General features: G+C 46.0%; 4 protein-coding genes and 1 long non-coding RNA gene across 11 annotated transcripts; 1 reads left to right on the top strand and 4 right to left on the bottom strand.

Moving 5' to 3' along the window:
• Window positions 1-24,525: 24,525 nt before the first annotated feature.
• Window positions 24,526-35,471, bottom strand: LOC121134563 (vomeromodulin-like). The gene is made up of 14 exons (XM_040733057.1): window positions 35,207-35,471; window positions 33,865-34,354; window positions 33,452-33,553; window positions 32,657-32,812; window positions 31,830-31,914; window positions 31,430-31,487; window positions 30,637-30,707; window positions 29,342-29,488; window positions 28,169-28,291; window positions 27,932-27,999; window positions 27,361-27,391; window positions 26,232-26,292; window positions 25,463-25,542; window positions 24,526-24,772 (listed from the first exon to the last, which is right to left on the bottom strand). Exons 1-14 carry the CDS (start codon window positions 35,469-35,471, stop codon window positions 24,749-24,751), a joined length of 1,761 nt encoding a protein of 586 aa, XP_040588991.1. The 3' UTR covers window positions 24,526-24,748.
• Window positions 35,472-55,166: 19,695 nt separating this feature from the next.
• On the bottom strand, window positions 55,167-72,894 carry LOC101832499. Its single transcript, XM_040733034.1, has 15 exons — window positions 72,786-72,894; window positions 71,526-71,742; window positions 69,464-69,568; window positions 68,376-68,507; window positions 67,603-67,687; window positions 67,447-67,510; window positions 66,958-67,043; window positions 66,216-66,398; window positions 63,169-63,222; window positions 62,226-62,378; window positions 61,104-61,171; window positions 60,906-60,951; window positions 58,871-58,934; window positions 56,403-56,482; window positions 55,167-55,312 (listed from the first exon to the last, which is right to left on the bottom strand). The coding sequence occupies exons 1-15, from the start codon at window positions 72,892-72,894 to the stop codon at window positions 55,283-55,285; spliced, it is 1,476 nt and encodes a 491-aa protein (XP_040588968.1). The 3' UTR covers window positions 55,167-55,282.
• Window positions 72,895-76,623: 3,729 nt separating this feature from the next.
• Bpifb1 (BPI fold containing family B member 1) lies at window positions 76,624-108,034 on the bottom strand. Of its 2 annotated transcripts, none has more exons than XM_040732785.1 (16): window positions 107,907-108,034; window positions 96,003-96,142; window positions 93,948-94,086; window positions 93,243-93,350; window positions 92,345-92,494; window positions 91,575-91,656; window positions 87,133-87,196; window positions 85,490-85,575; window positions 83,993-84,172; window positions 83,546-83,599; window positions 83,042-83,200; window positions 81,622-81,689; window positions 80,678-80,723; window positions 79,684-79,747; window positions 78,423-78,499; window positions 76,624-76,785 (listed from the first exon to the last, which is right to left on the bottom strand). In XM_040732785.1, exons 2-16 carry the CDS (start codon window positions 96,121-96,123, stop codon window positions 76,729-76,731), a joined length of 1,455 nt encoding a protein of 484 aa, XP_040588719.1. In that variant the 5' UTR covers window positions 96,124-96,142; window positions 107,907-108,034; the 3' UTR covers window positions 76,624-76,728. The 2 variants fall into 2 exon arrangements, with proteins under 2 accessions (XP_040588719.1, XP_040588718.1); XM_040732784.1 differs by lacking the exon at window positions 107,907-108,034 and adding an exon at window positions 97,306-97,438.
• Window positions 91,649-114,445, top strand: LOC121134465. 6 transcript variants are annotated; one of them, XR_005871553.1, is made up of 6 exons: window positions 91,649-92,010; window positions 99,130-99,245; window positions 101,783-101,958; window positions 107,393-107,662; window positions 108,129-108,174; window positions 113,458-114,445. It is a non-coding gene; the product is annotated as an uncharacterized LOC121134465 (long non-coding RNA). The 6 variants fall into 6 exon arrangements; XR_005871550.1 differs by having other exon boundaries at window positions 113,442-114,445; XR_005871554.1 differs by having other exon boundaries at window positions 107,393-108,021.
• A 3,082-nt stretch (window positions 114,446-117,527) lies between these two features.
• Window positions 117,528-123,203, bottom strand: LOC101825701 (BPI fold-containing family A member 5). The gene is made up of 9 exons (XM_013124060.3): window positions 123,077-123,203; window positions 122,037-122,257; window positions 121,485-121,641; window positions 120,377-120,484; window positions 119,935-120,084; window positions 118,965-119,043; window positions 118,624-118,687; window positions 118,250-118,324; window positions 117,528-117,703 (listed from the first exon to the last, which is right to left on the bottom strand). Exons 2-8 carry the CDS (start codon window positions 122,245-122,247, stop codon window positions 118,284-118,286), a joined length of 810 nt encoding a protein of 269 aa, XP_012979514.1. The 5' UTR covers window positions 122,248-122,257; window positions 123,077-123,203; the 3' UTR covers window positions 117,528-117,703; window positions 118,250-118,283.
• Window positions 123,204-141,946: the final 18,743 nt, after the last annotated feature.

The following is a 141,946-nucleotide window of genomic DNA, read 5'->3' as shown; positions in this document are numbered from 1 at the left end:
TAATAGAGCTTGAAGTCAGGTATGGTGATGCCTCCTGAAGTTCCTTTATTGTATAGGGATGTTTTGGCTATCCTGGGCCTTTTGTTTTTCCATATAAAGTTGATTAATGTTCTTTCCAGGTCCTTGAAGAATTGTGATGGAATTTTGATAGGGATTGCATTGAATCTATAGACTGCTTTTGGCAAGATTGCCATTTTTATTATGTTGATCCTACCAATCCAAGAGCATGGGAGATCTTTCCATTTTCTGGTATCTTCTTTGATTTCTTTCTTCAAAGACACAAAGTTCTTGATATACAGGTCTTTCACTTCCTTGGTTAACATTATCCCCAGATATTTGATGCTGTTTTTGGCTATTGTAAAAGGAGATGTTTCTCTGATTTCTTTCTCAGTCACTTCATCATCTGTATATACTAGGGCCACTGATTTTTTTGAGTTTACCTTGTATCCTGCCACATTGCTGAAGGTGTTTATCAGCTCTAGGAGTGACCTTGCGGAGTTTTTTGGATCACTTATGTAAACTATCATATCATCTGCAAATAATGAAAGTTTGACTTCTTCTTTTCCTATTTGTATCCCCTTTATCTCCTTTTGTTGTCTTATTGCTGTAGCTAGAACTTCAAGCACAATATTGAAGAGATATGGAGAGAGTGGACAGCCTTGTCTTGTTCCTGATTTTAGAGGAATTGCTTTGAGTTTCTCTCCATTTAGTTTGATGTTAGCTGTTGGTTTACTGTATATTGCTTTTATTATATTCAGGTACGTTCCTGTTATCCCTGATCTCTCTAGGACCTTTATCATGAAGGGGTGCTGGATTTTGTCAAAGGCTTTTTCAGCATCTAGTGAGATGATCATGTGGTTTTTCTTTCGCAGATTGTTAATATGGTGGATTACATTGATAGATTTTCTGATGTTGAACCATCCCTGCATTCCTGGAATGAAGCCTACTTGATCATGGTGGATGATTTTTCTGATGTGTTCTTGAATCCGGTTTGCAAGTATTTTATTGAGTATTTTTGCATCAATGTTCATGAGGGAAATTGGTCTATATTTCTCTTTCTTAGTTGTGTCTTTGCGTGGCTTGGGTATCAAGGTAATTGTAGCCTCGTAGAAAGAGTTTGGCAGTGAGCCTCCTGCTTCTATTGTGTGGAATACTTTGACGAGTATTGGAATGAGCTCTTCTTTGAATTTCTGGTAGAATTCTGCACTGAAGCCATCTGGGCCTGGGCTTTTTTTGTTTGGGAGACTTTTGATGACTGCTTCTATTTCATTAGGGGTTATAGGTCTGTTTAGATTATTTATCTGTTCTTGATTTAGTTTTGGCAAGTGATATCTATCCAGGAAATTGTCCATTTCCTTTAAATTTTCAAATTTTGTGGAGTACAGATTTTCAAAGTATGCCCTGATGATTCTCTGGATTTCCTCAGAGTCCGTTGTTATGTCCCCTTTTTCATCCCTGATTTTGTTAATTAGCATGTTCTCTCTCTGTCTTTTGGTTAGTTTGGACAGAGGTTTGTCTATTTTGTTGATTTTCTCAAAGAACCAACTCTTTGTTTCATTGATTCTTCTCAGTGTTTTCCTGGTTTCTACTTGATTGATTTCAGCCCTCAATTTGATTATTTCCTGGCGTCTGCTCCTCCTGGGGGAGTTTGCGTCTTTTTGTTCTAGAACATTCAGCTGTGCTATTAATTCTCTAGTATGACTGTTCTCCAGTTTTTTCATGTGGGCACTTAGTGCTATAAACTTTCCTCTCAGCACTGCTTTCAAAGTGTCCCATAAGTTTGTGTATGTTGTGTCTTCATTCTCATTGAAATCGAGGAAGTCTTTAATTTCTTTTTTTATTTGTTCCTTTACCCAGGGATGGTGCAATTGTGCATTGTTCAATCTCCATGAGTTTGTAGGGTTTCTGCGATTTGTGTTATTGTTGAATTCTAATGTTAATGCATGGTGGTCTGATAAGATGCAGGGAGTTATTCCAATTTTTTTGTATCTGTGGAGATTTGCTATGTTTCCTATTATGTGGTCAATTTTAGAGAAGGATCCATGTGGTGCCGAGAAGAAGGTATATCCCTTTGTATTTGGATGGAATGTTCTATAGATGTCTGTTAAACCCAGTTGGGTCATAACTTCTATTAATTCTTTTGTTTCTTTGTTAAGTTTCTGTCTGGAGGTCCTGTCTAGCGGTGAGAGCGGAGTGTTGAAGTCTCCTACTATTAGTGTGTGAGATTTTATGTGCATTTTGAGGTTTAGTAATGTTTCTTTCACGAATGTAGGTGCCTTTGTATTTGGGGCGTAGATGTTTAAAATCGAGATTTCGTCTTGATGTATTTTTCCTTTGATGAATATGAAGTGCCCTTCTTCATCTCTTTTGATTGATTTTAATTTGAAGTCTAATTTGTTAGATATTAGGATTGCTACGCCCGCTTGTTTCTTGGGGCCGTTTGATTGGAAGATCTTTTCCCAGCCCTTTACTCTGAGATAACGTCTGTCTTTGGTGTTGAGATGTGTTTCTTGTATGCAGCAGAAGGAAGGGTTCTGTCTTCGTATCCATTCTGCTAGTCTGTGCCTTTTTATAAGCAAGTTGAGGCCGTTGACATTGAGGGATATTAATGACCATTGATTGGTGATCCTTGTTTGCGCTTGATTTATTGTTAGTGAAGTTATTTTGTGTTGTTTCTCCTCCCTTTTTCTTTTAGTGTTTTGTAAAGTATGATTATATATTGCCTGTGTCTTTGTGAATGTAGTTATCTTCCTTGGGTCTAGGTTTTCCTTCTAGCATTTTCTGTAGAGCTGGATTCATGGATATGTATTGTTTAAATCTGGCTTTGTCATGGAATATTTTGTTTTCTCCATCTATGGTAATTGAGAGCTTTGCTGGATACAGTAGTCTGGGCTGGCATCCTTGTTCCCTTAGCGTTTGTAGGACATCTGACCAGGATCTTCTGGCTTTCATCGTTTCCATTGAGAAGTCAGGTGTAATTCGGATAGGTCTGCCTTTGTATGTTACTTGGCCTTTTTCTTTAGCTGCTCTTAATATTTTCTCTTTGCTCTGTAGGTTTGATGTTTTGATTATTATATGGCGAGGTGACTTCTTTTTCTGGTCAAGCCTATTTGGTGTTCTGTAAGATTCTTGTACTTTCATAGGCATATCTTTCTTTAGGTTAGGGAAGTTTTCTTCTATGATTTTGTTGAATATGTTTTCTGTACCTTTAAGTTGAAGTTCTTCACCTTCTTCTATACCTATTATTCTCAGGTTTGGCTTCTTCATGGTGTCCCATATTTCCTGGATATTTTGTGTTAAGGATTTGTTGGTTTTAAGATTTAATTGGTTGATGACTGTATATCCTCTAATGAGTCTTCAACAGCTGAGATTCTCTCTTCTATCTCTTGTATTCTATTGGTGATACTTGCATCTGTAGTTCCAGACCGTTTACCGAGCTTTTCTATTTCCAGCATCCCTTCATTCTGTGTTTTCTTTATCGTTTCTATTTCAGCTTTCAATCCTTCCACTGTTTGAGCTGTTTCCTTAATTTTCTTGTTTGTTTTTTCTTGGTGTTCTCTAGATTCTTTGAGAGATTTGTTTATTTCTTGAATGTTTTCCCCCATTTCATGGATTTTTTTGTTTGTTTTTTCTTCTATTTCTTTAAGGGATTTCCTCGTTTCTTCTTTGAGGCTCTCCATCATCTTCATGAAATAATTTTTAAGGTCTGTCTCCTCTTCTTCATCTATGTAGTGCTTTTCGGGACTTGCTGGTGTTGGATCCCTGGATTCTGGTGGGGTCATGTTGGTGTTTCTATTGCTGAGTGATCTCTTATTCTGTCTTCTTCCCATCTCTTCTTCCAGTGGGGTCTTTCCGTCTCCACTGGTCTCCTTCCTTACTGCGGGCTGAAGCTGGGGATGCTGAAGCTGGACTCGCTGGGGTTGGGGTCTTGGAGGGGCTGATGTCTTTCCTGTGTGGGCGGCTTTTCTGGAAGCCAGGAGCGGCCCCGAAGATGGAGGGGGATGGGTGATGGGCGGGCTGTCCCAGCCGGAGACCCAATCTCAACTGAAGCTGGGCTCGCTGGGTTGGGGTCTTGGAGGGGCTGATCTCTTTCCTGTGTGGGCGGCTCTTCTGGATGCCGGGAGCAGCCCAGAAGATCGTGGGGGGGATGGGTGATGGGCAGGCGGTCCCCGCTGGAGACCCAATCTCACCTGAAGCTGGGCTCCCTGGGGTTGGGGTCTTGGAGGGGCTGATCTCTCTCCTGTGTGGGCAGCTCTTCTGGAAGCCGGGAGCGGCCCCGAAGATGGAGGAGGATGGGTGATGGGCGGGCTGTCCCAGCCGGAGACCCAATCTCACCTGAAGCTGGGCTCCCTGGGGTTGGGGTCTTGGAGGGGCTGATCTCTTTCCTGTGTGGGCGGCTCTTCTGGAACCCGGGAGCGGCCCCGAAGATGGAGGGGGATGGGTGATGGGCGGGAGGTCCCAGCCGGAGACCCAATCTCACCTGAAGCTGGGTTCCCTGGGGTTGGGGTCTTGGAGGGGCTGATCTCTCTCCTGTGTGGGCGGCTCTTCTTGAAGCCGGGAGCGGCCCCGAAGATGGAGGGGGATGGGTGATGGGCGGGAGGTCCCAGCCGGAGACCCAATCTCACCTGAAGCTGGGCTCGCTGGGTTGGGGTCTTGGAGGAGCTGATCTCTTTCCTGTGTGGGCGGGTCTTCTGGATGCCAGGAGCAGCCCAGAAGATCGCGGGGGGATGGGTGATGGGCAGGCAGTCCCCGCTGGAGACCCAATCTCACCTGAAGCTGGGTTCCCTGGGGTTGGGGTCTTGGAGGGGCTGATCTCTCTCCTGTGTGGGCGGCTCTTCTTGAAGCCGGGAGCGGCCCCGAAGATGGAGGGGGATGGGTGATGGGCGGGCTGTCCCAGCCGGAGACCCAATCTCACCTGAAGCTGGGCTTGCTGGGTTGGGGTCTTGGAGGGGCTGAATTGAAGCTTTAATAATGTTTCTTTCATGAATATATGTCAGGGGCCTCCAGCCATCAGTCAGCTAACCTGTATCACTTACTTATAGAGAAGACATGACACTGAGACCACCCTGACACCTCTTCTGACATAAAGCAAATTCCAAGAAACAGGCCTGCAGTTTACCTGTCAGTTAAAGATTAGCTTAATTGGAAAATTACAAGGTCCTCAGGAGATCGGCCTGAGCAATAGTAAATTGTAATAGATATGATTGGACCCTGCTCTCAGGTTGCCAAGCAACATAGGAGTTCCTATCCCTGACCTCTTGCCCTGTAGATTAGGTTGCCAGGCAATGCAGCAGACCACCTCTCTCACTGACCTCTTGCTCTGCAGCTGCAAGTACACCTTCTCTCCTTCCCTTCCTCACTTCTCCTATATAAATACCTTTGTGATGAATAAAGATGTCTCCTTTGATCAGAATCCTGTCTTGGCATCCATTCTCGTATACCCCTGTCTTCCATCTTTCTCCCAGGTGTCCACCAGACCCACTTTGAATGTCCCACAAGTTGAGGCAAATGTGGGTGTCTTTGTATTTGGGGCATAAACGTTCAGAATTGAGACTTCATCTTGATGGTCTTTTCCTGTGATGAACATGAAATATACTTCTTCATCTTTTTTATTGATTTTAATTTGAAGTCTAATTTTTTAGGTACTAGGATTGCTACACCAGCTTGTTTCTTGGGTTCATTTGATTGGAAAATCTTTTCCCAACCCTTTACTCTGAGGTAACGTCTGTCTTTGACATTGAGATGTGTTTCTTGTATGCAGCAGAAGGATGGGTTCTGTCTTCGCATCCTTTCTGTTAGTCTGTGCCTTTTTATAGGCAAGCTGAGACCGTGGATGTTGAGAGATACTAATGACCATTGATTGTTGATTATTGTTAGTTTTGGATTTATTGGTGGTGGTGTTATTGTGTATTGGTTTTCCTCCCTTTTTCTTTTGGTTTTGGGTAAAGTGGGATTATCTATTGCCTATGTCTTTGTGAGTGTAGTTATCTTTGTTGGGTTGAAGTTTTCGTTCTAGTACTTTCTGTAGGGCTGGCTTTGTGGATATGCATTGTTTAAATCTGGTTTCATTGTGGAATATTTTGTTTTCTCCATCTATGGTAATTGAAAGCTTTGTTGGGTACAGTATCTGGCCTGGCATCCTTGTTTCCTTAGCATTTGTAGGATCTTCTGGCTTTCATAGTTCCCATTGAGAAGTCAGGTGTAATTAGGATAGGTCTGCCTTTATATGTTACTTGACCTTTTTCTTTAGCTGCTCTTAATATTTTCTCCTTATTCTGTAGGTTTGATCTTTTGATTATCATGTGGTGAGGGGACTTCTTTTTCTGGTCCAGCCTATTTGGTGTTCTGTAAGATTATTGTATTTTCATAGGTATATTCTTCTTTAGGTTAGGGAAGTTTTCTTCTATGATTTTGTTGAATATGTTTTCTGTACCTTTAAGTTGAAGTTCTTCACCTTCTTCTATACCTATTATTCTCAGGTTTGGCCTCCTCACGGTGTCCCATATTTACTGGATATTTTGTGTTAGGGATTTGTTGGTTTTGAGATTTTCTTTGGTTGATGGTTATATATCCTCTGACACCTGAGATTCTCCCCTCCATCTCTTGTATTCTGTTGGTTATACTTACATCTGTAGTTCCTGATCATTTGCCCAGCTTTTCTATTTCCAACATCCCCTCATTCTGTTTTCTTTGTTGTTTCTATTACAGTTTTCAAGGCTTAGACTGCTTGGGTTGTTGCCTTCAATTGTTTGTTTTTTCTTGACTCTTTTTAGATTCTTTAAGAGATTTGTTTCTTTCTTCAAATTTTTGGTTTGTTTTTTCTTCTATTTCTTTAAGGGATTTCCTTAAAGAAATAGAAGAAAAAGTCTTTGACAAAATCCATCACCCCTTCATGATAAAGGTCTTGGAGAGATCTGGGATAACAGGAACATACCTAAACATAATGAAAGCAATATATAGCAAATCAACAGCCAACATCAAACTAAATGGACAGAAACTCAATGCGATTCTGCTAAAATCAGGAACAAGACAAGGCTGTCCACTCTCTCCATACCTTTTCAATATTGTACTTGATGTTCTAACTGGAGCCATACGACAACAAAAGGAGATCAAGGAAATACAATTTTGGAAGGAAGAGGTCAAATATTCACTATTTGCAGATGATATGATAGTTTATATAAATGACCCAAAGAACTCTACCAGGGAACTCTTACAGCTGATTAACACCTTCATCAAAGTGGCAGGCTACAAGATCAACTCAAGAAAATCAGTAGCCCTACTATATACAGACGATAAAAGGGCTAAGAAAGAAATCAGAAAAACATCACCCTTTACAATTGTCAAAACGACATAAAATACCTTGGAGTAATGCTAACCAAACAAGTGAAAGACCTGTATCGCAAGAACTTTGAGTTTTTAAAGAAAAAAATTAAAGAAGCCCTCAGAAAATGGAAAGATCTCCCATGCTCTTGGACAGGTAGGACCAATGTAGTAAAAATGGCAATCCTGCCAAAAGCAATCTACAGATTCAATGCAATCCCCATTAAAATCCCAGCACAATTCTTCACAGACCTTGAAAGAACAATAATCAATTTTGTATGGAAAAACAAAAGACCCAGGATAGCCAAAACAACCTTACTCAACAAAGCAACATCTGGAGGCATCACCATCCCTTATCTCAAGCTCTATTATAGAGCTGTAGTCTGACAACAGTTTGGTATTGACACAAAAATAGACAGGTAGACCAATGGAATCAAATTGAACACCCTGATATTAACCCATACATGTATGAACATCTGATCTTTGACAGAGAAGCTAAGAATATACAATGGAAAAAGAAAGCATCTTTAACAAATGGTGCTGGCATAACTGGATATTGGCATGTAGACGACTGCAGATAGATCCATGTTTATCGCCATGCACAAAACTTCAGTCCAAATGGATCAAAGACCTCAACATAAATCCAGCCACACTGATCCTCTTAGAAGAGAAAGTGGAAGGTACCCTTGAAAGAATTGGTACAGGAGACAGCTTCCTGAACATAACACCAGTAGCACAGACAGTGAGATCAACAATTAATAAATGGGACCTCCTGAAACCTAGAAGCTTCTATAAGGCAAAGGACACAATCAGCAAGACAAAAAGACAGCCCACACAATGAGAAAAGACATTCACTTACCCCACATCTGACAGAGGACTGTTCTCCAAAATTTACAAAGAACTCAAGAAGCAAGTCTCCAAAACACCAAAGGATCCAATTAAAAAGTGGGCTACAGAATTAAATAGAGAATTCTCAATAGAGCAGTATAAAATGGCTGAGAGGCACTTGAGAAAGTGCTCAACATCCTTAACCATCAGGGAAATGCAAATCAAAACAACTCTGAGATACCATCTTATTCCTGTCAGAAGTGCTAAAATCAAAAACACTAGCAACAATTTATGCTGGAGAGGTTGTGGTGAAAGGCGAACACTCCTCCACTGCTGGTGCGAGTGCCAACTTGTACAGCCACTATGGAAATCAATATGGAGATTCCTCAGAAAAATGGGAATAAACCTACCACAAGACCCAGCAACTCCACTCTTAGGCATATATCCAAAAGATTCACATTCATACAACAAGGACATCTGTTCCACTATGTTCATAGCAGCATTATTTGTAATAGCCAGAACTTGGAAGCAACCTAGATGCCCCTCAACTGAAGAGTGGATAGAGAAAATGTGGTACACTTACACAATGGAGTACGACTCTGCAGAAAAAACAATGGAATCCTGAAATTTGCAGGCAAATGGATGGCACTAGAGGAAACCATCCTGAGTGAGGTAACCAAGTCACAAAAAGAGAAACATGGCATGTACTCTCTCATATATGGATTTTTAGACATAGATCTGGGGAGTGCCAGCCTACAGTCCTACGGCCAGAGAGTCTGGGAAACAGAACCTTCAGTCAATTGCTGATGGAAGCAGAGGTAGACTCACACAGCTAAACACTGAGCTGAACTTATGGAATCCAGTGACAGAGAGGGAGTACTGATAAGCAAAGGGGTTAAGACTGGGCTGGTTTAACCCCCAGAAACAGCTGACCTGACAAGGGTTAGCTCTTGAATCCCAGACTGATGGCTGGGAATCCAGCATGGGACTGATCAAGAACCCCTGAATGTGGGTGTCAGTGAGGAGGCCTAGGTAATCTACTGAGCCTTGGGTAGATCAGTATTCATCCTGGGTATGCAAATGGACCTTGGGCACCCATCCAACAATGAGAGATGCACTCTCACCCTGGACTCTTAGGGGAGGGTCTAGGTCATGCCCTGGATGAAATGACAGACTATGGACACCCCCATGGAGGGCCTCACCCTCCCTGGGCAAATGAGGGGATTTTGGAGAGGTAGGTGGGAAGGTGTGGGAGGAGGGGAGGGAAAGGGAGAGGGACCTGGAATTGACACGTGCAGCAACCTTGTTTCTAATTTAAATTTAAAAATAAAAATAAATAAAAAAGAAAGGCAGGCAGGCAGGCAGGAAGGGAGGAAGGAAGGAAGGAAGAAAACCCATGAAACCCAAATCAGGAACCCTGATAGATAAACAAAAGTTCTGTAAGTTAAAACAACAAAGCCTAGACAAAGCAGTGTAAGGAAAAAAAAACCCTTAAAATTCCATTGAGTAATTTTTGTTGGCCATCTACTACTGGACTTAGGAGTTGCTCTAAGTGTGATTTGTATAACCATTGAGACTCCTTCAGAGAAAAGGTAGTTTTCATTTCAGAAGTTACCAATTGGAGATAATCTCTGGGTTAGAGATGGTTGCTGGGGCCTGTTTCCCCTCAGTGCTGGGATCCATCCCATCTACCTTAGACTGTGCAGGCACTGTGCATGCTGCCACCGTCTCCACAAGGTCATACTGTGCTCGTCCTCTTCTATCTATAAGGCTTCCTTTCCTTGGTGTCTTCCATCCCTATAGGCTCTTTCTAATGTTGTACTCAGAGAAAAAGATGTAAATAAACTTTGTGCTTCTTGACAAAAAATAAAGTAGAAATAAAACAGAGGAGCACGGTTTAAACACAAACAGTGAGATGGATCAAAGCAGGCAAGAGCCAGATATCAGTACAAATCTGTTGGGAGCATAACAAGTAGGTCCTTGATCCCATAGAGCTCCAGACAAACCCCGATCGTCTTTCCAATTGGAAAGATGAAAAACCTGCTTTTCTATCCAGAAAGGTGAGAATTGGAAATGGTTATTAACCTGATGATCTGTGTTGGGCCAAGTCATATCAAGCTCTTACAACCAACACTGGGAGGTGGCTAGTAATCTAAATAACCCTGATAGCCTGAGGCTCCTCCAGGCTCCCATAACCAGGATCAGAGGTGGCTAATAGCCCAAAGGACCTCAACATGACCAGGAGATGTCTGCTTGCAATACTCTGCCTTCTAGTACACATATTAAAAGAGACCTGTTCTTCTTAGTGAATACCTCTTGGTACTGGAGAAGCAGTGATAGCTAGATTCCTAGGGATCATTTGTCATCAACCTTGCTCATTTTATGAGTGCTAAGCCAGTGGGATAGTAAAAAAAAAGATGGACAGTGAGAACAACCACCCCAGTAGCCCTTTGATCTACACACACACACACACACACACACACACACACACACACACACACTCAAACTCACACAAAGTTGCACACATACCTGCATGCATATGCCTGGACCTATATGTGGATGAACAGATAGAAACATATGCGTAGAAAGCAAACTATTAAGAAACTAAATAAGATATCATGATCTCTATAGCAAATTCCGGGACAGCCATAGCTAGGAAGTGAGAACACCTCACATCAATAAAAAGATAACTCCTGGAAACACAAGTACCATGTATACACCAGGAAGATCCTCTGGCTTGTGATCTGTCCCTGGGTAACATTTTTGATTCTAGGCAGTAGAACTCACTACGGACATAAAGACTAGACACAGCAAGAAAATGAAGGATAGATCACACGAGTCCCTCAGCTCTTTGTCCATTTCTCTTCAGCTTTTCCCCCCAGACAAGTGGCTCCCTAGCTAATCCTACTACAGGAAAGGACAGTACACCCACCCTCTCATACTGGAAGATTTCCAGACATCACTTAATTTGTTGTTTTTCAGTATTTTCCTACTTAAAAGCTCTCTATCCATTGGTGAGATATGAAAAAAAATCAAACATTTTTGGTGCAATTTGAAACAGTCATTGTTGTTGTGGGTAACAGCCTGGTTCTTTTGTTTTTAAGTTAATTACTGAACGTTAAACCTGGGCCACACTTCTGGCTCCGGTATATACAGGGGAAGAAGGAAACACTCACTCTTTTTCTGCTTGTTCTTGGCCTTGCTCTTGTCAAGTCCATTCCTTCATTGGCATTAGAGCCTACTTCTTCAGGATTCCCACATATACCTAAGATAAGGGGAGATATCCATCCTCGTGAACTTCACAACTACTAGATTCTTGGACTTTCTAACAATAGACAGACTCTGTTGTACTATATGATAGATAGGTATGTAGGTAGAGATAAATGGATGGATGGAAGGATGGATGGATAGATAGATAGATAGGTAGAAAAATTCATTCCATCAGTTCTGCTACTCTAGAGAGTCCTGACTAACACAACACTTCAGGATATGTCTCAAGTAAAGACTTTTTGACTGGAATCACAGCCACCTGGGAAACAGGACCAATCAACAACAAGCAAGGGGGTACTTCATGAAATTTTAAAACTTCTGTTTTGCAAAGGAAAGTGTGAAATGACTTGAAAGACTGCCTATAGAATAGGAAGATAGCTTTGCCAGCTAACCATCTGACAATGGGTTAGTTCCTAGGATATACCCAATTAAAAAGAGGACCGTGTAAAGGAACAGTGAGTTATGAGAATAAACACAAATGACTAAAACAAAATATTTTTAAAAGTGTTCACCTCCCTGAGGAAGGGAGATGCATATCCCAGGAGGATAGGCTGTTTTCTGGTTGTGAGTGCCAGCTGCTGTCACATCCTGGAGATTTCAGATGTGCACTTCAAGGGCAGGCTGGTACATAACCCATCCTCAGAGATGACAGTGCTCTCAATGACCCTTCAACTGATGGTCATATAGTGAGCAGATTCAAAACCAAGACATTTAATCTGTTCAAAAGAAGCAAAAGTTGGCAAGCTGTGGTGGCATACATCTTTAATCCTAGCCCTGGGGAGGTAGAGGTAAGTGGATCTCTGAGTTCAATGCCATCCTGGTCTACAAAGCGAGTTCCAGAAACAAAAAACCCAGGATAGCTAAGACAACACTGCTCAACAAAGCAATGTCTGGAGTCATCACCATCTCTGACTTCAAGCTCTATTATAGAGCTATATTCCTGAAAACAGCTTGGTATTGGCACAAAAATAGACAGGTAGACCAATGGAATCAAATTGAAAACCCTGAGATTAATCCACAAACCTATGAACAGCTGATTTTCAACAGAGAAGCTGAAATTATACAATGGAAAAAAGATAGTATCTTCAACAAATGGTGCTGGCATAACTGGATATTGGCATGTAGAAGACTGCAGATAGATCCACGTCTATCACCATGCACAAAACTTAAGTCTAAATGGATCAAAGGCCTCAACATAAATCTAGTCACTCTGAACCTCTTAGAAGAGAAAAGTGGGAGGTACCCTTGAATGAATTGGTACAGGAGACTGCTTCCTGAACATAACACCACTAGCACAGACAGTGAGATCAACAATTAATAAATGGGACCTACTGAAACTGAGAAGCTTCTGTAAGGCAAAGGACACAATCAGCAAGACAAAAGGCAGTCCACAGATTGGGAAAAGATATTCACTAACCCCACATCTGACAGAGGACTGATCTCCAAAATTTACAAAGAACTCAAATAAGCAAGTCTCCAAAACACCAAAGGATCCAATTAAAAATTGGGGACTGAACTAAATAGAGAGTTCTCAATAGAGGAGTATAAAATGGCTGAGAGGCACTTGAGGAAGTGCTCAACATCCTTAGCCATCAGGGAAATGCAAATCAAAACAACTCTGAGATACCATCTTATTCCTGTCAGAAGTGCTAAAATCAAAAACACCAATGACAGTTTGTGCTGGAAAGGATATGGAGAAAGAGGAATACTCCTCCACTGCTGGTGGGAGTGCCAACTTGTACAGCCACTATGGAAATCAGTATGGAGATTCCTTAGGAAAATGGGTCTGAGTCTACCACAAGACCCAGCCATTCCACTCTTAGGCATATACCCAGAAGATGCCCATTCACACAACAAGGATGTCTGTTCCACTATGTTAATAGCAGCATTATATGTAATAGCTAGATTCTGGAAGCAACCTAGATGCCCCACAACTGAAGAGTGGAGAGAGAAAATGTGATCCATTTACACAATGGAGTACTACTCAGCGGAGAAAACAATGGAATCTTGAAATTTGTAGGCAAATGGATGGCACTAGAGGAAACCATCATGAGAGGTAACCCAGACACAAAAAGACAAACATGGTATGTACTCCTCATATATGGATTTTGGATATGGATCAGGGGAGTGTCAGCCTACAATTCCAGTGCCAGTGAGTCTGGGAAACAAGGAGATTCCCAAGAGAGATGCATGATACCCTAGAGAAGAGGAATGAGGCAAGATCTCCTGAGCAAATTGGGAACATCGGGGGAGGGGAGAGGGAACCAAGAAAAAGAGAGGGGGATAAGAGGAGGGGAGAAGAAGCATGGGGGGAGCAGGAAGGTTGAATTGAGGTAAGAATAGGGCAGAGCAGGATGAGAGATAACATAATAGATCGAGTCATCATAGGCTTGAGGAGTGAACTGACACTAGTGAGATCTCCAGAGATCTTCAAGGATAATACCAACTGGCAAACTAAACAATAGTGGAGAGACTACACTAATAGCCACTCCTTGATAATAGGGTTTATGACTACCCTATATGCCATCCTAGAACCTTCATCTAGGGACTTATGGAAGCAGAGGCAGATACCCACAGCTAAACACTGAACTGAACTCCTGGAACCTAGTGACAGAGATGGAGGAGTGATGAACAAAGGGGTCAAGACCATGATGATGAAACCCACAAACAGCTGACTGGATAAGGGGGAGCTCTTGAATCCCAGACTGATGGATGAGAGGCCAACAGGGGACTGATCCAGACTCCATGAATGTAGTGCCAGGGAGGAGGCCCACAGAAATCACTGGGGCCTTGGGTAGTAGATCAGTGTTTACCATGGTTTATGAATGAGCTTTGGGAGCCCATTCCAAATAGAGGGATGCTCTCTCAGCCTGGACACATAGGGAAGGGCCTAGGTCCTGCCCTGGATTAAATGACAGACTTTAGAGATTCCCCCCAAGGAGGGCCTCACCCTCCCTGGGGAATGATGTGGGGATTGGGTGGGGAGCTGGGAGGCTGGTGGAGGGAAGGAGGAGGGGTGAGAGAGGGAGCTGGGACTGACATGTGAAGCAGTCATGTTTCTAATTTAAATAAAAACATATATAGAGGGAAAACTATCAAAAATAAAATAAAAAACAAATGTAAAACAAACAAACAAAAAACCAAAGTGAGTTCCAGGACAGTTAGGATTATTAATACAGAAAAACCCTGTCTCAAAAACTAAAAACAGCTCAATCTTCCGGGGCCCCGCTCCTGGCATCCAGAGAGGTTCTGCCACACAGGAAAGGCATCAGTCCTTCCAGACCCCACCCTTCAGCATTCCCAGGTTCAGGTGAGCTTGGGTCCCCCTGGGTTCACCCCCTACCGCCCATCACCCACTCCCTCAATCTTCCGGGGGCCCCCTCCTGGCATCCAGACAATCAACCACTCAGGAAAGGCATCAGTACTTCCAGACCCCCACCCTTGGTCATCCCCAGCCTCAGGTGAGCTTGTGTCCCTCTGGGAATATTCCTCCGCCCATCACTCACTTCCTCAATCTTCCCGGACCGCTCCTGGCATCCAGAGGACTGGCACACTCAGGAAAGGCATCAGTCCTTCCAGACTACACCCTCCAGCATCCCCCGCTTCAGCTTCAGGAAAGAAGGAGACCAGTGGAGACAGAAAGACCCCACCTGCACCCACTGAAAGAAGAGATGGCAAGAAGACAGAATAAGAGCTCACCCAGCAATAGAAAGACCAACATGAATCCACCAGAATGTAGAGACCCAATGCCAGCAAGAACTGAAAAGCACAACATAGATGAAGCAGAAGAGACACCTTAAAAATTATTTTATGAAGATGATAGAGACCCTCAAAGAGGAAATGAGGAAATCCCTTAAAGAAATAGAAGAACAAACAAACAAAAATACATGAAATGGAGGAAAGGCGAACCAAAAAATTCAAGAAATAAACAAATCTCTTAAAGAATCTAAAGAGTACTAAGAAAAAACAACCAAACAAATGAAGGAAACAACTCAAACAGTTGAAGGATTGAAAGCTGAAATAGAAACAATAAAGAAAACACAGAACGAGGGGACGCTGGAAGTAGAAAAGCTGGGTAAACGATCAGGAACGAAAGATGCAAGTATCACCAATAGAATACAAGAGATAGAAGAGAGAATCTCAGCTGTTGAAGACTCATTAGAGGATATACAGTCATCAACCAATTAAATCTTAAAACCAACAAATTCCTAACACAAAATATTCAGGAAATATGGGACATCGTGAAGAAGCCAAACCTGAGAATACATAATCGGTATAGAAGAAGGTGAAGAAATACAGCTCAAAGGTACAGAAAACATATTCAACAAATCATAGAAGAAAACTTCCCTAACCTAAAGAAGGATATGCCTATGAAAATGCAATAATCTTACAGAACACAAAATAGTCTGGAGCAGAAAAAGATGTCCTCCTGCCATATAATAATCAAAACATCAAACCTACAGAATAAAGAGAAAATATCAAGAGTAGCTAAAGAAAAAGGTCAAGTAACATATAAAGGCAGACCTATCCTAATTACACCTGACTTCTCAATGGAAACTATGAAAGCCAGAAGATCCTGGACAGATGTACTACAGATGCTAAGAGAACAAGGATGCCAGACCAGACTACTATATCCAGCAAAGCTTTCAATTACTGTAGATGGAGAAAACAAAATATTCCATGACAAAGCCAGATTTAAACAATACATATCCATGAACCCAGCTCTACAGAAAGTGCTGGGAGGAAAACCTAGACCCAACAAAGATAACTACACTCACAAAGACATAGGTGATAGGTAATCCCACTATACCAAACCCAAAAGAAAAAGGGAGGGAAATCTATACACAATAACTCCACTACCAATAAATCAAGCACAAACAAGAACCATCAATCAATGGTCATTAATATCCATCAACGTCCACGGTTTCAGCTTGCCTATAAAAACACACAGATTAGCAGAATGGATACGAAGACAGAACCCATCCTTCTGCTGCATACAAGAAACAAATCTCAGCGTCAAAGACAGAGTAAAGGGTTGGGAAAAGACTTTGCAATCAAACGGACCCAAGAAACAAGCTGGTGTTGCAGTCCGAATATCTAACAAATTAGACTCAATTTTGAACATCTATGCCCCAAATACAAAGGCACCCACATTCGTGAAAGAAACATTACTAAAGCTCAAATCGCACATAAAATCTCACACACTAGTAGTAGACTTCAACACTCAGCTCTCACTGTTAGACAGGTCCTCCATACAGAATTTTAACATAGAAACAAAAGAACTAATAGAAGTTATGACCCAACTGGGTTTAACAGACATGTATAGAACATTCCACCCAAACACAAAGGGATATACCTTCTTCTCGGTGCCACAAGGAACCTTCTCTAAAGTCGACCACATAATAGGAAACATAGCAAACCTCCACAGATATAAAAAAATTGGAATAACCCCATGTATCTTATCAGACCACCATACTTTAAAATTAGAATTCAACAATAACCCAAATCGCAGAAAACCTACAAATTTATGGAAATTGAATTATGCACAATTGCACCATTGTTGGGTAAAGGAAGAAATAAAAAAGAAATTAAAGACTTCTTGGAATTCAATGAGAATGAAGACACAACATGCCCAAACTTATGGGACACTCTGAAAGCAGTGCTGGGAGGAAAGTTCATAGCACTAAGTGCCCACATGAAGAAACTGGAGAACAGCCACACTAGAGAATTGCTCTAGAACAGCCACAACTGAATGCTCTAGAACAAAAAGAAGGAAACTCACCCAGAAGGAGTAGATGCCAGGAAATAATCAAATTGAGGGCTGAAATCAATAAAGTAGAAACCGGGAAAACATTGAAAAAAAAACAATGAAACAATGAGTTGGTTCTTTGAGAAAGTCAACAAGATAGACAAACCTTTGTCCAAACTAACCAAAAGACAGAGAGAGAGAGCATGCAAATTAATAAAATCAGAAATGAAAAAGGGATATAACAATGGACACTGAGGAAATCCAGAGAATCATCAGGGCATACTTTGAAAACCTGTACTCCACAAAATTCGAAATCTTAAAGGAAATGGACAATTTCCTGGATAGAGATCACTTGCCAAAACTAAATCAAGAACAGATAAACAATCTAAACAGACTTACAACCCTTAATGAAATAGAAGCAGTCATCAAAAGTCTCCCAGCCAAAAAAAAAAAAAAAAAAAAGCCCAGGTCCAGATGGCTTCAGTGCAGAATTCTACCAGAAATTCAAAGAAGAGCTAATTCCAATACTCCTCAAAGTGTTCCACACAATAGAAGCAGGAGGCTCACTGCCAAACACTTTTTACAAGGCTACAATTACCTTCGCACCCAAGTCACACAAAGACACAACTAAGAAAGAGACCTGTAGACCAATTTCCCTCATGAACATTGATGCAAAAATACTCAATAAAATACTAGCAAAACGGATTCAAGTACATATCAGAAAAATCATCCACCATAATCAAGTAGGCTTCATTCCAGGAATGCAGGGATGGTTCAACATTAGAAAAATCTATCAATGTAATCCACCATATAAATAAACTGCAAAAGAAAAACCACATGATCATCTCACTAGATGCTGAAAAAGCCTTTGACAAAATCCAGCACACCTTCATGATAACGGTCCTAGAGAGATCAGGGATAACAGGAACAGGAACATACCTGAACATAATAAAACAATATACAGTAAATCAACATCTAACATCAAACTAAATGGAGAGAAACTCAATGCAATTCCTCTAAAATCAGGAACAAGACAAGGCTGTCCACTCTTTCCATATCTCTTCAATATTGTACTTGAAGTTCTAGCTAGAGTAATAAGACAACAAAAGGAGATCAAGGGGATACTAATAGGAAAAGAAGAAGTCAAGCTTTCACTATTTGCAGATGATATAATAGTTTACATAACTGACCCGAAAAGCTCCACAAAGGAAATCCTAAAGCTGATAAACACCTTCAGCAAAGTGTCAGGATACAAGGTTAACTCAGAAAAATCAGTGGCCCTATTATATACAGATGATAAAGTGGCTGAGAAAGAAATAAGAGAAACATTACCCTTTACAATAGCCATAAACAGCATCAAATATCTGGGGATAACGTTAACCAAAGAAGTGAAAGACCTTCATATCAAGACCTTTGAGTCTCTAAAGAAAGAAATCAAAGAGGATACCAGAAAATGGAAATATCTCCCGTGCTCTTGGATTGGTAGGATCAACATAATAAAAATGGCAATCTTGCTAAAAATCAGTCTACAGATTCTATGCAATCCCTATCAAAATTGCAGCACAATTCTTCACAGACCTTGAAAGAACAATAATCAACTTTATATGGAAAAACAAAAAGCCCAGGTTAGCTAAAATAACTCTATACAATAAAGGAACTTCAGGAGGCATCACCATACCTGACTTCAAGCTCTATTATAGAGCTATAGTCCTGAAGACAGCTTGGTATTGGAACAAAAATAGGCAGGTAGACCAATGGAACCAAATTGAAAACCCTGATTTTAACCCACACCCCTATGAACACTTGATTTTTGACAAAGAAGCTAAAACTATACAATGGAAAAAAGAAAGCGTCTTCAACAAATGGTGCTGCCATAACTGGATATTGATATGCAGAAGACTGCAGATAGATCCATATTTATCACCTTGTACAAAACTTAAGTCCAAATGGATCAAAGATCTCGACATAAATCCAACCACACTGAAACTCTTAGAAGAGAAAGTGGGAGATACTCTTCAACGAGTTAGTACAGGAGATCACTTCCTGAACATAATACCAGTGGCACAGACACTGAGATCGACAATTAACCAATGGGACCTCTTGAAACTAAAAAGCTTCTGTAAGGCAAAGCACACAGTCAACAAGACAAAAAAGCAGTCCACAGAATGGGAAAAGGTATCCACTAACCCCACATCTGACAGAGGGCTGATCTTCAAAATTTACAAAGAACTCAAGAAGCAAGTCTCCAAAACACCAAAGGATCCAATTAAAAAGTGGGGTACAGAACTAAATAGAGAATTCTCAATAGGGGAGTCTAAGATGGCTGAGAGATACTTGAGAAATGCAACATCCTTAGCCATCAGAGAAATGCAAATCAAAACAACTCTGAGATACCATCTTATTCTTGTCAGAATGGCTAAAATCAAAAACACCAATGACAATTTATGCTGCAGAGGATGTGGAGAGAGAGGAACACTCCTCCACTGCTGGTGGGAGTTCCAACTCATTCACCCACTTTGGAAATCAGTATGGAGATTCCTCAGGAAAATGGGTATCAATCTACCATAAGACCCAGCCATTCCATTCTTAGGCATATATGCAAAAGATGCAAATTCATACAACAAGGACATCTGCTCCACTATGTTATTAGCAGCACTATTTGCAATAGCCAGAACCTGGAAGCAACCTAGATGCCTTTTAACTGAAGAGTGGATAGAGAAAATGTGGTACATTTACACATGGAGTACTACTCAGCAGAAAAAAATGATGGAATCTTGAAATTCGCAGGTAAATGGATGGCACTAGAAGAAACCATCTTGAGTGAGGTAAGCCAGGCACAAAAAAACAAACATGGTATTTGCTCACTCATATATGGATTTTAGACATGGATCAGTATAGTGCCAGTCTGCACTTCCACTGACAGAGTCTGGGAAACAGGAAAGAACCTAAGAGAGATATGCATGGTACCCCAGAGAAGAGGAATGAGGCAAGATCTCCTGAACAGATTGGGAACACGGCGAGACGTGTGGGGGGTGTGGGAGCTAGGAAGAAGAGAGGGGGAGAAGAGGAAGAGAGAGTAGGTCATGGGGGAACAGGAAGTTTGAGTAGGAGTAGAATAGGGGGAGAACAGGATGAGAAATACCATAATAGAGGGAGTCATAGGTTAGAAGAGAGATTTGGTACCTGTGAGACCTCTATTGATCTAAAAGGATGACACCAACTGGCAAGCTAAGCAATAGTGGAGAGACCATCTTAAATGCCCATTCCTGATAATGAACTTGACATCTACCCTATATGCCATCCTAGAACCTTCATCCAGTGACTGATGGAAGCAGAGGCAAATACCCACAGTTAAACACTGAACTGAACTCATGGAATCCAGTTACACACAGAGAGAAGCAATGAGCACATTGGCAAAGAATGGGCTGGCAAAACCAGAAGAAACAGCTGATCTGAACAAGGGGGATCTCTTGGACCCCAGACCAACAGCTGGGAGGTCAGTATGGGACTGATCCAGACTCCCTGAGTGTGAGAGTCAGTGAGGAGTCCTGGCCAACCTATGGGTCCCTGGGCAGTGGATCAGTGTTTATTCCTGGCATACAAATGGACTTCGTGTGTCCATAACACAAAGAGGGATGCTCTCTCAGCCTGGACTCTTAGGGGAGTGCCTGGACCCTGCCCTGAGCGAAATGACAGACTCTGGATATCCCCTATGTGGAGGGAAGTGGGGATAGGGTGGGAGGTTGGGGGGGCGATATTGGTGGGGTTGAGGGAGGAGCGGAGGGAGAGGGATCTGGGATTGACATGTGAAGCAAGCTATTTAAAACTAAAGTAATAAAAAACATTAAGGGATTTTTAAATTTCTTTTTTAAAAACAGTTTTTAAAATGGTTTAAATTAATAAGGTTTTAAGACATTTGTATTTTTAAAATGTTTTAATTGTTAATGTTTATTCTTAAAGAGCTTAAATTTAAAATTGTTTTTTGAAGCTAAACCTGATAGTGTAAAGTTCTAGTTCTATAAAAGCTGCTAATGTAGTGTAAGATATATAAAAAAATACAAGTTAATAAAGCTTATGCTTTCAACAGTTAGTTGTAAGACAGATATACCTCTAATGCTTCAGAGACTTGCAGAACATGGCATTTAAAATGTTAATTTAAAAGTTTATAATATCAGACAGACTGCCAGATCCTAACAGTGACCTTAAGTCTCCAAAGAATATTATGAGGCACCCTGGTTCCTACACCTGGATTGTGTCGACGCTGACCAGTGAGCAAGATGTTTAAATGCAGCACCTGCCAGCCAGGACTGACGCAGACCGTGCACAAAGCTGCTGGATAGTGGAAAATTGATTGCATCCCTTTTGTCTTTTCCATGTTCCTCTTCTACAGAGAGAGAAAACTCTGACCCTACAGGGCTGGCGAAGATTGATGCTGTTCCTGATACTTGTGCCTCCAACGCAATAAAGGAGATGTGAATATGGTTGTATATGGACTGGTACCTGTCACTTTTTAATAGATTCGGCAACTGTATAAAATTTATCCTTCTCAGATCTCTGAAAGTATTAATGGTTGTCAGCTTAACAACATCAGACAGCCAAATTCACAAGACTACAGTCAGCTTGGTGGCTCATTTTATTTATGTAAAAATCAAGCCTTAATATTGCTCCTCAATAAGGATCAGAGGATGTAAAAATGTAAAATCGGCTGATCAATCACAAGCTCAAGGTTTTTAGGTTTATTTTGGTTATCAAATACATATAAACTAAAAGGACTTTCCATCAGGTCAAAGACACCTTTCCAATCCATACCTGGCTCTCTGGACAGAAGACAAATGTACACTAAAAGCCCAAATCTGTAGTTTGTGCTAGGACTCAAAAGTACAGATGCTCAGATATCTGCTTTTTCTGCAATGTAGATTTCAGTACCGATTGATAATACTAATATGCCTATAACCTTTATATCCTTTTGTATAATTAAATTTACATAGGCTTCAGAGGATTAAAAGTCACACAGCTTGGATAAGTACAGCCTATGTTATCCCACCTGTCTGTTCCTGAGGATGGGATTTTCTCCCCTGGTCTTGGGACTCCCACCCTTCCTGGTTACTAAAACTATGGGTCTAAAGAGTTCCAATTAAATACATAAGTTTTAACTTCTGTTCCCAGTTTTAAACATCTCTTAAACAGGTTTCCGCTTCTGGCAGACACATGTGAACATCAGTTGTTGACCACAGCCTGCTCCTAAAGACTGCGAGCCCTGGACTTGCTGTGGATGGAAACCATTTCAGTCCATGTGGACACCCCCCTGTCTCTTTAACACAGTCTGCCAATCAGCTGCTCCTGGATAGATATCCGGTTGCCTGAATTCCCTGTTTGCTTTTGACTAGCATTTCAGCCTTCTTGGGTCCCCTAACTGCATCCCAAAGTCATCAGGAAGTAGCATGGAAAAGAATATGTCACTCCCTTTTCCCTGTTGAGATGCTAAGAGGAAACTCCCTTACATAGGGAACAGTATGATAATAGATACAAGATGTCAGTCCCTCACAAAGATCAGTTGGCTAGCGGCAGGGTCTGTTAACACTCCTTTGAGCCTCAAACAGGCAGGACTCAGGATTGAGTCCTATCATGGGTACCTCGAGAAGGGGTGAATGTAGTCACTAGCTCCCCATTTTAGCAGCCATTACATGCTAACATGGGCTTGCATGACCTTGCCACTCCTGTCCTGGTCACTAGTAGGTCAGATGCCCTCCTCATGGCAAGGAGCCAATCAGAAGTTAGCTGGCCAGGCTGTGGTTTATGGCCCTGGGTGTGCTTTACAGAGAGTGAACAACAGTGACATGCAGAACATAGCAACCGCCCTGGGAGGGCCTATAGGCCATAACAATCAGTTGACCAATCAACACAGGGCAGATCATCCAAAATTAGAAACACACCAATCCTGAGACTGTTTCATACCCCTAGACACTCCCTTTATGCTGCCCTTTAAGATCCCTGCCTTGAGGTTGCTTGGGGTCTTTCTCCAGCCGTTCGCCATGGTGGCGGGGTGAAGGGCTCAAGCTAATGGGTTTAGCTCATTAAACATTTACAATAAAAGACTCTTTGCTTTTGCATTGAAATGGGCCTTGGTGATTTTGGGGTTCAGAATTTGGACACAACAACACCTGTAATCCTAGCACTCCAGAGGCATAGGCAAGGAGAAGTCTATGAGTTTGGGACCAGCTGATCTACTAACTGAGTTTTAGGCCATCTATGAGCTATATAGAAAAAAACTGAAAGTAAAAAAATTCCATATCATTGAAACTACATAATGCAGTATGAAATATTCAATGACCTATAGTGAGAGAGTTCCCGTGGGTTAAGCCTGACCCACTACAGAGAGTCCACAGTGCATTGGAAGGAATTTGTGCATAGCAAAAGTTTGGGAGCCTAAGGCAACATGCAGAAGCCCCTGAGAGAGCTCAGTAGAGTCAGGCCTAATGCCCAGGGGTCTGCACTTTTCTGTCTCTAGTGTCCAAATAGTACCTTTCAAGTACCTGAAGGTTAAACTAAAAGGTTCCAGCACCCAGGGGCTGTCGTTATTGTTTGGTAACTCCAGCTTGGGGCCTATTTCAAACCCTGACACTCAGGGTGCCAAACTGGGGCCCATTCCCTGGAGTTGCCTCATTCCAGCTTCTGACCCTCAGAAAGACCCTCCATGGGCTCCACCCTGAGGGCATTTAAAAGCCCCTCCTAGTGGGTTCCATTCATGCTTCTCTCCTCTTCCCCTGGGGCCACCTGGGAGTGATTTGCTCAGATTAAACCTGTATTTATTAAATTGGCCTGATCTGACTTATTGTATCAGCATCTGAGGAACCCAGCAACCCAGGATCCAATACTTTTCACGAAGTGGGGAAGAGGTTGATGTAAGCTCAGTGTTAGAGGACCCAGGCTGTGACTAATTTCTCCTTTGGTCTTTAGGTCTGTGGTGAGCAGTATCTGGTCCTGACAAGCAAAGTGTTCACGAGAAGGCTAGGAAGCAAAAGCAAGAACAGAAAGAGACAGGGTTCCTCATTGGGTTGAAAGATGCACCCCAGTGAACTAAAGAACTACTTCTGGGCACCACATCTTAAGGGAACCTCCTCCCTTTAGCACAGGTGGGAATCAAGGCTTTACCACCTGAGCCTTTGGGAAGCACTCCAGATCCAAAGTAAAACAGGAAAGTGAGCGGCAGAAAGGTTTAATCACTGTCACCATTGTCCCCCAGAGTGCTGGAGAACACTGTATTTGTTGTCTCATGTTATTGTTTAGCCCCAAGAAAGAAGTTCTTTGCATTTCCAAGAACATGTACCAGAGTTGAGACAGGAGTCAGAGTCATTTACTTTTGCATGAAGGGCCTGTTTATTAAGTAGCTGATTACAACAATGCCCATGTCCTTGAAATGTTGTTCTTTGCCCTGGCAATCAAGGCAGAGGATCCTGAGCCTGCTGAGGGGACTACTGCTACTGTTTCCTTAATCATAAGGATGGGGCTTCAAAGTGGCATGGGGAGATTAAGAGAGGATGTCGCTGTCTTCCTGGACTTGTCCTGGCTTCAGTAGTGCATTCAGTTTGTTGCCTGAAGGTCACTCTAAGTGGAGAAAAAGACAGCAATTACTGCCTTTACCCCAGAAGTTAACTGCAGGCATGATTATTGTCAACCCCCACCCCCAGCAAACCACACAGTACTGTTTCAGGGGTGGGGAGAGAACATCCCAGAGAGTTTAGACTATGGGAAGAGGATTTTCAGGTGAAGCTTCTGGGAGGAGGGGATCCGTGCAGGTGCAGTTGGGGTGCACCCAGAGAGAGCAGGTGTAAGGCACAGATTCTGGGGTCACAGGTTCCTGAGTGAAGCACCTGCTGACCCCGGCACGATGCTGGCTGTCAGTAACTACATTGCACTGTTATCATATAACTTGCTGTGGGCTGTTTCTTGCCACTGTAGTTGTATCTCAGATGTCATGCATCTGATCTGTTCCCGTGATCAAGGCTGGCTTGTGCAAGGTCCCCTGGCCCCTGAGTGATCAGTAGGAAAGAATGAGAGCGTAAAAAGTCACCCTGAGCAAATGCTGCCTTTCTGTCATTTGGATCCAGATTCTGGGAAGCATGGGGTCAAAGCCAGCTTACAAGTTTGAGTCACATGAAAGAAGCTGATGTTTTCTGGGTCACATTGCACACTTATTGCACAGGTAGATCAAGACTCTATGAAGTTCCTGTACCTGGCAAAGCCAAGTCAAGCAAAGCAAAGCAGCAGAGAAAGTGCTGTATTTCAGTTTCTTACCGATTTCAGCGGGTTGACATTGGCATTCATTATTGCAAATGAAGACACTCCTTCTGGAATATTCATCTGTTTATACAGTTCTGAAAGAAGGAAGTACCACCTTGTAACAGGAGTTAAAGGACACGATTATTGGGTAGTTTGTTTGAGCACAGTCACCTGTAGGAAATATGACCTGTATGAGGCCGTATCAACAGTCCCAGCCACACAATGTGGTTTCATGAAAACTGTATACCCCAACCTGTAGGATGTAGGCAAGATATGGTATAGGAGAAGAAAAGTTCCCAAAGCAGCCGCGATTTGGTGATAGATACACTGCCTCACTACAGGACCTGCCTGGAGGTGACACATAGTTTTGATGATCAGTATACTGTTTAAAGCCACAATAGAGCTACCAGGAACGTGAATACCTGACATGTGGTACCATCATCATTGTTGTCCTAAGAGGTTATGTCATCACCTTTCTGTGTCATAACCCTAATGTCTATAGGGTTGGGTGACCTGGTTCAAATGCTCAGATGTATACGCCAAAGGTCTTGGTCCCAAGGCACTGGTGGACAAGACTTGCTGGCAGGTCCAGAGAAGGCAATTTGGTTTGTTTTCCCTTTATACCATGAGATGCTGTCATTTATGATAGAGAAGGCGATGTATAACTCAGGAGATGACAGGGTGGCCTTGTTCTTGGTGCTTTAGTGTCCTACAAGTGCCATTGCTTTCTTGCCTGTCATGGGGCACCAACTATGTCAGCTGTCAGAGCTATTAATACACATACCATTGAAGCCAGAAAAGGCCTTCTTCTTGACTTCATCCAAAATGCCATCTACCTCTTCCTTCTGCAAGACACGGAGGACATTTTCAGTAGAGCCTTGTAGTCCTCCCCTTGTCCTCAAGTCCCAGGAGCATTGGATCAGGCTGCAGGATCCTGTGGACTTCTCTAGTTGTCTGGTCTGTCACATGTCAAGGCCAAATGTAGTGATGGATGTCCAAGTATCCTTAGGGCTCCCATCTTTGCAGGTGTTGGGGCCCCTGTTACATTTGTTTTGCTTGTGGCTCCATTAGCAGCGGTATTGACCTGTTCACTGCCACCCTTCTACATTTATATCAGGGGTTACTTGGAGGCCTAAGGTGGGAGAACTGGCTATTGGTGGTCACTGCTGAGGCTTGAGGATGTGTAGGCCTGGGTTCCTCCATGCCACGGTGTCCCTTCTCTTTCTGTGACCCCGTCTGAGAGCGTATGGTGCTGCTTCTGTACCTCTGCTTCCTTCTCACTGCTCTCCCTTCTCTGTGGGATGTCAGGCAGAACTTCAATGGGTGCCACTGTGACAGTACCCCACTGTGTGCACAGAGAGGACACTCCTTAACCTCTGCCCTCTAACATCCAGGGGACAGCTGTTGGCATAAACCACTGCATGTGGGTGTCTCTGTGAGGTCAGGGGTCAGTCTAAGTCTAGTTCACAGAGTCCACGGCAAGGAACGTGTTGTCACTTCCCTGCTAAGTAGAGATGGGGCATTGCAAGCCTTGGAATGTTTCCTGAGTCTGCTGTTTCACTGACTGTCCATGTCTCGAGGTGCTAAGGGACACATTTCCAACCCCATGTGTAGACACCACCGTGGGCCTCTCTCCAGCATGTGACACCAGACTTTCAGTATGTTCTGCCGCCTTTGTATGTGTTTCTATGTATGCTCCTTGCAGCCCCACAAGCAGCTGTCAATGTGAGCACGGCAGCTTTGGTTCAGAGCTCTTCAGAGAGTCAGTTCGGAGCCTGCAGTTGTGTTCCACAATAAGTGCGTGCTCCATTCCCCATGGGCCTCCCTTTCCTCACTCCTGAGCCACTGAGTGTCTGGTAGTGACATGATTTCCTGCTTATAATAGGTCAATATGAAAGGGTTCATCAACTTACAGACTCAGGGGGCTCCACTCTGTGGTCAGAACTGTCAGCAACAAAAACCAGAGAAATGTTAGGTTCATGAGAACATTATGACTGCAGTTTAAGTTCAAGTGTCATCTCAACTGATTTGGAGTGAGTCAGCTGTTGACCAGGAGCTACTGAGCAGAACAGACAACTGAGTAAGAGCATGTAAGCCACAACTCCCGATTCCCTGTAGCTATTCGAATATTTGCCCAGAAGCCATCACTCCTATGTGTTTCACAAAGTATTTTTTCATTTTTTTAAGTTTAAATTAGAAACAAGCTTCCTTCACATGTCATTTCCAGCTTTCTCTGACTGCCTTCCTCCTCAATCCCCCCCAGCCCCCAGCCCCCTACTCAATTTCCACTCCACTCTCCAGGGTGGGTGAGGCCACTAATGGGGGATCTTCAAAGTCTCTTATATCATCCGGGACAGGACCTAGGCCTTCACCCATGTGTTCATGGAATGGGCTCCCAAAATCCATTCGGATGCCAGGGATAAATACTGATCTAGTACCAGAGTTTAGTGTTCAGGAGGACTGTGAATTCTTTGACTATAGTACCTTGTAAGTTTGATGTTTGATTCCAGTTTGGTTTTTGAAATCTTGCTGCCATGGGCAATGATTAATTGCTGAAATGACACAAGGGAGCATGAGTGATGCATGGAACCATGGCCTTCCCTCTGCTGTGGGGACACCAAGGCACAACAATGGGCCCCAGGCTTTTTGGAACAGTTCATCGCATGCAGCCCTGTCCTTGGCTTCTTCCCACGCAGTGACCCTTCATTTCTCAGCACTCACCGTTTTCCCAGTGGCAAAGTCCTGGCCATCTTTTGTTATTGCAACCTCATAGTAGACTCTGAGGTGTTTGTCTTTCTGGAAGGCATAGGCTACTTTGGTGATGTTGGCCTCCAGGTCATTCATCTGTTGTGAAGAAGACCTCAGTTAGTGAGGGGAAGAGGCTGGAGTTGTGGTGTTCTGAGTCAGACATGTGTGTTTCAGCCTTGCTGGACATAGTGTATTTCGTCCCGTAGGCTTGGTCACCCATCTGGGTGCTGGTGCAGCTGAGAAAAAGAAATGACAGGGGCATTCCCACCCTTTTCTGTGTTTACTTCTGTGGATGGATGTTGAGGCAGACATCTTGTGAAATGCTGCTCCTATCAAGGTTTTCAAAGTAGAAGTGTGCTTCTCTTCCCTTGTGCCCTGGAAGCTCTCTGCTGAACACTTAGGGACTCTGAGGTAAAGATTCCTGTATGCTGCTTCACCTGATCCTGGTACCCAGAGCATGTGAGCTTCTCTCACTACGGAGACCTCCTCCATTCTTAATGGAGGGAGGTCATATTAAAGTACCTCCTAGGTATCTAAGGCTGGTGCCCTTGTTGATACTGTGACTTGGTCACTCACTGAATCTCTGAAGGCATCAGTAGACTGAAGAAGAGTCGTCTTTTTTTGTTTTTTTGTTTTTGAAGAAGAGTTCTTACGTTGAGCTGTATTTTGAGGATTACTTGCCATTGATCATTTAAGGACACATGATTGTGTGTTTGGCATATGGATAACACACTCATAATGTTTACCCCTCTAATCCACTTGCCTGCTTCTAATGCCCCACTGATGACATAATGGCTCCTTCCTGATCCCTAAGAGTGATGTGCGTCCTGTGGCATTGATGTTACCCATGTCTACAAGGACCTTCAGATACTGCAGACAGTGGTGGAACATACCTTTAATCCTAGCACGTGGGAGGCAGAGGTAGGCAAATACCTTGAGTTCAAGGCAAGTCTGGCCTACAGAGCTAGTTCCAGGACAGCCAGAGCTATACAAAGAAGCCTTGTCTCAAAAAAGAAAAGAAACAAAACAAAACAAAAATACCCAAACCTTTGGATCTTATTGATATTTCTACCAATTCCCTCATAAGTGACAGTCTCAGCTGATGTCCAGCATAGTACAGCCCTGGGGAAGTTGGAGACCACTCACCTTGACAGAGCTCTGCTTGGCCACATATATTAAAAGTATCTTCAACATTGAACTGGACATTGTTACAGAAATGGTGGCGTTTTTGGGATCTGGGGGCAGTCGACCTCCAGGCACTGGCACCGCTTTTTTGCCAAAATTGGCTTTAACCTAAGGAGAAGAAAGTAGAAAAAATATCTGTATGGTCAGGAGACTAGAAGGAGAGGTAAGGCCTTGTTGCATGGCTGTCTCAGTGTAGGGTGACACTGCCTTATGTGACTTCGAGTGGCACTGTGGAAGGTCTCATGGCAGCCAGGCTTTCCTGAGAGGCCATGAATCCTCACCTAAATGTGAGATAGCCATTTATGATGGACTTCATGAAGATGAGGTGTTTTTAATATTTTCATCCTCTCCTTGTCACAGTTTCTAGAAGGGGTTGTCAGTCTCCTTCTGTGGTCCGTCCTTCCTTCCTTCCTCCCTCCCTCCCTGCCTCCCTCCCATCCTTCCTTCTTTCCTTCCTTCCTTTCCTGTCCACTTCTCTCCCAGCAGTGTTTCATAAACCATCATAGGGAGGGATCAGTTCTTAGATAGTGCGTTAATCTTGGGTATTGGCTCTGTCTGTCTCCTTTCTTTTTGTATGCATTCTCCTGTTATATTTCTGAACTATAATCACTTTTTGGAAGGGATGTTGGAACATATAGGGAGGAACATAGAGAAAAGAAGCTTATTTCCTCCTGTCCTGTGCATACCTCCTTTAGTTTTCCTTGACTTTAGAGTGACTAATAGTATCTGGAAATCATGACCACGTGTTTCCACATGTGACATGTGTAGAAGGATCTGACCCTCAGTCCTTTGTGTGTGTTGTAGATTGTTGATGAACACCATCCCAGATGTGCATGGTTTGTCTTCAGCATCTGAGCGCAGGTTTTTGGATGGGTTTCCAGAGGAGAAGCTGAGCTAATCATGTCCCCTCTCTTCCTCACTTGTCACACCCTGGTTTTGCCTTCCTGGCTGGGGAGAGGGTGGTTGGCAGGAGCTGGCCCTTTTGTTCTGATGTGTATACTCTATTGAGAGTGGAGACCTCGGCTGGGCCAAGTTATGCTACTGTCAGCTGGAGTGCCTCACAAGCCATCATCTTGTGTATTAGAGCGGAGAGGAGCACTAGGATGACCATGTCCCGAAGGGCCCTGAAGATACTGATCTCAGGAAAAGATGAGGGGATTGAAAAGAGCTGATCCTTTACTGCCCTGACATTTTAAATGTTTGTGTGTGCTTTCAGCCTTCATCCAGTTGTCATTGCAAAGACAGTGACTACTTACACAGTAGGGGATGGAAAGTCCTTTGTGAGATATCTTGGCACCTTGAGCCTGGTACTTGAATAAGCCAGTAGCTGTGGAGGAGAGGAGGGGGCGGAATGGAGTGAGCCCACACTGTCCCTGATGGCGGTGTGTCTTAGACTGTAGCTGTGGTCTCCCTCGACACCAGTGTGGGCAGCTGCTTCTGTCTGCCTGCCAGGTACTAGGTGGTGCTCTGAACGTCTTCCACATCTCAAAGTATGCTCTGAGCTTCCGCTTTACCCAGTGGGAATCATTTTCTCACCTGATGTGTCACAATGTATTTGGAGAAGGAAACACTGGCCATGTAGACCATGTATTTTGTCTATCGTGGGACTTGAGAAATAAGTCCAAATTCCTGCTTCACCTCCCCGGGTTGTTGAAACCAGTATGGCCTCCCACCTTGGCTGCTGGCACGTTTATAGGAATATTCTAAGATGTTCTCATCTCAGGACCCCAGAGACGATTTCCTCAGACTGGCCTTGATTCAAACTTATGCAGTGTTGCCTTGAAAGCTGTTCGGTTGGTAAGCTCTGTGCAGTCCCCAGAGGCACTGTGTCCTTATCTTTTCTGTGTGTTAGAAGTCAAGGACCTTGAGGGAAAGGTCAATTGGACCATTCTCCTTCCTCTGTGTGTCTAGTAGCTTGTGAGGGCCCTTGTAATGTTGGAGACTGGTATTCCAGAGTCACATCCTCTATGGTTTATCACCCTATGAAGTCCCCCATGGTCCATGAACCACTTCAGTCCACTGACAAAAGAACACCAAGGAAGTACTCACCATTCTTGCAGTCATTAAAGTCCTTGAGGACGATCGCACAGGAGTTGGATTTCTCCAGCTGTGAAGTCACTACAGGTTAGCTTAGCTGAGGGAGCATCAGGAGCCTGTCTTATCAGCCTTCTTCCTCCCCTCTCTCCTGGGCTTCCCCTTTTCCTGTGCTATTTCTCTGGTCTCTTTTGGGCAGACGTTTGCACTGTTCCCAAAACTCGTGTCCTCTGGTTCTGCTGCTAGACATATTGTCAGAGGAGCTGCTTGTCCATTGTGACCCCTCTGCTCCAGAGGTCCCTGGCCTTGATTTCCAGCTGTCCTAGCAGTAGGCCATTTGCAGAGCTTCAATATTTTCCCCTAGTTCCCAGTGAATCAGGTCTGTGAGTGAACCCCACCCCTTCCCTGGACTTACATTCTCATTCATCTCTGCAGAGAGCACTATTGGGATGACATCTTTCAAAGGCAGAGGCACGGGGAGAGGCACAGTTCCTGTTACTCTGTGGAAGATACACATGTTGAAGGAAGTGATCTTCAGGTTTCTAGATGTGTCCATGTCTCAGACACACCGACTCCCTGATGATGGAGTCAGGATGTGTTTGGCTTCTCTTTGTGTAGGCTAGTCCTGAGCTCTTGCCTTGGTCTTTGGTCTTTAAGGAAGATGGAATGACACCTGGGCAAAGCACAGGACACCCGGCCCTGAGGTCCCCTGCAGGGATTCATCATTCAGACTGTGGAGCATAATTGTCCACGGACCTGTCTGTGGTCGTGGCTTAGCTGTGGATCTGAATTCACAGCTTGCTAAAGTCTAGCTAGAGAAGTTCTAATGATGTCCTGCCTAGGGCACAGAAGATGGAAGGAAAGGACGTCAAAGCTGGTAGGTGTGGTGAGATACACTTTCATCTCCCTAGTGTGAACCTAGTCAGAAGTAGGCAGCGGGCACAGACAAGTGGCAGGGAGTTTCCCTGCGTGGCCTCATGGTGGGTTTTCTCTTTTTGACTCAGGTCAGTGTACTGCTTAGGGAAAATATAGGATGAGTCACTGAGATAGAGTCAGCAGGATAGATGTAAGGTCAGGTGAGAAGGTTGTTCCTAAACACAGCAGAATGTTGGCAGTCAGCTCTCCTGGCATTTCCTGATTGCCCCGTGCAGTATGGTGACCAGCATTCCTCCAGGACAGCAATAGGGCCCTTCTGACATACATTTGGACTGATGCAGTAGAATGAAGGAAAGTTTTACGTACGTCTCAATTAACTGAATCTTTATTTCGTTGACCTGGATGTGGGTGTCTTGGATGTCAAGGTTGACACATTGCGTGTTGTTGGAGGAAATAGCCACTTTCATTGTCACTTCCAGGTTAGATTCAAATTGCATTAGGCTGATGACAGGTCCAAGTACTCTGTGGAGATGAATGTGAGGTGAATGAAATATTGCCTGAGACCTGAGACTCTAGGGGAGGGGTAGCTATCAGGAAATGGGCTTCCTGCTGTGGTGAAGGTCATCCTCTAGAGGGAAGGAGTGTGTTTTTCAGGCCCCATCTTCTTAGGCCCCAGTCCCATGCCAAAGAGAGAAGAAGGTGGTCCTTTTTGGTTTCAATGTTTCAGAAATAATTGTCCTATGTAGCCTGAAGGAGGTGCCTATTGTTGGTGGCACTGTCTACCAGTTTCAAGTTCACCTTCAAGCCTAGCGTTAGATCTTCTGAGTTTTGCGGAAATACATAAGAGAATTGTGACAGAGGAAATCCGGGGCTTCTTAACATAGGAAATTCTGGGCAGGGCAAATTATACTTACGTACATACATACATACACACGTGTGTGTTTACATATGCATACACATATACATGTATGTTTAATATATATGTACACACATACATGTAAGTATATTCATATTTTTCTGTGGCACGTTGTCCTCTGTAAGGAAGTCTTCCCGGGAATGGTCATCGTTTCTCTCTGTGTGTGTCCTTGTCATCTGGCTCTAGGATAGGGGCGTGCACCCTAATCCCTGGTGGCCCAGCAATCATTTTGGAAACAGGCTCACCCTTCTCCACCTATGTTGGCAGTGACTTCGGAGTGGACTTGGATCTCATCAGCTGCCATGGTTATGTCCGTGCTGTCCACTGTTACTTGGTCCACCTTAAGTCTGCAGAGTGACAGACAACACAGACTCAGTTTTGCTTCAGGGAAACAGCCCAGCCCTCATGAGAAATACCTGTGAGGATGGCAGTTCACCACCAACTAAGCTCTGCTACTCCTATGGCCCCTGAACTCTGCTTCCCAACCACTTTTTAAGTTCAAGACATCCTGGCTGCACTTTGCAGAGATTCCAGCGGGAGTAAGTATGTCTCTGTGTGACGGGGTGGCTTCACTGGGGCTGTTGTATGTGGAGTGCCATGGTTCCCAATGAACATCTTGTTCACCCACAGACCCAGGAATCGTGAAGGACGCACTTACTTCAGTACAAGGTCTTTGATGTTCATCTTGAGTAGATCTAAAACTGGCTCTTTGATGTCACTGGGGAGTGTTTCCTTGATCTTCTTCTCGACAGAGTCTTTTATGTTGTCTACATTTTCAACCACGTCATGCAGAGGCTTCCCGACACTGGAGAGCCCTTCTCCATTCAGGAGTCCTTTCCCAGAGCCCTTGCCTCCCCCGAGGTTTAGTAAGCTGTCCAGGCCACCAGTGCCCCCTGCGAGTAGCTGGTTGAGACCTCCAGTGGCCTTAGACCCTGAAGAGGGCTTTGAGGAATGCTCATTCCCCTCTTTGCCTAGGACAGTATCTAGTCCAAGAGCACCTGCCCCTTTTAGGAGGGAACTGGGATCTAAGAGTGAGAGCAGGTCAGGACTCTCCACCGTGGTTAACAGTACCCCTAGCACTCCTGCCAAGCCAACATCATCACACTTCACAATGTCCTCGATCTGTGGGGGCAGATTGTTCATGAGATCTGAAAAAGATCAAGAGACAACCCTGCTGTGATTTTCTGTTCAGTTCATCCCTAGCTTACTCCTTTTGGTAAGATGACATCTTGACATACAGGGCATATGGCAACTCTGAGTTCTGACTCCCAGATTTTCATGCTGCCCCTGCACTAGTTAAGAATAGTCTTGTGCTGCCGGTGAGATGGCTGAGAGTTTACAAGCAGTGGCAGATTCTAAATTTGGTGTTTCCTTGTTGTGAAAACGTGGCTGAGGGGGTCTAGAGCAGCTTGGGTCCCTGCAAGATATAACCGTGTGGTGTGACTCAGTGTCTTGGTGGTAAGAATCCAAGGAATCAGACAATTCTCTTGTCCAGGGTCCCATCAGCCTGTCTTGAACTTACATGTGGCTGTATCATGTCACTGTAGGCTGATCCCTTTCCTGAGGATTACTTCCTGGGTACATATATATTCTCTTGCTATGTTGTGCAGCCATACATTCTTGGTTTTATCCCACATAAATTTAGTTCCCTCTTTTTTGTTTCTCAGTGCTGATATTGTACACAAGCCTTGACCATGTTACACTATTACTCTAACCCTGAGCTATGTCTTCAGTTCCCTGGCATTTTTCCCAGTCCCTATTTTAAAATTGTCAAGTCTCAGATCCCTTATGAAAATTTCTCCATCTCCCTGAACTGTTGGATGAGATGGATTCTGGCCTTTGCTGTACCAGAATTTCTAGGCATGACCCAAGCCCCTTCTTTCTCTAGGCTCATGCAATGCTACAGGGTCACCGTGTTTGGAAACCACTTATTCTTAGGGCTCACTCAACCTGCTCTGAGCTCAGGACCCAAGAAGACAGCTGAAATGAATCTTACTTACAGTCATGGAGTTTGCCACTGGAGAGGAAGTATCTGGCTGCAGGTGCACACTTGCCACCCCTGGAGGCAGCTGGATGCTTTTTGATAGGTGAGCCTTGCTTGTTGGAGGAACCTTTGAGGTGTGGTGGTGTTGGCAGGTTAAGAGGAAGGGTGTTCACATTGGGCACAGCAACAGGGAGATTGCTCACCACTGGAGGCGTTTCTACCAGATCAAGTGTTCCTGCTTGGATGCTCAACATGATCACCAAGGCCCGAAGAGCCCACATCGCTATGACTGATACCTGTGGAAGAGAAATAGGTCCCATGTCACATATTACAATGGGCCTTAGAGATGTCATGTAATCTTGTGTAGGTGATTTCCTGTCTCTTGTAAGAGCTTGTTTTTCACATTATTGATATCCCAGTTTCTCCTCTGTTCCTGGAAATACGGTCTGATGTATGCTAGTTAACATATTCTCATTACTCTTTCTACCATGCACAGTTGTACTGGCAGGATTGGTGGCATCATGTCAATGCAGGTGAATCTTGCCGTGTGGTCTGACTTCCTGCGTTCATGTGCATTCTTCTGCTATTGTCTGCAGCCACACATTCTTGGTATTATCCCACATATAAATTCCCGTCACCTTGTGTTTTCCTGTGCTGATATTGTACATGAGTGTTGAACATGTTACACAGTTGCTCTAAAACTGAACTGTCTTCTTAACCCCTGTTGCCTCCTAGTCCCCATTTTAGACATGTGTAATTGAGTCGTCAGCGTCAATCTCAGGTCCCTTCCCCTAAGTATCTTCTTAGTGATAGTTAAGTATTGGACTTTTCGGGAGAAATCTTTTAGAATTGTGCCTGCATAGCTAGACTTTAGGTCTCATTTTTATCCCAGTTTCCCTTGTCAATTGGCTATTATACCTCATTCATGGTGGATTTGAGCTGTGCTGTTGACATCTGTAGATCATTTCCCATCTCACCTTCCTTCTAAGATTCCTTGGTCATTCTTATTTTCTAGATGTTTTGTCTCTGACCTTTACCTTGATGTATTAGTTTATTTATTTTTGAGACAGGTTCATATTCTTGGTCTTGATTTTCCTGAAGCTTGCTTTCTAGTTCAGGCTGGCCTTGAAATCTCAGAGAAGTGCTGCCTCTGTCCCTCCAGTGTTGGGGTTTAATCTGTATACCACCATGCCTGGCCCATCTTCAGATCTCTGAGTTACAATTATTTGTTGCCTTCCATTGTGGGTTATGTGTGTGTGTTCTAAGTAATGTGTGTAAGTCACAGGACAACCTGATGGAGGTTATTCTTCCCTTCTGTCATGTGGATTCTAGTGATCAAACAGGTCATCAGGCCTGGTGGCAGGTATTGTTACCAGCTGATTGATGTCACTGTCCCAACTGTAGTATTTAGAATGGCCTGAAACATGTGTCCCTGACACTTCCCCCTAAGGTATGAGTTGCATTGTGGCATTTCTTCCTTCTTGCTCTTCTTCACCTGTCAGTGTTTGTTAAATTAGGTTTTGGGTCTTTGCTCTGACCTTTGGAAAAGTCAGCATTGACATGGTGTCACCTCTGTCAAATCCTCCCCCCAAGATAAATACGTGCAATTTACTTCATGACAGAGGGGAGCCAGCGCGTGTGTTCCTGATAGCAAAGATCATTCATCAAGACTCCAACTATAACCCTGCTTTAAAGAAACACCACTCCTCCTCCACTCTGACGGGTACCTTTCTGGTAATTACTTGATTTTTTATATCATCTATAATCCTCCTTTCATCCTTTAAATCTTTCCATATTATCTTCTATGCATACTCCATAGTCTACAGTAGCTGTGTCTTCCCTGGTCTGAGCCATGCATTGTCTGTACCTTTGATGATTCCTAGAGGACATTGGTGATGTTTTAGGTTCGCACTATGTACATGCTCTAGGAAAAGTAAACCCTCTGTTGTCATTACCAGGAAAAAGTGGCTTCAGTTAATTGAAGCCAGTGAACTGTTCCATTCCTTGAGTAACCTGCCTGTTTGAAAAGTAAGTTTCACATTTCCACCAGACTTTTCCCTTTCCTCTATGACCTCTGGGAAATCTAATCAGCATGCCATTCATCTAAACACAGTCTCAGGAAAAGTAAGGCATGCATGCCTGTTAATGAGTTCATGGCTATGCTGATTTGGTGGAACTCTCTGAGAGGTCCAGCTTCCTGTTTTCTCAAGAAAACAGTCTCCCAATTGGTCCTTGTTATCCACTGATCCACTTTATTCCCAGTGCCCTGCAGTTCAGCACCCCAGGAATATTTCAGATCATTAGTGAGTAAGCACTAGTCATCTGTCCAGAGGTGCCCTGTCCCATGGACATTCCCACCTGGCCTGCCCTTGGTAGTACACCCGTCTGGGCCATCCTTACCTTTCCACTCCCAAGGGTCAAAGTCTTCAGAAGCTGCTTCTCCTCTTGCTCCTGCTTCTGACTGCCCACCCAAATGTGCACCCCATTTTATAGGCATTCACTCTCTCCTAGAATGGTCATCATGTAGGAAGGGGCGGGGTCTAGATGTGCTGATAAGACAGGTGTGGTGCAGTGTGCTTTCCAAAATCAGCAGCTGCTCTTTGTTCCAGCTTGTGTGGGCGTGTCCCTGTGCCTGTGAGAGCTGGGCTTGGGATGTGGAGGCATGCACATCATGGAGAGAGTGTAATGTCCCTGAGGATCTGGAGGTTCTTCCTGTTCTATATTCAAACTTGAGATGGGGTGAAGTGAAGGAATTGTTGTAGTGGATGTTTTCATGGCCTTTTTGTAAAGTGGTTTTCATGTCCCCTTCTTATTTTACATCTCGACTTGTTTTCTTATGTCTTGCTGTATAGTAATCATTAGGGTGTTAGGTGACTCCATGCAGTGCCATGACGGACAATTCCCATTCCATTTATGATGTCACGTAGTGTCCCCTGTACAAACTCAGTACCTAATAATCAGCAGAAGTATAGGCATCCATGATACATTTATGATATCCCATTGGCCATTGAATTCTGTGATGACCTGTTGTCAAATACTTTGTGTCATGTATGACTGACATGAGGCATCCTGCCTTATGAAAAGCCTCCTCACGAGTAAGGGGTTTGCAGAGAATCTAGTGTTGAAGTGAGTGAATCAGAGCATAGCAGTTGTCAGCCATATTAAGCAGAGGTGTTTTATAATTGTGTAAGAACTCTATTATATCTTTTTGTTGTGCAATTATACAAGGCCTGGAATGGATATGGATATTATTTGTGCATTTGTATTTTCAGTTATCCTTCTTTATTCTTTGGAAATGTTTTACATTTATATAATGGATTTTGAAGCTGTTATTTTCCACTACCTCCTTCTTACTCTCACTGGACCCCTCGTTTCCTCTCTTCATATCTTCCTCATAGTTTTGGTTATCTGTATACCCTGAGTGCAGTTAGGCCTCTCCACTGTTGTATGGGCAACATTCTTGTAGCGTTTGTAGAGGGGAGCAACTCCCCTTAACCATCAAGAATGCCAAAAGCTCACCCACTAAAGGTAGAACTTTGTGTGAATCTCCTCCATCCATACTGGAACCTTGAATGCTTTGATCTCCTGGTAGCAATTGATGTGTTCAATCGCCCTGCTAAGTCCAGAAGTTAGCAGTTCACCATTCTTCCCATCCGTGACCTTTCTTTTCTGCTCTCTCTTTCATGTTGTCTGCTGAGCCTTGTGTGTTGGGAGGTTTTTGTAGGTTACTTGTCCACAGGTGTACTCACAGGTACCTGTACTTGACATTTGGACCAGGTATGAGACTCTCTTAACTACTACCCACTACAGAAAAAGTGTCTTTGACTGAAGTCAAATTGTCAATAATGTGTATGTGTATGCATTAATATTTAGAGGTGTTTTGACAGCAGGTAATTGTACCAAACAAGAGTAGATTTCCTCTCTTGGTCGTATGATGTCCTCAGTCATTTGCTTTTAAGCAGTTTTCAATTATCAGACATGAAATCCCTCTGTGAGGCAGGCCTCAGATTCATTGAGAAAGCACTTGGTGATCCCCATTATCACCATTCCACTATTGCACCAGTGGGCAGGTCTTGTGCAGATCAGTAGCATAGCATGCAGGTCCAGTGTTAGATGAGACTATTGATTTCTCTCCCTTCCCTATGGATTTATCCCTAGCACCTTCTGGAGCTATATATACTACCAAGATGGGAGACATTTTCCCAGTCAGTTCATGTTGATTTCTTTGCATCCTGCATCTCTAGTGAATTTGTAATAGGATCTTGTCATCTAGTTAGGGTAGGCACTTGTTCTGTCAATTTAATGTCAACCTGACACAGATGAGACTAGTCATCATTGAGGAGGGAGCCTCTATTTTAAAAATGCCTCTATAAGATCCAGGTATAAGGCATTTTCTTGATTAGTGAATGATGGGTGAGGGACCAGCCCTTGTGGGTGGTGCCACCCTTGGTTTGCTGGTCCTGGGTTCTACAAGGGTGCAGGCTGAGCAGACCATCGGGAAGCAATTTAGTAATTAGCGGCTGTTATTGGCCTCTGCATCAGCTCTGCCTTGAGGTTACTGCCCTGTTTGAGTTCCTGCCTTGACTTCCATCTGTGATGGACTGTCACCTGGAAGTGTAAAGAGGAAGAAGCCCTTTCCTTCCCCAGTTGCTTTGGTCATGGTGTTTTGTCACAGCAATGGAGACTCCAACTAATATAACACCTAAGATAATATGTTTGTGTACCTCTGGGACCTCCTCCACCTATAACTTGTTGGCTGTTATCTTGTGCGTGGCATCGAGATTTTTGTGAGTGTGGCAACCCACGACTTTTGGGAGTAGCATTGTTCAAGCACGCAGGGTAGTTCTGTGTCAAAATCACTTAAAATGTGTTTACCAGCTGGGCATGGTGTCACATGTTTTTAACCCCAGTACTTGGGAAGCAGGGGCTGGCAGATATCTGAATTTAATGACACCGTGGTGGTCTACAGAGTGAGTTCCATCACAGTTGGAGACACACAGAGAAACCTGTCTGAAAACTCAACAACAGCAACAAGAAAAAAGACTTTTGTGGTTAGCTACAAACTTGTGGATTCCTATACGATATTTTCATATATCCTCGATTTGTCTAATTTAACCCTACTGTCTCCTATCCTCTATCCCCTTTAATCTCCTTTTATGTAACCTGTGTTCTATGCTCTCATTAAATTTTTCTTCCTTGTGTTGTAAGTTCATAGACTTTCATGCAGCTTTTCCTGTACTTGTCATTTTGTCAATCCTTCTGACAGCTCTCAGTATCTCAGTCCTCATCCCCACTCATACTTGCCTGGTATTGTTTATACCCTGTGTCTTCTTGAATGTGTTTATCCTCCCCTTCAATATGAACAGTCCCTTTCAAAGTCCTCTGTAGAGCAGGCTTACTGGTCATTAAGTCCTTTAATCTGTTTTTAATGTGGAATGTTCTTGTTTTTCCTTCATTTAATGGGTAAGTTTGCTGGGTACAATAGTCTGGCTTGGCAGTTGGGTCTTTTAGAGATTGAATCTTCTGGCCTTAAGTTCCTAACAGATTATCGTGTGTCACTTTAATGAACCTGCCTTTAAATATCCCAGAACCTTTCTTCCAGATGGATATACATTTTCTTAATTTTTTCTGTAGTGTCTTAATTACAATATGTTGTGGGAGTTTCTTTTCTGGTCGTTGTCTACTTGGTGCCCTATGAACCTCTAGTACCTATTTTTTCTAGGATTGGGAAATTTTCTTCCATGTTTTTATTGAAAAATCTGCCCAATGGTGGGGTTGGAGAGATGACTAAATGTTTAAGAGCACTTGGTTCTTTGGGGGAAGAAATGAATTTTCTTCGTAGCACCTACATCAGGCAGCTTCTTACAGTTATCTTTAAGTCAGTTCCAGGGGATACATTACCCTCTCCTGGCCTCCTCAGACCTCCTCCTGTATGCATGCTTTCATACACACAGATACATGCATAAGGTAAAAAATCCACATAATAAATATTTACAAAAGTTCAAAATCTTCTCCGTGCCTTCAGCATGTTATTCTTCCTCTTCCTTGTCCATAATGTAAAGGTTATGTCCTTTTGTGGTGTCTCAAAGCTTTGCCATGTTCCAATTGCAGACTTTTAGAAGTTTACCACTGACCTTTAGTGAATAATCCACCTCCTCTATTTTGTCTTCCATTCTGACATTCTTTTTCTACCCGATCTATTGTATTAGTGTGGATTTCCACTAAGGCTCTTATTTTGTTTATTTTGGTACTGTGCTGTTTGTGAATTCGATTTTCCTATCTTGGATTGGCTTCCTCCCTTCACTTAGCTCTTTGTTTTCGTTGTCTTGGGTTATTCTCATAGCTTCTTTGACTTGTTTCAGCCCAGTAGTTGTCATGATTTTGAATTCTTTGTTTGAAGTTTCTTCCAGGTCATTCACCCTTGGGATCATTAGTGCAGTCCAAAATTTATGGGAAGGGGTATGTTCCTGGTTTTTGTTTTTTTTTTTTTTGAGAGAGAGAGAGAGAGAGTGTGTTTTCTGTGATGTGTCTTTCCCATATGTAGTATTTTGTTGATTTAGTCGTTCTCTTTTGTTTAAGGAACCTTTTTCCTTTCAGCGGAGGATTGTCAATATTCAGAGTCATTGTTTTCCCTTCATGGCTTGGGTACATTTGGACTGACCTGGTGTTGAAGTCTAGTGAGCTTCCCATAGGAGCTGGGTGGCCTATGGGCTGGGATGGAGTAGATCTACTTATAGGCACAGGAATGCAAGATACTGGAGGATTGGGCTGTCGGGCAGGAAAGTGGGATTCTGGAGAAGCTTGATGTAAAGTCAAATGTCCGGAAGCACAGGGAGTTGGGATTCTCGTGGAACCTGCAGCCTATGGGGCAGGGAAGAACTGGACATGTTTGACTGATGGGGCAGAAAGGAGAAGGACGAGGATATTTTAAAGAGTTATTTATTTGTTCCTTTGCATAGCAGATAGACACAGGGTCATGTTGTGGATTAGAAATGAACTCCGGAATCCCCGTTTGGGAACAGTAAGGCTGGGCTAAGTGCCTGCCAGAGGAATGGTGTGTCCTGGAAGGGATTTTACAGGTGAGGCCTCATCAGACCACCAACAGCAGAGACTGCAGGGGGGACAGTGATGGGAGCAGGCACATGCTCAGTGGGACTGCTTAGCTGTATATAGCTCTGGCCTCTATTTAGGCTGAACCCCATGCGAGGACCCCAGAGAGGGTGTTGATGGGGGAGTCAGCATGTCACTGGACCTCTTTGTCCTGTTTCCCACTGTAGACATATTGGTTAAGTGTCCATTTTCTGCTTTTCACATTCATTTGTGTTATTGAGCACAGGTGCCCAAAACCTGTCTTGATTTGTGGGACACAGGGTGTGACCCTACGTTCAGTAACAGAATGAAGCATGAATATTATTAGTGGTCTGTGATGGCTCTGGTTGTATTTGTATGTACATCTGGTGGCCTGACTCCTTCCTGTCTCTTTTCTCATCTTGAGGTTCTCAATCTTCCATGCCTGTCTTCTGGGTTTCCCTTCTACTTCCAATGAGGACTGCAGACTCCTGTCCCTGATGGGTTTGTTATTATCTCCCACACATGATGTTACAGGGTCTGGGACTATCACATGCCTAAACCAGGACTGGGGTATTTGACTGGATGTCACTCATGCCTGTTCTGACTTCCCACATGCTGGGCGTATAGCAGTCTTCCTGTTCCCCTGCTTGGCCCTTCAAACAGCCTCAGCATGTTTATCCATTGCAGGGCTTTCCCCAGCCACACTGGTGCTTGCTCTGAACCTCAGTTCTGCTCCCCTCCAATGGCCCAGTGTTACTGATCTTGGTGAAATGTCAGATGCAAAGAACAGTTGGCAGCTGACCTTTGCTCATAGGGCAGAACTCAGCGTTACCCATGATGCTCAGTTGAAGACAGAACCTCAGTGTTCTGGGTTTATTTTCTCTGGACATTTGTGGTAAATTGAGCCATGTTTTCTATGAGAGTTTTCCCACCTCTCAGTGATTAGACCTCTTGATTTTATGTCCTGAGTAGACTTTTGGAACCAAACCACTTAAGGAAGAGGTGGGGAGTGGCCACCTCAGGAGGTAGTCTGTGGTGTCCCCTGCTCCTCCTGGTTCTTAGGAGGTGGGCAGTCCTTTTATTGTGCTAATCCAGGATGCATGGAGTGTGTCATGCAGGGCAGCATTCCCAGTGGGGACAAAGGGCTGACAAAGGCCAGCTTGTCTCAGACACTAAGTGATTGGATCTGCTCTGTGCCTTTGAAGGGAGCCCATTTCAAGGCTGTCCAAGGCTGCCAGAGATCACAATTGCCTCTTCTTAGTAAGGTAGGTGCCAACTCTTAATGGCCTCTGTGTGAATAGATTACAATGGGCCAGGTCGAGCCCAGGTGCCCTGTTGACACAGCCAGCAAAATTTCCACCTGTGGTAGCTGTGTCTTTAAGCACACACACAATACACACACTGGTGGATGGCTTAAACTTTTATCTTGTGCCTGTGTGTGTCTACTTTTCTGTTCTTCTAGACTGACTTGGGACTTTTGTGTCATTGCTTCTGTGTTGTGAACAGTTCTGATCTTTGGGAGTCCCGGTTCACTGTGTCATCTCCTGTGTCCTTCGTGTCTCTGAACTGTCTGAATTTGTACCTGAAGTGTGTCTTGTCTGCAGAGGTGACATATTCCTGATATGTTGTCATTCCAAATTTTCTAGTAATAGGCATCGAACCTAGGGTCTTGCATAAGCTTGGTATCATTTAACCCTGGAGCCATATCCCAAGTGTTTTGTTTGTTGGTTTGTTTGTTTTGTTTTTTAAATCTGTTCTTTTAACCCAGTATTTTTATTTTAAAGAAAAAATTTAGATGAAGCAGGGTTTAGCTTCATGTTTGCATGCGTATTGTGTGTGTTTATTGGTCATGGAAATCATTAGAGTGGTTTTGATCTGAAGTTATAGGTGGTTGTTACCATGTGGGTGATGCCAACTGACTTTCAGTTCTCTGCAAGAGCAACAAGTGTTTTAATCACCAAGCCCCCTTCAAGACCCTTAATTCTTCAATTTTTTGAAGCTGGGTATCTTTTAACTCAGCCCACCCTCAAACTTGTCATTGTAGCTGATGATGACCTGGAACTCCTGTTCTTCCTGTTCCCTGTCCCCAAATCAGTGATTATATGTGTGCCTACCACACACTGCTTACTCTGCGTCAACTTTGAGACACAGTGTGTGTAAGTTATCCATGATGGACTTGAGCCTTCTTCCTCAGTTTTTATGTTTGCTGAGATTACTTGGTTTCAATGAGTTTCTTCATGTATTTTGTGATTTCCAATGTGTGGCCATCTCATAGTTTAGAAGGAGGCAAGATTTCTGACCACAGTTTTGTGAATGAGCTGCTTGCAAGCTGCATGGCTTTGGGCTGTTAAGCTATCCTGTGCCTCAGTTCCTTCATCCTACTTGAATGTGAGCTCCTCTCTCTTATGATTTTCATGGATTAAATCAGATGGAACACATCAAGCATTTGGTGGCTTGACTGATATATGTGAATAGCAATATTTTTCTTTCTTTTCCCCCTTAGAATTTAAAAGAATTATTTTATATGTGTATTTGACCGAATGTATGTCTGTGGCTGCATATGTGCCTGGTACCTGTGAAGGCCTCAAGAAGGCATTGGATCCCTCAGACCTGAAGTTATAGACAGTTGTGAGCCGTGATGAGCATGCTGGGCATCAAACCTGGGTCCTCTGGTGGAGCAGTGAGTGCTCTTGACTGAGCCTATGCTCTATGGCATGCAGTTTTCCTGCCTATCTCCCTCCCCTCCTACTTTATCCCTGCATCTGCTACACTCAGGTTTCCCCTGATGCTTTTGTTAGATTTTATATTATCTAATTAGCAATTCTGTGTGTCGTTATTTGACAACTGTTTTTTTTAACGCTCTAGTAAAGACAAAATATGGATTTCCCCCCTCTTCTCCAGAGCTGAGGATCAAACCCAGGGTCTTGTGCTTGCTAGGTGATTGCTCTGCCATTGTGCTAAACCCTAAATCCTAAAGCAGATTTTAAGTTTTTTTTCTTTAAGAACATAAAATGACCCCTTACAGGGCTTTAGCAGACGGAAGGCAGTTATTTTCAGTAGGAAGAAAGAGTCTCCTTGATATCCTCTATTTCAGTGTGTGGGCATACTTCTGGGCCAGTTCTAAAGGCAGCATGAGTGGCGACCCTTGAGTGTTGTGCCTACTGTCAGGTTAGTAGTATACAAGAGATCTTCTGGGTCCTAGACCTTCCATAGAGGCAGCATAGGTTGTTTCCATGGTACTGGGCTTGAAAGGGTTACAGTGTGCATGTGACCTTCTGAGTATCAATTCTATTCTGAAGTCAGTGCACAGGTGGCTTCTTGGCTACTGTGGCAGCATTGGGGAACAGTGTGTCAAAGGAAGTCAACCACATCTGACTTCATGGAGGATGCTGGGTATGCATCCTGCATTGGAGGGCAGTATGTGGGCAGCCCCTGGACACTGAGCTTTTTTTGGTTGGAAGTGTGAGCATAACATCATGGAACTACCCTGAGGATAGTTTTTCAGTAGCTTCCTATGTACAAGGGTTACCCTGGAAGCATCATGTGGAAGCTTACCTGGGTATTGATCCTTCAGTATGGTCAGCCTGGGCATGGTCACCTGGCTGCTGGATCTTCTCTGAGGTCAGTGTGCAGTTGCTCACTTGGGTACTTGTTCTGTCCCAGGAACAGTGTATATGGTACTCGAGTACTAGAACTTGTTAGTTCTAGTTCTAGTACTTCTGAGACAGTCCAACCAGAGACCCACTTTTTCAAAAATGAGCTCAAACTGGACTATAGAAGGATTTCTGACAGTTAGATAAAAGCCAAAATTCCTTAGGAACTTGTGAAATCAGTTCTCATCTGCCAAAGGGAGTCTTTTGCCTTACCTCTGGCAGGAGGGACATATGGTTCCATTGACATATACCTTTGGCTGCATATCAAAGTTCATGCCAACCTGCAGGCTCCACCAGTGACTACTCACAAGCACCCTGAGTGCAATATATAACATCTCAAAGTCCCCATGCTAGCATCCTACCCTTTTCACTTTTCCAGGCTTCTCTTCTCCCAGTTACTAGTTTGTTCTTTTTATAACAGTGCCCCCACTCCTGTCCCTGCTATTCTCCCTTCTTGTGCAGGTAGCTGGATAGTTCCAGGTACTTCTGGATATTTATTCTCTATTATTTACAATAAAAATCTTCCTTTTAGCCTACAATGGAGCAGTCATGTTGGCGATTCTCTTTGTGTGCCTGCTCATGTACAGAACTGTCTTGGGATCATTGTATGGTCATCCCATTGACTAATTTGCCCTAGGGATAGCTACAGTTGACCTTTTGGGTTCTGGGTCTCCACTGAATTCAGCATGCAGGCATTCCCATGGGTACTGGCCCTGCCCAAGGTCAATGGAGGTGCCATAACAAAGTATTGCTCCTTTCTTGGGACAGTCCTCTTAATATTGGGCCTGCATGGTGAAGTGTATACTGAGGCCATGCTTATTTGTGTATATTTCCCTCCTTGGAACTGGGCTTACCCTTTAGTCCATGTGAGGACACCCTCTGGGTATTGGGCCCACACCATGGACAACCTGGGCTCAGTCCCTTAGACACTGGACATGCACTGGTTTCAATAAACAAGCAGCCTTCTGTGTACTGACTTGTCCTGAGGTCAGCATATGGATGACCTCTTGAGTACCAGGCCTGCATTGACTGGCAATGTGTTGCTGACCCATGACTATGTAGGCAACCTGTACTGGAGGGCAGCATGCTTTCAGTCTTCTGGGTGCTGGGCCTGCCCTGGTTGCCACATGCGTGTGGGGCTGTAGAGTGGACGTTTTTGGGTCTGTTTTGTGTAGTTTCTTAAGTGTTTGTGGAGCTTTCTTGTGCAGGATGGAGGCATTCTGTCACTTGGCTGTTTTTATGTCCTTCTCCCCTTTCCTCCAGAACCTCTAGTTCTTTGTGGCTTGGCTGAGAACTGTGTTGCAGGCATTCCAATACAAATGAAGCAGAAGAGAATGACCTTAAAAACAACCTCATGAAAATGATAGAGGCCCTAAAAGAGGATATAGGAAAATCCCTCAAAGAAATGGAAGAAAAAACAAACCAAAAAAATGCAAGAAGTGGAAGAAAAAACAAACCAAAAAATGCAAGAAATGGAAGAAAAACAAACCAAAAAAATGCAAGAAGTGAAAAAAACAAACCAAAAAAATTTAAAAATGTAACAAATGGGCAAAAAAGAAAGCAAAAATTGCAAGAAACAATTCAAATAGTGCAAGGGTTGAAAACTGAAATAGAGACAATAAAAAAACACAATCTGAAGGAAGGCTGGAAATAGAAAAGCTGGGCAAACAGATACAAGCATAACCAACAGAATACAAGAGACGGAAGAGAGAATCTCAGGTGTTGAAGATACACTAGGAGAAATTGATTCATCAACCAAAGAAAATCTTAAGTCCAACAAATCCTTAACACAAAACATCCAGGAAATATGGGACACCATGAAAAGACCAAACCTACGAATACTAGGTATAGAAGAAGGCGAAGAAAACCACCTCAAAGGGGGCAGAAAACATATTCAACAAAATCATAGAAGGAAACTTTCCCAACCTAAAGAAAGACATGCCAATGAAGGTACAAGAAGCATACAGAACACCAAATAGAGTGGACCACAAATAAAAGTCCCCTCGCCACATAATAATCAAGACCCCAAATATACAGAATAAAGAAAGAATATTAAGAGCAGCTAAGGAAAAAGGCCAAGTAACATATAAAGGCAAACCTATCAGAATTACACCTGACTTCTCCATGGAAAATCTGAAAGCCAGAAGGTCCTGGATAGATATTCTAACAACACTAAGAGACCATGGATGTCAGCCCAGACTACTATACCCAGCAAAGCTCTCAAACACTATAGGTGGAGAAAACAAGATATTCCATGACAAAACTATACTCAAGCAATACATATCCACTAACCCAGCCCTACAGAAAGATATGGGAGGAAAAATCCAACCCAAGGAAGTTAACTACAACCAGAAAAACATAGGCATTAGATAATCTCACGTTACCAACAGCCAAAAGAAAAAGGGGTGGAATTCCACACATAATTCCACCACCACCAACCATTCCAAATCAAAGAAGAATAAGAAATCAATGGTCATTATTATCCCTCAATATTAATGGCCTTAACTCACCCATAAAAAGACACAGGCTAATAGAATGGATTTGAAGACAGAACTCATCCTTCTGCTGCATACAAGAAACACACCTCACCCTCAAAGACAGACATTACCTGAGAGTCAAAGGTTGGGAAAAGATTTTCCAATCAAATGGACCCAAGAAACAAGTGGGGGTAGCAATCCTAATATCTAACAAATTAGACTTTAATATAAAATCAATCAAAAGAGATGAAGGAGGTCATTACATACTCATCACAGGAGAAATCCACCAAGATGAAGTTTCAATTCTGAACATCTATGCCCCAAATACAAAGGCATCCACATTCGTAAAAGAAACATTACTAAAACTCAAATCACATCTAAAGCCCCACACACTTACAGTGGGAGACTTTAACACCCCACTGTCACCACTAGACAGGAATACCAGACAGAAACTTAACAAAGAAGCAAAGGGTCTAATAGAAGTTATGACCCAATTGGGATTAACAGACATCTATAGAACATTCCATCCACATAAAAAAGATTATACCACTGGGCGGTGGTGGCGCACGCCTTTAATCCCAGCACTCGGGAGGCAGAGACAGGCGGATATCTGTGAGTTTGAGGCTGGGCTGGACCGATAGCCTCCAAAACAATACAGAGAAACCCTGTCTCATAAAAACAAAACAAAACAAAAAAAGATTATACCTTCTTCCCACCACCATATGGAACCTTCTTAAAAATCGACCACATACTTGGCAACATATCAAACCTTAGCAGCTTCAAAAAAATTGGAATAACTCCATGCATCTTATCAGACCACCATGCTTTAAAATTAGAATTCAACAACAACACAAATTGCAGAAACCCTACAAACTCATGGAAATTGAATAATGCACAATTGCACCATTCCTGGGTCAAAGAATAAATAAAAAAAGAAATGAAAGACTTCCCAGAATTCAATGAGAATGAAGACACAACATACCCAAACCTATAGGACACCTTGAAAGCAGTGCTACAAGGGAAGTTCATAGCGCTAAGTGCCCACATGAAGAAACTGGAGAATAGTTATAATAGAGAATTAACAGCACAGCTGAAAGCTCTAGAACACAAAGAAGCAAACTCCCCCAGGAGGAGTAGATGCCAGGAAATAATCAAACCGAGGGCTGAAATCAATAAAGTAGAAACTAGGAAAACAATAGGAAGAATCAAAGCAACAAAGAGTTGGTTCTTTGAGAAAATAAACAAGATAGACAAACCTTTGTCCAAACTTACCAAATGGCACGGTGTGAACATGCAAAATTAACAAAATCAGAAACGAAAAGGGGGACATAACAACGGACTCTGAGGAAATTCAGAGAATCATCAGGTCATACTTTGAAAATCTATACTCCACAAAAATTTGAAAATTTAAAGGAAATGGACAATTTCCTGAATAGATATCACTTGCCAAAACTAAATCAAGAAGAGATAAATAATCTAAACAGACCTATAACCCTTAATGAAATAGAAGCAGTCATCAAAAGTCTCCCAACCAAAAAAAAAAAAAAAAAAAAAAAAGGGCCAGGCCCAGATGGCTTCAGTGCAGAATTCTACCAGAAATTCAAAGAAGAGCTAATTCCAATACTCCTCAAAGTATTCCACACAATAGAAGCAGGAGGCTCACTGCCAAACACTTTTTACAAGGCTACAATTACCTTGATACCCAAGCCACACAAAGACATAACTAAGAAAGAGACCTGTAGACCAATTTCCCTCATGAACATCGATGCAAAAATACTCAATAAAATACTAGCAAACCGGATTAAAGAATACATCAGAAAAATCATCCACCATGATCAAGTAGGCTTCATCCCAGGAATGCAGGGATGGTTCAACATTAGAAAATCTATGAATGTAATCCACCATATAAACAAACAGCAAAAGAAAAACTACATGATCATCTCACTAGATGCTGAAAAAGCCTTTGACAAAATCCAGCACACCTTCATGATAATGGTCCTAGAGAGATCAGGGATAACAGGAACATACCTGAACATAATAAAAACATTATACAGTAAACCAACAGGTAACATCAAACGAAATGGAGAGAAACTCAACACAATTCCTCTAAAATCAGGAACAAGACAAGGCTGTCCACTCTTTCCATATCTCTTCAATATTGTACTTGAAGTTCTAGCTACAGCAATAAGACAACAAAAGGAGATCAAGGGGATACAAATAGGAAAACAAGAAGTCAAGCTTTCACTATTTGCAGATGATATGATAGTTTACATAAGTGACCCAAAAAACCCCGCAAGGGAACTCTTAGAGCTGATAAACACCTTCAGCAAAGATGCAGGATACAATTGTAACTCAAAAAAAATCAGTGGCCCTATTATATACAGATGATGAAGTGGCTGAGAAAGAAATCAGAGAAACATCACCCTTTACAATAGCTATAAACAGCATCAAATATATGGGGATAATGTTAACCAAGGAAGTGAAAGACCTTTATATCAAGAACTTTGAGTCTTTAAAGAAAGAAATCAAAGAGGATACCGGAAAATGGAAAGATCTCCCATGCTCTTGGATTGGTAGGATCAACATAATAAAAACGACAATCTTACTAAAATCAGTCTACAGATTCTATGCAATCCCTATCAAAATTGCAGCACAATTCTTCATAGACCTTGAAAGAACAATAATCAACTTTATATGGAAAAACAAAAGGCCCAGGATAGTCAAAACAACCCTATACAAAAAGGAACTTCAGAGGGCATCACTATACCTGACTTCAAGCTCTATTATAGAGTCATAGTCCTGAAAACAGCTTGGTATTGGCACAAAATTAGGCAGGTATACCAATGGAACTAAATTGAAAACCCTGATTTTAACCCACACTCCTATGAACACTTGATTTTTGACAAAGAAGCTAAAACTATACAATGGAAAAAAGAAAGCATCTTCAACAAATGGTGCTGCCATAACTGGGTATTGATATGCAGAAGACTGCAGATAGATCCATGTTTATCACCTTGTACAAAACTTAAGTCCAAATGGATCAAAGATCTCAACATAAATCCAACCACACTGAAACTCTTAGAAGAGAAAGTGGGAGATACTCTTCGACGAGTTAGGAGATCACTTCCTGAACATAACACCAGTGGCACAGACACTGAGATAGACAATTAACAAATGGGACCTCCTGAAACTAAAAAGCTTCTGTAAGGCAAAGGACACAGTCAACAAGACAAAAAAGCAGTCCACAGAATGGGAAAAGATATCCAATAACCCCGCATCTGACAGAGGGCTGATCTTCAAAATTTCAAAGAACTCAAGAAGCAAGTCTCCAAAACACCAAAGGATCCAATTAAAAAGTGGGGTACAGAACTAAATAGAGAATTCTCAATAGATGAGTCTAAAATGGCCAAGAGGCACTTAAGAAAGTGCTCAACATCCTTAGCCATCCAGGAAATGCAAATCAAACAACTTTGAGATACCATCTTATTCCTGTCAGAATGGCTAAAATCAAAAACACCAATGACAATTTATGCTGGAGAGGATGTGGAGAAAGGGGACACTCCTCCACTGCTGGTGGGAGTGACAACTCATACAGCCACTTTGGGGATTCCTCAGAAAAATGGGAATAAGCCTACCACAAGCCCCAGTAACTCCACTCTTAGGCATATATCCAAAAGATTCACATTCATACAACAAGGATATCTGTTCCACTATGTTCATAGCAGCATTATTTTTAATAATCTTGGAAGCAACCTAGATGCCCCTCAACCGAAGAGTGGATAGAGAAAATGTAGTACATTTACACAGTGGAGGACTATTTAGCAGAAAAAAACAATGGAATCCTGAAAATTGCAGGCAAATGGATGGCACTAGAAGAAATCATCCTGAGCAAGGTAACCCAGTCACAAAAAGAGAAACACGGCATGTACTCTTTCATATATGGATTTTAGACATAGATCTGGGGAGTGCCAGCCTACAATCCCATGGCCAGACAGTCTGGGAAACAGAAACTTCATTCAGTGGCTGATGGAAGCAGAGGCAGACATCCATAGCTAAACACTGACTTGAACTCAAGAAATCCAGTGACAGAGAGAGGACTGATGACTGGGCTGGTTTAATCCCCAGAAACAGCTGACCTGACAAGGGTTAGCTCTTGAATCCCAGACTGATGCCTGGGAACCCAGCGTGGGGCTGATCAAGACCTCCCTGATTGTGGGTGTCAGTGAGAAGGCCACCTTTCTTTCTCTTGCTTTTTTTAAATTTTATTTTTAAATTTGAATTTAAATTAGAACCAAGTTTGCTTCACATGTCAATTCTAGGTCCCTCTCCCTTCCCCTCCCCTCCTCCCACACCCTCCAACCAACCCCTCCAATAACCCCTCACTTCCCCAGGGAGGGTGAGCCCCTCCATGGGGAGTGTCCATAGTCTGTCATTTCATCCAGGGCAGGGCCTAGACCCTTCCCCAAGAGTCCAGAGTGAGAGTGCATCATTTATTGTAGGATGGCAAGGAAGTAAGAAACTGCTACTGAGGTACAGGAGTTTAGCTTCTTTCAACACTCTTTGCCTATGTAGGACCGGCAGCCCAGAGACAGACTCACTATTGTTCCAATCTGAAGGTCAATGTGAGTTAAGTCTCATGTCTATTTCCTTCTCCAGTCAATTTGAGAGGGGCCTACAACAACTCTCACAGTGCCTGAAGGTCAGCCCTGAGTTCATGGCTCTTGAGTCAACCCTTGAAGGCCAGAAAAAGAAAGAGCTGACCAGGATCCCAGTAAGCCAGACATAGGTGGATGCTCTTGTGAGCCTATGGGCTTTCATTCAGAAATTTCATTTTTATTCTTTTAAAGATTTGTTATATTTTTGTGCATGGGTGTATGTCCATATATATATATGCAGGTTCCCACTGAGTCCAGAATAGGGTGCTCAGTCCCTTGGAGCAGAAGTTGCAGGTGTTTGTGAACCAGCTTGTGTGGATGCTGGAATCCAAGCTCTGATCCTTACCATGGAGCAAGTGCTCTCAATCAGTTAGAGTCATCTCCAGCTCCTGAGTCAGACACTGAAAAAGTCTCCTTTGTTTGCTTTTTCCTGGTTTCTGGGGCCTCAGCATGTTAAGCGTTTGTCTGAGATCCTATCTGTTTCCAATGGCGTGGGATAACTTATTATTTTCAAAGGGCTCCCACCTCACTTTTCTGTCTCTGTTTTCCTTACAGCTTCTCCTTCACATCAATGTCCAGGCACAAAGGCTTCCTCTCCTCACTTGATCTGGCTGTTACACAGATGAAACTGTGGAAGCCCTTTCAAGGTCCCTTAGACAAGACCACCAGAGAGGTGGCCTGACTGCCACCCCCAATAGCCCTGCCCTGTCAGAAGCCCCCACCCCACCCCCTTTCCTCATGGCAGTCAGGGGCACTGCTTCTGAGGGGATGATGGGAACAGGTGACAGAAATGGGTCAGGCAGTCTTGAAGACTCAGATCTTGATTCTTGTCCTTAGCTCTGTCCTGGCTGGAGGTCAGGAATGCCAGAAGTGTTTGGGGGCTCTAGTTCCTGCTCTGATTTCTTGTTATCTTTCTTTTCCATTTACACAGATGCCTGGACACTGTAGGTAAGGGTGTGACCAAAACACCAGTTCAGACACCTGAGGATGGAGAGGCACATGGATGGGACAACTGAACCAACCAACCCTTACAACCTCTTTTCTGCCATAAGTCATAGAAAAGTCCCCAAACTAGCAGCTTAAGGGCACTCCCATCCCCAGGAAGTTCTCTTGCTTTACAGGAGTTTGGCTTGCTTCCTCTCTCTTAAGCTCTTACCTGTGAACCTATAATGAATGTGTATGTAAAAACTCACCCTCCTCATGGCCCATGACATTCACTCAGTGAATTTGTGAGACAAGAGTCTGGAGCCACTGACTCAGTGGAAGGAGTTTTGCCTGACTTCTCACTACTGGCACTGTAACTCCTGAATTAAGTCTTCCTGAGGATAGAAAGCCTCTGTTATACTCAAGGACCCCACTTCCCTCATGTTTTAAAGGGGCTGAGAGGCCCATTTGAATGAACCCTTGATGGAGAGGGCATTGGTGTGTCTTTGTTCATTAGCAGAAAGCCTCTCCATAGAACCTCAGGATGAACCTCCTGGCAGTCAGATCGTCTTGTTCTGATGCAGGGCCAAAGATGCAGCTCAGATCCCATATCCTTGACAAAGAAGTCGTGTAACACAACAGATGAACAAGAATTAAAGGGAAAAAACTATGGAAATAGCTACCTTGACGGTTCTCTACCTCTCTCAGCCCTGTTACTTTGCACCCAAGGTCTCCAAAATGCCTCTAGGCTCCTGAGGGTTCCCCTCCTAGGCACTCCCCGACTTCTTCAGCTTACTTCCATCTTCCTTTTTGACCAGAAAAACTTTTCTGGGCGTACAGATCCTGGTGTCTTTTCTAGATGCCATGCTTTCAGAACCGATCTTTGGAGAGTCAAAAGGTTTTCCTCCTTTTTGTTTTTCTCTTTCTCTTCTCTCACCCCTACTCCTCCTGTCTGGCTGGGTCTTCCTGTAGCCTAGGCTGGCTCAAACACGTGACAGTTTCTCTACCTCAGCCTCCAACATTCTGGGCTGACAGTTGTGACCACCACTCCCAGTCTTTCCTTCCACAGAGGACAGATGAAGCACACTCTCCTGAAGGTTCACAGGAGAAGTGGAGTTGGGAAGGATGACCTTCATTAAAACACGTGAAGGCTGCTTCCCAGCTGGCAGGAAACCCAGCAAATTCAGACCCAGACACACAGAGGAAACATCTTTATTACAGCTGAGAACTCCACAGGGACTGAAGCTGATCATGGACTTTGGGGTCTTGAGCATGTGCAGCTGGGGGCAGGGACTGACCCTCTGCAGAGCAGCTACTCAGGAATGGTCAGCAGGATGTAATTCTGTGGATAGAGCAGAGTTCCTGTATGTGACCTCACTTCTCACACAACTCTGCTTCCCCGGGGCTGCTGCTGACATTCCAGAGGGGCCCACACCTGTGATTAAGGAGAGCCAGGGACTGAATGGATGAGGGCATAGAGCAGAGAGGGAGAGGAAGTCTTGGGAGTGCTTATGAGGACAGGAACACACTAGAATACGGAGCGCTTCCTGAGATACACTGAGCGGTGAACAAAGAGGATGTGGGAATGACTGGACAGCACTCATGGAAGGGTGTGCGTGTTGTACGCGGTCCAGCTCCAGATGGGTTTTTTCTTTCTTTAAATCATAGTCTGCCTGGTGCACTCTGTAACTTGCAACCTGAACAATGGCACAAGGCAGCCAAAAGGTGGATCAGCAAGTTAGCCTTGCTTTTCACAGGTCTGGTTATGAGGCAGAACTTCAGTGGCTGAAAGGCTCTGGCTGTGTCCTGGCTCTGGTTATTCGGATCTGTCACCCTGGGCAGCATCTGGCCTGATGGCTCCAGGTCTGGTGGCATCATTTTTAGGGCAGTCACAAACTCTGGATTACCTGGATGTGTTCCTCCAGGCCTACTCGAGTCAGGGTTTCTTTTGACTCTCTATGGTTCCTAGGCCCCGACCCCTGGAACTTTCCTTAAATGAACTCTCCCCCTTTGGGAAGAAATGGTAGCCAGGAAAGGAAGCAGGACAGGCCTGTGAACAGATCCTCCGGGGCCCTCTAAGCTTATCCCTGCTTCCCATCCCTGGATGTTTGCAGAGAGTGGGCACTGGGTATTACAGCACTGTTTGGGAACCAGTACACCTTAGTTCTAGGGATATGGGTGATCCTGGCTAAGATAATAGCCTTGGAGGTCAGATAAAGACTCCTACTTTGTCACCATGATCTTGCTTTCCTGCTTTTCTGAGCCTGAGTTTCCTCTCAAAGTGGGGAGATGTTCTTGATAAGCTCTGTCTTCTGGCTTCCCGAGGGAAGGTGTCACATTCAGCATGGTTGTGAGGTAGAGGTAAGGCTTAGGCTTCTAACTTCCTGTTCATTAGCTGAGCATCATGGGGGGACCCCTCCCCCTGTACCTACCTCAGAGAAGTCCACTTGGGCCTGGCCGAAGGAGATGCCCTTGATATTAGGCAGTGGGAGGTCATGCTCTCTGAGCCACTCTGCAATAGGAAGGCAGGAGCTCAGGGCCTGGTGGGCAGGGCTGCCTGGTGGATATGCTTGGGAGGTTCTGGTATACTACCCTTCCCAGCCCCTAGCCAGGGGACCTTCTGTATCCCAACCCCCATTAATCAGGCAGTCCTGAACAGCAAGTAGCCTAGAGAAAGCAGATGTTACAGGTGTACAACTTTTAACATTTCAATATGGCATTGTCATCTACAATGTGTTGGGCCATATTCATAGTAATCCTGGGACCCATGTGTCCTGTGAGCAGCAGGTTGTATACCCCTGATCACCTCCTGGTCCCCCCACACCTTCACCCGCGCCTGTCTTTCAAAGGAGCATTCTTACTAGATATATCCCAGACCTGCGAATGCATTGTTAGGAATCTGTCCTTTTCGACATTTAAGAAGAATCGATTTGTTGAAGATTGAAGGTTCCCTGTTACTCAGGAACTGCATTCTACCCAATTCTCACACTGAGAAATGCTGACATGTTGGTAGACATGCAGCATCTCACAAGGAGATGAGATAGGAGTCAGAATCAACTGGAAATGTGAGAAGTGTGGCCCTGATAGACAACACCCACCGACTATATCAAAGGAGGCAAGTATTCACAGACATGCTTCCTTGCCAAAAGTCTGAAAACTAAGTGTCAAATCAGTAGATTTACAGAGCTGGTCAGTTTGCTATTAGTGCTTCTGTCAACTATTTGGCTAGCTGACTTTTTATAAACGGACTTATGAAAAGTTGAGGGCCTGGCATGGCCTCCTCCTGTGCCCATCACCCTGTGTTGAACAGCCTTTTCCCACACTATTCCTCTCAGCCACTCTGGGATTGGAGTGGTCTGGCATCTCCTTGCTGGTCTAATGGTCTCATGGAAGTGGGGTGCTCGGGTGGATGGAGGAAGACAAGCCCATGCATTTGTCCTCAGTCCCCACTGGGTCCCCAGTCTGAGGACCTCCATTCTATGTCTCTCCCATGGGGCTTGCCCAAGTCTCCCTCCTGCTGTTTCTTATCTCAGGTTGTTTCATACAGCCCTCCTGGGTTTCCTCAATAGCCTCACACTGCCCTTTTCTCCTCTGGGTGGGGTTGTAGTCTGAGCAGCACCCACGGCACTGAGTAGCCTCCTGTTAGATATTCATGGCCATACCAACTTCTGGATCTGGCCCACTTTCTGGGCTGTCTCTTGACTCTTGTGGTATTCTGGGGTGTGACAGACAAAGCATTGAGTGACAGCCTGTGGTGGACACAGAAAGAGTGGGCCCTGTTTCCCCAGTCCCTACCAGGTTACATCCTTGCCTGTCTGGCTTCTCTGGCTGCCCTGATAGACCTTCTATTGCCATCTGCTCTGCGCCAGGCTAGGCTCTCTTTGAACAGATTGCCCAGACCATTCCCTGGCCACAACAATTCCTCAGGATGGAAGCCTGGCCAGCATTTGAGCCTCTGCCAACTTCTCAACATAATCGTTCTACTGTGACTCAGAGCATGAAAACCGACAATTGAGAAAGCAAGAAGTCAGGGTTCTAGATTCAGTCTGAGATTTGTTGGGTCACTTTGGACAAGTCACCTAACCTCTCTGGGTCTATGGAGTGGGCCCATCTGAAATATGAAAAGGCCTCAGGAATAAGTGGGACTGGGCTGTACATCTTATGTACATTTCTTTGGTGTGAACCATTGGACAGGACTCTAGGGACACAATGAGAAACATGATGACCTATGTCCCTGGGAAGCTCATCATGCAGTGGGGCACAGGTACTGACCAGATAACCATGGGTAATGGGCACACACCCTGCCCAAGGAATGGCCAAGCCAGGAAGCCCAGTGCTAGGATATCCCCTTCATCTTCCTGCCTCACCTCCCTCTCTGTCTACACTGCCTTGTTTCAGTATCTGAGGAGCCCAGAGTGAGACAGGGGGTTTTGGAAAATTCTGGATTCCTCATAGCTAGAGGGGAGAGTAATGCATTGTGACATTCATCTTTCAACCATTCTAGCAGGTCCAGACACCTATCCTGCTGGTCAGGTTTACAGTGTGAGCTGCCCACTTTAGGGATCCTATTGGCCCCAGTCCATCTAGTATTCCACTTGGGACCGTTGACAGCTGGCCCCATAGTTGCTGAGGCCAAGTGTCCCCTCCCCCGAGGGCCCCTTCCTTGTGACTTTACATCCTCCTGGCAGCTGCTTTTCAGGCTACCTGTTCATTCTCTGAGCTTGCATCAGTGTTAGCATCCTCTGCAACTGCATCTGAAAGCTTGGGTGTGTACTGCCCCCTGCTTTGCCTGGGGGCCAGTCTCAACCCTGGCAGCTGTTGACGGTCCCTGTGGACAGGTTTAGTGCTGCCTCCAGTGATGTGCTGTGATAGTCTGACAGAGAGATACAGTAAGACTCACGGTTATGGTGAGGCAAGAGCTGCCTCTTCAGGACCTCCAAGAGCAAGGCCTTCAGATGCTCTCCCTGAAATGGAAAACGACATACAGTTCAGCTCCTCCAGCTTGTGGGTGACTCTGTTGCATAGATACCACATGGATTTTGTAGAAGTTCTGCAGATACCACCTTAAGAAATACCTTAAAAACACCCAATGCCTTCCTATGTGAGCTAGGCTGGCTTTTAACCTACTATTTTTCCACCTTAGCTTCTTTTGTGCTGGGATTACAGATGCCACCACATTTGTCCACATGACACTTTTGAGGGACTTTGGAGGCTTTGGGTCAGATTAGTGAAGGGTCAGAGGAACAGTGAGGGGCCTAAAAAGGACCCCCACCACCAGCCAGGTACATCTCTGCAGGGAAGGAAGTGGTTAGGTCTATGGGAGCCCAGGATGCAATATCACAAGGACCAACTTCAGTCAGTGAGAGAGAAACTTCTAGTACTGAGAGCTGCTGTCAGTGGGACATATTGAAACAGCAGCCTCCCATTGCTAGGAGTGTGCAAGGAGGTCTTGCTCAGGGCTGTCCCAGCTCTTGAAGATGTTTTTTGTCTGGTGGGAGGCTGCTATAACTACACACATAGTTTTACATGTCCATGGCATGGATGACTTATACAGTATATAAACTGCCATCCTGGTCTCATGGATGTCCTGTGATATGTCATAGATGAGATTCCTAACCGGAGAAAAAGAGTCTTATTGTCTTTTACCCAGATTCTAAGCTAGTGAAAATCATGTGACAAGGATCGGAACATTCTGTAGAGCAGGCCTGGGTTCCAGGCCCAGTGAACTCTCCCTACACTGTTTCTTGGTTTATATGCTCACTCAGTCCCACCTCCCTGTGACTCTTCTGTCCAGGGTTGGAGTCTGTGACACACAGGCCTACAGAGAGGACTTACTGTGGCACCTTTCTTCCCAAGCAGGAGCAGGATCAACCCTTGGGGGATAGGTGCAGGTTGCATCAAAAGAGGCTTGAGGTCAGGGACTGAAGGCCAGTCGGTTCAGCCATGTTGCCCAGCTCCCTGCACCCCCGTGTTTAGCCTGGAGTACAAGATTGTTCCTTAAAAGGCTTGCCCTGTCCCTCATGGCTCTCCACCTCCTATCCCTTCTCTGACCCATCTGGGAATCCTGTTGGCTAGGACCACCTTCAAAAACCCGGACTCTTGCATGCTCGGCCACCACCACCTCCTGGGAACCTCATCCACCTTCCACTGGCTACACCCTGCTGTGGGCGCCAATGCCTTCTCTTAGTGCTGCTGCTTTTCTGCTCACACTGTCTCAGTCTGAGGAAAAGTCACCCAGTATGCCCTGCCCTGCTGCTCTGACGTCCCACACTCTGCTCCAGAGTCCTGGCTCTTTCCTGAACACGTGGGGCACATTTAGTCTTGGGTCTTTGTTCACCTCTTCCCTCATGTCCCCAGTCTCCCCACTGCTGCTTTGAGTCTTGGCTTAAAAGCTCACCTCAGTACATCTCCCAGACTCCTTTAAAAATGACTCATTTATTTTCACTTTTTGTGCATTGGTGTTTTGCCTACCTGTATGCCTGTGTGAGGGTGTTGGGTCCCCTGGAACAGGACTTACAAACAGTTGGGAGTTTTCTTGTGGGTCCACTGGAAGAACAGGTAGTGCTCTTAACCACCGAGCCATCTTTCCAGCCCCCATACTTCCTTCGAATGTTACTGACCCCACACTGACCCTGTTTCTCTCTTTATGATGCTGTCACCTGACTCTGTGCTATGTAATTTGCTTTGCTGAGGTTTATATGGGCTTTTGTCTGCTAGCATGTGAGGGGACCTTTGTGTTGATAACTGACTCATCTGTGTACCTAAGGCAAGGCCAGGCACATAGTAGGTACTCAATATTTGTTATATATGAAAGAATGAAACAGATAAGCCAGAGGCTCCAGGCTCCAGGGTGAGATGACATTTGGTGACTTGGGACTATTTACACTGTGCATTTATGGATCCTTTAGGACACAAGACTGAAGAAAGGGAGTCACCTGCTTCTCAGTGATGGTGGGATAGGGACCCAAGGTGACCACAGCGCTGCCAGAAGAAAGAGAGTAAGTCAGTGAGTGAGCTGGGGGCCTAAATATTGCCCTTGCCGGGGCACAGCAGGGGGCTGTCAACCCTAACCACCCCCTGTTTCCCATCCCCCACTTCCAGCTGTCTTATATTTCCCAAATCAAACCCATTACCTGTGTGGAATGAACTGGAGTTTCAGTTTCTGACTTTTTGAGGAGAACACAGCTTTGGAGAGGAGTTGCTGAGTTGGATCGGAAGCAGAGAGCAGTCAGAGCCATTTCCTACAGAGCTCCCACCCTTGCCCCTCAATCCTGTCCCATGCCCATGAACTTGTGTTCTGTCCCATGGTCCTTACCCTGTATCCATGCCACTGTCTCCCCCCATACTGTGCCTATGTGGCCTCACTGGAGGAGGGGGCACTGGTGTGACTGGCCACTCTGGGGGGGGCAGGGGAGGCCAGGCCTGAATCTGAGACAGGCTCAATGGCAAGGTCTTGGGGAATCATCATTTCTGGAAGCCAGCAGGGTCCTTACCTATGTACATGTTTGAATGAACCCAGGGCCTCATACTAGGATAGGGTTCTACCACTAACCTTGTTACTGTTATTATTATTTTTAATTTAAAATGGATTCTTGCTATGTTTCCCAAGTTGGTCTCAGACTCCTGGACACAAGTGATCCTTCTGCCTCTGCTTCTCAAGTAGCTGGGATTATAGTGGTCACCATCACAGCTGGCTCCCCTTGGTTTTGTGGGAGTGTAGATAGGCTCTAACTCACACGTGCCAGTTAAGGGCTCTTCACTACTGGTGAGGGATAGCTAATTCTTGGAATACAATGATGCCATCTAAGATCCAAGGGCCCCTTTCCATCCTTAGGGAGCCTCCCAGTGCACCTGTGACAGAGTGACTCTTCTGCTTTCTCATCTGATGCACTTTCCAATTTCCAGGTCAGGGGTTCAGAATTGAACCATTGGGATTTGGTGACGGGGGGGTGGAGCTGTATTTCCCCAAATTCTCCCCATCATGATGGGTATGGTTGCTTTGTGACTCAGCCATCCCTAGGGGGAGTTCTTTGAAAGCCCTAAGTGCACCCTCCAGGAGGGCCTGGAACTGAAATGTCTTCATGCAGGAGGAGGTCCTTAGTGAGTAGAGAAAGTAGAATGGGACCGTCTTAGCAGTGGGCACAGCTGCCCACACGTAGAACCGTTAGCAGATGGTGGCAGGCTTGGTCTCAGCCACCCCATCTCTCTGCTCTCAGTCTGCAGACTGGGAACCAAATCCACGCAGTTTCACTCACCCAGGCAACTGCACCAGAGGAGACATTGTTGGTCCCTTGCAGCATCAGTAAGCCCTGCTGGGTGACTGTGGCCCTGAAGCCGTCAAGGTGGACAGTGGGAGGATCCCGGGTGCTGATGATCAGTGCCAGTCTCCCTCTGGTCAGATTATGAGCCTGAGTGAAGTTAAAGCAGGGAAGGTAGAGGGAGGCTTAGGAGATGGCTTTCCCTGACCCTGGCTTGGAAGGGTGGGAACAAGACCCTCTTATGAGGCAGGGAACTGGATTTCTCTTCCAGTCCTACAACTCTTTGCTGTGTGGCTTAGGGGAAGTTATTTGGCTCCTCTGAACTTTTATGAGGTGAGATCACATCCTTCCTGTCCTGGGCATACACAGTGCTGATGTTGGGAGTTAAGGTCCTGGATCTACCTTTGTGAGCTGTGTAGCCTGAAAGAAGATTCTTAGTCCCTCTGTGCTTTACAGTTTCATCCTTGTAAAACACAGGTTAGAACAGTACCCACTCCATAAAGTCGTGTGGATTAAACGAGTTAACTGATGTGCTGTGCTCAAGAGACATGAGCACCTACAACGCTACAGGCTTCTCTGCTGTAATTGCCTATCTGGTGAGCACAGAAAGTTTTTTGGAGAGGTCACTAGTTCAGATTCTAGAGCAGGGACTGGGATCAAATCTAGTTCTCCCAGTTACACAGCAGTGCTGCCTTCACCTTGTGGAGCCCCGCCTTGCTGTTATCTAGGTGAGTTTTATCTGGGTGGGCCATGCTCAGTGGGGGACAATGACAGCCCATGGCCACAGTCACTGTCTTGACTGCTTCCTCTTGTTTTACATCTCTGATACTATAAATGAGTGCAGCGACTTCCCAGCAGAAAAATGGAACTTGTTCATAGAATCTTTAGGCCCAGCCTGCCTAGCCCAGGGTGCTGGAGGAGGGGCAGGCACCATACCTACCTCTGGCTGGGGCGTCGGGCCACTCTGGGACAACAGCTCCCAGAGGCCGGTTTCCTAGAAAGGCAAAGACAAAGTCAGCTCTGCAGTCCTGCAGGTGTGTTCTGAGCAAACCGGGGGCTCAGGGAGATAACTGCCTTTACTGGAGGCACTGCCTGTACACGAGTTAGCCTCAGCTCAAGGCAAGTCACAAGTCCGCCTTCTCTGAGCCATTTATCTTGAAAGGTTAACTTTCTGTGGTTTTGATCATTTTCATCTTAACATTTTATTAATTTTTTTTGAGCCAGTGTCTCACGTATCAGTCTTGCCTCAGACTCACTGTGTAGCTGATCTTCTGATCCTCCCCACAAGTGCTGGGATTACAGGTGTACCCAAGTGCTGGGATTACAGGTGTACCCAAGTTCTGGGATTACAGGTGTACCCAGTGGCTGAGATCAAAGCCAGAGCTTCAAGTGTGCTAGGCAAACACTACTCACTGAGCTACCCTCACAGCCTCTTAACTATGAAACATGCTATTAACACAGTGAAGCTGAGAGAGTGTCATAGAGAACATTTGCATGCTCTATACAGTCTTCTATTAGCAATTCTTACCTTCGCTTTATCATACCCTTACTCACCCATCTATGCTCTACTGATTTTCAGGGAGGTATTGGGATTGAACTCATGGCCTCACACATGCTGAGCTCATTCTTTTTTTTTTTATTTTCCAGTTTAAATTTAGATAAGAAACAAGGTTGCTTCACAAGTCAGTTCCAGGTCCCTCTCCCTTTCCCTCCCCTCCTCCCGTGCCCTCCCCCCAACCCTCCCCCCCCCCGTTATCCCCTCATTCCCCCAGGGAGGGTGAGGCCCTCCATGGGGGTGTCCATAGTCTGTCATTTCATATAGGGCAGGGCCTAGACCCTTCCCCAAGAGTTCAGGGTGAGAGTGCACCTCACATTGTTCTATGGGAGTCCAAAGTCCGTGTGTATACTTGGGATGGGTACTGATCTGCTGCCCAAGGCTCAATAGATTACCTAGGCCGCTGAGCTCATTCTTGACCGCTGAGCTACAGTGAATCCCTGTCCATCAGTTTTCCAAAATCACAAATCATCACAGAGAAAACTATAGCAGTGTCTGAAGTAAAATTCACCCAATGTATCTTTTCTTTTCTCTCTAAATACAATTCTCAGAAGTAACTATTGTTGACACTTTGAAGTATATCCAGATGAACTTTTTCTGCTCACATGTAAGCATGAACACAGAGAGAAGCATTCTGGCCACATAGCCCTATGCCTTGTTAGTGGCACTCAGTGCCAGGACCTATAGAACTATCTTGTTCTTATAAAGCATGGTCTTAGTTCACACTGCCTGTAGTCTCAGTAAGTTTAGTGCTTAGTGATGGGCCTTGAATCAACTTTGGTTTTTACTATGTAGCAAATGAGGCTGCAGCTGTGTTCCCGCCCACCAGTGTAAGAATTTCTTCAGATTAGGGTTCAATCCTAACTGTCTCACAGCTGTCACACTTGTGTGGGATACAGGGACGAGTGGTAGGAGACAGAAGACCTCAACTGTAGTCAATCCCATTTGGGATGACTTTGAGCAGTCCTCCTCCCCAGTTTGGGTGCTCATTTGTGTAACTATTAAAAATAACTTTCTTTTATGATGTAAAGTTTCTGATGTGGCATGTCCCACTTGTGGTGTCATGTGGGCACTTGAAAAAATTTCATATTTTGAAGCGTTTTTTGTTTTCAGATCTGACTTACAGGTGCTCAGCATACATGCACATGCCTTTTGCATATATAATTTCATATACACATGTAACTATATGTAAAGTTAGAATGAGGTAAGTCTTTTGAAAGAGTAAGAGAAAGGAAGGAGAGAGGGGGGAAGAGTACATTTTCTTACATCTTTAGATGTAGCAATCTTGAGGGGACACTGTGAGGAGATGACACTTATACTGAGACTACCAGTGAGAGAAGAGTGTTCCAGGCAGAGAGTCCAGTATGTGCAAGCCCTGAGCTGGGAACCAGTGCAGCCTGCATGGCTAGAATGCAGGGAGTAAGAGACAGAGAGGCCAGGGATCATATTGCCCAGACCCATGCAGAGGAGCCTGGTTTTCACTCTGGGATGGGGAGAAGCTACTGCAGGCTTTTGAGCAGTGATACTGGTGGCCTTGCTCTTTGTTCCCATCAGCCCTTGGGAAGCCCTTGTCCTCCTTGACCTGTGTGTGACTCCTCACCACTGCAGTCAGAGGCCAGCCTCAGGTATGCCTTCCCTAGAGACAATATGTAGGTGTCCTTCTGGCTGTCCTAGCTGCTTTAAGCAAAGCCAGCTGGTTATTTATTGTAAGAATGTGCCATTAGAGCCTGGCCTCTGCCAGGCCACACACTGCATTTCCAGTGGCTCCCTCTCACAGGCACCTTCTGAGACATTGCCTGTGAGTTCTCAGCTAATGGACTCTCCCCTGGAAAGTAAGAACATACAAGTCCTTACGCTCTCATACCCGGCTCCCCACCCCCACCCCACCTTTGTCTGGAGATCAGAGGGTCTGGCTGCAGGCTTGTGCTGTGAAACCTCCCCATCCTCAGATCCCAGGAAGGCTCTGAGCCTGTCTTCAGAGACTGCCATGTGTTGCTCATTGTCTGTCTGTCTATCTGTGGTGTTAAAACTCATTTACCATCTCAGTGTCCTCTTGAACACCCACCCCCAAACCTCTCATGAACCACACCATTTTCTTGTTCAGTTTTCTATTCCCCTATGAGACTCTGATCTCTACATGATAGGGGCCCTGTGTTCACAGGGTCAGCCCACAGGAGGCTTTCATGCGTTTTTTTGTATGTGTGTGTGTAAGAATGGGTATGTGTTATGAGGAGAACAATAAAGGCGTGTGAGTGTTCCTCTTCTCAGATAAAGGGGCTTCTATTAAGGGTTCTGAAGGATAAATAGGAGCTAGTCAGGTTAGAATGGTTGAGTCCAGAGTGGGGAAGTGACTTTTGCTACTGGGGCCTTGGCCTTTCATGTAAGAAACAGGGCTGGAATATTCTGCCCCCCTCCCACTTCCCAGAACTCACCAAGGAGTCTTGGGGCTCCACAAAGATCTCCTGGTTGGTGTACAGACAGGACAGGATGTCATTGTAGATTTCTATCCAAAAGGCAAAATCTGCCTTGCTGTCCTGGGCTAATCCTGGGAGAGGTGGGGGAGCCATATGCTTTGACCTTGAGGCCCGCTGGTGTGGGCCACAGGGAGTCACAAGCTTCAGAGAAATGATGGAAGAAAGATGGTCAGTGGGGACCTGGTGGACACCTGGTCACATCTCACCTTGCTGACCACAGCAGGCACAGTTTCCCAGCATCACCAGAAGGAAGCCATTATCGTCACTATCTGGCCATGAGGAAACTGAGGCCCAGAGACGTGACATCACTCACTCAAATCACACATGAGAAAAGGTAGAGCTGAACCCCTAACCTGACTTTCTGGCCTCCATCAAGCTCCACTCCATTCTCTGAACCCTGTTCTTCCTGGGCCCCCTGTCCCTCCTACCTCCCATTATAGAGAGACCTCAAGGAGTGGTGGACAGGAGCTGGGCAGTCCTCAGCCATTCTGTCCTCAGTTTCCCCATCTGGGAGCTGCCTCAGCTGCTTTCCTGCTGGGTCTGACTCACTTGCTGGCCAGCAGCCTGTGGCCTCCCCGTTCCCCTTCCCCTTTTGCTGACCATTCCCTTTTCTCGTTCCTTGCCTTCCTGTCTTCCTCTCCCTCCTTGTTCCCCAGCCTGTGGGTTCTCCAAGGGCCCATGGCAGCCTAGGGTTACCCACCTGCAGTCTCATCAGGATGGCTCCCTCTGTGAACTCCGTGCTGGTCAAATAGTACTGGAAATCACTGGGACCCGAGATGATTGGAGCTATTGTGCAGAAATGAAACCTAACTCAGTCAGAGGTAGAGGTGGGAAGGGTGCTGTGAGGGGCAGGGAGAAATTTCTTCTCCTCTGCTCAGCCTTAAGTTCCTTGATGGCTGAGCACATGCCTCCTAGGACAAGGGACATTTATTGCGCACTGGCTTTGTGCCAGGCTGTTAGTATTGTTCTACCAGGCCTTATCTATGGGCCTTCCATTGATCCTGTTTAACAGATAGGGAAACTGAGGCTCAGAGGGGAAGTGATATATGAAGCTTACAAGCTATGCTGTCCCCTCTTTTTCCCCATTAGAAAGTATCCTCCCTGTAGGTAGGGCTGTCCTGTCTCTGGGTATATCCCTACATTCAGTGCCTGGCACATGACAAGGGACAGTTGACCAGCAGCAACATACGGAGAGTGATGTATAGCAGATCTTCCAGCAGGGAGTTGAGCAGGTTTGTGGTCACAGGGCACACCTACAGGGAAGGGAAGAGGGGGGAGTCCTGCTGGCATGGGGCTGAAGTAGAGGGGCTTTCTTGGGGGCCATACCCTTCCCCCGGTGACTCACAATCTTCTGGAGGAGGAACGGCAGCGACTCATCCAGGATCTCAGTCACCAGTTTCAGCAGCTGGTTTGGCAGCAGGGTGTCTGTTCTAGGGGAGGGATGACAAGGCAGAGTCAGCCATGCCATGCTCCAAAGGTGTGGGCAGGGAAGCAGGGGCTGAGCATTACTGAGGCAGGACAGCAGGAAGGCCCACAGTGGTCCCTTTTACTTCCCTGGCATTCCCACCTCCTCTCCGTTTTCTTCTTCCTGCCTTCCCCCTCCATGCGGTTTTCTCTCCAATTTTCTGCATTATGTCCTGATTCGTATTCCCTGCTTCATGAAGGTCACTGGAATTTTCAAGCAGGAAGTGGCCCCACTGGCAATGGAGAGATCACTTCCTGCTTCCTGGAGGTTTGGGGCCGTGTAAATAGATGAAGTATAGATCCCCTTGGGTGTCAGGTTCTGTGCTATCTAAGTAGGCCAGTACATCTCCTCCCCAGGACCACTCCATGTGGGTTGGGTTCTATGAGCAATGCAACCGAGGCTGCAAGAAGTCAAGACCTGGCCAGGACCCACTGTGTGGAGTAGCAAAGCAGAGGTTGAACCTTAACCATGGCCTTCATTGTGGAGGCAGGAGAGGCTGACAAGTGGCATGTACAGTTAGTTTGTGATTTTAAAGGAGAGGCAGCCCCCACCCTGGGTTTCAGAGAAGGCCCACTGCAGAAAGTGCTGGGCCAGTGCAGGAAGAGCCACCATCTATCACACCCAGGGGAGGCTCAGAAGCACCAGGTACTCACTGCTTCAGGACCTCAATGCTCAGGCTTCCAGGTGGCGTATGGCACTCCTCGAAGGCCACCTGGGTCTTGTTCCCTATCTGTTCTAGCCGTACTCCAATGCGTATGTTCTTGATGACTTTTAGCCACAGGACCCTGTAGGGACAATATATCTGGGCAGGCTCCCAGCGACTCCAAGGTTGAGACCAGAAGTCATGAGCTGGTTGATGCTGCCTTCAGCAGGCTTGCATTAGACACTAGGAGAGTGCTTTAAAATATGGAATCTGCTGGGAGACTGGGCAGCACCAAGCCAGTGTCCTCACAGGGCAACAGACAACTGCATTGAGTATGACCTTGAGATGAGACACATGCTCTTCCGACTGTCGAGGTCCATGGGTCATGAATCTTACTAGTGCCACACTATCCTAACCAAGGTAATAATATATTCCTCGGGGAGCAGAGACACAGACACATTTCTCAGGGCCCTTACTCTGTCATGGTATTTTCTTGGGCTTAATCTCTCATGCTAGCTAGCACTAACTACGGTCCTGCTTAGCTTCTAGCACTGGATGAGATCAGATGCATTCCAGGTCCTAGAATGCTCCCTCATTAAGTTGTAAAGTCACACCAAAAAGTCATGTTCACAAGAAAGGCAGGAGCTTGCATATTCCCAAAGCGCATTGTGACTCTCCTTACTTCCAAACCAACACGGGTCTGTGTCACTGCTGTTGCAGGTGGCCACATGAACAAGCATTCACAGTTCAGGGCTGTGCAGGTGGACACTTGGCTTACTCTAGTAGGGAACTGGAATTAGACCTGGTTATAGACTCATGCCCAGGGAATAGATACCCTTGCTTCAGTTGCTCAGCCCGGGAATCTCAGACCCTTCCCAGACTGCCCCATTAGTGCCAGTATGCCCCCATGACAGATAGCATGGGAGGGGGCCGTCAGTGCAGACCCACTGTATGATCCTGGGCAGGGCTTTCCCCCATTCTATGCCTCAGATTCCCTGCAAATCAGTCTTTGAAATGTTCCCAAGTGGAAAGGACTTGTGATCCTCATTAGTCTTGCTTCCTGGCAGCGAGTGTGGAGGAAGTACCATGTGCACTTACTCCAGGAGTGAGAGGTACAGTTTGCAGCGCAGTGTGATCTGTAGCAGGCTGTCACTTAGAATTTCCAGGGTGACTTCTGGTCCCTTGGCATCTTCTATGACCAACCTATGGGAGGCATGAGCGTGAGATGTCTGGCTCCATGTGTATCTGGAAAGGGAGTATCTAGAATGGGAACTGATGCCAGGAGAGTGGAGATGGCTTTGGGATAGCATGTCCTTGCCCTCTGACCTGCCAGAGACCACAGAACTCAGTTTTTCGTCTCTAAGCCTTAAGGATCTTACCCTTCTCTGGGTCAGCTCTAAAAAACCAGGAACGAGGCTTAAGTCTATGCACACACGACTGTCTGAATCCAAGTACAAGCCTCAGGGGACAAGGCTGTGGCTCAGTTGGAGACACCTTTTCTAACATACATAGGAATCCTGGGCTTGATCCCCAGGTCTAGGGAATGAGGCTCCCTGAGCTTCTCAAGATAAAAGCCAGCAGGCAAGAACATGGAGAAGCAAGAGTCCTGGCAGCCCCTCTGCCACCCATAGAGGACCTATGGTCTCCGCTGAGCACCCCCAAGCAGTACTCCCTTCCGAGGCTTCAGGTGCCTCCTGTCCCTGGGCTCAGAGAGGTCAAGCCTGCACTATGGGCACCAGTGTGGGCGGGGGATTCATTTGGAGCCACAGAGTCAGGCAGCAGCACCTTCATCACAGGGGAACTGACCACCAGTGTGGAGCCTTCTGGAGGGATTTTTTTCCTCTTTGTTTCAAAGCAGGGTCTCATACAGCCTAGGTTAGTCTCACACATCCTATGTAGCTAAGGTTGGAACTCCTGATGCTCTTGCTCAGCCTGAAGGATATTTTTAGGATCGTACCATGTGGTATTTTCCTTTGTCCCTTCCACGCCATGTCCTTGCATAGGAGAGGCTTGTAGCCAAGGCATGACTAGCCAGGTAGGGTAGAGGAATCATTGGACAGTACCAACACTTGGCATGGCTGGGGTAGTATTAGTTTATGCTGTCTCCCAAGTCTCCCTGGACAGTTCTCCCCACACTATAGTTTCATGACTTCTCATTCCACTTCATACTCACCAGAAAATCCCCTTTTGAGCCTGGGATCTTAGGACCTATGGGTCTTTCCTTGATCATGTTGGGGAGGGACTCATGCACTCAGGGCTTAGCCTATGGCTATGTAGGTCATCTTGAGGGGGGCAAGCCCCCAATCAAAATCAGTACCATTCATTTAGGCAGGTTCTTGTTGCATTGGGAGGCTCCAACCCAGGGCTTTCAGGGTTAAACAGACAGAAGGGTGGGGCATCTGGGGACCGGCTAAGAGACTAAAGACTTGACACTAACATTTGACATGTGGAAGATCAGGACAGGGGTGGCAAGATTTTCATTTTGAGGACAACCAGAATTATGGGTTGCACTGCCTCCAAGTTTAAGCTGAGGTCCTGGACCCTAGTACTCCAGAATGTGACCTTATTTAGAAAGACACTGACTGCCACCATGACCAGTAAAGATGAAGTCATACTAGAGTAGCTTAGACTATAACCCGACATGGCTGTGTTCTTACAGGAATGGAATTTGGACCCAGGGAGGAGCCCTGTGAGATGGCAGTATCAGGCTTCTGGTACCAGCACCAGTGATTTCTGCTGGATGCCAGGAGCAGGAGTTGAGCCATGCTTCCAGGAAGCAGCTGCAGATCCCTGCCCTGGCCTTCATCTTCCAAAGGGAGACAACTTGACTCTGAGCACTTCAGTGTGGCTGCCCTGGAAAACTCATGCAATTGGGAAACCTAGATTTTTGAGGAAAATTCATATAATTCGAATGCATAAAGCATGGGGAAACACAGAGGAGGCCACACTACCAACCCACTTTGGTGTAGCCCTTTATTCCTTCCTAGGGGTATTTGTGGAGGCCTGGAAAGGAAGCTACATAGTAGGAGGAAACCTGCTTCTTGCCTTTGAGGTTGTAGAGATGCTGTGGACCCCTGTTGCCCACCCCTCTCTGTTCTGTTGACAAGGAAAAGCCCCCTGAGGGAGAAGAGAAGCAGAGGCTGCCTCTTTGGCCACTCACCCAGCTGTTTCTAGTAGCTTCTTCAGCTCAGGCATGGTCTTCCCAGAGAGGAGGTCCCCAACAAGTGACAGGTCCAACCCATTCTTCTTCCCAACAAACTCCTTTCTGACGAAGGGCAGGGAGTCCAGGACAGACACATCCTTACTTGGGGATCCAGTTACTGGCACCCTGATAATATTCTTCAGGACCTGGTGCTCTGTGAATAGATCTGAAATGTCTGGGGACAGAGCATCTCCTCAGGATTCATTCCACCATTTAGCAAACACCCACTGGCACTTGTGCCCAGCGGGCAGATAAGACAGCCATTCAGCAACAAGTTTCTGTGAGGAAACCAGAGCTCAGGTTTCAGTGTATTGTCCAGGTTGGTCTCAAACTCCTGGGCTCAAGTCATTCTCCTGGCTCAGTCTCACCTAGCTACCAAGCTCAACTGGCAAGTCTTAGTCTTCTGAGATCAGGGAGCAGCGTGGCTCCCACTGCCCTGGGGTTGACATGCTAGTCAGGGAGAGAGACTAACTAGCACGTGGGTGAGCACGTAAAGTATGTTTTGTTATAAAGAAAATGTAACAGGACTGAGTCAAAGCATGATGAGTGAGAAGTATCTGCTTCAGACATAGTGGTCAGGGAGGGCTGCTCTGAGGAGGAGGAAGGGGCTTGGTACAGACATCTCAAGGAAGTGAACTATCTCATTATGGAAGGGTCTTGGGAGAGCAATAGCTCATGCAAAAGCCTCAAGGGTATGAGCATGGTGAATTTGCAAACCAGATCTTTGAGCTGGGACAAGTACCTCACAGACAAGAGGCAGGGAGAACAGTAGACAGACAGACAGCAAACAGACAGACAGACAGACAGATAGGTTGCCAGGTACTGTATCTGGACAAGACCATTGGGGTTTCACCAAAGGGCGTGGGAGCCCAGAAGGAGAGACCTAATTGCTACCGGGAGATCAAAGTGTCTTCTGGGCCCAGTCAGAGCACACTACCTTGAGAAGGATGAAAAGGGAGAAGGGCCCACACCAACCTAGGAGGCAGCCATGACCTCTGTGCGGTGGACACGGAAGGTGGCAGGGAGGACACTGAAGGTCTGGGGCTTTGAATGTCATGGTAGGAACTGCTGATGACAAGTGGGAGCCACGCAAGTGTTAGAACACAGGAGGGACAAGGGCAGCATGAATGACCAGTAAGTGGGAGGCCAGAGGAGAGCTGTCCCCTGCTCTGCCTCCTTGGAGGTCATGCCTCTCCAGTCTCACCCCTTGAGGCTCACCTGTTTCCAGCTGGCTCCAACTGATCCTCAGGAGGAGAGGACTGTGGGTCATCCCTCGGGCTTGGTGCAGCAGCCTGCAGCACAGCAGTAGTGTCCACAGCAGCAGCATTCTCCTGCTAGGACCTGTAACAGACCTGTGGCCATCGAAGTGAGAGCTTGTGCCCTGTGCACAGACCTTCAGCCCTGTGTTCCCCACTCTGTACCCCCATATTCATCTTCTTATGTCCTAACAGTCCTGCTCTGGGACAGACTCACTCATGGTAACACAGTAAGTGGCAGAGCTTGGATCTGAACCCAGCGAGACTGGATGTTAAGAATCTCTGCTTTATTTCATCAGGTGAAGATAGGGCACAGCCTGAGTATGCAGGTGCTGTCTTTTTTGTCCTTACCACTCTCTGAATGGGACCTTCTAGAATCTCTCAGGATGGTGTCACCAGCTTTCTTAAAGGACTACTCTTATAAGCCAGGCTCTCGAGTGAGGGGTGGGCACGTGATGGGAAGTCAAGGCCCCTGGCCAGGCCTTGGCACACTCAAGAGTTCTTCAGGGGAAGAATCACTCCTCTTGGCCCTGTGTAGCCAGGGGCTTTGGCCAAAACTGATAAAGCCTGGTACTGAGGTGGGGGTGGGAGGCAGGAGGGACAAGCTCAGAACATGGCCTCCAGACCCCAAGGAAGAAGTGGGCCGGGCATGGGCCCTTCCCCTTGGCACATCTTCAGCTCTTGTGAGGGGTGCAGAGGCTGCTAATGCAAGATGTGACTGGCACGGAACCCAAGGGGGTGAGGATATGTGTGTGCATGTGCGTGTGTGCGTGCGTACGTTGTGTGTGTGTATGTGTGTGTGTGTGTGTGTGTGTGTGTAGCAGTTGGAGGGCAAAGAGGAGGCTGGCAGTGTCTGTGGCTACCTTGTCACTGCTATTCCTACACCTTTCCTATGTATGTCACCTAGGCTCTCATCACCTCATTTCTACCCAGACGTGGTCACCAAAATTACAGACAGGTCCTGGAGTGGTTGTTCTGATTTTGTAGGCGCTGAGTAATGGAGAACAAGCCATATTCATTTCCTTCTAAGCCTCATCCAGACTATGACAAACTTACCTATGGCTTTGAGGGGATGGTGAAGGTCACTGTGGCAACTCAATGTGAGCACAGGGCCCAGTGCACAGGAAAGGTTAACAAGCTGTTACAACTATTTACATTCCATACATAAGGGAGCCAAGATGCAGAGCTCTAAGTGTCTGCGTCAAGCTCAGATAGCAGGCCCAGGAAAAGCTGGGAGTTGATTTCAGGGCCCAGAAAGGGCACTGAGATTTGGTGGTTCTACCACAGCAGTCCCAGGCCTGAGTTCTTTGCTGCCTATCTGTTCCTTCCTGCCTTGTGGGGACCCTTCCTCCTGCCCGGCTCTTCATCCATCGAGCTAGGTGAGCACAGCTCCTTCATTATTGGGAGGTGTGGCCAGCCCATGGCAGACAGGACTATCTGTTGGCTTGGGATTTTCTACACAATTTTCTCCTTTACAACTCAGGGCACAAGCAGGACAGGTGCTAGCTCCATTTTTTTCTTTTTGTTTTAAACTTAGTTCTTTGAGATTATAATATCATTGTATCATTTCTCCCCTTCCCTCTCCACCCTTTCCTCCATGAGTTCCAACTCTCACCTGGAGGTTCAGGCCTGGATGCTGGTGGAAGATGGAGTTCCAGGAAGCAGTACCTGGGAAGTGCAGGGCTCACCTTGGCTTGATCTGAACATCTTCCTTCAGCAAACAGCACAGACTGGTAGCACATGTCCACAAGATTTGGTGGAATATGTTGGAGAAGACTAGGCTCTTTATTTATGTTTTTTAAAAAAATTTATGTGTAAGTGTGCATGCCTGCATGAGTTTATGTGAACCACATGTATGCATGTGCTTCGGCAGCCAGAGGGCACCAAATTCCCCGAAACTATAGTTACAGGTGGCTCTGAGCTGCCTGATGTAGGTACTGGGTCCTCTGTAAGAACAGTAAACACTCTTGATCTCTGGTCCACCTCTCCAGCCCAAAGAGTGGGTCTTTTTTATTTTATTTAATGTATATGGGCGTTTTGCCTGTCTTTATGTCTTATATACTCATGTGTGTACTTGGTATACACAGAGACTGGAAAGAAGGCCTTGGATTCTCCTGCACTGGAGTTACAGATGGTTGTGAGCCTTGACATGGGCTCTAGGAATTGAACCCAGATCTTCTAGAGGAGCAGCCGAGTGCTCTTTACCACTGATACATCTCTCCATGCCCACGACTTGGGTCTTCTTGAAACACAGTCTTGAGATGTAGCCCAGGCTGGTTTCCAACCAGTAATCCTCCTGCCTTAGCCTTCCAAGAAGCTGGGGTTATAGATGGGTGTCCCTAAAGGACAATATGTAGGATATCACCTGGAATTTTCTCTTTGCTGTTTCTGAGATTCAGATTGAAGAGACAGAGTTTTCTCTCTGTCAAGGAAAGGTACAGAGGCTCAGAGCCCTGCCTGTGGGATCTGGTAACTCATACCTCTAGGACTTCCTTTCTCTAGTCAGGGAAGGCAGTTTCAGGGTCTTGTCATTGTGGGGCCAGCACAGGAGCAGTTAGTCTCCTTTCCCTTGGAAGGTAGAGAACAGAAGAGAGGTGGTGAGGAATGAGCCTAGAAGAGCAGCCAGTGACAAGCTGCTGACTGCTAATTAGTGGTGATGATGACTTACCAGAGCCCCAGTTTGTCACTTAGGTGAGGGTAGAGTCTTGCCATAGGCTGTGAGGAAGGTAGGTGATTAGTCATCTCTAGCATCCCTCTGGTGTTACCCACATGGAGCAAATGGTCTTGGTTTGGGGTCCCAAGCAGTAGGCTGATACCCAGACTGGAGTGGCTGTACCTAGGAGATGACCCACACAACTGTGGGGAGTGGGATGTGACCAGCTGCTTAGGGCACCCACGCTCCTTCCTGTGGGACAGCCGGGAGCCACAGGGGAGCTTGGGTGTCAGAGCTGTTCTCCGCCCATGGACTAAGGATCCTGGGCTTATTCATCTGCCACCTGAGGAGGTCCCAGGGGATGATGGACCTGGAGCCTTGACCATAGCTGTGTTAGGGAAAGGCCTTCATGCTTCCCCACTCAAATCTGGATGATCCTGCTTTATGGGGAATAGGTGGGTACTACAGACCAGAGGTCTGACAGAGATTGTGTTCTGACAACGAGTACTGTCCCTTCCCAAACACTATCCCTGTCTTCCTGTAAGGGCTCTTGTGTGACTGAAGGCTGTGGTTGGGTGTGGGCACAACCCAGGCCGAAAGAACAGAGGTCTATTGTCATGTCCCAGAACCCTGGGGCTTCAGGGAAGCCATAGAGACAATGGCCCTCATGCAGGTCTGAGTGGGAAAGGCCTTGGTGATAAAGTGTTTTCTGAGGTCAGGTGACAAGTGTCTGTGATGCTCTGGTGCCACTGGCTGAGTGCCTAATGGGTACTTCATTTAATCTTCACCTCTGCTCTGCAAGGTGAGACCATGATTCTTCCCACTTGGCAGAGAATGGCAAAGAGGCCCACCTAGGGGAAGTTGCATCCTGTCTGTCTGCCTCCAGAGCCACAGGGTTCAGATAGCATATGCCCCACCTGCCAACAAGATCAACACAGTGGGTGTCCCCCACTCAAAAGTCACCCAAAAGGGAGGTAATCCCAACCATGGTTACTATCCTTCTGTGGTCATACAGTTTCCATATGACAAAGACTTGTCCAGGTTGGTTCAAAGAGTACTGAACCCCACACATATGTCTCTGTCTGATCCTAGGCCTGCCAGAGGCAGAGTGACTCCCATGCTGGACAAAACCACCCTGACAACAGGAGCCACTGACAAGTGTTTATTGATTGCAGGAGATAGTTTACATAGACGGCTCTCACACTTCTGGTGGGACCTGGCCTGAGCTGGCCAGCTACTATCCAGATCTTCATCACCAGGGAGGAGAGCCAGGGTTCTCGGAGGAATCTGGGGTGAGCTTGAGGGCACCCTGGAATTGAAGAGGAGTCAATCTGGTTAGACTTTCGTTTTGGTTTGATTTTCACTTCCTGCTTTTTTGGGGATTACCCTCCTTTTGTCCTCCATGAAGGAAGCCCTGGTGTTGGGGGGAACAGTCATGGCCTTGAACATGCATGTACAGAGTATATAACATGGCTGTAAGTGGGGGATTTGTATATGAATAGTGATTTCTTCCAGCACTTTGTGGCCCATTCAAAGTGTTTGTGTGCAGTGGCTGGATTATATGTGACAGTTGTCCTCAAGCCCACAGTAGAACTCTAAGAAATTTTATTGATGCAGATTCCTGGCTGTCTCTAGAGGACACCTGAGTTTTAAACGATTGTCTATTTAAAACAAATCAAAACAAAACTAAGTGTAATGATAAAACCTGCCCTGGTCTATTCCCCAAGATTGTATTGTGAGCTCTTCACAGCTAGCTCCAAGCAAAATAGAAGTGAACGATGAGCATTGCCATCTGTGTTCTATCATCTCACGTACTGGCTTTAGCCCACTCTGTTTTTCACTTTCTTCACACTGATTTAAATGTGTGGTATCACCCAGCTATAGAACACAATCAATGAACTGCTGGCTACAGAGAAACCAATAGAGCAAAATAGGACATTTGGAAATAGGCAGATATGGATTTGGATCTGTGGATTTCTCCATAACTAAATGTCTCAGGAGCTTAGTGGTCCTAATGTGCAGCTTGGGGACAAATAGGGACTTATAAGAGTCACAAGTTTGGTTCAAAGTGCCTCTGTAGAGCGAGGCTAAACACCTCGTCATAGAAGGGTGGTCAGCAAGTCATCTGTTTTCAGCATCCCTCCCTCTTCTAAAGAGCCAGAGGTTTCCTTTTGTTTTGTTCATTGTTGTGGCCAGTGTCTGTATACAGTAGGGGCTTAATAAATGTCCACTAGCCAGGAATGTTACTTGTTTATACTTTGCTGACTACACTGGGGACAGCTGCACAGACAACTGAGCAGTAACTCTGGTCTCCACAAGCTGAGGTCTCTTAGCCACACAGGTGTGTGTGTGTGTGTGTGTGTGTGTGTGTGTGTGTGTGTAGTGTAATCTGAGGTCTACAGCGTTGGGTGCTGCTTTGTATCCAAGACCTCTTCCTCATCTTTCCTGAAACAGTAAACATCTGAGCCTCAGGGCCTTTGAACTTGCTGGTAGTTTTGATAGGACACTTTCCTCACTATCCACAGGGTTCATTGTCTTGTCTTCTCAGGTACCAGTAGACATCACTTTTTCAGAGAGGCCTTCCTGTCTATCCCATCAAAACCAGCATCCCACTTTCTCTTCTGAGCCTGTCTTCTTTTCCTCTCCAGTCCTTATTTACTTGATTCTGTTTATTAGTTTACATAGGTGTCTCTTTTGATAGAATGTAGGGTCTTCCAGGGGGATAGTGTTTTCTGTTTCTATGGTCATGCCTAGGAGTCATGCCTAGCACATATTATACCGTTAAGAAATATTCCTGAATAAGTGAATGAATGGATGAATGTTGACAAGCAGGGTGGGAAAGAGCACTGATTTTTCACTTACAGGTGCCTACACCCTGACAGGACCAGGAGCGATGGCATGTAGGTCACTCCCATCCCAGACTGTTTATTTCCTCATGCCTCTCACCTTATTCACAGACCACACAAATTTCTCATATCCCAAGGCTTTCACCATTGGCATGGGGATTCCAGTTCTCAGTTGGCCTGAAATAACAAATGTAGTCAGAGGGTGGTGGGCTAGTGTGGGCCTGGGTAGCAGTGGGCATGCTCAAAGTTCTGGGTGCTGAGCCTGGGATCTTGCACGTAGGACCTGCTCTGTTTTCCTCCTTCTGCATGCTTGTCCTCTACTCTGGCATTTACCTAGCCCTACTTGGCCCTCTGGCACCAGCTTCCGGTTGTTCCACAATGCACCTCACATCCTCTAACACTCTTGCTCAAGAACAGCCATGGCTCCCATCAACCACTGCAGCAGTTTCTCTACCTGTGATTTCCTACTCATAGAACAAAATTAAAAAGGTGATGATGTCACAGGGGCCACCAGTCTCCACCCCTTGTGCATGGTGATGATGTCACAGGTACCAATTTCCCCACCCCTTACATACATCATCTCATTCCCATCTCATACCCTTATTTATCCCTTCCACAGTTGCAGAACCCAAGGCTCAGGAAGACCAGGAAGCTTGTTCAAAGCCAGGAAGCCAGCAAGAAGAGTTGGGCACTTGAGCTCAGTCTGCCTATGGCCCCTTGAGTGAACTCTAGCTGTCTGTTTGCAACTGGTTCTATCTAGCCCTATGAATCTTGTGTCTGCCAGTTCTTCCCTGCCTGACTTAAAACTGTCATTAGTAAAGGTCCAGGCTGGGAGGGGGATTCAGGAGGGGAGGCAGAATGGGAAGCAGAATGGGAGGCAGTGTGGGAGGCAGGAGAGTCTTTTCCAGTTGGTGACCAAGACAGTTCCCTGGAGCAGGAAGAATTTGAACTAGGCTTAAAAGATGGGTAGGTGTGGTGGTTTGAAAGAAAATACCTCACAAAGGGAGTGGCACTATTAGGAGATGTGGCCTTCTTGGAGGAAGTGTGTCACTGTGGGGGTGGGCTTTGAGTTTTCCTATGATCAAGCTACTACCAGTGTCACAGTCCACTTCCTGTAGCTTTCTGATTAAGATGTAGCCAGCACCATGTCTGCCTGCATGCTGCCATGCTCCCTGCCATGATGATAATGGACTAAACCTCTGAACTGAGTCACCCCAATTAAATGTTTTCCTTTATAAGAGTTGTGTTCATAGTGTTTCTTCATAGCAATAGAAACACTGACTAAGACATTGGGTCATGAATAAGAGGCCCCAGGTGAAGGCAGGAGGTTAGGAAAGGGCATTGAGGCCTGAGGGACTCACCATTCTCATTGGGCAGCAATGTGTTTTCAAGGATTGTGGTCAGGGTACCTTTCATGGTTTCAGGCTGTGAGGAAGAGGGAAGCCATTACTAGGCTGATTTCCAGGATTGCCAGGTCCTCTGGGTTGTTACAGGTTTCCTTACTCTTTCCCCATGATAAGGGCACCCAGCAGACATGTGTTGGAATACCAGGTCTTCTGCAGGCTGGAGCTGCCTTGATCAGACCAGATAGACTGCAGAGAGGCCTTAGTGCACTAGCTATGGCTCACTGAAAATGCCCTACACCAGGGGACTTTGTTTTGCCTGAAGCACTCCGAGGGTATTCTGCTTTTGGAGAAAAGCCAGACATCCAAATTTTCATAAACTTTGCATTAAAATATTGTTTTTTTAAACAAAAATTCATAGAAACCAATGTCATATGTGGTAACGGACACCTACAATCCCAGCAATCAGAGGGTAGAGGCAGGAGGATTGCCATGAGTTTCAAGGCTATCTCCAGAGCTACATGGTGAAGCCCTGTCTCCAAAAAACAAAACCAAACAAAAACCACCACCAGTAAAATAAAGCAAAGGAAAATAGAAAAAAAAAGGCAAAACACTCCCCTTAAAACAACAACAAAACCCAAAATAATACAAAACAAAACAAATCCCAAAGCTGAAGACAAGACTCAGCCCAGATGAGTTCTCTTCAGGCTAGGGACTTGGGAAACAGGACCAGAGAGAAGGGGCCACCCAGGGTCAGTGGAGGGGCTTTGCTTGTAATAGAGAGCAGGATCAGATCTGAACACGATTGGTGTTCACAGCTATGTCTGCATACAGTTGGTGCTTAGCAGAAGCGGCAGCCTGTAGGCCAGACTCTGGAGGGTAATGAGGAGACCCCCCCAGCCCACCTTGATGTTCCTGAGATGTCTCTTTAAAGCAAACCTTGGGTGGTGTCTCATTTTAGAATAGCCCATTCTGGCCTCAGTGCCCTGAGAGACAATCTACTAATACTTACACTGAACAGCTTAATATCTGAGACCATCAGCTTGATGCGCTCAATACTGCAACAGAAGATACCTGTGAGAGTGGTCCTTTGGGGTTTCAGTCAATAACTTCGTTTATTGAGGACCTGCTGTGTGCCAGGCACAGGTAGGTTCCCATGAGACAATGGTGACACAGGGAAAGAACTTGCTTCATGGTACCACATTCTAAAGGGGGTGGCCAGTGACCCAACAGACAGGAAATCACCCAGGAATGAGGGAGGATTGGTAAACCAGTTAGCTCAAGTCCTTTCTAAATGGGTTCCCTAATTCCTATTCAACTACTCATGTAGAAATGCCAGCCTGGGGGTGATGGAATAGTTTGATAGTTATCTATCTATCTATCTATCTATCTATCTATCTATCTATCTATCTATCTATCTATCTATCATCTATCTATCTATCTATCTATCTATCTATCTATCTATCTATCTATCTATCCATCTACCTACCTACCTATCATCTACCATCTTCTACATAGCTGTCATCTTACCCTATATGGGCTAATTAAAATGCTCCTCTGAGCCTAACTTTATCGCCAGAGTCTCCAGTTAGAATCCCTGAACTCAGTCTGGGACAGAAGGTGATACACCTTGTAGGACTAGCAGGGATACAGAAGTCACTTCTGAATTGGGCCCCAAGGATTTAGTACCTGAGGCTGCTACTGCCTCTGTGTTGAAATTTTTCAGAATGGGTGTTTTAAGCTTGGGATAGTACATGGCAGGCCAGCCCTGTGGTGGGGTTAGCTTGCTCTGTGGCTCTGTAAAGTCCCTTCATTTTCTATTTGGAATTCAGCCCTTAAGTCATATCAGGCCTGGCAAGGCAGCCTTCCGTCATCAGCCGTCTCTGGTGCCCTCTACTGGCGGTTTAGAGAAACCCACTGCTCTGGGCCAACACTCTCACAGATTCACACATTTACCTGATGTTATGGAAGTTGAGCATAAGCCGGTCACCTTCCGTGAAAAACCGAGCTTCATAATTGGCCTCCTGCAACAAGAGAACCCAGCCCCCAGTTTTTGAAGAGAATGTGTTTAGAGGGAGGGTTATACAAGAAAGATTGGGGGCAAGGAAATCTGATCTGACTCTCTGCTACTGGCTCTGTGACCTTGGGAAATAGTTTTACCTCTCTGGGCCTCGCTTCCCACACCTAGTCCTGTTCCACAGGTGACAGTTCAGACTGGGGATGACAATTCCAACACAGTCAACATGTGCTGGCTGCTCATCGTGTATCAGGCAGTCCAAATGCCTTCTTCAATAAGCCCACTGCCCCTGGAGGGGGCCCCGTCAGTCCTCTGGTGTCCATGGAGGGACAGGAGGGCAGAGGAGTACAGAAGCTCTGGTAAGACCTAAGCACCATTAATATTATTGCAAAGCTTAGAGGCTAAGTCTGGCTTCACATACGGGGCTCACGTCTTGCATCGGCTTGACCCTGAGGCCCGAGTGCTGGGCTCCATTATAGCGGAGCCTAGAGAACCAATTTTTCCTGCAGTGCTTTCCATTGGCCATGGAGGGGTCATTAGGGAGTGAGGTTGGCCTGGAGAGTGGGTTCTCACACTGTCTTTCACTGCCAGGTCAGAATGTCAAGATGAACTCTCCGGGAGGTACCTCAGCTCAAATGTTCTGAGAGGCACCCCTGAGATTGTGTGGTGTAGAACTGCACACAGAGTCACTGTAATGAGGAGTCAACTTCTCCTACTCACAGCAGGTACTGCTCACCACCCCCTTTGGGTAAACCTGGCTGGCCTCCGTCATGAGCCGACTTTTCTCCAGTCTTCTCTGCCCTCTGGAGTGCATGTGGTTGCCCTGCTCTGACCCACCCCTTCCTTCCAGGAGGGTCTCTGTTGCTGGGCTGCTGCATGCTGTCTCTGGAAAATGCCCCTAGCCGGAATGTAGCTGCCTTGATGGGAGTTATGGTCTCTCTATCCCTAAGGCTGCTGGTGGCTAATGACTGGCTGATGGGCCCCCAAAGTTCTTGACTCTTGGTCCACCACTCTCCTCCCTCTCCCTGTTCCTGGGGGATACCCCAATTCATGACAATGAGCAGGAAGTCCTCCCCAATTCATGACAATGAGCAGGAAGTCCTCCCCAATTCATGACAATGAGCAGGAAGTCCTCCCCAATTCATGACAATGAGCAGGAAGTCCTCCCCAATTCATGACAATGAGCAGGAAGTCCTCCCCAATTCATGACAATGAGCAGGAAGTCCTCCCCAATTCATGACAATGAGCAGGAAGTCCTCCCCAATTCATGACAATGAGCAGGAAGTCCTCCCCAATTCATGACAATGAGCAGGAAGTCCTCTCTGGTATTTGTCCTATGCCGCAGACACTTGGACTCACAATGCCGAGGGAGAAGAAAGGCCGGACATCTGTATTGGTTGGGAACACTTCCAGGATGATATTTTGGGCTGCTGTGGCACCACCCTCATCCAGCATGATCTGGGGGCCGCTGTAAGTGGCGATCTTCACCATCTGGGTGGGCCCCAGCTTGTTTGCTGCCTGGAAAGACATCAGACCCACATGCCTGGTCACAGTGTGGTCCCTCTGGTGTTTTCCCAGTGCTCCAGCCTCTGCCCTCTCCGGCACCCCTGTGTGGATGTTCTCTGGTTTCTCAGCCTGGAGCAGGGGCTTAGTCAGAGTTGCCTTCATAACCCAGCGCCAGTGCACCCAGGTAGCCATCAGATTAAAGATTCTCTGTTAGACTGAAGAAAGTCTCTGGGCTTCCAGAGGGCCTGGTCCCCATAGTGGAAAACAAGAGAGCAGTCCACTTCTGTTCTCCACTGCAGAAACCCATGGGCAGAGGCAGTAAGCACCCAGCAAGCTACAGGTGAGAAACACACCCACCTCTGCGTTGATCTCATTGATGTCTGCCTGGAGCTGGCGGGCCACATTAGGAATCTGGAGAGAGAGGAAGGTCTGTGAGTCAGTGCATTGATCATGGTGCAGTAAGATGATCAGAGTATGTGTCAGCACCCGGACTCAGGAGAAATGAGGACCTTGATCAGTTAGTGATGTGCCCTGTGCCTTGTGTTCCTCAGGATCCAGGATGCTGTTAAGCTCCCCCAGGATATTTGGAGGAGGAAACAGGCACATTCAATCCCTTAAGGCAGAATCAGGACCCAATCTGGGTGTTAAGGGACGCTTTGGGCTCTAGCATAGAACACAAGAAACAGAGTCTATCTGCAGGGAGGGCAGAGCTGATCATTACTGGGAGTTCCCACCCCACCTCTGTCTCCTCTCAGTGGGCGGATGGCCCAGACTCAGTCATCCTCTGTCCGCAGTGGGGCTTACCACAAATCTCAGAAGGATCACAAGCTCCTCCTTGGGGATCAGGGTGTCCACAATGGCATTCACCAGGTCCTGCCTCACAAGCAGGCTGAAAGGGGCCTCATCGGGGGTGGTCTCCATCTGGGAAGCCACAGAGCTGTTGAACCACTTGGTCACCCTCGCCTGTGAGTCCAGCAGCTTGGCCTGAGGAGACACAGCACAGGGCATGGTTTGAGGGCTTTGATACTCCATTTAATCCCATAGCCACCTGGAAGGAAATGGCTGTGCTGAGGGGGGAAGTTGTCTCCCAAAATTCTCATGATGTTGAGAGCTGTGTCCTTTGAGAGGTGACTAGGCCTTGATCAATGATTAATGCTGGTTCAGCAGCACTAGTTACTGGAGGTGGGAGTAGGCCATTTGAAAGTAAGCTCAACCCTGGGATGCCCTTGCTCTCATCTTCCCTCACTTTTCCGGCCTGCATCATGGGCTGATGCAGCATGGTGACCCTCATGAGCCCAGTAAACTTCTATCATTTATAAGCCACTTAGTTACTGTGTTCTGGTAGCACAAAATAGACTAACACAGATACCATTCTGGCTGCTTTCCATCTTCGCATTTGTGTCAGGAAACAGATGATAAGGCAATGACTGTCAGGTACCTGGCAGCCTCCACTCCCGAGTCCCTTAGTTTACCTCTACTCTCCCTTTGTCTCTCAGTTTCTTTTTCTGCCCTTTCCTCTGTCCTTCTGCCCCACGTCTAAAAAGATGGCATCTTCCTATGCTGCCCAGGCTGGCCCTAATGCCTCAGCTCAAATGGTCTTCTTGGCTCTGTCTTCAGAGTGCCTAGGGTTGTGGATGCATGCTGCCTGTGCTAGCCTGTAACTGAAATGCTTGCTTTTCAGTTTGGTTTAGACCCCTCAAACCCTTTAGATGAAGGGAAGGATTCAAACTACAACAGAGCAGATGCAACTGTCCCATGCTGTGATTTCCAAGGGACTCCTGAGAACAGGTCTGGGACTCACACCACCCACAGGGAGTACTCCCTGAAGGTGTGTGCAGTGCAGTATTTTCCAGAGGCCTCCTCTGGGAAGCCAGCATGTTTCATTTCGTTGTCTCCTAAGTATTATATATTTTATAGCCAAGAAAACTGAGGCTCAGAGAGATGAAGAAACCTGCCTAGAGCGACACAGCCAGGGAGTCATGGATCCAGGAAAGTTAAGGTTGTATGATCCTTGAGGATGCCTCTGTCCTGAGGCCATGTTGCAATGTCATCAGAAGTTTGGGGTTTGGCAGGAGCTTGCCTGAAAGACCCAGGGACCCATAAAAACATAGGGTCAAAGTCTGAGGTCAGGGTCCCCAGGGTGTGGGGCATGAAGTTCCAGCTGCCGACTTTCACAGGGTTCTCGGGGTCTGACTTCATCAGCTGTAGCCCTGATGCTGTGTAGGTGCTGGACCTTGGGTGGTCACGGAAGAGCAGCTGTTCCCCAATGTCTCCACTTTGTTCTGAGGTCTGTACACTCACCTTCAGGTTGAACACGATATTACTGTCCTGGATAGCAGGAGACAGAAGGCTAAAGTCCAGGGCTCCAGGGCTGAGGGCAATGGGTGCTTCTCGGGACAAGAAGAAAGTTTGTGAGCATGGGAGTTGGGGTTGGGTGGGTGGTTTTCTACTGCCTCCAGCTAGGTACACTGCCAGAGTCAGGAAAAATGATGCTGTTGGTGATGACTATGGCAATGATTACAGGGACCACTCAAAACACCAGCACAGAGCTAGATTTTTATGTGTATAACTGGAACCCATCCAGTCCTATGCCAAACCAGAAATGCTGTTTATAACATGTGACTCCCCTACCTCACTGTAACCCACTCCTCAAGGCAGGTAGGGTCTGGGCATTGAACTCACGTATTCACCCATTAGTTCATCCATCACCTGTGTTTGTCTTGGTTTTCCCCACTAGGTGAACAGGGAATGGAGACACCCTATCTGCTCAGCTGTTGGGTGGAGAATGAGAGTGCATGTGCCTGTCCCTACCCTGAGCAGGAAAAACCAGGCTTCTGTCTTCCATACCCTGAATCTCCTCTGTGAACTCAGAGATTTCCCTGCATGTGCAGCCAGGCGATTGATGCACCGTGGAAGTGGGTAGAATGGCCCAGCCCTGGACTTAGCCCTGGACTTAGACCTGGACTGGACTTAGCCCTCATATGCACTAGGACTTTACTTTGTTTTGTCACACTCTGGCTCTCCTGTGACATGGCTCTTTAGATTCTAAGTCAGCACATGGGAGAGCTTTCTTCCCCCTTGTTGATTACCACTCTGAGGGGGTTGAGAAGAATCAATTCCAAGGTTGAGGGCAGAAGCTCATATTGTCTCCTCTTTGCTGCTCTCAGGGAGGGAGAAATGACATCTGTTCTGGAAACACAGCTCACTTCTGCCCTTTTTCCTTCCTTTCAGTAGCACACAGTAGTCATTCTACCATCCATCTACCCACCCACCCACCCACCCATCCAGCCCTCCCTCCCCCCTCCCTCTACCCCTTCCTCCCTCCCTCCCTCCCTCCATCCAGCATGCATTTGTTTTTAAACATATTCTATATGTCCAGAACTTTCCTATAACCTTTAAGTGCTGACATCAATCCTTTGAGGTTGGGAGGTAGAAAGCCTCATTTTACAAATGAGGAAACCGAGGACAAAGGGTACAGTGACTTCCCCCAAATCAAGGAGCAAGACAGAAGCAGAGGTAGGCTTTAACTCAGCTCTACGTGAGTATCTGCTCACACGGAGAAGTGTTTCTCAGCCTTTGGAGGGTCACATATCAGACAGCCTGCATCAGATATTTGCAGTGCAATTCACAACACCAGCAAAATTACAGTTATGAAGTAGCAATGAGATAATTTCAGGGTTGGTGGTCGCCGCAGCACTAGGCACTGTATTAAAGGGTTGCAGCCATAGTTAGGTTGAGAGCCACTGTCTTAGAGCCTTGTACATATAAGGTGATCATGAAGTTGAAGCTACAGCATCTGGGCAGGGCTTAGCAAGTGCTTGTGCACCGGTGCTGGGCCCAAGGCGCTTGATGGACAGAGAGGGTGTTCTCTCCTGGGTAAAGGTGGGACCTGAAGTCCAAGCCTGCAGATAAAGGAAAGACAGTGGAGACAGCAGAGCCCCTACCTGTTGCCAGCCTCAGGAAGTCATCGTACACGTCATTGAAGGCTTGCTGGATCACGGGGCACAGCTGCAGCAGCACAAATACGGGGCCATCAATGAGGAGCCAGACCCTTGCCCACAGCATTCTGGGTTTGGTCTCCCCTAACCCGAGCCTCACTGCAGTGCCCCAGCAGTCTAAGGTCCATCTGTGGAGTTGAGGACTCACTCACTCTCTGTCCCTCCTTGCTGTTCAGAGTTCATGGCTGTCCTAAGGGACACCCAGGTCTTTTTTTTTGCAACGGTTTGCCTTTTGTCTTGTGCCCAGATTGTGCTTGGCCTGCTAGCTACCCTCCATAGGACACCCATGATGGCTCAAAGGAACCCATATTTCCTTAGATGAAGCCAAGAATTCCCTTGTTCATTGCATAAGAACTCACAGAGTTCTTCCCATGCCAGACTCTAGTGTAGAGGCCAGCTGGGCTGCCCCACCAGATGCTAAGCAGTGTCTGAATCTTGGTGAGTTCCTGGCCCCAACATAACCCTGTGCCAACAAGGATTTCTCTGCATAACATGGACAGCACCTCTCAACAGGGAACAATTTTGGTCTCTGACAAGATACTAGGAGACATCTTTCAGTTATCATACTGTGGCAGATGAACCATACTGACATCTAGTGGACAGAGTCAAGGGTGCTACTACACACCCCTCCCTTCAGCCCAGCCTCAAAGTATCAAAATATCAGTAGCTCCAAAAGTAAGCAACATGGATTTAGTGGTTCTACTGAAAGTGGTGTGTGTGTGTGTGTGTGTGTGTGTGTGTGTGTGTGTGTGTTAAACATTTTCCTTGCTGCCTTTAGGAATCCATGGCCCTTTTGATGTTTTAGCTGCTCTAATGGAAGGACCATATCACTGGCTACCTCCTTCAATATTCTGTGTGAGGGAGGACAGTGCATTTCGAGAAATGCTAACTTGTGAACAATGGTTCCCTGCTTCCAACAACTTTCCTAACCCATGACCCAGAGAGGAGGAGGGATAGGTGGAGAGATATCTGGCTCACACAGCCAGGCGATCGATCGACTGTTCCCTGCAGAAAGGGGGTATTTTCCACATTTCCTCCCACAATTCCCCATCCTTCTCTTCCTTTGACCATGACCACACATCAGAGTCTGGAACATGAAGTTCCCATCAGACCTATTGCTTCTGAACCTGGGGTTTGGTGGAACATCCATTTTTTATAGCCTCCAGATAGTTGTGAAGCCCAGCTTGGTTGAGAGCCATGCCCACATGGAGAAGGGCTCCTCTGTGAACTCCATCCAGAAGTCCCCTCCTCAGATGACACTCTTGAGTCACAACAATGACCACTGAACTCTGTCTCAAGTCACTGCAAATCCATGAGTTAGAATTAGATTAGAATTCCAAGTTCATGCCATCTCTTCTGTTGGGGAATGTATTCTTTCCTAATAAAATATGTTCATGGGCAAAATTTTGAAACTATTTACATCTGGGTCCTATTTTAAAAAAAAAACTTCTATTTTCATACAGAAAGATAAAGTTCTTAAAAATATATATTTTGGTCATATTGGCACATGCCTGTAATTCCCAACCTTGGAATGGGGAGACTGGAGGATCAGGAATTCAGGGCTAGCCTGGGTGACACAATACCCTTGACCCCACTCCTATAACATTCTCATATAAGTTGAGAATAGGCTATGCCCTTCTCTAAAAAATTTGGAATGAAGGACCTGCATTCTTTTGGACCAGATGACCAGGGAAGATGGGTTATCTGATAGATCACTGCCATCAAAACCCCTGAACCTGTGAATTTATTGTTATTCAGCAAATTCTGACATTGTGGAAAGACACACATGTCTTCATGTCTGACATTGTGGAAAGACACACATGTCTTCATCTATGTTTCTGGCACAGCGTGCTCATGATAGTGAGACAAGATCATTTAACAAAGTGATTTCTTTTCCCTTTAAAGATATCTTTCTGGATATGCACCTCAACTAATTCTAGGGGTTACAATTCTAGTAACAGCAAACAGTTGGCTTGAACTGGAAGTCACATATATCTACTTATATTCCCAATTCCTACCTCTCTCCAACCTCCCCTCTTTCAAGAAGAACCAGGAAGTTTGGTCCCTCCCCCTCCCCTTCCTTCCCTCCCTTTCCTTCCCTTCCTACTTCCCTCCCTCATTTCCTCCCTCCCCCTCCTTCCCTCTCTACCCACTTTTCCCTTCTTCCCTCCCTGAGGATTGATCCCAGGCCTCACACATGCTCAGCAAGTGCTCTCTCTACACTGAGCTACATCTCCACCCCTTTTGGTTTATTTTCAATTTTGAGGAAGTATCTTGCCAAGTTGCCCAGGCCTGCCCAGGCTCTATAGCACAGGCAAGCATTGAGCCTTTGTCCTTCTCTCTTAGCCTCCCAAGAAGCTAGGATTACAAGCCTATTCCAGACTGGCCAGTAATGTTTTTTAGAGTAACACTATAAAATATGAGATCCAGGGGCCTGGAGAGATGGCTCAGCAGCTAAGAGTGTGCGTTACTCTTCCAGAGGACCCAAATTCAGTTCACAGTACCCACTCCAGGTGCTCAAACCTGCCTGCAATTCCAGCTCCAGGGATCAGATACTTCTGGCCTCAGTGGGCACCTATGTATGTAGAATATAATCCCTCTCCCATACACATACATATACACAAGATAAAGAATAAACTGGATCTTTACAGTAAAATAAAATATCAGTTGAGATTCTTTTTTCTTTCTTTTTTTTTGTGCTGGGCCTCTTGCATGCTAAGCAAGTGCTTTATCGAAAGTTGCATTCTTAGTCCTCAGGTTTTTGTTAATTGTTTTTCTTTGCTCTTTGTAACATGTAGACATTTAGTCTACTAAGAGCAGATTCAGTAGACTGTTTCACAACATAAAAACAGGGGTTGAAGATTTATCAAAAATGAATAATAATAATAAAAAACAAAACCAAACACAATTTGGTATTGTACAGTATACCATGATTAAAAGATGCCACACTGAATTTTTCTTAAAGGTGATTTAGTAGGATTTGATACAATTTTGAACAGTTTGGAGGGAAACTGACATGCCATTGTTTTAAATAAAATCCCATCACACATATAAAATATTGTTTTAAATATCACTATTGTTTTGAAGTAATCAATACAACCATTTTATTTAAAAAGATATCTTGACACACAATTAAATGTGACCCAGCTATCATAACAGTTATAAAAGTTAGACGAGGACGTAGAACACTAGGGGCAGTCACATAAAAACCTGAGGGCCTGTGGGTGGAGCTGGAGATGTGTAATTGGTCAGCAGCTGCTGGATTGGACACGTTATGAATGTCTCCTCCCTGACTCGTGTTAGCTATTATGCCATCTTTTTCATTAAAACCTTATCGTAATATTAATGAGACTAATGGCATCTGGTAGGCTTATGGTTAAGAAATGACAACTGCTTGACAAGGGGCTCTGAGCCCTCTGGGTAACTATTGAAGTGAATGTGTCTTAAATTTACAATGGAAATCACAGGTAAATATGAATGGATCCTCTTACGACATTTTCGTTTACCTGTGGCATGTGAGGGACATATAAAACGAGACACTGGGGTTTCTGGTGCCTGCTGTTGTATAACACTTGCCTAGCAGGTGTGAAACCCTGGGTTCTGTCACACACACACACACACACACACACACACACACACACACACAGAGAGAGAGAGAGAGAGAGAGAGAGAGAGAGAGAGAGAGAGCCTGAGTTTACTGACACAGAAGAAATAAATGCAACTGATCTGGCGGGCTGCAGTGCCTACAAACCACACCTGAGCGGCTGAGCAGGGGCTACAGCTTGCTTATGACAGTATTCCAGGACTAAATGCTGGATGTTCAGGGATTTCCAGCTTAGTTGTTAAAAGTAAAGTATATAGGCTTACATAAAAACATACTAAAATAAATTTAACAAAGTCAGAAAACATCTCCCTCCCTAGGTATTTTGCTCAGCATCACTGTCGCCTGTCGCTCTTGAGGTACTGCCTACTGTCTGTCTGGTGGCAGTACTACACAGGAGAGGGCACCTTCTTCCAGTTCGGCTCCATGACATCACTTTAATAGTAAAGTCAGCCTGGAGGTAGGATTTATAACTGGGAAGTCAGCAAAAGCTACAGGTAGTGTTCCCTCCCTCAACCCTTGTAGACAAGTGTTAAAAGTTTGATCAGTACACTACCTACCAAAGCCTCCTGGCCTTTTGGCTGTCCTGTTACATTGACCTCAATGATCTTGCTGGCTCAGTGACTCAGTTCATTGGCTTAGTGGTTCTTTGCTTTGTTGAAGGAGTTATTCAGTCCCAGAAGGATCCCACCCAAAGAGACCTAACTCATTTGGCATCAACTTGCAGTTCCACCCTAATCCTACAGGGGGTGCCATCTCCACAGGCCAGAGGCCTGATTTTACTCACGTGGTTTTTCACCATTTGGGGCAGGGCTGGCACCAGGAGATTCATGACATTATTTGCCAAGGAGTTGAGCGTGAAGGAAAGCCTTTGGTAAAGGAGAATGGGGAATTAGGAAGTTTATAAGAGATAATTGTTCCTGCTTGGTAGAAGTGACATGGAATCTTGGGAGGAAGGAGTTTGCTCAAGTTTACCCAGGGTGTTAGCCAAGACTGTGGAAGAGGCTGAGCTGAAGGCAGACGTTGGCCTGGTTATTGTCTTTACAGATCTGTGCTGACATCAGGGTGCTGGAACTGACAGGTCCCCTGAGATCTGACATGCGCTCTTATGAGTAGGTCGTTCTTGCTGCTTAGAAAGTGCCAGGAGCAGCCTTTTTCAGACCAGGAAAGTGAGACACAGGCAGGTGACTTGCTCAACATCACCCAGATAGTCAAGGAAGAAGGTAAGCATGCTTTGGGTGGCCTGGGAGCCCTGGATGGAAGCTCTGCTCTGTCTGCAGGTGCTTGCCCCATGCCCACCCCACCCACCCCTACCCCGGCTCATACCTCTACCACTACACTCACCCCTACACCCGCCCTCCCATTCTGGTATCATGCCACCATTGCTGCTTTCATCTTTGCCACCCAGAACAGCTTTGGCATCCCAGATTCTCAGGAAGGAGCCTCAGATCTAGAGTCAGGAGGGACACATGTCCATTCCTTCAGTGTTGTACATGTGAGCAGGGGGCAAGGCCACAGTCTGCTTCTCCTGCCAGCATGATGGAACCCAGCACTCACTTGTTCAGCAGGCTGAGGCGCAGGGTGTTCGAACTGCTGGAGCACTCACTAAGGTTGAGGCGGGTGGGGCCGCTCTTGCTTTTCTCCACCCGGATGAGGGCTTGGATCTCAGTGTTCATTTGGAACTGCACCATGGTCTTGACCAGTGGCCTGTGAAGACAACAGCAGTGAGAGTGAGTGCTGTTCAAGCCCACATGGGAGCCACAGCTGGATGTCTGCCCCTCCAACATCTGGATTCCTCTCCTGAGCTCACCCATGATGGATGCCACGGGATTCCAAGCCACACACTCTGCCCCGCTCATGCCCTCTGAGTTCCTTCAGGATGGCATGGCAGCAGTGGGTTCCACATCATCCCCTGGGCTGCCACTTTCAAGCTCTGTCATCTTGGCTGCTGGCTGCTCCTCCCAGATTGATGTGGGAGCAAACCCTGAAGTAATCCTTGATCTTTCTCTCCCTCCACATTCAACTCGGCAGGAACCCCTGTTTCTGCCTGCTTCCACCACATAGCTAGACTCTGACTACTCCTCTGCTCATGTGGCCTATGCCATCACTCTCTCCTATGGAGTCTTTGAAGTTCTGCTATGGGGCATCCCTGCCTCCACTCTGCCCCACACTTTCCCCACAGCTCTTCCCTGTCTCTGACCTTCTGTTGATCTCGGCCCCCATACTCCATAAAAGCCAACTTCTCGCCTTGGCTCATAAAGCCTTGCATCATCGGGATTCAGCAGTTTGCTTATCTCTGCTCTGACCACACCACTTCCTCTGTCATTTTTGAGCAAGGCAAGTACACTCCTGCCTTTGCACTAACTCTTCTCACGTTTCCAGATATCTGCATGGAGGGAGAGAGTGAGTAGATGAAGCTGTTAGGTTAGCTGTGTTGGGTTCCGGGGACACTCACGTGTTGAGTCCAGCCACCATGTCCAGGGGGATTCTGACTATCAGCTCCTGGTCATAGTTTGAAGGATGCACGGCCAGCTGGAGGATGTTAGCAGAGGTGACCTTCATCCTGGACAGGGTGGAGGGGAGATGAAATCATGTTCATGCTCAGATGAGTGTCACCCCCAAGTCTGTTCCCATCCTCTTTCCTGACTTCTGCACAGCTGAGCAGAGCCCAAGCCCAGCCTATTAATCCTCTCTATCATGGTCCTACCTCTCTCTCCCCTTGCTTGCCTCTCTGCGTGTCCCTTGGCTTTTAGCCTTAGCCTGGTGAGCTGTCCATAAGGCCCCTGTGACCCCACCCTACTGGCCTGTCACTCTTTGCTGTGGGGGTTTGAGATGCAATCACTCTGAGTGACTCTTGCTCCTCCATGGTTTGCCCTACTGGTCCCTTTGCCTGGAATGCCAGTTTCTTGGTGTCTCAGGCTTAGCCATGGCCTCCTCTAAGAAGCATTTCCTGGTCCTGGCACTGTCCCACCTGGGGCTACTACCTCATGTGGCCGCCCTCTTGAAGTACCAGTGACACTGCCTTATAGTCACCACTAGCAATTCTGGGGGCTTTTCAAAGAGGAACTTAGTCTGGCCCATCTTCACTAATGGTTGTTACTGAGAACTGGGCAAGAGTGTGGGGAAGAGATGGCTCCCGGCCGTGTCCACTGCCACTCACCAGATGATGAATCGCAGGAAAGAGCGCGCTAGGCTGTTCAGCAGGGGCATGCTCCCAGACCTCTCCTGCACGGCACTGATCAGGGGCAACTGATGGAGGATGGCAGCAGCATCATGGTCCCTCAGTGCCTGGGTCAGGTCTGCAGATAGATCCAGGCATTAGAGGTTAAGAGGACGTTAAGGGTGGACATTACTCAGGACTCCTTGAACCTGACATGAGGTGAGGGTAGTGGCCTTGAGCTAACGGAAGCCCTTACACTCAGAATGTTGCCAGTCACGGCTGGGATGCTGGACCTGTGTCCTCCCTCTCCCCAGCCAGTGCCAAATGCTTCTTGTGCCAAGTAGCTCATCAGGGACAGTTTTGTGGCCAAATCACACTTGCTAACGATCTTCTGGCACCATCAGTGTCTGTCCTGTTGTCCAAAGCACCTTAGGTGCTGAGCAGAGAAAGCAAGACATGGGAATGAGGGCCTCGGGGCTGGTCCCTCTGATTTTTCAGCAGTGGCCCGAGCCCATTCCATAGACAGTGTTCTAGGGCCGGGCCAGGCTCAGTGTTTCAGAGTCCTCCTGTCATTCTCAGAGAGCACTTGCCTAGTCTGTGCTAATGGGGCTGCACCCGTTAGCATTTTTTCTCTGCCAGTTGGCAGTCTTAAAAGTACCCCATCAGCATAGGTTCTCTGGGGAGGGGGAGGGAGACATGGAAGGGAAATCCCTGAACTGTGCCTCTTATCAGTTCCTGTGGTGTCACTGCCCAGGTGATGTTGAATTGCCAGTTAACAGGGCTCCTGAGGGCTGAGAGTAAGTCCTGAGGGCCTCTGGCAAGCTTCCAGGCTCATGCAGAGACGGTCCTCTGGAGATACAACTTCTCCCTCCAGGGGCATCAGCCAAAGGACATCACCAGCTGAGGGCAGGGTGTGCTCTGTAGCTTCTGCTTGCCTGCATTAGGCTGGTGCTGGCCTAGTGCAACCCTGACCAGCTTCCTTCCATACAACAGGCCTTAGGCACACCCAGTCCCAGGAGGCCTTGGGAAGGGTCTCTGACTGTGAGTGTGTTCTGCGCTTGGGCGCCACCTCATTGCTGGGTGCCCTTTAGAGTTCCCTTTTCCCTCTTAGCCAGTTCCTCCTCCCTCTGATGCTACATTGTAGTTCTTTACATTAAATACTCCTCCCAAGGTTTATGGTGTGTGTGGATTTCATCTTCTGATGGAGTTAACAGACACAGTTGCCTAGTGGCTCCTGGCCCTCAGTGGTCACTTGCTTGGGTGGGCCTGCTGACTCTACTGCAGGGGATCCTGGGAATCTGCCCCCAAACTACCACTGGTAATAACTCCTTGGCTGCACACCATGCTTGCTCACCCCAAGCTCCCTGAGGATGTCACATGCTTAGGAGTCACAGGATGGGCCTCAGGTAGGTCATCTGCTCCCCCAGCCTTTGGAACAGTGCTTATCCACCAGGTAATTGCCACATTGTCAGGAGACATGTGTCCATGCCTGGGTGGAAGGTACTTCCAAGTGTCTTGTAGCACACAGAACTGTTCCCCATGCCAGAGAGGATCTGGGGAGAGGGCTACCCAGAGCCCTTGCAACGTCCTCAGTTCCTATGGTATTGGGATCTCAGGTTGGCCCAGGGAGGAAGGTCTTCCTGTGTGCTCATGGAGCTGGAGTAATGAGCCTGTGTGCGTGACTGAGGTCATCAGACTCTGCCCAGACCTCTGCTTTGGGGGCCAAGAACATGCTAGGCCTTAACTCTGTTGATGGGAGTTGAGACAAGGACAAGGATGGGGTGCTTCCTGGCAGGCAGTAGCCAACATACCTGTCATAAGGCTCTCAGATCCCCAGGGTTTTCGGAATAATATCATTTGATGATATCTTGGCATCACTGGCTCTTGAGATCATAATATCCTAGTACTTCATACCTCAACCACTATTCGTGTCTCACTCAGGTCCTGGACTCCACCCATGCCTGACACACCCTTTTGACAAGAAACTCCCCTCCTTTTTGGTGTACTGTCCTTGCTTTATGGTGGTGAGGCTCGGTGGAGGAGGTCATGACTTACGTTCCTTGATGACTTCTGGGCCGAGGTTGAGCACTGCAGGGGGACGAAGGTCAGCTTGGACCAATGTGGCTACCAGCAAACCATACAGGAAGGTGACAATCCACGGGCCAGTCATCTTCATGGGTGTTAGGTAGCAGGGCCTAGGGTAAGCACAAGGGGTCTTGCTAGCTGGACAGAGGGGCCCACATCTGGGGCACAATGCCCAGTAGAGGCATTCAGGGCAGTGGGTAAGAGCCAAGGCTTATTTTGTGCACACTTGAATAATCAGCAAAGGCACGTATACCTCTGTGCCTCAGGGTTCTACTTTGGCGAGTGGTTGGGATGGAGCTTCACTTCATAGTCTCTGGGATTAACAGTTAGTATCATCTAGAAGTCATTCAGTGTGGTGTTTTTCCCACAGGAAGAACTTGGGATACAGTTTTCAGTGACTACTGACACTGGCACCAGAGTAAACCATGCCACAGTCAAAGCGAGGGGACAGAGCTGACAATCTGCATTGGCTGACAAGGCAAACCATACCCTCAAACCATGTTTTTTGTTTCAAACACTTTGGCCCCTGTTTGCCCCCTTCTGCCCACTGCAGAGCCTTCTGATCAGAAGGGTTCTGAACCCAGGACCTGTAGTGTTGCTTCTCATGGGAGACGCTGTCTCCCTCAAACACCAGCCTGTGCCTACCCACCATAAGGTCCTCAACCCCTGCTCTTCATGGGACCAACACGTGGTCCTCAGCCCCTGCTCTTTATGGACCAACACGTGGTCCTCAGCCCCTGCCTTCTTCATGGACCAACATGTGGTCCTCAATCCCTGCTCTTCATGGACCCTCCATGTGGTCCTCAGCCCCTGCCTTCTTCATAGATTCTTTTTGCTCCTTTCTAGCATCCACTCAGCTTTGCATCCCACATGCCACCTCTTCCAGGAAGCCTCCTCTGACTGCCATCTCTCTGGTCCTAGACCTTCCTTAAACACAGTAAGCCCGCAATGGTTCATTGGGAGCTGTGACTGATGCTTCTCTTGGTCCCCAGCAACAGCTCAGCACACAGACATTGCACAGCCAGTGTGTGAAAAGTGGGTTGAAGTTCCTAGACTGAGGGCTGGGGAAGCCAGTCGGTCTCATGCCTCCATCTTTGCTCACGGCTTTGGAGGACAGCACCAGCAGCTCTCTGCCTCTCCCCTTGGCCCAGAAGCCTAACAGGGGCATTATCAGGCTCCTCAGTCCTCCCTCCGCAGTTGGGCTGACCTCAGCAGGTGTCCCCTGTGAGGAGCATTCTTGACTGCCCAGGCTTCCACTCTCCCCACACTTTACCTGGATGTGCTGGAGTCCTGGGTCTATCTCCTCTTCTCCTGGGTGATGGGTCTGGAGACCCAGCCTTATATTTTGCAATCTCCTGAGCATGTGGGCCAAGAACTCAGGCTGGGCTGAGGTCTCCAAGGCAAATATTTGCAGCTCTTGGTGAACCAGAGCCCTTCCTGGAGGCAGTCTAGGAACTGCAGCTTCCTGAGGTTTGGATGAAGGAGGGTATGAGCTGGCTGAGGGCAGAGGGAGCACTGGGGCTTATGGCAGGAAGGTGGCTCAGGCAACAGCGAGCCTCATAAGGGGCTCCTTGCATCCTGGGCAGTCACTGCTACAGGACCATGCAGGGTTCTCTGTAACCTTCCCAGCCAGCAGAATCGCCATGTGCAGGAAGCAAGAAGGCAGTTCAGTTCAGCTCAGTTCCATTCAGTATGACTTAGTAGCTGGTGTTGACTCAGAGTCTGACCCTGAGTAATTTATTTTAGACATATTTAAGCATAGCAATAGCAGCTGAAAACTTATTCTAGTGATAACTGAGTCTTGCATTCACAAGAAAGCATGCGTAAGACTCTTTGAGGAACAGAGTAAGCTAACTATAGATCAGACGTGACTACATCGAAACTCTTATAAAGTTCATAAAGATAGGTTTTATAGACGACCAAGAAAAACAAATTTACAATAAGGGTCTTGGTGGGGGTACCTGGTACCAGAAAATGTCTCTAGCCACACAGATAGAGCAAAGGTCACCAGGCTAATAAACATGTCCTCTCTCAGCATGTTGGAAGGATAGCAGGCTATACATTCCTTCCCCTGAAGGAATAGCCCTGTGTGTTTCCAGGTTCCCCTAGTGCTTATTTATGAGCACAAAGACCTCTGAGCCTCCTACAGCACCATAATGATCATGGTAGCAGTCGAGATGAATGAGCATCTCTGACATGGCAGGCATCATTGGTGTTTTCCATCAGTAGGTTGATGGGTGTCATCCTCAGGTGTGGTCAGTCAGTCATCCTGATATAGTGAGCAGGACCTGGCTGCCACAGTCAGCAAACAGAAGAGTGAGGATTCCAAGCAGAAATCTGGCTTTAGAGGACATCCCCATAGCTCGGTACACAGGATATGTGTTAGGGGACAGGCCAGGTTCAAGTCTTCACCGTTTTCCCTCTGAGTGTCTTGGGATTCTGAGCCTCTCTGTTTCCATTTGTGAAATGGGTACGCTCAAGCTCCTTTTCCTTAGAGGGTACCTCTGCTACTTCTTTGCTATGCTCCCCTGGGCAAGGTGCCCCACTTCTCAGGGCCTCTCTAACCTCCTCGGTACAATGGGGTTCATGGCAATGCCGTCCATCAGGGTGGGAGAGCATCAGCTGAGCTATGGGCCATATGCCCTTGTCACTTTCATTCAGTTATTTTATGACCTGAGCCCTTCTCTGCCTCACATACATTGCCAGGAAGGCAGTGGATGTTTGTGGAGTGAAAGAATAATGAGTGATGGACTATGGACCAAGGGTCAAGTATGAACTGGCCAGTCACTCCTGCCTAGGCACAGGCTAGTCTCATTTAACCACACAGCACCCAAGGGGGAGTTAACATTCCTGATGTGATTTTCCCAGGAGTATTGGAGGCTCAGAGGATAGTGATTTGCTCAAAGGGTGTCAGAGAAGACACTTGAGCACCTAGTGCAGGCCACACACTCTAACCACACTGCCTAGTGATGGTCAGTAGGGATGAAGATGTGACCTTTGGATACCACCTGGGAACATGTCTTGGCTTCTATCTGTAGGTGATAAGCTATGGATTAGGACTAGGAGATCTATTGTTGAGTCTTGTCTCCATCTGTAGTGTGACAAGAAAGGAGCAGTGTCTGTGAGGTCACAGAGGCCCTGGCTGGTCACGGAGGAAAACGTGGTTTGCATCCTGCCCCATGTCTGGAACTCAATAGGTCCCACACCCCGAAGGTAAGCTGCCCCAGAGCCAGAAGGGCTCCCGGAAGCACCCAGCCAGTGCCTCAGGCACATGTGCAGAGACACATGCCCCTGCTTGGCTCCCCAGTTGCCATGCCTTCTGCTCAGGGACAATGTCCCTCTGTGGGGAGGGGGAGCTTGTGCCAAGGCCAATGCCCACATCTGCTCCAGGTTCCTGCCTGTTGGCTTGGCCTGTCAGGATTGAACAGGCATCGCACTCCCCTTGGGCTGTGTACCTGGTCCCATCTGGTCCTGCCCTGCACCCTTTTCTCTGGTCTCATTTCTCTCAGACCCTTGCTTTCTTTGTGTGCATCTCCTCCCTGGAACTCCTCACATCTCATAAAAGCTCCTTTATGGGCCTGGAGAGGTGACTCAGTGGTTAAGAGCACTGGCTGCTCTTACAGAGGACCTGGGTTTAATTCCTAGCACCCACATGGCATCTCACAACCGTTTGTAAGTGCAGTTCCAGGGGAGCCAATGTCCTCTTCTGGCCTCTGTACACCAGACACACACTTGGTGAACAGACATGCATGCAGACAAAACACCCATGTATGTATATATATAATAGAATAAAATAAAAACTTTAAATGCAATACGAAAAGATCCTCTGTGGTGGTGGCCAAAAGGAAACCTTGGAGTTTGAGACATGACTTTCATTCTTTCCTGTGCCATGGCTGTGGCCTCGTGGAACACTACTCCTTTCTGAGGAGAAAATGCCTGTATCGTCACCCACTGAGTGGCAATTCCACCACCATTACAGAGCTGCCTTCACTAGCCACCTTCAAGGTTAAATCCAGAAGCGAATATCTGCCCAGCCTAGTCCCTGTCATCTTACCCCAGTGTGAGTCCTCAAAGTCCATACTCAACTCCCGAGATATGAACCCTGTGCTTTGAGGATGGTTATCTGCCTTCTGTCCTTCCATTATCCCGCGTTCCTTCAGTCTTTTAAAAGTTATGTATTTATTTCATGTGTGTGCACATGTGTGTGTGAGACTACGTCTGTGAATGTGGTATGTGTGTGAATGTGTGTGTATGAGCACATCTGTGAATGTGTTGTGCATGTGTGTGTGTGTATGAGCATGTCTGTGAATGTGTTGTACATGTGTGTGTGTGTATGAGCACGTCTGTGAATGTGGTGTGAGTGTGTATGAGCACATCTGTGAATATGGTGTGTGTGCGTGTGTGTGTGTGTGTATGAGCATGTCTGTGAATGTGGTGTGTGTGTGCGTGTGTGTGCATGTATGTGTGTGCATGCATGTGCGCGCGCGTGCGTGCACGTGTGTGTGTGTGTGTGTGTGTGTGTGTGTGTGAGCATGTCTGTGTATGCAGAGGCCAGAGGTTGATGTCAGCTATCTACTTCTGTTGCTATACCCTCCAGTACTCTCCATCTTTGTATTATCCTTTAAAAAGATTTTTTAGTTTTTATTTATGTGTCTGTGTCTGTGTCTGTGTGAATGTATGTCACGCGCATGGAGGTACCCACGGAGGCCAGACGAGAGCAGTTACAGGCAGTTATGAGTCAATCAGGTCCTCTGGAAGAGCAGCAAATGCTCTAACTATGGAGCCTCTTTCTAGCCTCCATCTCCCTCTTATGTTTTGAGGTACTCTGTCACTGAACCTGGAGCTCACTGATTCAACCAGACAGGTTGGCCAGTGAGGACCCAGAACCTGCCTGTTTCTGGCTCTGGCCAGTGCTGACATCAGACACACGCTGCTGTATCCGGTTTTTCCGTGGGTGCTGGGATCCAAACTCAGGTCCACATGCTTGCACAGCAGGAACTGTATGCGCTGAGCCATCTCCCTGCTTCCTCCCTCCTCCATTCTTCAGTCTAAGGCTCCCCCAACTGAGCTACTTCGGCACTGTCCTCCTCTATTCTTATACAGGCCCCTCTTGGTCTCCGGTCTCCACCTTTAAGTCCCTCTTACCGAAAGTCCAATTCTCCCCAGCAGCCAGTGGCCCTTGGTAAAGTTTGTAAAGTCTTGGTGAAACTCACCAAAGCCTGCAGTGGTCTTGCACGAGAACCAAGCTCTATAAGACCCAGTGTGATTGGCTACTCATCTAAGCCTTCATTTCTCACCAGGTTGCCCTTGTTTCCTTTCATTCCCACCCCAGGGCCTTTGCACATGCTGAACCTTCTCCCAGGCTGGCTCCCTCTCCTTTACTAAGTCTCAGCTTCTCTCCTTGGAGTGGCCTTTTCTTGTCACCTGGATAGGGCAGGGTGCTTCTGGCTATATGCTGGTGGGTGTCCACACCAGAATTGCAGATATGAAGACTAGAGTGTGCTGGGCCTGCAACTCTGCAGGCCCTAACCCTAACCCTGCAGATGCTATGCAGGCCACAGTGCAGGCAGCAGGTAAGAACAAATGCACAGCTCTCAGTTCCACCGTACAGAGGCCCTGATCCAGCTAGAGGTAATTAAGGGCAATTGAAGGAGAGGCGCGCAATTGTGAACGCACTCCCCTTCTCCATTCCTACCTTCATCCTCCTGCCGCAACCCCTCCTTCCTCCCTCCTTTTCTTATGTCCCACAGGCTGGCCTTGGACTCTCTATTTTCCTGCCTCTGACGCCCAGGTGCTGGGATTACAAGCACGCACCACCATGTCCATCTCTGTGAAGACATTTCTTAAGGGACCGCTATGGTCTCCCAGGAAAGAAGCAGGGGGTCTAGAAGGAGACTCAGAGACTACGTGGGAGCTTACGGCTGAGGTCTGTAGAGATGGATGGACTGCAGTTGTGGAGGGCAGAGTGACTTGGGCTTGGGAAGTCACTGCCGTGTCACTGTTGTGGATGGCATCCAAATTGGTGTGGGCACAGCAGGACAGGGTTCTAGACAGTCATGGTTTGGAGAGGAGATGAGATGATGCCAGAAAGGCAGGGACTGAGGAGGACCAGGGAGGGCTGGAGAGGATGGTCCACCGGGCAGGGTGGACAGCAGGGAGCTCTGCCTTGGACCAGTTGTAGCTTGGGAAACTCAGCAGAGAGGCTTAGGGAAACTTCCACAAAGTACCCCGAGAGTCGTGTTAAGCACATCCTGTCCACAGAGAGCAAGGGCACCTTGCCACAGTCAGGCCACACTTTCCTTCCCTCTTCCCCACGTACTTGTACTCTATTCCTGGATGGGGAGGGGGTGAGAAGAGGGGTCAATCATCCAAGACAGGAGGAGAGGGGCCATGTCATGTCAAAGCTGATCGCCTAGGCCAAGCAACAGGCAGGGTGGAAAAGACCACCAACCTCTACTGTATCACCAAGTAGACCCAGGAAGCAGAAAACAGCATGTCAGCACCCCACTTCCCCCTTTCCCAGGTGAATTGGGGTCTAGGAGAAGAGCGGATACCTGTCTGAGTTCACACAGTCCTAAAGCAGGGGCTAGAAACTAGACCAGCTCTTTCTGACTTTGTCCCCTGCTCTGTCGCCCTGTCCAGCTGCAATGGGGGCAGCTTCTCTGGAGAAGGCTGTGGTTGTATAGAAACAGAGGGTGTGGCATGGCAGGGTTGGCTGGTTGACCTTGTGGAAACCAGAGTGCTTGCCAACTGTTTCATGCCCAAAAGAGAGGAGAAAAGCAAAGCAAGACTTCAAGTTGCTCTCAGCAGACCCAAGGCCTTTACACAATGGCTCTTCTTGGCACCAGTGAGCCTTCACTATTGTGCCAAGCCCAGTCATGGCTGTTGAAGTCCTCAGGGTCTGGGTCTAGCAGAAAAGAATGTGACAATTGATTAGCAATGTCTGCCATGAACAATACAGAGGCCTTGTATTGCTGCCCCCTGCCCCCTCCCTGTTAAAGACCGTCTGCCCTTGTATAATTCTAAAGAGAGGATGAAAGGGAAATGGGGAACCTGTAGATGACACAAAGTTTGTCACTGCCTCAAGTGGATTGATAAGTTGGTTCCTATCTTTGGCCTCAGTCTCCCCAGATGCAAAATAGAGATGCAGGTTCTGTGATCCCCTTGGTCAGGCAGCTTTGTATAAGCCTGTCTATAGCAGAGGGAGCCCCGCTGATATTCAAGACACGTAGGATGCTCCACCCACTGTGTGTTCTGAGACAGGTTCAGCCCCTTGATTCAGGGTGAGGGGCAGGGGTGAGGGGAAGGGGTGGGGACCAGGGGTGGGGGCGCAGGTCTCGGCTGAGGGAATTTCCCAATAGTTTGGGAAAAGGATTGCAAGCAAGTTGCCTGCAGTGTTGTTACTTGTAATAGCCCCAAAGCAGGGCTAGCATAAATAACTGGGGATTGATCAGTCCTGAGCCACCAGGCAGCTGTCACTAAACAATGCAGGGAGACTGAGGCAAGTGAAACTAACCTAGAGAATGTTCTGAAAGGATATGGTCCCCTGAGATAGCATCTGTTTTTTTTTTTTTGTTTTTGGTGACATGATCCCAGGCGACTTTTTTGATCTCCTTGGTGATTTTAAGATTTAAATATTTTTTACACAATGCATTTTTCTTGGATCAGCAAACTCTGAACAACTTGAAAAAGAGTAGAAGGGGGCTGGCAGAGGTCAAGGAGCACACAAAGGCCCTTCTTTCCCAGGGCCTGAGTCATAGCCCTGCCCACCCCAAGTTAGCTCGAAACGTTGCCACACCACCGATGGTAAGTGCAACAAAAGCACAGTTACATCAGCCCGGAAATCCCGTTCTGGAACCTTCTGGGCATAATCTCTCTTTTGTAGGGCAGGAATAGACGAAATTGAATGCAAACAAACCATGGCTAAACCGGGCTCATTCTCAGCTCTGCCTTGAATGAGGATCAGGGCCCTGCCCTGATGAGGCTCACGGTCAGGTCCTGGCAGGCACTAAGTGGCCTTTCAAAGGTCACAGTAGGCAATGGTGGGTCTTGGTTGGTGGTGGGGCTTCCTTCCACACTGGCAGCATGCTTCCAGAGGAGAATGGAGGCTGGTTGCTTTAAGGACCTGGAGCAGTGTGATGTATATGTCTGCTGCAGGAGTCCAGGTCAAGTGTGGCATGCTGGCATGGAGGTTGGCATGGGGACTGTTGTCAGGGCCTGAGAGCGTAGGATGCACAGGCAATGTGAGAACAAAAGGCAACACACAGTGGACATCAGCACTGATGGAGGTTAGCACCCATCTAGGGAGTGACTGTCTCTAGAATCTCTGTTGAGGCCTCCGGAGCAGGTGCACTGAGAGGAGGCTAGATCAGAGACAGCTTCTGAAGTGGTGACATTTTCCCTGGGCTGGAAGAAGGTATAACTAATAGCTGGGTATAGCCTAGAGGGAGGCACTTTATGTGAGGTCCCACAGGGGCACAACAGTGAGTCTAGGAGTTGGTGTGAACCCTGTGGCAAGCATAGGGCAGCTTGTAGGGGCCCTTGGCTCATCCGGGGATGCCACAATCCGCATCAGAACCCCCCTTGGGTGGGATTCTGATTTCCTGTGTCACGCCTTGAGAACTGGTAGTCCATCTGTTGCCCCAGTTTGCCCTCTGTGTCTGGTTTCTCCAAGCCTTTATCACTTTCCTCTGTCTCCTCTCTCTTCCATTCATTCTCACACCTGTCTTTCCTGGTCCATGCCTCTCCCTACCTCTCTCTCCTCTCCTAGTGTCTTTTCCTCTGTTCTTTCTCCCTCCTCCTGTGGTTATCTCTAGGTGCACCACAGAGGCCAGGAGAGAACTAAGACCCTGCAGAGAGCCTTCCTGATTATGTAGGCCTGGATACATGGCCTCACCTCTCTGTGATAGTCTGGGTCTGACAGAGGGCTCAGTGTCCCAGCTCTGGGTACCTAGCTATGTCTAACCTTGATTGAGTAACACTTCAAGTATGTAGGCTTGGAAAGCTCAAAGTGTTGGCTTAGACCAGGGCCTAGGCCCAGGAAAGGATTTTTTTATTTAAAATTTTTTTTATTTGTTTTATGTGTATGAGTGTTTTGCCTATGTATACACAAACTACATGCATGCCTGGTGCCTGTGGAGGCACCAGAAGAGGGCGTTGGATCTTTAGAACTGGAGTTACCCATGTCTGTCAACTACTACACAGGCACCAGTACTCTGCAAGAACAAAAGTTCCCTGAATTGCTATGCTACCTCTGCAGCCAGCCCCAAGGGACTCAGTCGGAGCAGCTCTGACATCATTACTGTACCGGCTGACATTGCTGTGCATGTTCATGGTTGGGAAAAGGAAAAACTATACTTCCAAGAACACTCACAGAGGTGTGGCTGTGCATATTGGGGACCTACAAAATGGGGGATCTCTGGGATGAGGATAAGCAGATAAGTCTCTCAAATCGAGAGCTTCAGTTTGGAAGCACTGAGGTTAGCCTCATTTTCCTCTGGTTAGCCATGGTGGAAATAGACTTTCTTCCACTCTGTTCCAGGCCAGGCTAGGGAAGGGTTTACCAGCAGCCTAGGGCAAGCCCAGGGAGGCCACTGCAGCTGCAGCCTAAGACTTCACTGTGTCCCTCCCTGAAATTCCTGTTTCTTTAGAAATCAGAGCGCGCGCGCGCGCGCCCGCGAGAGAGAGAGAGAGAGAGAGAGAGAGAGAGAGAGAGAGAGAGAGAGAGAGAGAGAGAGAGAGAAATATCCAGCTATGAGCTGAGTTGGCTAACCAGCAGATGTGTGGTGCTCCCCTATGTGTGATCAGAGTTCTGTATGCCTTGGACACTGCAGGGGCCATATTCTTCTGGATTAAGGTTTTCTGGGCAGGACTGAGTAAACTAGAGATGGAAAAACTGATGTAAAACCACAGTAGTCTATATTCTCAGTGTGGGGACTAGAACAAAGAGGCAACTGGAGAGGCCATCAGGGCACTGTGGAGGTCTATGAGGTTTTAGTCCCACTGAAAAATGAATGGTCACTACACCTAACACACACACACACACACACACACACACACACACACACACACACACACACACACACACCCCTCTTCCTGTTCAACTTCCATGTATTTGGATTTACAAGCAACATTGGGGGTTGCTAACTCACAGAAAGAAGGGAAATCTGGCATACAGAACAGACTGGCCCTGCTGTTTCTGAATACTCACTAGCCACAGTCTAGGCCTGAGCCTGCTGCTTTAGTTATAACCCCCATTTCACAGATGAAGACATAGAGGTGGTAAGTGACACTTATTTGAGGTCATACAGCCGCTAGAACAGGAAGGCAGGATTTGAACTCAAGTCTGTGTGACTACTTGCACTCTTGTCATTTAGCTGGTGTCTGCTGACACATATGTTTAGGTAATCTTTTCTTTTTTTATGATTTTAATTATTTTATTTATTTTTATGCTAAGATTTGTATAATGATTGTAACATATTGAAAGTGACTTTCCTTAGGATCCTTCATTGTACACAAAAAACAGATCATCATGGAAGGATTCTTTTTTTTTTCCAGTTTAAATTTAGATAAGAAACGAGGTTGCTTCACAAGTCAGTTCCAGGTCCCTCTCCCATTCCCTCCCCTCCTCCCGTGCCCTCCCCCCAACCCCCCCCCCGTTACCCCCTCATTCCCCCAGGGAGGGTGAGGCCCTCCATGGGGGTGTCCATAGTCTGTCATTTCATATAGGGCAGGGCCTAGACCCTTCCCCAAGAGTTCGGGGTGAGAGTGCACCTCACATTTTTCTATGGGAGTCCAAAGTCCGTGTGTATACTTGGGATGGGTACTGATCTGCTGTCCAAGGCTCAATAGATTACCTAGGCCTCTTCACTGACACCCAGATTCAGGGGGTCTTGATCAGTCCCATGCTGGATTCCCAGGCTGATGCCTGGGATTCAAGAGTTAACCTTTGTCTGGTGAGCTGTTTCTGGGGTTTAAACCAGCCCAGTCTTAATCCCTTTGATTATCAGTCCTTCCTCTCTGTTACTGGCTTTCTTGAGTTCAGCTTAGGTGATCTTTTCTTGCCCACACCCTTCTCAGATGACACCCACCCACCATCTGCTGAGATTCTTAATTATCAACATGAATTTTTGAACCCTGAACCTGCATTGGAAAAATGGAGTAAGTTCAATGCTCTCCTCGTAACTGGAAATTGTGTCTCACTTTCTAAAGTGAATAATGTCACTTTCTTTCAACAGAAAGTTACACTAGGGTTATAGTGATGGCAACAATGGCAGTAACCAAGCTTAGTGGGTATTTATGGTGTGATGGGTACCAAGTCCTTTGTTTTTGCTTTTTTTCACCTGTGCTGCCCCATACAGGTGCCTGGACATGTGTGGATGGAGTGTGGATTAATGAGAGAGACATGAAATGGCTTTTCTAATCTTCATTGCAAGAAGAAGCATGCTATTGACCCCTGGCGACCAACCTTCCCCCACCCCAGTGCTGGGGACTGAACTCAGAAGCCAGGTCTGAGCAAGCACTCCTCCACTGAGCCACACTCTGGCCCTTGCTCTCTCCTCTCCAAGGGGAGAGTTAATGACTGGCTGGAGTCTTGTTGAAAACACATGAATGCCATGCTCAGCTTTCCTGTGAGTTATCATCACAAAGACTGAGAGAACAGGAATGAAAATCACTTGCTTATTGCCACTCGACGGTGCCAGAATGCCACCTGACAGTGCCACAGTGCCACCAGATGGTGCCAGAATGCCACCTGATGGTACCACAGTGCCACCTCAAAGTGCCATAGCAGCATCGATTCCAGACCCCTTCCCCCACATATCCAACACCGATGTTTTGAGGACATCCCAAGCCCATAGCACCAGAGTCTCTCACCTTGGGGTGGCAGTGTCCAGTGGCAGAGTCTCTGACACCCAAGTGAAGCGAGTTCTCTCACCTGTTCTGCAGCCTGAGTCCTCCCAAGGCTTTGAACATCTTGGTGTTTGCTTGGGTCTGACCTCCTGGGGGCCAGCAGGGGTGCTCAGGGGGAAACTCCCTTGTGGTTCCCTTCACAGGGTTGGGTCTCTGTGCTAACATTTGCTCTCATTTGGTCACCAGGTCATCCAGGAGAAAGAGACAACCAGGAGTTCAGCCCTTGACAAAGGTGAGCCAAGTTCACCACTGAAAAGTGGGGACTGGCTGTGTCCCACCCTGCTCTCTTCCAGTGTGCTGCCTCCCGCCCTCATCCCTCTCCGTGGCTCCCGACAGAGACTGGTCCATTTCTCTAGAGTAGACCTGACTTCTGCTCATGGCTCACCTCTGTCTCTGTCTCCCCACATCTTCCACAAATGGTGCCTTTGGATACATTTACTTACTACCTGTGCTGCCCAGGCCTTCCCTCGGGTCTCCTCCTTAATTCTTCGCAGGCCTCCCTGACTTCAAGCCTGTCAAACTGATTTCTTGTCACTGTGACCAGAGCCATCTTGCCTGATCCTAGTAACTTACTACAGACCTTTTCAAGCAGTGTATCGGGTGCTGCTGTGTCATTATGGAAACCTGCCTGTGCTTGTTTTTTCTTCCCTGCTATCTGTCTATGGTACTGGTTGAGGTATTTCAGTGGAAGTCACAGTTGTCTGTGCCCTTTCCCTCAGTACTCTGGCAATGTTTTAGAGCCTGGAGTTCAATATTTGTTAACAGTCTGGTTTCAGCCTGGAGACGGCTATCATATGACTTTCTTTGTATAATATCCGGGTTCATCTGATACTAGTCACCTCTGCCACCCCACTGAGCTGATCCTGGGGAAATCAAATTCAGGAACCTGCTGTGGAATTTGACACCACGCTTTGGGCCTCAAAGCAACTGGAGACTGGGAGGGTTTAAACTCACTGTATGGATAATGTTTAGAATGGGTGGGATAAGCCTGAAAAATGAGCTGCCTTTATCAAAGCTCTCCAGAGACAAAAGGAGGCACACAGACATAAAGTGTGGTGGGAATATACCCTAAGTCAGGCAACAGTGCCCGGCATAGCTGGTACCAATCCTTAGACAAGAGAACTTTCTGGAACCGATGAAACAGTCCTGGGAACTGTGAAGTCTGTCTGATGCAATGCTTATGGCTGTCACTCTCATGACATCATGGTTGACATTTATCATCATCCTGCAGAACATCAGATTAGTTAAGTGACACAGAGAAAAACTGTATGTAAAGTGTGGCTTGTGCAATGTTGACAAAGACATATGCCCCTGTACCCCCACCCCACTCCTGTCAAGATTCAGAGTGTCACCATCACTACATAAAGGTCCCCTGTAACTCTTCCCAGTGTTAACACTTGAGCTCCCACTGACTTAGGGATGGGATCTAACTTTCTGTTATAGATTAGTATAGTCTGTTCTATGGTTTCAAGCACACATGTGCCTCTCAGTCATGCTCAGCTGTGAGTTATCACTGATCATGGTTTAATAGCATCTTGGCTACAGCCTATCCACTTGACAGGGTCATAATCTCCCATTGTATGAACATGCCAAAATGTACTCATTCATTCTTCCTTCAAATGGCCCCCTGAGCAGTTTCCAGTCATGGACATACTTTCTGTAAATGTTTTATGCAAGTAAATTTTTGAATATGTTTCATTTCTCCTGGAGTGAAATTGCTGGGTTATAGGGCTGAGTGCATGATTGGCTATACAAGAATCTTTCAGAACCTTTCCAAAGTGGTGGCATCACTCTGTATTATTGCCTGCAGTATACAAGTGTTCTGTCAGTCCATTGATTCACTAACACTTGATAATGTCGGTTCTTGTGTGTGTGCTAATGCCATCTTCACACAAGAATCCTTGACACTGACTCTGTGATTCTCAGGAGAAGGTTTGGTTCCTAACTTAGTATTCAAGTCCTCTATGGTTCAGCCCATCTTTGCCCAGTCTTGATTTCACACTTTTCTCTCCTACATCGATGTGAATAGCTCTCCTATGGTGATCAGGCAGTTTGTTCTCCTTTGCTCAGATGTAGCTGATTTCTCATCTGCAGCTTCTCTTGCCTCACTGGTCTGGAGATGTCCCATTTTTTTTAAGACTCAGCTTAAGATCTGGGGGTTTAGCTTAGTTGGTAGAGTACTTGCCTAACATGAACAAAGCCCTGAGTTTGAACTGGAGGCAGGAGGATCACACACACACACACACACACACACACACACACACACACACACACACACACACAGAGAGAGACAGAGAGAGAGAGACAGAGAGAGACAGAGAGAGAGAGACAGAGAGAGAGACAGAGAGAGAGACTGAGAGCTCAGCTTAGTTATATTCGCACCCTCAAAACCTAGGCAGACACTGATGTCCCACCAAGAAATCACACTCTCCTCAGTGTCACGAAGGTCCTTTCTAGAGAGTCTCCCTGCAGCTCTGGGCACTTTGTTTTGCCATTGTCTCGCCCTCTGGACTGTGAACTTCATGAGGAAGACACCACTGGAGTCACAGTGTCTCCAGCACGTAGAGCACCACTCAGTAGGATCCAGGATGTATTTGACAGCATGCATGGCTGCAGTAGATGCAACTGGGACAGTGCCTACATTTGCTGCCTCCATTTCTCACAGGAACACACATCACACTTGTATTAATCCTCACCAGACCCTATGAGGAAGGGTCATTCTTGTGACAGAGCTAAGGAGACTGAGGTTCAGTGTTAAAGTGAGAGGTATGATGGGGGATGTCCTTCTGCATATGTTTCTCCTATTGGATGATGGCTAAAACAATGTCTGGCCAGTGAGGCAGGAAGATATGTGGGACTAGGATGAGGAGAATTCTGGAAAAGGTAGGCAGAGAGAGCCCACCAAAGACAGTCGCCATGTAAGGACGGGGAAGAAAGAATGTATCAGGCGTTCTCTGGTAAGATAAGACCATGTAGAAATACATAGATTAGTAGTTATGGGTTAATAATTAAGACAGAGCTAGCAAATAAGAAGCCCTAGTCATTGTCCAACAATATGTCTTTGTGTGCTTATTTGGGGTTAAGCAGGCAGTGGAACCACCACCAACAGAGGTGTCCTGGGATCCTCTGCTATTTAGGAATTTCTTTGGCTGTCCCCTCCTTAAGGGACCCTAAAGATTCCCTCCCCACACTTCTTCTCATTTTGGGCTCCTTCAACAGTGTAGCCCCCATAGTGATCTTCCTAACTCCTGTGTTTTTGTGCGATTGTCTGCCCTTCCCTGTGCTATGGGTGGTAGGTACATGGCAGAGTCAACTCATATATCCACTCTGTGGGTGCTGGGAACCATCATGAGGATGTTGGGGACCAGGTCCAGCTCCTCTACAAAAGCATCAAGTGCTCTTAACTGCTGAGTCACTCAAGAAGCAAGTCTCCAAAACATCAAAGTATCCAATTAAAAAGTAGGGTACAGAACTAAATAGAGAATTTTCAATAGAGGAGTCTAAAATGGCCGAGAGACACTTAAGAAAGTGCTCAACATCCTTAGCCATTAGGAAAATGTAAATCAAAACAACTCTGAGATATTATCTTACTCCTGTCAGAATGGCTAAAATAAAAAATACCAATGACAGTTTATGCTGGAGAGGATGTAGAGAGAGGGGAACACTCCTCCACTGCTGGTGGGTGTGCAAACTCGTGCAGCCACTTTGGAAATCAGTTTGGAGATTCCTCAGGAAAATGGGAATTAATCTACCACAAGACCCAGCAATTCCATTCTTAGGCATATACCCAAAAGATGCCCATTCATACAAGGATGTCTGTGTCACTATGTTCATAGCAGCGTTATTGTAATAGCCTGATCCTGGAAGCAACCTAGATGCCGCTCAACTGAAGAGTGGATAGAGAAAATGTGGTACATTTACACAATGGAGTACTACTCAGTGGAAACCAGTCATGCAGGCCTTTGTTCTTCAAAGGAAGGAAATGAATGATGCCTGGCCACTTGGGATGCCAGAGTGACAGAATTCAGACAATCTGGTGATCCTTTGCTCCTGTATTAGTAGCCAGCCTACACCTGAATCCCTGCAATATATCAAGCATTGTCTAGGCCCTAACCCTGATTCTGAGCTTTGTTTCTCAGTGAATGGAACCCATTTCTATGAAAGAGACCTAGGTAGTTTGTATCCTCCACCAATAGAATCCATTCTTATTACAGATCCTTCCTCTAGGCCCTAGCCCTGAGACTGTTTATTAGCCAATAGAACTCATTGTTGATGGGGGAAGTCCTTCTGTATATATGTTTCTCTTATTGGTTAATGAATAAAACACTGTTCAGTCAGTGAGGCAGGAAGATAGGTGGGACTAGGAGACAAGGAAAATTCTGGGAAACATAGGCAGCCAGAGTTGTCATGTAGAGCCTGGGAAGAGAGGACGTACCAGGTATTCTTAAGTAAGATAAGAACATGTGGAAATACTTAGATTAGTAGTTAAGGGCTAATAATTAAGACAGCTAGCCAAAAGAAGCCCTAGTCACTGGCCAACAATTTTATAACTAATATTGCGTCTATGTGTTCATTTGGGGCTGAAGGGCAGCAGGACCAGCAGGGACAAAGAACCTCTTGTTACACATTGTAAAGGTCACAGGTGCTTTGTTACATTGCTAGGGAGTTTCTATGTTGCTATGCCTAAAACTTTGTTGTAATAATTGTCATGTGGAAACCCCTTCCCAAAATTTTACTATGCTTAAATATATAAAAGGGATAAACAACAAAGTCAGACCCTGGATGTTTTGGCTCAGTGCCTGCAAAGGTGGCACTGACTGGAATTTTCTTCTTTACCTCCTGTGGGTCATCTCCCTGCTAAGGCTAGTGGGGTCCCCGACATCCATCCATCCATCAGAACCCAGTCCTGAATCTTACCTTCATGGCCCTATCATTATGATGACTCAGCCCTGTGGCTTGGCCCTGTGGCCTCCTGCGGCTTTCCAACTAGTTCAATAATGTCTTATCTAATCATTTGCAGTTACTCTCTTTGAGTTTGGGTCAACTCTCTGCCTCAACTTTTAGTTAGGCGTCTTAGAATTCTTTGACCTCTGTAGCACTTTAACCCTTTCACAGTCATTCTGTAATCTACATATGTACACTAACACAGATATAATTTAATACTATGTGAAGCATAATCTGAGAGTTAACATTAATAATGGAGATTGGAATAAAATACCTTGATTTGCCAGTGGCCAGTGATCAAGAGAAACCATGAGTACCTGGTGTACTGCAGTCAACAGAGCTGATATGGTCCATAAATTTATTATTCAATAAATTCCAATGTTGTGGGAAGTCACAAATGTCTGTGCATGTTTGGCGTGACACGCTCACAAAGATGGCTTCAAGGGCAGCCATCACTGGAGCTGAAGGTCCAGGCTTCCTTTGGAGGGATGTCTCTATTACAGTGGGCTTTGAGAGTTTACAGCCTTGCCTCACTTGCAATTCACTCTTTTTGAGTTTTGTGTGTTGACAGAAATGTGCTCAGTCAGTTTCTTGTTCTGGCTGTCTGCTGGAGAGCACTTCATAATCCCCCATCAGGGTGGCATGGAGCGTCACCATGGCTGAACCATCACCACCCAATCATTACTACCCAACCAACAACAACAACTCTGCCGCCATAGCCCTCATTGGATCCACAGATGGCGAATAACCAGCCTAGGGTTAGTACAGAGGTTGGAACCTCATGCCTGCTCAGCATGGACTCCACCACTGACACCTTTGCTGCTCACAAAGCTCCATGACTTCAGAGACACGGAGTCTCCGTGTCACTTGGAGACAGAGTTTTGAAGGACAGCAGAATACTGCTGGGTACCGGCTCCATAAGGGTCTCTTGGACTCCAGATGGCTCAGTGGCTAACCTGAGTTTGATCAGCCATGATGGGGGTGGAAATGGCCCCAGGTGTCAGGCTTCTTGCTGGATGTGGAGTCAGGGATGCTGTGTGGGTGGGCTTGGAACTCAAGCCTGGAGGGCAAGGAAGCCACAGGGGAAACTGCCCCCTGCCACTCAAGGCCCCAACTTTTGACAGCCAATGGGTCCAGTCTGGAAAAAAGCAGATAGCCACCTGCCACGTGGACCTGCTGTAATGTTTGACAGCTCTGGATGGAGCTCTCAGAGGTGAAGTCCCGGCTCATGTGGCTGTAAACCTTGGGAACTTGCTCCTGCCTTGGCCTCTGAACAGTTTGCAGCCACTAGAGGTGGAAGCGCCTAGCACTTCAGAGACCTGCTGCCCAGGAAGCCTGAGGAAGCCAATTAGCCGCAGACTTGCCTGGCAAGGGAAGGCTCTTGGTTGGCATCTGATGCCCAGAGAACTTTGAGCTGTGGCATTTTCAAAGCAGTAACCTCTCATCAGCTACAGAGAGTTCAACTCGGTTCATTTCAGTCCCTCACAGCAACCTAAGTTGTTTTACCAGTTTGAAGGTTGTTACCCCTGAATCGGCAATAAAAGCATCTCATATTTGTATACTTTGCTGTCTGCTCACTACCTTCTGGGAGAGTGAGATAAGAACCCATTGACTCTCTAGGACCCACATGGTGGAAGGAGAAAACTGGACTCTAGGAAGTTGTTTGGAGACATATGCATTTGGAACATGCATGAGCACACACACACAATGAATTTTTTCCACTGCATTGGTGAATAGCGTGCACATCTTCTCCCTCTTGTGGTTACAGAGACAACTTCACTCCGATGCCTGATAAGGGCCTGAAGATCTCTTGGGCTCTAAGAAGTCTAGGACAGAGGCTGGTGAGGCTCCACTATCTCTTTTATTTCGTACATTCCTCTAAATGATACCCACCTTTAAATTTTTTAAATTTAAATTAGAAACATGAATGTTTCACATGTTAATCTCAGGTCCCTCTCTCACCCCTCCTTCTTTGTCCCTCCACCAGCCCCCCAACCCCCTACCCAATCCCCACATCCCAGGGAGGGTGAGGCCCTCCTTGGGGGGATCTCCAAAGTCTGTCATTTCATCCAGGGCAGGACCTAGGCCCTTCCCCATGTATCCAGGCTGAGAGAGCATCCCTCTATTTGGATTGGGCTCCCAAAGTTCATTCATACACCATAGTAAACACTGATCTACTATCCAAGGCCCCAATGGTTTCTGTGGCCTCCTCACTGAGACTACATTCATGGAGTCTGGATCAGTTCCCTGTTGGCCTCTCATCCACCAGTCTGGGATTCAAGAGCTCCTCCTTATCCGGTCAGCTGTCTTTGTGAGTTTCACCATCATGGTCTTGACCCCTTTGCTCATCACTCCTTCATCTCTGTCACTGGGTTCCAGGAGTCTACTTCAGTGTTTAGCTGTGGGTGTCTGCCTCTGCTTCCATCAGTCACTAGGTAAAGGTTCTAGGATGGCATATAAGGTAGTCATCAACCTTACCATCAAGGAGGGGCAATTAATATAGTCTCTCCACTATTGCTTAGTTTGCCAGTTGGTGTTATCCTTGTAGATCTCTGGAGATCTCACTAGTGTCAGCTCTCTCCTCAAGCCTATAATGACTCCATCTATTATGGTATCTCTCATCCTGCTCTCCTCTATTCTTACCTCGACTCAGCCTTCCTGCTCCTCCATACCTTCTTCTCATGTCTTCTTATCCTCCTCTCTTTTTCCTGGCTCCCTCTCCCCTCCCCTGATGTTCCCAATCTGCTTAGGAGCTCTCGCCTCATTCCACTTCTCTGGGGTATGATACACATTTTTTGTTTCAAGACATCTATATTCCAAGGAGATGAAGCAAATTTTTTCTGGAAAGTTTTCCCTCAGGGCTATCTCACGGAAACTGTGGTTCAGAGGGGCCAATGCTGAATACTGTTCTGGAAGCCAAACTTGGGAAGTGTAAGAGTCTTCCAGGTGGTGCTGGGCTTGAAGGCATAAAGGGACCATGGAGAACAATTGAGACTTGTCATTGTTTTGGCATGACTTGCATCCCCGAAGGGAGTCTGGAAGAGACCATTGGTGAAGGTTAAGCCTCAGCTGTAGTAGAAGCACCAGGGATGAAGAGATCTTGGAGAGGAGCTGAGGATTAGCACTGAGTGGAAGGATCAGAGTCCCCAAAGAGAGGCTGTTAGTGAGGGTGCAGTCAAGTGACTGGAGATGCCAACATTTTGGAGATGCCAATACCATACATGGTGTGACCATCAAGGATATCAGCAACAAGAACAGAGCTGGCCTGAGCCCCAGGGAGCACTGTTCATCCTGTAGCAAACCCGTTGGAGCCAGAAGATTGTGAGTGAGTCCAGAAGTCTGATATTGAGCTTTACATGGTTGGACTTTGGTTTTGCTTGATCTGATTGTGACTGTGCCCTGGGTCTTTCCTCTTGGAGTAAGAAAGGGTTTAACTTTTTTTATTTTATAAATAAATTGAGAGATGTTGGTATTTTAGAGAGACTGAACTCTTAGAGTATTTGAATTTTTAAAGACTGAGACTTTTAAAAGTTGGAATGTTTTATATTGTGATACTAACAGTAACATGCCATCTTGTGGAAAAATGAAGGAGGAAACTTTTTGTTGAATAGTGATGTGTTTGTGTGTCAAATAGACGAGGGGTCAATTGTGATGGTTAGTTTTATGTCAACTTGACACAAGCTAGAGTCATTTGGGAAGAGGGACTCTCAACTGAGAAAATGTCTTAATGGCACATTTTCTTGATTAGTTATTAATGTGGGAGGGCCCAGGCCACTGGGGGTGATGCCAGCCTAGGAAGGTTGTCGTGGAGCAGATAAGAAAGAAGACTGAGGAGCAATTCAGTAGGCAGCACTCCTCCCTGGCTTCTGCTTCAGTTCCAGGTTCCAGGTTCCTCCCTTGAGTTCTTTCCATGGCTTCCTTTCAGTAATGGATTTATAAGGTGTGGAGTGAAAGAAGCCCTTTCCTTCCCAAGTTGCTCTTGGTCATGTTTTCAAAAAGCTATTTATTTATTAATTATTTATGTGTATGAATATTTTGCTTACATGTACATATGTGTACCCTGCGTGTGCCTGGTGTCCCCAGAAGCCGAGTCTTCTGGAACTGGAGTTATAGATGGTTGTGAGCCATCACGTGGATGCCACAAATCAAACCTAGGTCCTTTGCCAGAGCAACAATGTTCTTAACCATTGAGTCATGTCTTCAGGCCTTGGTCATGGTGTTTTACCACAGCAATATATACCTTGTGTATGACACTGTGGATCCCCAGCCAGAGATGTAGACTGGAGCCAAGTATGTCCTTACATACCCTCCCTCCATCCCTCCATGCCCAGCTCTTGAACATCTCTCCCATCTGCTTCTTCACTTTTGGTGTGGTAACTCTCTCTTTCTCTCTCTCTCTCTCTCTCTCTCTCTCTCTCTCTCTCTCTCTCTGTATGTAAACATCTATGTCTGAGTATTTATCCACTCCCAGTTTCTCCGTGGATACTTGTAAGGATAGCAGGCCAATTGTCTGAACCCCAGTTCTCAGCTGTTCAAGAACACTCAGTTCTGTGACGTTAGGTTCCTCTTTGGTATGGCTGTAGCCACCTCAATAGGGCTTTCTCCAGTCTCTAAAGCCTCAAGGGATTGGAGGAATACCAGTGAAGAAGTAGAGACATTTTATTTAGTGATGTACACAGAATATTCATCAAGCCTGAGAGAGGAGAAGAGGAGGTCCCTTGAGAAGATGGCCATATCATTTTCCAGGACACGGACTCCCTTCTGTGAGCCATGGGAAGCTGGGCAGGAAGAAGTCGACAGAGCAGCAAGGAATGGTTCTGTAGGGAGAAGACTTCAATCAGGAGGGAGACTGGAAGTCAGGGACTCTCACTGGTACTGTTCCACCATCAACTGGCACTCTGAGGGACAGGAACATACTGAGACCGGAGCCTATGTATATATAGCTTCTTGTGTACATGTATGAGTGTGTGTCTGTGTATTCATGGGGACTTAGATAGTAAGTTTGTATATTCCCATGTGGATGAGTGTTCGACTGTAATGTCTATGTGCTTGAATGTGCACCCATGATCACACATGCTTCTCTTTGAAGCTGTATTGCTGAGGTTCTGGTCCCTTACCACATATGTCAATTATTCTACAGACTTCATGCATCTCTGTGTGTTTATGTCCATCATTGTCTTTTTCCCGGGATATTGCTATGACTTAAACGTCATCCCCAAATTCCACATATTAAAGTCTTAGTGCCCAGAGTGGTGCTGCTAGGAGAGTTGCTGTGGGTATTTTTTTGTCTCAAGAGCCTTGCTTCCCTGTCCTAGAGGGTGGCAGCTAGCCCACAAATCCTGGACAATGGGAACAGAATTTACCATCTCAGCAGAGGCAGGTCCTTTCTTAGAAGGTTTAAGCCTTAATGACAAATTGTACTCCATGCAGCAGCAAGTCTAGAAAAAATGACTGAAGTTATGATCCAGAGGTGAAGGAGTCTGAGAAGAGCCTGAGAGCCTCCTGAGGCTCTGGAGCACCAGCCATGCTCACCATACCCAGATATGTTGGGAAGCACTAAGTTTTCCCCTCCAAACATCCCAGCTTGTCTCAGGTAAGGCTGAGGAGAAAGCAGACTTCATCTCAAACTCATCTGGATCATTCATGGGAAAAAAGACACCCCCAACTAGGAGTGTGTGGCCAATGAGACCTGACTGTCCCATGGTGTGTAGGGACAAAACTTGGAAACAATACTTACCAGCAACATCATGCACCAGGGTGACATCTAAGAGGCTGAGAATCCCATTGACCAGAGGACACACCTGACCCAGGGCAGAGGGAGAAGTTAGATAGAGGACCTCCTGCAAGGAAACCCTTGGCGAAGTAGCATGTCCAAGGTAAAATATATCAGGAGTGCTTTCTATAGCCCAGAAGAAGTCAACCAATGTTTGGAGTGGTAGAAAGAACATGGATGGCTGGACCACAGGACAGATGAACTGAAGGATAGATAGATAATTCCCATACAGAGTAGCTCCATTTGGCTTAGCCTGAGAAGCTCAAAGACCCCTGGAGCAGGGGACTGTCCCTTTGATCTCTTACCACACCCTGCACCAGGCCAGGAATGATTCTAGTCAAGATGTCTGTGAGGCTGTCTATCAGGTTTTGGAGGGGACTGAGCCTGAAAGAGAAAGGCATGGGCGTGACCCAGAGGATTGGGGTTGCCCTGGAGAAGTTCAGCACCACTGTGCATGGTCAGTCTTAGCACCTACTAACAGAGACCAGGCCTTGCACACTCATGTCTACAGCAGATTTATCAGCAAGGATCCTAGATGAAGAGAGATACACCTAGTCCAGCCACGCACACAGAGATGAGTGTAGAATAAACACATGCTTCAGGGACATAGTAGGTGCACAACAAGACTGAGGAATCCATGAATGCGCGGAAAGTACTTAGTTTGTAGTTGTCATGGTGATTCAATGAATGATACACACAAAGCCCAATATATGTATTAATCAAATGTGAGCCATGGTGTGGCCAGGTCCTATACACTGGGCTTCCCATGTGGCAGGCAACTGGAACAAGCAGGCAAATAGGTGCTACATCTATTTACCTCTTAGAAGGATTCTATTAACAGTCTCACGTAGTTTGTGTTGTAGATAAGCGAGGTGAGACCAAATTGGAGGAATCTTGGCCAGGTTCATGTCACAGGCTCTCCAGATCAGGTTATAAAAGGTGGTCTTAAAGCATATTTTATAATGCCTATGCAATGTAAAATTGACCATCTTGGTTTAATGAGGGAAAAGTGAGCATTTATTCATCCATTTGCTCATCTGTTCATACATCTGCCTATATATCAGTGTCCCTACCCATCAAAGGTCTTACTATCTATCCATCTAAACATGCTTCTATCTATCCATACATCCACCTATCAATCCATCACCACCCACCCATCCGCACTTCCTCCCCCAACACATCTTTCTTCCTGTCCTGTTATTCATTCATCTTCTCTTTGTTCCATCATTTTACCCTGCTATCCCTGGGCAGGAGAAGACAGCCCTTTGGACTTACCCATTAAGCAGGGTGATACGCAAGCTGCCAGGAGAGTGAATGCAGTCACCAATGACCAGGCGGCTCCTCCCATAAATGTCTCTCACACCATAGACTTCTGCAGTAACATCCAGCTTCACAGCCAGCTCCACCAAACTTCCAACCACGAGTCTGGCAGAGAAGGCAGAGACAGCTCTAAAGGCACATGGCTCTCCCTTTCCAAGGTGGAGGGTTTCTTCTTGGCAGGAGTGCCAACCTCCCCTTATTCCATTTTGTCACAGTGGTACTGATCTCTGTTCCCATTAGGGGAAACCAAGGTTCAGAGAGGTTGTATGTTTTCCACATGGCCCAGTTTGTTTAACACATCAAATAGGTAAGGTTCAAGGCTCAGGCCTTTCTGTAGCCACCAGGCTGTCCTTTCATGATCCATCCTCCCACCACCACCGCCTTGGCACCTACTCACGTGTTCACTTTGAGTTCAAAGCCCAGAGGAATCGTGACATAGAGGCGGTGGAAGTCATAGCTCTGCACAAGACCAATCTCCAGCAGCTGGGGATTAGTGACTCTTATGCTGGTCAGGGAGAAACATTAGCATGCTAAGCCTCAAGCCAGGGAACTACTAAATTTACTCATCATGAAAAGAGAGTGGGCCACCTGGGTTCAGGATGGTCTTGGAGTCAGAACCTTCCTGGGTTCTGAGCCATGGCCCTATCATTTCCAACTTTCTTCTGGATCAGATCCTGACATACCCCATCCTCTGTTTACCCAAAACTTAGAAGGTATTTGAGGAACGGGACTGGGTATGCTAGTTTGGAGCCCTTCAAAGAAAGATGCTGACGTTTTAACTGGGCAGGAAGATGAGTCATTGGATCTAGGGAAGGGTGGATTGAAGAGGGAGTGGTTAGATGAAAGGAAGGAAGGATGGATTCATGGCTGGGTACACTGTCAATGAAAATGACACAACCTGGCATGACCTTTAGGAGGCAGGAAGTTGGGAAGAATTTAGAGAGGGTGGGAGGGAGTTTCCCATGAGCCGTCCATGGTGCCAGGTATTTTCCCTCCCCATTGTGACTTTGTGCCTAGGAAGCTCTCAAGTGGCTCATGGGAAGCACCACATCAGGTCTCAGTGACATCGCTTAGGTGATAGGGCTGAGGAGGGTAGCTTAGTGACAGCTGACATTCCCTAGATGGGATGAGCAGGGGGTGGAAAAGGCCCCAGCTTGGGGCTTCTCTGAGTGAGATTCCTCACTCTGCATCATCCTAGCTATGTGAGCACAGGTACATCTCCGTGCCTCAGTTTTTTCATCTGGGAACTGGGGATATTGGAGCTGACATGGAAATGTTGCCATGGAGATAATAGCTGCTGCTGGGGCTCAGGATATGCTTTAGGGCTGGGGGCAAGTACAGGTCAAAGGGCCACTGTTGCTGGTAGAGCGGAGAGAGGCCTGGGACTGAGTCTTGGCTGCATTCTCAGCCCACCCCTCTCCCTCTGTAGGGATGCTGCCTGGGACTGGCAGATCTTCAGTTGTTATTGGGAACCAAATCCCTCTTCCCTCTTTTGGGCAACTCACTCCAGGATGTTGTTCAGGAGAGGGATTGATGAAATCACTTTTCCAAGCATTCCGACCAGACCACCAGCATTGCTTCCTGCAGGTCTCACATAGCTCAGAAGAGGCATGTGTTCCAGAAATCCCAGAATCCCCCCAGACAACAGGCCTTGTCTGAAACCTGCAAAGTGGAGACTCTCAGGGTTCTCATCTGCTAACTCTAGAGCAGCAGTTTTCAATGTGTGGGTTGCAATCCCTTTGGGGGTTAAATGACCCTTTCCCAAGTCTGCTAAGACCAGTGGAAAGCATAGGTAGTTCATTATGATTCATAACAGTAGCAAAATTAGTGCTATGAGGTAGCAACGAAAATGATTTTATGTTGGGCATCACCACAGCATGAGGAACAGTATTAAAAGGCTGAAGCAGTAGGGAGGTTGAGAGTCACTGTTCTAGAGCCTTAGACCTACTTTCTCACTAATGATTCCCTTCTTAGGACACATGTGCAAACACACACACACACACACACACACACACACACACACACACCCCTGAAAGAGACTGTACAAATTCACTTACCATCTCTGAAGTTTCTAGCAAGATGTTCTGTAGGATATGTGGATATGACTGGGGTCATCCCATAGGGCTGGCTCTGGCCCAGGTGCAAGGGCCGGCAGTGACCCACGGACATGGGCAGGCCATAGTTTAGTGGCAAGGGCACCCCTGCCAGCTGGGCCAAGCTCTGGGCCAGCAGCCCACAAAGGACAACGAGGCTCCCAACTAGAAACATCTCTTGGTACCTGTGGAAAGAATGACAAGTCTGTTGTGGTATGGACAGCAGGGGACTCTCCCACTGCCAGCCCTGACTGGGGTTCTGGGGTTTCTTTCCTCCCCTGAACCCCAGCAGGTGATAACTAGCAACAATAGCTAACACTGCCATAGAGTAGTCTGTCCCACGCCACAGGCTGATGCATTCAGTCACCAACTTCATTGTCACCACATCCTCAGATGGACAACCCTATTTCACGGTTGAAGCAGAGGCCTAGTCACTCAAGGCGGTCTCCCCCAAGGTGACAAGCTGCAGTAGTGAGAGGAGCAGAAGTCAAGTGTGCCTGACCCAGAAGCTTCTGTATAGTTAAGTGACTGTTAGATTTACTCTGGGGCCAGGGATGTGACTGTGGTGGCCTGACTCATTGCCCTCACCCCTGCTCTTCAGATGACAGAGGCTGAAGATCTGAACTGCCTCGCCATCATCTCTGACAAGGGATAAAAATTTGGTCTGTGTTTAGGTCATGATGGTTTGTGGGTACCATCAAGAGCTACAGAATATCCAAGGTCACATGACCAGAGACAGCATGCCAACTGTGATGGTAACCTCAAGTTGAAATTTCTTCCCTAGAGCATTCACTTAGGTTAGGGCATTTAGAGAGCTCACTGCCTATCAACAGTGCTCTCTCAGAAAGATGAGTGAGTGGCTGGTCCTTGCCCCTGGTAAGGCTGGTACTGTCTTTTCATTATTGTTAGTCCCCAGGGAGTGATGGCCCAATATGGCAGCAGTGAGGGACATGACCTCCTGTTACCCAGAGCGTCTGTGGAGCAGAGGAAGGGGCAGGTCTCACCTGAATTCTTCAGGCCTCTGGGGCTCTCCTGAGCTCCTCTCCTTTCGGCCTCTGTTGAGCAGCTGACTGACTCTTTTATAGAACAAGACTCAGGAAACGTGAGATTAAATGATGCGCTTCTAGATAATTCCAGATTCTGCAATCTGGTAGTGTCTTTCAGGGTTCTGCAAAGTAAATAATTAACAATCACTCCATCAGGTGAGTCAGCTGTTTGGTTCACAAGTTGAACAAGACAACTTGAGATGGCATGCTATTAAAGACTTCATGGTCCCATGCATGAGGCTTAAGTTGGAGATCCATGTTCATGAGTGGCAGGAAGATCAGGCTTGGTATGGAGCGGAGCAGCCAGAGGCGCCTCATCAGGAACTTCATTCTTAGCTCTCATTCCATGTCCTTCCCTGGTCTTGTTCTTTTTCCCTATTTGGCATTTTTTTTGTCACACACTATATGTGGCCTTCTCATCTCTGAACTATCTCTTAATTCTGTGCACATGTGTATGTGGGCACGCATTCTTATGTGCTGTTTTCTAAGTCCCTCATGCATGATGGTTAGGTGCCCTATGGGTCCTCACCAGATTCCTGGTAGGGATGCTGCTTGTTTCCTGAGGAGAAAAACTGAGGTTCGGTTAGGTCACGTGACCCAGAGAGGACAGGGCAGAAGTCAACTCGCTGGATAATAATGCCATGCAAACAATGGCAGACTTGCACACATGCCAGGTCCTCAGAGCCCCACACTTGGAGATGAGCTTTTACAGTGAGAACTGGGGCTGGAGGGTGAGGTTGAAGGACAGGGAGACATTCACACGCGGTCTTTCTCCTAATCAGTGTCCTGAGAGAGGAAGATGGCCTCCTCTAATTTGCTTACTCTTTGCTTCCACATCCATCATGCCTCCCACTTCTAATAAAGATTCGTTTGGGTTGGAGAGAGAGCTTACTGGTTAGGAGTGTTTGCCATTCTTTCAGAGGACGTAGATTTGGATCCTGGCATCCATCCCATAACTCTAGTCCAGTGAATCTGATGCCCCATGCTTTTCCTCCTGCACATGAACACACGCGATATACATAATCACACGAGCATGCATGTTTGTATATTATTTCATCTATGCACGTGTTTACACAAGTCTGCGCATATGTGTCTGTGTGCATGCATGCACACGTGTGTGTTTGAATACCCACAGAGACCAGAAGAGGGCATCAAAGTGCTCAGAGCTGAAGTTACAGAGGTTTGGGAGCTTCTCCACATGGGTGCTAGGATCTGAACTCCTGCCTGTAGGACTGAGTAGCAAGCACTCATAACCACTGCGCCACTCTCCCTGAGTGGGAGGCTCATCAGGCGACCACCAGACACAAAGAGATCCTAGAAAAAGCAGAGCTGTTTGACTTGTCTTGCTGACTCTGCTTTGCTACTGTTGCTATCCGTTACCATCATATAACACAGCTTCTTTACCTTTCTAAGATGACTGAAGACCAGTGACCGTCTGGGCATGCTCCTGTTCTTCTATGCCAGATTGGGACTGGAGGCATCCAGTCTTGTGGACTGAGCTGGTACAGGGTCCCCAGTCTCTCTGGTGTGCAGAGGTCTGGACCTCTGCAATCTAATAAATCCCCTTCATAACACATCATCTCACACTGTTGGATTTGTTACTTTAGTGAATCTGGACTAATATACCAGCTTCCCCTCCCCCCAGCCTAGTGCACAGGAGCTGTCCACTTAGATTTTGTTTTGCTTTGTCCTCCAATATCTGACCTCATGAGTGTGCAGCTGGACAGCAAGTGGCCTCTTTAGTCCTTGCACTTGGATTGGAAGTGAGAGGCCTCTCTGCATTCTCATCCCACACCATCTTCTCTACTTTACACACCAGAATGAACCTCCTTCTTAATTATTGAGGATGGGGGGCCAAAGAGCTCTGGTCTGAGGCAGGAGAGATGGCTTAGCAGTTAGGAGGATTTGTTGCCCTAGCAGGGATCCTGGGTTCAGTTCCCAGCACCCATCATGTTGGACGGCTTATAACCACCTGTATCTGGCCTCAGGCAGTCAGATACTGTTTTTTGGCTTCTGTGGGCACCTGCACTCATGGTTCCAAAGGAACACCTTGCATATACATAATTAAACATTAAAACCATGTCTGGTCTCTCCTGAATGTCATGTCTCTTCTGCTTGAGACTGTCTCCTTTGGCTTTGCTGGCTGTTTTTGCCTCCACAACTGCATCTCCTCAGTGTCAGGCTCCTCAGCCCAGGCCTGGAAACCTGCAACACTGTAGGGAGTTGCCTGTTATGGAGTTCGTGACCCCTGGGAAAAGACCATACACTCAACCCAAGTATAATGAAAAGATTTATTGATCAGCTAGCAGGATGAATGCTCTTTGAGTCAAATTTGAGATTGCCATGAAGTAGGGGTGTGGGGAAAGACTTTTAAAGGAGAAAACCACATGAAAACCTTCATTATCTGCGCAAGCAAGTAAAAGCTATTCTGTTCTGGTAAGTAAAGTAGTTAAGGCAACTCAAAACAATCATTGGGTATAAGCAAGTTACAGAAAAAAAAGCTTGTACATTTCTGGGTGGGGGGGTGTCACTGAGTTCAGGGTTACTGGGAATTACCTTCCAGGGACTGAATTCAGAGATAAATGGATGGTGGGTACCAAGAAGTATGCCTAACATAAAATGGAGCTTCGTTGGTCGTAATATAACCTCCCAAGGTTTCCTCTTTGTTCTTCTACTACCAATCAAACTATCAAACAACTCAAGACTTTTTTTTCAGCAGGCAGTCCAGGGAAACCCTTTCTTTTTAACATCTCCATGGTAATGCCACTCACTTTGTCAAAGCCACAGCATGGAATTCACCTGGATCTGTTTCCTCAGATTATCCTATCTAGTCCTTTCTGGCTAAAAGCTGTTCAATGGAGACATCAGTGCACATACAGATACACCAAACAACCCAGGGACCAGATATTTTATTTCTCATAATAATAACATAAGGCTCATTTGTTCAGAAGCCATGTAATAAGACGTGCCAACAGATGTTGAAAACTCATGTCATGCGTGAATATTCTAGCTCACCCAGATGTTTTGCTTTGATGCTGATTGGTTTCAGATCCTGGCACAGTGTGAGCAGCTTCCTTGGTGACCTTCTTTTGGGGCCAGTGTGAACTGAGTCATCACCCCATGAACAAGCTCCTCATCTAGGTATTATCTGTCTTTATTTCTTTTGTAACCACACTAATACCGTCCCAACACTCCATTACATTGTACAGGGCTGTGGTGTTTTGAATGAAAGTTTTTAACCATAGGTTCATGTATCTCAACACTTGGCCTTGGTTGGTGGTACTGCTTAAGGAGGTTACAGGAGAGTTACTTTGAGAGTGGGAGCCTGGCCAGAGGAAGTGCATCACAGGAGCGAGCTTTGAGATTCTGTAGCTTCCTCTCAAAGTTCGTTTTCTTTGGTTCCCGAGTGTTGACAGACATGTGGTCAGCGGTTTCCTGCTCCAGCTTTCTGCTGCCATGCCTCCCACCATAGTGGACTTTCTTCTGCAACCACAAGCCAAAACAGTAAGTTGCTTTTGGTCATGGCATTTTAGTACAGCCACAGAGAAGTAACTAGTGCAAGGACTGTGCTGTTTGCATCGACAATGACGTCACAGACATGGGTGATGACACTTATGGTGCAAACTCTCCTCAGAGACAACTACATTTCTCAGATTCCAGGCCCCCTGTAGCCATAGTCAGTCAAGTTCTTTCCAAACCAGCATCTTGCCATTGATCTTTCTCTAGATTACTGGCAATGACCACCGGAGCCCCTGCCAGTGCTGTGGAGACTCTTATTGTTAAGAGAAGCTTTTTCTTTTGCTATCCGCTTTGGTTTATCCCCCGCCAGTCGCCTGGGCTCTGCCACGCCAGCCTGGTTCTAGATCCGCATGAGTCCCAAATAAACACACAGGAGGCTATATTAATTATGAAGCTGTTGGCCTTGCTTGTTTCTAACTGGCTAGCTCTGACTTAAGTAATTACCCCATAATTGTTAATCTAAGTATGTCTCTTACCGGAGAATTGTTCCAGGCTTCCTATCCCAATCGCGGTTACATCTCGACTCTCTTGTGTTTCTCCTACCCAGAATCCTCCTGGATTCCTAGCCCCTCCTATCTAGGTTTTCTATTGGCCAGACAGTGCTTTATTAGCATAAGACTTCCCCAACATCTCCTCTTTTCTGTTTAAACAAAAAGAAAGGTCTTAACTTTAACACAGCCAAATTGTATATAACAGAACAGTTATCAAATAAGAACATAGTTACAATATTTTAGCAAGATTTAAAGAAAATATCATCCATCCCATCCTTGTGAGTCCAAAGTCCTATATGTAGCTTATCTTTTATCATAACTAAGGAAAACTATAATTATAACTATCTGTCTTCAACTCCATCAAAGACCACAGAAGGATAATATATAAACACTAGGATTGACAGAGACATCTTACTGCCTGGACAGTCACCCGAAGTTCCTCTGTAACGTTGGGGCATCCATCTTCAGCCCATAGGCCACAATGTGTCTGGAACACTTCTCAGCAAAGCAGGAAATTTCAAACTGTCCATCTGCGTTGGCAGTCTGTCCGTCATTTTTCTTTGTCCTCAGAAAGTCTCGCGGACTCTTCCATGAAGCAGGAACCCTGTAAGACTGAGTTCAGCATTCACTTTCCTGTGGGTCCTGCATGTCCAGTTTATACAGCAACAGTCAGTCTAGGCAATAGCAGTTTCTTGCCCAAATGGCTAATCTTGCCATGTTGAAAGCAAACTCCATAATGAGTTTCTTCGATGCCCATTTTCCTCTCAGACATAATTGGTGCTGCCAGGAGCAGACATTTCTCATTGTCAAGAAAAACCCTAAACCATTTTAAATGCCATGTTCTGAAGGTCTTTGAGAGGTTTGAAGACTGTCCATCTCAAATATATTTTTGTATATCTAGAAAACCTAACTTACCTAACTATAAATTCTAACTATTATAAGTAACTATCTATTGTCTGCATTTAATTATGCATTACATTTTAAAAGAACAGTATAAGTACAATACTTAGTCAAGAGGAGAAATATACTTATCACAAAATTGACTTTGAATTTGTATCAATAAATGAAAAACAATACCCATACCCTAATTCCCTTTTTTACCATTAAAAAAGATTGGCTGTGATCATTAGCCAATTATAAACAATCCCATTTAAATGAAAACAGAGATTTATAAACAAGATGGGAATTGGGACGTCGCTCATTCCAAACTGCTTCCTGCTGGAAGGGGGCGCTGTTTCTACCATGGGGACAATGACAAAACTCAGAAACCTGTATAAGTCCGTATTTTCGGGGTCTGTAAAGCTGTATCATCTTAGCTGTCTCAGTCGTTGGAACACCTTGTCCACTGCTTCCGGGGTCTTGGTTCGTGAAACCACAGAAGCCTGGAAGGAATCCTCAGCTTTTCATTTTCTGTAGAAACATAAGCAAAAACTCCTTTTCCAAGTAACATATCCTTATACTTAAATTTTGAAGTCAAGGCATTTTCAAAAGATAGAAGTTGGATTAATTCAGCAGCATTTATAATCAAGTGTACTTTAGCAGTTCCTTCCTGAGTAATCAAAAAACTGAAAAACACAATAGTGTACAGTATCCAGACTCTCTGTGTATTTTCCATCTTTACGTGGCTTATTTATTTATCTATTATTACTTTATTTCTTTCACTTTTATTTATTTTTCTCTGAGACAGGGTTTCTCTTTGGAAACCTGCCTGCCTCTGCCTCTGGAGCAATCCTACCGGCGTGCGCCACCACAACGCCGGCTTTTGTATTTATTTACCACTTTGCCGTTTCAGTTTCTCTCTCAATCTCACATATATTTTTAAACACACTGTAAACCTTTAGAAGTTTTTCTTTATCCAACTCTGACTTTACTGTAAATCTTTATGTTTTTCTGGCCACGTGTCTTATCTGTAAAACCGAGGCTGTTTTAAACTGCCGTTTCAAGATGGCAGGCGTAAGCGTGACTCCAGCTTACCGCCTCAGTCCATGCTGACATCCAGCAAAAGCTGCCACTTCCAGCTGTACGTACACCCCTTTCAATTGGTAGCAGAGTCTCTTAAAAGGACCTTGTTGGTTTTTTTTTTTTTCTTTTTCTTTTTATGCCGAGTCAGGAAGACTCCAGTAAATGAGCCGCGTGAATCTCGGCTTGTTGTTAGCAAAACAGAGCACACCTGAGAAAAATGCTGCTACCAAAATCTGTGCTTCTCTCTGTTCTTCTGTTTTTAAAATTCCTTTAAATCTTCTGTTATTTTTCATGGAAATTTATGATCCCACTCCTGATCACCATTATGTTAAGAGAAGCTTTTTCTTTTGCTATCCGCTTTGGTTTATCCCCCGCCAGTCGCCTGGGCTCTGCCACGCCAGCCTGGTTCTAGATCCGCATGAGTCCCAAATAAACACACAGGAGGCTATATTAATTATGAAGCTGTTGGCCTTGCTTGTTTCTAACTGGCTAGCTCTGACTTAAGTAATTACCCCATAATTGTTAATCTAAGTATGTCTCTTACCGGAGAATTGTTCCAGGCTTCCTATCCCAATCGCGGTTACATCTCGACTCTCTTGTGTTTCTCCTACCCAGAATCCTCCTGGATTCCTAGCCCCTCCTATCTAGGTTTTCTATTGGCCAGACAGTGCTTTATTAGCATAAGACTTCCCCAACACTTATAGTCCTCTTTATTGAGGTGGCATGGCAAGCCACCATGGCTGAACCATCACCAGCCTACCATCTTTCAAACCATGCTTCCCCAGCCCCTGCTTAATTTACCCCAGGTGAACCACTGAGCGCAGAACCAGAGGGCAGATATTTCTCAGTTTTTATTTCCAGTGCAGAGGCTGGAACCTGCGGCCTTGGGCTGCTTAGCACACGCTCTACTATTCAGCTACACTCCCATCTCCTATGTTTTTATTGATAGGTCTACAACCCTTCTTCAGGAAAGTGATGAGTGCACTTACATTAGTACCCAGGTAGACACTAATTACATTCAAAATAGGTTTCTTCCAGAAAGCAGGCTGGATTTGTATGGAACTTAGTTGGTAGAGTGCTTGTCTACCAGGAAGGGAAGCCTGGGCTCAATCTGTAACACTGTATAAAACAGAAGTGGTGTTCCTGTAATCCCAGCATTCAGGAGGCAGATGCAGGAGGTGTTGCCAGCCTGTGTTAGAGGTCCTCATGCTCTTTTTGTTATTGTTGTTTGCTTGTTTTTTTTTTTTTTAACTAGACTTGCTAGGGACAGAGAGTTTCCTCCTGGTGTTCTGATACCTTGAATTTTAATTGCCACCTGCTGCTCCTCAGACATAGCCACTGGCACACTGCTGCTCCACTGACACACACACACACACACACACACACACACACACACACACACAAACATGCACACACAAAACTTGTCATGGTAGTACATACTCATAATCCCAGCATTGAAGAAGTAGAGATGGATCTCTGGATTCACTGGCTGTCAAGTCCAACCTTCTTGGAAAATTTTACAATCAGAGACTTTATCAAACAATAATGTGGATAGCCCATGTAAACACATATGCCAGTGTACATGTATGAACATATGTTCACAAGCACACACACAGGATAGTGTAATATATTTTTGCTTGTAACTCTTTTCTCCTTTGAAATGTAGACCATTTAGAGAAGCAATGATGTAAATGCAGGTAATGAAGGGGCCCAGCCAGACTCTGCCCTAGGTCTCTAGAAGCTAGGATCCAAAACCCCCTCATAGGCATCAATGTGCAGTTTGTTCTGTGACCACAAGAGGTATGTATATAAACACTAGTCTCCCTTCAAGCCTGTGGATAACCTTTTAAAAGGAACTGGATTATGCTTTTTTTTTAACTAGGAACCCGTGAGTTTTCCACCTGCAGCAAATTATCTGAGTGGAGGACCTTGACTGCTGGCATCTGATAGACCCACTGATCACAAGTTGTGTGAATTTGGGCTTTTAAGTCTCCATATCTGAGGAGATGAGATGAAATCCTTGCAGGCCAATCTTGGACAGACAAGGCCCTAAGAATGTCTTTTGCGTCTTCTGTGCCTTTACGTGTTTGCTGCTGTGATCTTTCTCTTGTATATGGCATGGTGTGAATGGATATGGGGAGATCCCCCATTGCCTGTAGTGTAGTGTGTTTATCTCATTGAAACGTCCCCTTCTACTGGGCATTTTCTCCTGTGGATTGTCATTGAAGATGATTCCTCCTTAATCTGTGTGGTCTGATTTATATTAGCTTATACAGAGTTTTGATGAGTAAAAATAAATACAAGGAAATGCTGCACAGTCAGGGCCTATGAGGTTCACCTAAGGAGCTGCATAGACCATAGCTCAGGTTAATGATTAAAGAAAACAATTGAGTGCCCAGGAGCCAGGCTTGCTTTAATTCTCTGAATGCTGATAGATGGAGTCACAGGTTTTGGTGTGCATCATTAGCTGAAACAAAGCTTTAAACTAACTTCAGGTTAGACTGGATGTTTTGATGATAGCTTTGAGATGAAAAACTGTAGAAAACAATCAAAAGTTCACAAGGACACATAGCTGAGGACAAATATACAGAGCAGCCCAATTGTTACAAGCTGACATACTTTCCTTGCTGGGATTGGTTGATGATCAAAGGTGATGATTAATTCCTTATACCCATTTCTGTCCTCAATCTCCTGATATATAAAACTATTGATGAATGGGTATGCCCCCTAAAATTTAAAATACAGCTGACTGATTTTTTTCATGTACAAAAGTTTAGGTTTGTGATTCCCTATAAAAATACTTTTCAAGATAAATAGTAAAATGATCAACTCTTCCTTTGTAACCACAATACACAGCCTGCCAGCAAAAGAGTTGACTGTGAAAAAATACTTTCTGCTTGCTTATGTTCTGTTAATCTGTAACAAGTTTCTTAGATGTAAATGCATGTGGGCTACTGGAATGACTTTGTTTTTAATACATAATGGTAATATGTTTTTACTTGTACTTACTATAATCGTCACTTGAAAAATAGGATGTCACCATGTTGTAATTTTTTTTTTTTTTTTTTTTTTTTTATTAATATTTTTTTATTTTCCATTTTAAATTTAGATAAGAAACAAGGTTGCTTCACAAGTCAGTACGAGGTCCCTCTCCCTTTCCCTCCCCTCCTCCCGTGCCCTCCCCCCATCCCCCCCCGTTATCCCCTCATTCCCCCAGGGAGGGTGAGGCCCTCCATGGGGGTGTCCATAGTCTGTCATTTCATATAGGGCAGGGCCTAGACCCTTCCCCAAGAGTTCAGGGTGAGAGTGCACCTCACATTGTTCTATGGGAGTCCAGAGACCGTGTGTATACTTGGGATGGGTACTGATCTGCTGTCCAAGGCTCAATAGATTACCTAGGCCTCCTCACTGACACCCAGATTCAGGGGGTCTTGATCAGTCCCATGCTGGATTCCCAGGCTGATGCCTGGGATTCAAGAGTTAACCTTTGTCTGGTCAGCTGTTTCTGGGGGTTCAACCAGCCCAGTCTTAATCCCTTTGATCATCAGTCCTCCCTCTCTGATACTGGCTTTCTTGAGTTCAGCTCAGTACTTAACCAGCCAGTAAATGAAGTTTCTGTTTCCCAGACTCTCTGGCAATAGGATTGTAGGCTGGCACTCCCCAGATCTATGTCTAAAATCCATATATGAGAGAGTACATGCCATGTTTCTCTTTTTGTGACTGGGTTACCTCACTCAGGATGGTTTCTTCTAGTGTCATCCATTTGCCTGCGAATCTCATGATTCCATTATTTTTTCTGCTGAATAGTACTCCATTGTGTAGATGTACCACATTTTCTCTATCCATTCTTCGGGTGAGGGACATCTAGGTTGCTTCCAAGTTCTGGCTATTACAAATAAAGCTGCTATGAACATAGTGGAACAGACATCTTTGTTATATGAATGGGCATCTTTTGGATATATGCCTAAGAGTGCAGTTGCTGGGTCTTGTGGTAGGTTTATTCCCATTTTTCTGAGGAATCTCCATACTGCTTTCCAAAGTGGCTGAACCAGTTGGCACTCCCACCAGCAATGGAGGAGTGTCCCCCTTTCACCACATCCTCTCCAGCATAAATTGTCATTGGTGTTTTTGATTTTAGCCATTCTGACAGGAGTGAGATGGTATCTCAGAGTTGCTTTGATTTGCATTTCCCGGATGGCTAAGGATGTTGAGCACTTTCTCAAGTGCCTCTCAGCCATTTTAGACTCCTCTATTGAAAACTCTCTATTTAGTTCTGCAGCCCACTTCTTAATTGGGTCCTTTGCTGTTTTGGAGACTTGCTTCTTGAGTTCTTTGTAAATTTTGGAGATCAACCCTCTGTCAGATGTGGGATTAGTGAATATTTTTCCCATTCTGTGGGCTGCCTTTTTGTCTTGCTGACTGTGTCCTTTGCCTTACAGAAGCTTCTCAGTTTCAGTAGGTCCCATTTATTAATTGTTGAGCTCACTGTCTGTGCTACTGGTGTTATGTTCAGGAAGCTGTCTCCTGTACCAATTCTTTCAAGGGTACCACCCACTTTCTCTTCTAAGAGGTTCAGTGTGGCTGGATTTATGTTGAGGTCTTTGATCCATTTGGACTTAAGTTTTGTGCATGGCGATAAACATGGATCAATCCGCATTTTTCTACATGCCAGTCTCCAATTATGCCAGCACCATTTGTTGAAGATGCTTTCTTTATTCCATTGTATATTTTTAGCTTCTTTGTCGAAGATCAGATGTTCGTACGTGTGTGGGTTAATACCCGGATTTTCAATTCGATTCCATTGGTCTGCCTGTCTATTTTTGTGCCAATACCAAGCTGTTTTCAGGACTATAGCTCTATAATAGAGCTTGAGGTCAGGGATATTGATGCCTCCGGACGTTGCCTTGTTGAACAGGGTTGTTTTGGCTATCCTGGGTCTTTTGTTTTTCCATACAAAATTGATTATTGTTCTTTCAAGGTCTGTGAAGAACTGTGCTGGGATTTTAATGGGGATAGCATTGAATCTGTAGATTGCTTTTGGCAGGATTGCCATTTTTACTACATTGATCCTACCTATCCATGAGCATGGGAGATCTTTCCATTTTCTGAGGGCTTCTTTAATTTCTTTCTTTAAAGATTCAAAGTTCTTACGATACAGGTCTTTCACTTGTTTGGTTAGCGTTACCCCAAGGTATTTTATGTTGTTTGTGGCAATTGTAAAGGGTGATGTTTCTCTGATTTCTCTTTCAGCCCTTTTATCATCTGTATATAGTAGGGCTACTGACTTTCTTGAGTTGATCTTGTAACCTGCCACTTTGCTGAAGGTGTTAATCAGCTGTAAGAGTTCCCTGGTAGAGTTCTTTGGGTCACTGATATAAACTATCATATCGTCTGCAAACAGTGAAAGTTTGACTTCTTCCTTCCCAATTTGTATCCCCTTGATCCCCCTTTGTTGTCGTATGGCTATAGCTAGAACTTCAAGTACCATGTTGAAAAGGTATGGAGAGAGTGGACAGCCTTGTTTTGTTCCTGATTTTAGAGGAATTGCGTTGAGTTTCTGTCCATTTAGTTTGATGTTGGCTGTTGGTTTACTGTATATGGCTTTTATTATGTTTAAGTATGTCCCTGTTATCCCAGATCTCTCCAAGACCTTTATCATGAAGGGATGTTGGATTTTGTCAAAGGCTTTTTCAGCATCTAGTGAGATGATCATGTGATTTTTGTTTTTCAGCTTGTTTATATGGTGGATTACGTTGATGGATTTTCGTATGTTGAACCATCCCTGCATCCCTGGGATGAAACCTACTTGATCGTGGTGAATGATTGTTTTGATGTGTTCTTGGATCCGATTTGCCAGTATTTTATTGAGTATTTTTGCATCAATGTTCATGAGGGATATTGGTCTGAAGTTCTCTTTCTTGGTTGTATCTTTGTGTGGCTTGGGGATCAAGGTTATTGAAGCCTCATAGAAAGAGTTTGGCAAAGACCCTTCTGCTTCTATTGTGTGGAACACTTTGAGAAGAATTGGTATAAGCTGTTCTTTGAATTTGTGGTAGAATTCTGCACTGAGGCCATCTGGACCTGGACTTTTTTTGGTTGGGAGACTTTTGATGACAGCTTCTATTTCCATAGGGGTTATAGGTCTATTTAAATTGCTTATCTGTTCTTGATTTAGTTTTGGCAAATGATAGCTGTCCAGGAAGTCATCCATTTCCTTTAAATTTTCGAATTTTGTGGAGTACAGGTTTTCAAAGTATGACCTAATGATTCTCTGGATTTCCTCAGAGTCTGTTGTTATGTCCCCCTTTTCATTTCTGATTTTGTTAATTTGCGTGTTCACTCTCTGCTGTTTGGTAAGTTTGGACAAAGGTTTGTCTATCTTGTTGATTTTCTCAAAGAACCAACTCTTCGTTGCATTGATTCTTTGTATTGTTTTCCTGGTTTCTACTTTGTTGATTTCAGCCCTCAATTTGATTATTTCTTGGCGTCTACTCCTCCTGGGGGAGTTTGCTTCTTTGTGTTCTAGAGCTTTTAGCTGTGATGTTAATTCTCTGGTATAACTGTTTTCCTGTTTCTTCATGTGAGCACTTAGTGCTATGAACTTCCCCGTAGCACTGCTTTCAAAGTGTCCCATAGGTTTGGGTATGTTGTGTCTTCATTCTCATTGAGTTCGAGGAAGTCTTTAATTTCTTTTTTTATTTCCTCTTTGACCCAGGGATGGTGCAGTTGAGCATTATTCAATTTCCATGAGTTTGTAGGTTTTCTGCACTTTGTGTTGTTGTTGAATTCTAATTTTAAGGCATGGTGGTCTGATAAGATGCATGGAGTTATTCCAATTTTTTTGTAGCTGCTGAGGTTTGATATGTTGCCAAGTATGTGGTCGATTTTTGAGAAGGTTCCATGTGGTGGTGAGAAGAAGGTATATTCTTTTTTATGTGGATGAAATGTTCTATAGATATCTGTTAATCCCAGTTGGGTCATTACTTCTATTAGACCCTTTGCTTCTTTGTTGAGTTCCTGTCTGGTATTCTTGTCTAGTGGTGAGAGTGGTGTGTTGAAATCTCCCACTATAACTGTGTGGGGCTTTAGATGAGATTTAAGTTCTAATAATGTTTCTTTAACGAATGTGGATGCCTTTGTATTGGGGGCATAGATGTTCAGGATAGACACTTCCTCTTGGTGGGTTTCACCTGTGATGAGTATGTAATGACCTCCTTCATCTCTTTTGATTGATTTTATTTTAAAGTCTAGTTTGTTAGATATTAGGATTGCTACCCCTGCTTGTTTCTTGGGTCCATTTGATTGAAAAATTTTTCCCAACCTTTAACTCTCAAGTAATGTCTGTCTTTGAGGGTGAGGTGTGTTTCTTGTATGCAGCAGAAGGAAGGGTTCTGTCTTCGAATCCATTCTGCTAGTCTGTGTCTTTTTATGGGTGAGTTAAGGCCATTAATATTGAGGGATATTAATGACCATTGATTGCTCATCCTTCTTCGATTTGCGATGGTTGTTGTTGGTGGAATTATGGGTGGAATTTCGCCCCTTTGTTCTTTTGGCTGTTGGTAGAGAGGGATTCTCTAATGCTTATGTTTTTCTGGTTGTAGTTAGCTTCCTTGGGTTGGAGTTTTCCTTCCAAAATTTTCTGTAGGGCTGGGTTAGTGGACACATATTGGTTGAATCTAGTTTTGTCATGGAATATCTTGTTTTCTCCGTCTATAGTGATTGAGAGCTTTGCCGGGTATAGTAGTCTGGGCTGGCATCCATGGTCTCTTAGTGTAGGTAGAATATCTATCCAGGACCTTCTGGCTTTCAGAGTTTCCATGGAGAAATCAGGTGTAATTCTGATAGGTCTGCCTTTATATGTTACTTGACCTTTTTCCTTAGCTGCTCTTAATATTCTTTCTTTATTCTGTATGTTTGGGGTCTTGATTATTATGTGGCGAGGGATTTTTTTTGTGGTCCACTCTATTTGGTGTTCTGTAGGCTTCTTGTACCTTCATTGGCATGTCTTTCTTAAGGTTGGGAAAGTTTTCTTCTATGATTTTGTTGAATATGCCTTCTGCCCCTTTGAGGTGGATTTCTTCTCCTTCTTCTATACCTATTATTCTTAGGTTTGGTCTTTTCATGGTGTCCCATAATTCCTGGATGTTTTGTGTTAAGGATTTGTTGGATTTAAGGTTTTCTTTGGTTGATAAATCCATTTCTCCTAATGTATCTTCAACACTTGAGATTCTCTCTTCCATCTCTTCTATTCTGTTGGTAATGCTTGTATTGGTAGTGCCTGACTGTTTGTCCAGCTTTTCTATTTTCTGCCTTTCTTCAGATTGTGTTTTTTTTAGTGTCTCTATTTCAGTTTTCAACCCTTGCAGCATTTGCATTGCTTCTTGCAATTTTCTGTTTATCTGTTCGTCCGTTTGTTGCCTTTTATGAATTTTTTGGTTTGTTCTTTCTTCCATTTCTTGCATTTTTTGGTTTGCTTTTTGTTCCATTTCTTGGATTTTGTGCTTTGTTTCTTCTTCCCTTTCCTGCCTTTTTTGGTTTGTTTCTTCCTCCATTTTTTTCATTTTTTGCTTTGTTTTTTCTACCATTTCTTGCATTTTTTGCTTTGTTGCTTCTTCCATTTCCTGCCTTATTTGGTATGTTTCTTCTTCTAATTCTTGCATTTTTTGCTTTGCTTTTTCTTCCATTTCTTGCATTTTTTGCTTCATTTCTTCTTCCATTTCGTGCCGTTTTTGGTTTGTTTTTTCTTCCAATTCTTGCATTTTTTGGTTTGTTTTTTCTTCCATTTCTTGCATTTTTTGGTTTGTTTTTTCTTCCATTTCTTTGAGGGATTTTCCAATATCCTCTTTTAGGGCCTCTATCATTTTCATGAAAGTGCTTTTAAGATCGTTCTCTTCTGCTTCCTTCGCGTTTGAATATTGGGGTCTTGCTGGTGTGGAGTCTCTAGAATCTGGCGGTGTCATATTTGTTTTTCTGTTGCTGACTGTGTTTTTGTATTGTCTCTTTCCCATCTCTTCTTTTAGTGGGTGCAGAAAGAGCCCCTTCCTGGTCTGGGGACCAGAGTTCCCTTTGGTGGGTGCTAGTAAGTCCAGTAATCTGGTGGTTCTTCTATGCCTTGTCCAAATGCTGGTCCGTGGGTAGAGAAGAAGAACAGGAATCTGGGGCGCTTAGCCTCCTACCTGGTCCCCTGGACCCTATGCTGGGTCCTGTTGTACCTGATCCGGAACAGCTACTCCCCTGGTCTCCCTGGTTCCTGTAGTTTCCTGGTCTCTTTGGTGGGAGAGAAGATCTGGAGTCTGGGGTGCTTGGCTCCCGCCGGGATTGGGAGCTCTGTGCAGTTCCCAGGCGATCTGCAGGCTCTGGAACTCAGGCTGGGAAGCTGGCCTGTTTACCTGATGATGCCAGAGGGACAGCTACTTCCCTGTACTCCCAGCCTCCTCTCCTTTCCTGGAATCGTTGGTGGGAGAGAAGATCTGGAGTCTGGGGTGCTTTGCTCCCGCCGGTATTGGGAGCTCTGTGCAGTTCCCAGGCGATCTGCAGGGTCTGGAACACAGGCCAGGAAGCTGGCCTGTTTACCTGATGCTCCCGCCGGGATTGGGAGCTCTGTGCAGTTCCCAGGCGATCTGCAGGCTCTGGAACACAGGCCGGGAAGCTGGCCTGTTTACCTGATGCTCCCGCCGGGATTGGGAGCTCTGTGCAGTTCCCAGGTGATCTGCAGGCTCTGGAACACAGGCCGGGAAGCTGGCCTGTTTACCTGATGCTCTCGCCGGGATTGGGAGCTCTGTGCAGTTCCCAGGCGATCTGCAGGCTCTGGAACTCAGGCCGGGAAGCTGGCCTGTTTACCTGATGATGCCAGAGGGACAGCTACTTCCCTGTACTCCCAGCCTCCTCTCCTTTCCTGGAATCGTTGGTGGGAGAGAAGATCTGGAGTCTGGGGTGCTTTGCTCCCGCCGGGATTGGGAGCTCTGTGCAGTTCCCAGGCGATCTGCAGGCTCTGGAACACAGGCCGGGAAGCTGGCCTGTTTACCTGATGCTCCCGCCGGGATTGGGAGCTCTGTGCAGTTCCCAGGCGATCTGCAGGCTCTGGAACACAGGCCGGGAAGCTGGCCTGTTTACCTGATGCTCCCGCCGGGATTGGGAGCTCTGTGCAGTTCCCAGGCGATCTGCAGGCTCTGGAACACAGGCCGGGAAGCTGGCCTGTTTACCTGATGCTCCCGCCGGGATTGGGAGCTCTGTGCAGTTCCCAGGCGATCTGCAGGCTCTGGAACTCAGGCCAGGAAGCTGGCCTGTTTACCTGATGATGCCAGAGGGACAGCTACTTCCCTGTACTCCCAGCCTCCTCTCCTTTCCTGGAATCGTTGGTGGGAGAGAAGATCTGGAGTCTGGGGTGCTTTGCTCCCGCCGGGATTGGGAGCTCTGTGCAGTTCCCAGGCGATCTGCAGGCTCTGGAACACAGGCCGGGAAGCTGGCCTGTTTACCTGATGCTCCCGCCGGGATTGGGAGCTCTGTGCAGTTCCCAGGCGATCTGCAGGCTCTGGAACTCAGGCCGGGAAGCTGGCCTGTTTACCTGATGATGCCAGAGGGACAGCTACTTCCCTGTACTCCCAACCTCCTCTCCTTTCCTGGAATCGTTGGTGGGAGAGAAGATCTGGAGTCTGGGGTGCTTTGCTCCCGCCGGGATTGGGAGCTCTGTGCAGTTCCCAGGCGATCTGCAGGGTCTGGAACACAGGCCGGGAAGCTGGCCTGTTTACCTGATGCTCCCGCCGGGATTGGGAGCTCTGTGCAGTTCCCAGGCGATCTGCAGGCTCTGGAACACAGGCCGGGAAGCTGGCCTGTTTACCTGATGCTCCCGCCGGGATTGGGAGCTCTGTGCAGTTCCCAGGCGATCTCCCATGTTGTAATTTTTATATTGCCTGAAAGATTTTGCTGGAGAATGTAAGCTATAAGGGAAAGAAGAGAGTTAGAGTTAGATTGAGCTAAAATAGGCTAGAAGGAAAGCATCAAGAATGAGAGAGTTAAAATGAGTTAGAAGGGAAACATCAGGAATGAGAGAATTAGCAGAAACTAGGAGGGAAACATCAAGAAGAAAGATGGAGTTAGAAGGAAAGCATCAAGAACTAGAGAAGGAAATCCCCAGGAAAATAAAGAATAGAGAATGCAAAAGAAGAATAAAGAAAAAGTCTGAAGGAAACCATCAAGAGACTGTGTGAGTGTTTTTTCCCCTAACATCCTCAGATAGAAAAGTCTGCAGGCTGCCCCCCCCCCCACCCGGGGCGGGTGGGCAGTGATATATGTGTGTGTTTGTGTTTATGTGTGTGTGTGTATGTTTATATATGTTTATAAATGTGTGTGTGTGTGTGTGTGTTCTGAGAACAAGCTACAGTCCATGCAAGGCAAGGCAGGTGTGTAAGGCAAGACCTTACCTACTGAGCCACCTCCCAGCCTTACTGTCTTTTAAACTTACCTCTGTACTCATCTGTAAGTTGTTCTTTATTTCTCTCCATAGCTTCCACTTTTACTAACTTCCCTTCCCCTTCAGCCTGAAGGAAGGACCCGTTTATGGCATGCTTGTTAGTGCCAGTCTCTTGGGTTATTTCTATTCTTTCTGTTTTTTTCCCCCTGGTAAAACACCAACATCTATCTGCTCAACTCAGACAGGGCAGCTGTGGCTGACCAAAGTGATGAGTTGAAAGGAGACTGCCGCAAAACATGTAGACAGAAGTGATTTGTTTGTCAGGCGTGGGGCACACACCTTTCATCCCAACACTTGAGAGGCAGAGGCAGGTCGATCTCTGTGAGTTTCAGATCACACCAAGAGACCTAATCTAAAACAAAGTTCCTCCAACATCTTTTATTGTGTGTGCTGCTGGAGTTAGAACATGGCTTCATGCATGCTACCCAACACTCCGCCACTGAGCTACACCCCAGGCCCCCTGTTTCCTCTTAAAACACAGTTTCTCTGTATACCAAGTTCTTGGCTGATGGTCTTTTCTCCCAGAACCCACAATTTAGGTCTGTCAGTGAGCGAATGTCTCACTTTGCTCATTGTGCTCAACTCCAGGGGCTTGGGGGTTCTTTCTCGTTGATTCCTGCTATAGCATTGGTATTCTCTATTTGGCAGACATTGTTCTGATATTTTCTGTAGTTTTTTTTCTCACGTGGTTTCTGTGGTGGTTTGAATGAGAATGGTTCCCATAGGCTCCCATAGTTAAATGACTGGGCCCCAATTAGTGGGCCTGTTTGGGAAGGATTGCAAAAGGTAGGTTACTGGGGGTGAGGCTTTGAGTTTTCAAAAACCCATGACAGGCCCAGTCTCTCTGTCTCCTGAAACTTCTGGATCAGCTGTGAGCTCTCAGCTACTGATCTGCAGCCATTCTTGCCTGCTTGCTGCCATGGTGACCAAGGACTCATTTTATAACTTGCCTTGGTCATGATTTTTAATAATAGCAATTAAAAGGGTTTCTTAGATGTGTGTTTATTGAACATTTAAAATAGAAAATTTAAGCCTTTGTGTGGTAAGTTCAACATCTGATAGTCCTTGGGTACTTCTCAAAGGTAGGAGTTATATTTTCTTGTTCCCTTGTGTGTCTCATACATTTTCTAAATATAATAATTATCATTCTATTTTACATGTGTGAATGCCTTGCCTGCATGTATGTATGTGCATCATGGGCACACAGTGCTCATGGAGACTAGAAGGCACCAGATTCCATGGTGCTAGAGTTACAGATGGTTGTGAGCCACCATGTGAGGGCTGGGAACCAAACTTAGTCCTTTAGAAGAGCCGTAAATTCTTTTAACCACTGAGCCATTTCTCCATCCCCTACTTTGTGTCTTTGTGCCTCATACTTAAAAATAC

This window comes from Mesocricetus auratus, unplaced genomic scaffold, assembly GCF_017639785.1.
Source record: "Mesocricetus auratus isolate SY011 unplaced genomic scaffold, BCM_Maur_2.0 Super-Scaffold_100028, whole genome shotgun sequence".
In the NCBI taxonomy this organism is placed as follows: Eukaryota; Metazoa; Chordata; class Mammalia; order Rodentia; family Cricetidae; genus Mesocricetus; species Mesocricetus auratus.
The sequence above is the reverse complement of the archived record's forward strand: the minus strand, read 5'-3'. Positions and strand labels throughout refer to the sequence as shown.

What these genes read in the sequence shown, in the direction of transcription:
- Bpifb1 (XM_040732785.1), bottom strand. Translation starts at nt 96,123, where the DNA reads ATGAAGATGACTGGCCCGTGGATTGTCACCTTCCTGTATGGTTTGCTG. An exon ending in ATGGTGGCTGGACTCAACAC is followed by an intron (nt 92,495 to 93,242) that starts GTGAGTGTCCCC and finishes TTGTCTTCACAG; the next exon opens with GCCACTGGTCAAGACCATGG. An exon ending in CTCAACTTCCATAACATCAG is followed by an intron (nt 80,724 to 81,621) that starts GTAAATGTGTGA and finishes CTTCTGTTGCAG; the next exon opens with TATTGAGCGCATCAAGCTGA.
- LOC101825701 (XM_013124060.3), bottom strand. Translation starts at nt 122,247, where the DNA reads ATGTTTCTAGTTGGGAGCCTCGTTGTCCTTTGTGGGCTGCTGGCCCAG. An exon ending in TGCTAGAAACTTCAGAGATG is followed by an intron (nt 121,642 to 122,036) that starts GTAAGTGAATTT and finishes TCCACTTTGCAG; the next exon opens with GTTTCAGACAAGGCCTGTTG. An exon ending in CCTGGTGCATGATGTTGCTG is followed by an intron (nt 118,325 to 118,623) that starts GTAAGTATTGTT and finishes CATTTTTTCTAG; the next exon opens with ACTTGCTGCTGCATGGAGTA.
- LOC101832499 (XM_040733034.1), bottom strand. Translation starts at nt 72,894, where the DNA reads ATGCTGCTGCTGTGGACACTACTGCTGTGCTGCAGGCTGCTGCACCAA. An exon ending in GCCCGACGCCCCAGCCAGAG is followed by an intron (nt 62,379 to 63,168) that starts GTAGGTATGGTG and finishes AACTTCACTCAG; the next exon opens with GCTCATAATCTGACCAGAGG. An exon ending in CCACCATCACTGAGAAGCAG is followed by an intron (nt 58,935 to 60,905) that starts GTGACTCCCTTT and finishes TTTCCATTTCAG; the next exon opens with GGAGAGCATCTGAAGGCCTT.
- LOC121134563 (XM_040733057.1), bottom strand. Translation starts at nt 35,471, where the DNA reads ATGTGGGCTCTTCGGGCCTTGGTGATCATGTTGAGCATCCAAGCAGGA. An exon ending in CTTTAATGACTGCAAGAATG is followed by an intron (nt 30,708 to 31,429) that starts GTGAGTACTTCC and finishes TCTCCTCCACAG; the next exon opens with CTACTGGCTTATTCAAGTAC. An exon ending in GGCCTTTTCTGGCTTCAATG is followed by an intron (nt 25,543 to 26,231) that starts GTATGTGTATTA and finishes TCCTTCTTTCAG; the next exon opens with AACTGTATAAACAGATGAAT.